This window comes from Gymnoscopelus microlampas (genome assembly GCF_963454915.1).
Source record: "Gymnoscopelus microlampas genome assembly, chromosome: 22".
Lineage (NCBI taxonomy): Eukaryota > Metazoa > Chordata > Actinopteri > Myctophiformes > Myctophidae > Gymnoscopelus > Gymnoscopelus microlampas.
The window spans coordinates 12,546,561-12,655,279 of record NC_139959.1 but is presented as its reverse complement, the minus strand read 5'-3'; the positions used below and the strand labels follow the sequence as shown (position 1 = coordinate 12,655,279).

Here is a 108,719-nt window from a genome sequence, read left to right as displayed (position 1 = left end):
AATCAATTAAAGTGCTAAAGTAACCACACTGAATTGCAACACAGGTTCGTGTTTGTAAAGGAAGGGAGCCGAGACGTGCTTCTTAAGATGACAAAAGTGCGGTCAATGCCTGAAGAAGGTCACACAACCGAAAGCTTGCAATCAAAATCAAATTTTGTAGATAGGGTCTACTTGAGATACTTGCACAGTATTAGTTAGTGAGCCCTCCAGACAGTTCTCCCCCACAGTGCGACCGCAGCCTCCTCCAACTCAATCTGGTTCACGCAAGAAATAACTAACAAGTGGCCATTGGGTTATCACAATTAAATAAAGTCCAATACAATGAACAAGGGTCTAAAAAGGGGGCAGAATAACATATTACCTTGACAGTCAAGGAACACTCTGGGCAAGACATGGCCCGATTGAGTGCCTAAACAGAAGTACCGGAATTTGGCTGAAGTACCGCCCAAGGTAATGACGTTGATGCTTTACAAATCTGTTAACATTCTCCGTGAATGAAACGAGTGTTGTGATGGGTCGAAAAAGATTGTTTCCGGGGGAAACAGGTACGACGGAAGTTCCGCCCCTATAGACACTCTCTGCTTTAGGTCGTGACTAGGCTATTCTCTTGGCAGATGAGAGTAAGGCTGGGAATGAGGCTAGTCAAGGAAGGTGTATGTGTATGGGAGGGCGGACACCTGATAAATTCCCCAGTGTCAGGAGTGTTGGAACCGCCACATGAAGGTACAGATTTACTAAGGCAACATTGCTGCACATACCTCAGGTTACTTACTGGTGAGGTTTGGCCCTAACATATGGTCTACAAACAGCCTCTTGGCATTTGATCCTCAACACTGATGCAGAGAGGAGGGTGCCTGATGTAGGACCATCTAAAATGAACACAATGGTCTAAACTCAAAGAGCTCTAAAGCAAAAACAATCTATTGCCTGCCTTGCACAAGCCAGTGCATACGGAGGAGGCCAAAGTAGGTGAATAAGCACCAGGTTTAATAGTGGAGGGGTAATCAGTGACTACTTACCCCCGAGTAATTGGGCGAGTGGACACACACAAAACCCTGAATGTCTCCCTGCTACATATATCTATATACCTGACGAAGCTCACGGCGAAACGCGTTGTGCTAATGAATCACTTAATGCAGTAGTAAGTTGTCCATCTCTGTTCTCTGGAGTGTGCAGTCCCTTCCTTTTTTTTGTTTACAGTTTATATGCCTGCTGCCTAGACTTGCACCTCCTATGTTTTTTGGGGGGGATGTGCAGGAGTCCTCAGGAGCCCTCTTTTGTTATATATATATATATATATATAATGCTGAATATGTTTACTAGCTTTGATCTTAGGTCCCCCGTTGTATCGATCAGGTCTATTGACAATTACCGCGTGTGCGTCTTGTCACATATCTCGCCTCTGTCTCTGCCCTTAATTGGTTTCCTGGCTCTCTCCTGTCTAGAATAAAGCAAAAAATGGCTTTAATTCACTTGCCCGTTCTCCTGTGTTTTGCTGTGTCCGAACAGGAAGTTCAAGTTTATTTCTGTCTTCCCAATCAAAGTTGGCACCCTGCAGAGGGATGTTCAGCCAGGAGGAAGGGCATGCCCACTCTCTCTCTCGCTTTGTCTTGGTTAACCAAGCAATTAGTGTAAAAGCTCCAGGGATCTTCTCTCCCTCACCTTAGTCTGTGACATTTAGAGCTGGCTATAATGGAGTTGAACAGCAGCCAATGGCTACTGAGTGGTGGTTTATGAGGGGGAAATTAGGCATATTATGTGATGTCACCTCAGCTATATCAGGGTCCTCCACAGGCTCCACTTGTACAACAGTCTATTAGTCAATATTGATCCAACAGCTTGAGAGAGAGTAATTAATGAGTGTCGAAGCAATCAGGATGGAGAAAGATATAATCAGCAAGGACCTCAAGTAGTTTTTCTTTTAAGATTATTGATACATTTATTTTGTATTTTTTCATTTCTATGCTGTCAGTGCAATAAAATTGCCTGTTCACCTGCATTTCATATGTCTTCTATATCAGCACAATCGGTGCATGTGACCTGAATACTATTGTCAGACTTGCCTCCTTATTATGTATCATCAACACTTCATGGACATTAGCAGGGTGTGTATGGCGCCACCATCGATGCGATGCGATGCGATGCGATGCGATGCGATGCGGGATGTGATGCGGGATGCGGGACTCCTGAATCGCTGCCCTCCACACTATCTATCATCAGAGTCTTGAGCTCTACCGTGTTGTTAGCTAAGATGTCCTGCCGCAGTGCATCTACGTAGGTGGTGCACTTCTTGCCTTTCCTGGCTTTGCCATTGTCCATTGCTATCTGGTGTACTGTTTGTTTGTTACCGGATGACCTCAGGAGCACATGGCCTTGTTGTTGTTGTTGTTTTTTTGGAGCTTCCAGATATATGTGCATATTGTTGAATGAGTCGCGTGGTGTCATGGCTGGTAGCTTGTGAAACAACAATATGGTTGCCACGTCTGCCCACCACGGCTGACCTCTGGTCTGATGAAACTTTCTCAACACATTATCCTTTTCTTAAGTAATTTGGCTCCGCCGAACTCTATTTTGGGTTTAACTCCAAATAATTGTAAGGCTATCAGTTATTCTGTTCAAGTTGTGACATCGTTGCTATTAAAAAGCGCTTCTGACAAAACCTCAAACTCCATTGGATTCTCAAACTGTCGTTCAAACCACCTAACTCCAACTTGAGTTTTTTTCCTGACTAACTTCATCGTAATCAATGATGGAAGGGGCTGCTCGATGACTCTATTTTTCCATTTACAATTATGTTTAGTCTGTATAATGAAAGGGGATGATATAGCAGCAAAACATTGGTTGAAAGGTGTCTTTAATTAGGTGCCAAGAAAGTGCAGTATACCAGTTGTCAGAGTACTTGGAGGCCAGTCTAGATAACTGGAAATGGAAATGACTGCATTCTCAAAACTAGAAAAAGTGCTCCTCGGAGCACAGGTCTCCGCCAGGTCAGGTACGTTATTGTGGCCTCCTGGTGGCGCTATAATAGGCCAATGTGAAAAGGGTGACATTTATTCTTAGGTCGTTCACGGCAACTGCATTCATGATTTGAGGCATTTTGTTCCAAAAATGTGTTTTGCTAAATTAGACCTGCTGGTGGCGCTATAACAGGGCAATGTGAAAAAGGGTGGCATTTCTTCCTCGGCCTAGTGGGAATGTGTGTGTGCAATTTTATGGAAATGGCAAGCTGCGTTCATGATTTGAGGCAGTTTGTTCAAAACGGACCAATCCTGCAAACTTTGGATGGCAACCTTAACCAATGAGGATGGAATATGGGAAATTGGACAGATCAGGGTTGATCACATGACTATAGAGATACTGTGTACCGATTTACATGAGGTTTGGTTAAAAACTGTAGGAGTAATGGGAAAAAATGGGTTTTGCACAAATCGGCCTCCTGGTGGCGCTATAACAGGCCCATGTGAAAAATTGGAGGCAGAGGTTCTGAATTGGCATCCAGGGAGTGTGTGTGCACAGTTTCGCAGCGACCGGGCCAACGGTGCCAGAGATTAGCTGGTAACACACGGACACACGGACACACGGACGGACACACGGACGGAGGGTAAAACATACTCTCTCGCCATGCCTTTCGGCCTGGCGGAGACAATAATGTATGAACAAGAAGGCTTGCATGTATCTATGTGAGGTGAAATATGGATGCGTATAGTATAAGTATACATGCATGTCTTTCTTGACATGTGTTATGTAATGGAAACTGAAGCAATAACAAATCTTAACTGACATACAGACATAGAGACTAGAGAGGATACAATTAGTGTATTGTCACAATGTAATCAATGTCAAACTTAACATGCTGGACTGCACATGCAACCGGCACGTCTCGATGGACATTATTGTTACACGCTGCAGGAGCAATGGACAGCAACAGACGTATACAGTAGGTGAACATCTACTTGTCTAACACATAATTGAAGTGGCAGGTAGTTCAAGCAAACTTTCAGCCCTCAGGTTAAGCTGTGTGTGTGTGTGTGTGTGTGTGTGTGTGTGTGTGTGTGTGTGTGTGTGTGTGTGTGTGTGTGTGTGTGTGTGTGTGTGTGTGTGTGTGTGTGTGTGTGTGTGTGTGTGTGCGTGCGTGTGTGCGTGTGTGCGTGTGTGCGCGAGTGCGCGTGAGTGCGTGAGTGAGTGAGCGAGTGAGCGAGTGTGCGTGCGTGCGTGAGTGAAAGAATGTGTGTGTGTGTGCGCTTGTGTGGGCTTGCGTGTGTGTGCGTATATGCCCCCGGAGGGATGGGAGGTGGGGTTCGTCACTCAGCACCTGCCCAAGCTTGGGATGGGGATGTGCATGTCGTTTCCCTTTTTTCCTCTCTTATTGGACAGAGAAGTTTGGGCAGAAGTGACAGTGCTTTTGAAGCTGTGCCGTATAGAGGCCCCTTAACATGCAATTCCAATTTGGGGACCCACACATTTTTGAAGCCAATTTCAGGCAAACAGTACGGAATATCAAAACCCGAATTGACGCTCATTGTCAAGTGATTCTCAAGACCATTTGTACCTAATTTAGCAAAAAACAATCATGATAAAAACATCTGAATGATAAATGTTCATCACATGACACATATCTCTGCTGTCCGGCAGAAACCAGCTAACTCCAAAATATTCATTTTTCAGGAAATGAAAAAAGTAGAGTTAGGAGGTTTTGTTCATCATTGATAAAAACAGCTGAATGGACCTCCAAGCTCACAATGAGGTTGGAGGTCACACACACACACACGGACATGGGCGAATACATAAATCTCCTCTTGTAGGCCTGGTGGACAGAAATTATTGTACTTCATGTTTTGAGACTTTTTTATATAAATGATTGAAGGCCTGTTGGTCTGAGCAGGAGAAGGTTAAACGATACACCGTTTCTCTCAGTTCTAAGAAGATACCTTGAACCATGAAAGAGCTCTTGTTCAAAAAGGATTATGACACAATTTTCTTTTCAAACTTTTTGATTAAATACATATCCTCTAAGTACCACATTCAAGGATGGGACCTCTACAAAAATGATTACACAATTTCTATCTGTATCTGCAACATCTGATTGAATACAATTTCTATCAGTAATTATACCACACACTTTTATAGCAATATAGCTACTTATTATTACTGTATAAGGTTTGTCACATGTTACAGTTCCTAAATTAGACATTGATTGTGGCCCGCCATCTTAATGGCTTACAAAATAATTGTCCCGAGGTAAAACTTACTTGCTGACCCCTGCTCTACGTACTCCGGTTGGGGGCTCCTCACTGGCAGGTGAGCCAGTAGGATACAACAGCAGTGACAACACACAGAAATGTGTGCGGGGAGGAATCAATTGGCACAATGACTAAGTTGGTGAGAAAAGGGGGTTAAAAACACACAAATATATATGAATGAATAAAATGGCAGGTTTTAATTTAAAACAAACAGTTTAAAACATCAACATTTGAGGCAGTACTTCTGTGTCCTACTGGCACTGTTCACAAGAATGTTGGTGCTGATTCGTGGTTGAGCAGTTTGTGAAGTTAACTCTGGACTAATCTCTCAAGAACAGATTCAGAGCTAAGTGAAAAACGCTGGGGATGCTGTTTTTCCTTTTTATTTGACGATGGGTTACCAGAATGACTCAGGACACACAGACAGACAGACAGACCATCCTATAGCCCACACCGTGAAAATGGTGATGAGTCCATAGAGTACAGTAAAAGCCTAATTATACTCAGAGTGTACAGATGGACCTGTACATTTGGTTCTATTTGTACACTCTTCTGAGTTAAATGAACACTGAGGATTTGACTGCAGAGTGCAGTTCAAGGACCTATAGATCCAAGACCCTGTCAACGTGAGAAGTGCAGTTTGACATTGCCATTATCCATCTGCATGAACAGGCAAGAGGTTAGGAAAAATATATATTTGTGCAAATTTATGATGCTGTGAAAGTGAATACACAAGGTACTGCATATCTTTGGCATAATGATGATGAATCGTTCAATCTACGGCATGTGGCGTGGGACATAATGCTACGTTGCATAGACGATGCTGCCTACATTATGCGCAGCTAAATTGCTTTTTACCTGCACCATGAGCTGTGTCTGAATATCAATTGAACAGCTAATTCAATAATAAGTACATGCACACCGTCCTGCTGCAAAAGTAATTTAAGGCATGTGGTTTGTTTTTTAAACATGAGAAGAGTTTTTCACCCAAGAGTCTAAAGAGAAAAGTTGTCAGTGAAAACAGAATATTCACAGAAGAATGGAAAGATAACTATATGTTCATCCTCCCTGCCCTGTATCATCAATGTAAAGCCGTCGCTGGTTAGTAAGATATGGAATATTGCCCGCCTCCGGGAATATTGCCCGTCTCCAGCCCTCTCTGACTTTCCCAGCTGCTGAAACACTCATTCACGCATTCCACTTCCAAAGTCCTCAAAAAACTCCAATTCGTTCAAAACTCAGCTTCCCGTCTGCTCACCTGTACCCGCTCCAGAGACCATACAAAATCTTGCTTACCACCTACAAGGCACTAAATAATCTGGCTCCCCCCCTACCTCACCGATCTTCTCGAACATTATGTCCCCTCCCGTTCCCTCAGGTCCAGTGAAGCCAACCTCCTGGAGGTCTCCAAGGCCAGGTACTGTACGGGTCACAGGGCTTTCTCTGTTACTGCCCCCTCCCTCTGGAATGCACTCCCCAACCACCTCAAAAATGCCCCCTCCCTCCTCCTCTCCTTCAAAACCTCATTCAAAACCCAGCTCTTCAAGATAGCTTTTCCCATCTCTAAGATGTCTCCCCAACACATGCTTAACCTTTTATCTTTTTAATCTAGCACTTATCTTTTATTGTTTTTTCTTCTTAATAAAGTTGGTTCCTCCCTTTTATTTATGTAAAGCAACTTTGGGTAATTAGAAAAGCGCTATATAAATCTGAGCTATTATTAGTACCTATGTGTAATTACAATAATTTACCGGATCAGACATTATCGCTGGCGGGCCAGTTCTGGCCTGTTGCCTACCACTAAAGTAGAGCGTTTGTCCTACTCCTCCCGCCCAACACTCCCCACTGACAGGTGCGCCCCAGCCCGTAGGAGAACGTGTAGTGACAAATATCATCCTCCCCGCTCGGCTTCCCTTCCCCGAACATTGGCCAATTGTGTTCGTAGAGACGCTCAACAAAGCTGGATGCACCGCGGTGGATTTTTGTACAACTTTTACATCCTTATAAATGGTTGTACAATGAGATCCCACTTACAAAAGGTACATTTATGCCCAGATGGAGGTGCAGTGTGTCCATTGTGTGCGGTCACAATAACCTTAGCTTTTTCTCTTTTAAAAAAAAAGCTCCAGCCATGTTGTTGCAGCTAGTTATTGACATAGGGATAGGGATGTGAACAAGTCAGTATTTTACAAGTCAGTGTGTTGAAGGCATTTATTAAAGTAAATGTTAATTTTAGCTTTGGCGACACTTTGGCGACGCCTTTGTCTATGGTCTGGTCGATTCCCAGAATTCAGTTTGAAATGAAATCACAGAAGTACCGCTACAAAACGAATGCAGGGTCCTAGCACTGAGGATATTTATCTCCCCAGGCTGAAGGGTTGGGAGGCAGAGAGTTTTCGCCCCGTCCTCCTGTGTATGTGGATGTGTGCACGGAATCTTGAAAACCGCTGGACCGATCAGGGTGAAACTTTGGCGCTATACAAAATCAACTCCCCATATGCCACGGCCATTTCTGCCTAAATAGATGTTCAGCCATTTCGCGTTGAATTTAATTTCTAATTTAAGTTAGTACAAGTTGTATTCAATACAAAATATAAAACAGTTAATTGAAAAACATACTTAGATAAAGTATTTAGTAAAGTATTTACTGCACGTGTCTGTGTGGCCACTGGTTTGAAAGGAAATGACAAGTGTTTGCTTCCTTAATTTATTTTACAGTAGGCTACAGATAGATTTGCTGCAATCACTACTCCAGATAACTTTCTCAAGTGAAAGCAGAGGTGAATACACATTGAGCAAGTTTCCCTACAACCATTTCATGTGTGTGTATGTCCAGAGTTGCTTTCATCGAATGGACTTTGATCCAAGAATGAAAATGAAACTTGATTTGTATAGCATATGGCTGCAAGAACGATATTAATATGAGCGGCAGAGAAACTGACCTTGAAAATTTAACAAACACCCAAAAAGCTGATTGCTTGATACATGGAGTGACTGCAGTAGCCACTGAAATGGAGCTTGCAGTTGAATTACCTGTCTATTTCATGCTTTTTATGTAAAACCCACACGCTTGATGTCCTCGCCTCAGATGTTCTGCTTTCTGACAAGAATACAGATTCTGATAAACACTTCTGAATTTCAATAACACTATACAACTTTACAGAGTGTGTTGGAAACTGAAAGCCCGTCTGGTGTGAAATCGAATTGCAGATGCCATACTTCTCAATAGAATTTTAAGCCAAGTAAAGTTCAAGTCAAGAGAAAGGTGTTTCAATGCATTGCCAATGGGAAAACACATCCAAATATCTGCTTGTACTCTTCCAATATGCTAACCATCCTTCATCCTCTGTGTCCATTCTTTCACACCATAACAAACCTTTTATTGCCAAATACAATAGGATTTGAGATCAGAGAGCCATACAAAAGGTTATCTCTGGCGATGGGGAGCAAGTTGCAGTTATCAATTACTAAACAATGTATTCATATAGGGACTGTAGGTGAGCACTGGTGGAGGTCAATACTCCATTGCCAGTGTGTAGCAGAGTAGTCCTGACTGAACCCCAGAAGGCTAAAATCTCCCTTATCCAGAGGGGATTCCCCTTTGGATGACGGGTATAGATGTTTGGTTTCGCGAGTGTACCGAAGTTTGAATCCACGTGGTTATATTGGTGCTGTGACCTGACCTGTGATCAAGTTGCAGTGTAGAAGAGTAACCAGAACAGTGGGCACCGGTATTTGTGGGCGCCATTTAAAAAAAAACATTTATTTTGTATTTTACATTTTTTGACTTTATATTTACATTTATTTAAAGTGGGGTGGCAAAATACATGTATTTTTATTACATTCAATTAAGGCCCAATACTTCTACTATTGCTACAAATTGCTGCAAAACCTGTGATATCCAGTCATTTCAGGGATAAACAAGAAATGTAAGGGTAAATTTAGGTCTGATAATGCTGTACCGTGCATCTTCAACTTCGGCAAGACTCATTTCACTTTCACCCACCGTCAGTGTTGGTGAGTCTTAGAACGTTTCTACAAGCGTCTTCTCTTGCTGTGAATTAATTGCATTTGCATGTTGAAAACCTGTGGAGTTATGCAGAGTGTCCCGGTCTCATATTAAATGATTTATTAACATTGATTTTCAGTCTTGGGGTTAGTAAGATGAGTCATAATGCCTATGGGTTATAGTGAGCCAATTACAGATGCTGCGTAATGGTCGAACCCAATTAATACAAGGTTCCTTGTTAATAACTCACTTTCTGTAGGCAGAATGCAGTCACAAGCCTTCAGAGACCGCACAGAAATTAATCTCCAGCTAAACGAAGTGGCTAACTTTGGTTAATCCTAATCAGCATTACCCTCTTATAGTCCTTTTCTAAAGTTTAGTGGCATCTCTCTTCTTCTAGATATTTAGCATTTAAGGAGAGTTATGAAATAATGTCTGAGGTGTTATTCCATAAGGATGGATAGAGGACCAGGGGCCTGTTCCTCAAAAGGGAACTAGAGTTTAAGCCTGGCTTTAACACCTATCCTGGCTTAATTTAGCCAGGATTAGGGCTGAATCGGTTCCTCAAAAGCTGAATTAGCTTGAAGATTAGTTTAGCCAGTTCACCCTGGCTAAGTTTAGCCATGACCCGATTCCTCAAAATAGAATTGAAGCAATCCTACCTTAGTTACCATGGCAATTTAGCTGTGAAGTTAGCCTGGTCAGGAGCAGGCTAACAGCCAAGCTTACTTAATCCAGTGCCTTGTTCTTCAAGTTTTTCCACACTTAATTCAACACATGTGTTTGAATATGGACTCATTTTAATGACCTTGCATTCAAATAAATTGAAATAAATACAATAAGATATAATCAAATTAATTATATTACTGAAATAGTGTGACCATGAATCATAATTGTTTCACAATGACTCGTGATATGTCATTGTCACTCTGTTAACACTATAGTTCATATTGTTGTTAGATGTTTGATAATATATTACAGATTTTTTTTTAATATTATAAAAAATGTCTATATATTTATATATATATATATATATATATATATATATATATATATATATATATATATATATATATATATAACGGGTTTAAAAGAGCCTCTTCACTGAATGTAAGTCAATGAGGAGCATATTTTAAATTATCAATTTCTAGTCAATGTAGAAATTATTTTTTATTTCTTGTCCACCTTTGGAGTTACATCATGAACTACACAACCCAAACCTCTACCAAAGTGGTCTTGCAAATGTGGGGTTATTGCGTGTCCCGCCCCCCCCCGTCCCCCCCGTACCCCCGTCCGGCCGCTCATCCCGTCGCGGCCCCCAGTCGCGGTACACCCCCCGTCCCGTCCCGTCCCGTGCGTCCCGTTGCCGTCCGTCCCGTTGCCGTCCCGTCCCGTCGCGCACACGCACGCACGCACACACACACACACACACACACACACACACACACACACACACACACACACACACACACACACACACACACACACACACACACACACACACACACACACACACACTCTCTGTGTGTGCTTGCAATACTTTGCCACGCTTTCTCCCTGGATCTATTTATTGCGGTCGCGTTTCCTTTCTCGCTTACATTTCACTTCCTTGTATGATTCCATGAGCTGCTGCAATGCTGCTGTTCAGCCACAGAGAGGAACGCTGCTCTGGTTTTGGACTCCATGATTGGTCAAGTTCAAGGATTCTGCTATCGACTTTCATGGTCTTTTATAGAAATACGTGAAGCTTGGCTTCATTATCCTGGCTCGACACAGCCTGGCTTGACAAGGCCTAGCTCGACAAAGTCGCTCCTTTTCAGCCTGGCTTTGCTTTGAGGAACGGAATAAACGAGGCTTATATGGACCCGACTTTGTCAAGTCTGGATTTGGCTTAAGTCCAGGCTTAGTTTATTCACCTTTTGAGGAACAGGTCTCAGATCTCCCAAAGCCAGTATGATAGTGGTACCTTGCACTGACCTTGCATTGAAAAAAGTTGCAATGAAAGATGAAAAGATAACTAGAAAAAGTGTTCCTCGGAGCACAGGTCTCCGCCAGGTCAGGTAGGTTACTGTAAGCCAGCAATGTTCGAAATTCGGCAATCAGGATGGAATATGAAAAATTCGACAGATGCGTTTGGTTTTATAACTATAGAGATACTGTCTACCGATTTGCGTGATGTTTGCACAAAATCTGTAGGAGTAATATAAATTTGGGGGCTGGGTGCTTAGGGCATGGGGCAGTGCACAAGGTTATTATCTGTATTTAGACTATTTTTCAGAAGAATTTGGGGCAGAAGTTCTGCTCTGGCATTCAGGGAGTGTGCCTGCACAGTTTTCTGGTGGAGACAATAAATAAATAGAATGCCACCGGTTACTTCAGTAAGTTTACAGACCTTTTTCACCTTACAGAAAAGCAGGAGTAAGTGCTCATGATATTGATAAGTTAAAGATACGGCATATACTGTACACATAGTTTTGTTTCAGGGAAAATATGACAGCTGACAGCTGATGTTTGAATGAGATGAGCTAAACACGTGCACGCGCAAAGTCCCACGCTTTGTGCCTGCATTTTTAGCACACATGCAGCTGCAGCAACCATGGATATGTGCTGTATTCAGACAAAATAAATTACCTCTGTATTGCATTTTAGAAAGGGTCCCCGCTACCCCTCCTAGCAGCCAACCAGAGAGCTCTACCTCCTCCACTATCCGACGCTCGAAAGCCTTTGACACCTCCATACAACTTTCGACCCGACGCGACAGTGTACCCACTGCCTATTCAACAGCAGATTTTCGGCAACAGACGCTTTCCAACACTTGCCGCCGCCAACATAGGTTTGGTGGAGAGCTCCCTTAACACCCAGAGCCCCATGATGTGTACTATAGTGCGTAGCAAAGAATCCTGAAGGGGGCGTTAACAAGTGTCACTTGGTAGCGGCGGACATCTTGGTGGGTCATAAACAGTTTGACTTAAAATTCACTCTTACCCCCCCGCCCCCCCAATATCTCTGCAGCTACTATACCACGCCCCCCGCCCCCTGTGGTGATGACACGTTGCCAAGCACTATACAGCATGACTGTGTGTGGCCAGAAACAGTTCTACGACGACACAGTGGTGGTGAGCCTGATCTCAAATGATATCGAGAGGGCCTACTTCAAGGAGGTGGCAGAACTGTTGCAGTGATGCCAGGATAACAGCTTCTTTTTGAAAGTCATAAAACCAAGGAGATGATTGTACATTTCTGCTTTAAACAGCAACAGTCTTATATTAATCTGTGAGCCAGGACCCCAGATTTGGGGTCATCGGTACCATCTGAGGGGAATAATTCTCATATTGATTTTTGGGAAGCTATACACCCCTAGAGCTAGGAAATATGTGATAGTCTTGCAGCGGTGGTAGCTTTCTGTGTGTTATCACACAGTAATTGATAAACCCATGCCAAAACACAGTTTTTGTAATTAAACATAGAACCGAATGAAACATACTACTTCAAACTGATGGTTCTCTCTTATTATTGACCCTCTCTCTTTGAAAAATGGTGGGGATAAAGCTCAGAGTATATATTTTTTCAGAAAGGTTGTTAAAATTAGCATCTCCAAAAATCTATTATAGCTAGTGACAACATAGTGACAATTACATGAGATATACTTCTGTTTTCATGAAAGATGTAACACAAAAGTTTCCTCTGTAAACAACCTAAAGATTTAAAACCACATTAGGATATAGATTCTAAGGAAATTTCTTATGGTTTATGTTTTATTCAATAAACTAAATATAGTGCAAGTGTATAAGTAATGCATAGGACAACTTTCTGTTTACCATTACATACATGAATAATTGAATATCACCTTTTAGTCCATTTCTATGTTTAGTTCAATACTAAACCTAGAAATGTAGTTTTCTATGAAGTTTGTGTTGTTGATTTGTATTCATTTGGGGATCTAGAACAAGCTTGGTTACCCAAACTCTGGTAATTTGCATAATCCAAAATGGCAATTGAACGCTATGGCGAAAATAAAACTTTTGAACCACTTGTCCTAAAATTATATGTACAGTAATACCTCTTTTTTTTTGCATTTTCATATGTGTAGAATCCATTCCTGATGCTATTCAGGTCAATCTCACATGTTAAAGGTCAGGTCAAGGTAATTTGACCTCTGGGAGAACAACAAATAGAAACAACATGATGAACGTTCACCTTTACCTCCCTCTCTCCCCCCACTTCACTTTATTCATGATTTATTTTGCATTAATATGTCACAAGAACTTGTATTCGTAATAACATGAGTATAACATTACATAAAAGATGATAATATGTATCTTTTGCAACTACATTAAATATCTGTATGCTCCAACTCATAATCGGGATCAGAAAGTCCACCCACCACTTCCTCCTGGCCCTCCCCCTCCTGATTAGCACACACAAACTTCTCTCACCCTGGTCTACCTCATCCTCAAAAGTATCCTCCATATCAACATCACTACTCATCTATAGCTAGAACATCTCATCAGCAAACCATCTTCACCAGAGTAGTTGCAGTATACCTCAGTGATGCACTTACTCTGTTCCCTAAATTGATACTGGACTCGATCGTCAGGTGGAGCTTGGTGGTCTGCCACTTTCCACAACATCACTTGTAAATGAGCCCGCAAATAAATCCTTTAAAATACATTGTGTTTATGAGTGCATGATTTCAAAAGTGGGTTCAGGTTCTATTAAACAAGGGAACCAGGAGATCTGGTACTGCCAGACCCCTAGTGGTTGATTGATTGATTGATTGATTGATTGATGTACTTTATTTAGTAAGACATGAGAACAGTACATGACAGTACATAACAGTACATGGAAGTACAAATCTGAAATCTGAATGGGCAGACTTCGCATGACGTGTGTGCAGAGGAAAAGAGGGACAGACCGACCGAACGACCGACCGACCGACCAACAAAGCCTCATGTAGGCCGACCCCCTGGGTCTGGCAATAAGTATTGGGGGTCCAATCTGAAGCTAGGGGGAGAGAAAACCCCCCCGGGATCTCTGCGCCTGCTTACAGTATGTTGCATATCATATGCGTGCATATGATAATTTGATCCCCTCTCACTGAATTAATAATAATAGCTTGAACTTATACAGAGCCTTTCATGAACCCAAGGATGCTTTACATCAAAACAATGTACAACCAACCAACAAACAAACAAACAAACAAACAAAACAACAAACAACTATTTGCCATAAGCCTGAGAGTAGGTGTCTTTTCAAGGCAGCCTTAAAAATGTCCAGTGTTGGAGCATGGTGAGTCACCATTGGGAGAGAGTTCCACAGGGTGGGGGCTGCCACACTGAAGGCTCTGTCCCCCAAGGTTTGCTTGCTTGTTTGGGGAATATAGAGGAGGATTAGCACTGACTTAGCAAGCCAACAACCTTGTATCACGTAACGTTCATAATTGTGCCTAAAATGTTTTATCCCATTCTTCACCCGCAGCCATCATTCTTTTCTACTTGAGACCAGAAACTCTAGGTCAATGTGGACTGAGCAGTCCTTGTGTAGGAGTTGTTTCAGGAGGCTATGTGTGATGTATGCCCATTGTGCGGTCTCTGGAGAGAGAGGGAAAGAGACAAAACAGATGACTTTAAGGCTTAGCTGTTCTGCATGTGTAATTCAAATGACATTGTGTCATTTGTAAGGGTTGCTATACATCCCCAAATTATGCCAATGTGCAACAGAGTTTGTTATGTTATGGATATGCATGATGCGGCGCACTGAAATTGTAGCCCTGATACATAGCTTGATCTAGATCTGCTATTTTCAAATAGCTGAAGTATAGGGCTGAAGTGATTCATGTATGTTTTGTATTCATAATCAAAATATACAGAGTAACTAGTAACTAAAGCTGTCAAATAATTGTAGTGGAGTTTGCTCTGAGATGTAGTGGAGTAGAAGTAAAAGTATTGAAAATTGTAAATACTCCAGTAAAGTAAAAATCCTCCCCATGCAACATAGATGAATTAAGGCCGATCTCATTAACAGCTCAACTCTCAAAAATATGTGAACATTTTGCTGGGAACTGGATTCTTGATGACATCACGCCAAACCTAGACCCCATGCAGTTTGGCAGCCGACAGAACCGTTCCACAACACACAATCTAGTCAGCTTAATGGACTTTGTGTATAGGACCAGTGATGTTTCAGGCTCAGTGTGCACAGTAATTACAACTGACTTTGCCAAGGCCTTTGATGCCGTAGACCACACAGTGGCAGTGCAGTGTCTCCTTGATCTAGGAGTGAGACCGGGTCTGATTCCATGGATTTGCAGCTTCATGACTGACCGGCAGCAAAAAGTGCACTACCAGGGACATCTGTCTGATTGGGAATATCCCACATGTGGAGTTGCACAGGGGACCGTATTAGGGCCTATAGTCTTCCTTGCACTGATTAACAGTGCCCTCCAGGATGGACCAAACCACTGGAAATATGTGGATGATATGACTATGGCCCAGTCGTGGAGGCCCAAGGTACCTTGCACCCTCCAACAGACCCTGAATGGTCTGGACATCTGGGTAAACGAGCACAAAATGAAACTCAATCCAAGAAAATGCAAAGTTGTACATGTCACTTTCATGAGACAAAAACCGGCCCTGCCAACCCTTTCCATTGACCAAAACATACTAGAAGTCTGTGACACAGTAAAGGTTCTGGGGGTCACCATTCAAGCTGATTTGAAATGGGACTGCCAGGTGGACTATATGTTGACCTCAGCCAATAGAAAGCTTTTCGTCCTATGTCGCCTGAAGAAATTTGGAGTCCAAGACCCTGAATTGGTTTCGATCTACACAGGCTATGTGCGCCCGGTGCTGGAGTATGCTGTCCCAGTCTGGCACAGTTCCTTGACTGTCGACCAGACGAAAAGACTGGAAAGAGTTCAGAAACGGGCTTGCAAAATCATACTTGGCTGGAGGTACTCGGGATACACAGAGGCTCTCCGCAGCCTCACATTGTGCACCCTAGCAGAGAGGCGCACTCAACTGTGTCTCGACTTTGCCAGGAAGCTGTTTAAGTCCAACTTCAGAAACTGGCTACCCCGCCTCAGGAAGGAGATCTCTGGTCGCCAAACAAGGAATGGAGACGACCTGGACACTCTACATTGCCGAACTGAGAGATACAAGAAATCACCAATCCCATATATGTGCAGACTTTTAAATGATAGTGGATTTTAGATTTGTGTTTTAGGGTACTATATTTTTAGATAGGCAATTGCTTTTTTTTTTAGATTTGTAAGTTTTGTATTGTAATCAGCAAAATAATTCAGTGTTTTTAATGGCACCTGTCTTTTTAAACATCTGTGATCATGCTGAAAGCTGAATAAACAATAAACACTAGAAAATGTGCTCCTCGGAGCACAGGTCTCCGCCAGTACTGTTCCTGATTAATCCTGTTTTAAGTGTTACTTGATTAATCCTGTCTTAAGTGTTACTCCGCCATTTCTCAGCCATTTCGTGATTATTCCTGTCTTACCTCACTTTCAAAGTGACACATCTATTTATAGGCCGCTATACGTCATGCGTCTCACTAGCCAATCAGAGCACACTCTTTCAACGTATTGTCACGTGTCACGTGAGGCTTGACCAATGTTAGCTTGGCCGAGGGGGGGGGACAGAAAGTGAAAACAGTCTCCTGGCGGAGACAATAAACAAGTAAAAAATCACACCCTGTGTGAAGGAAGCGGTGCCTTTGATGAGCCCCGTATTGATGCTGTCATCAATATTTGTTTATAGCCCAGCCAATAAGAATGTCCGGGTGTCCGGACACCCGGACAGACACACAGACACACGGACAAAGTCAGATATAGAGCGGTTGGCACCGCTAAAAAATACCTCAAAATTGTACTTGAGTACAGTACTTGAGTACATGTGCTTAGTTACTTTCCATCACTGGACATACTACCCGTCAAGGTTAATTTCAGAAGTGAGGGAGACAGATCATTCAGGACAGGTTTAAGATTTTTTTTGTGCCATGGCTCTAGGAGGCAAGCAATCTAGAAATTGATCTGTGAATATGTCTGTGCTAATCTTGCAACCTGCCGTTCCGATTAGCACCATATTTCTTGTGTACGCTGCCAGTAGGCAACAAAGATATGTAATATATCAACGAATCGATTGACCACTTAAGCCATACATGGGCAAATGGCGGCCCGGGGGCCACATGCGGCCCCCACCTTCACTTAATGCGGCCCGCAGGTTAATATTGGAGGCTAAGACTAAGATTGACTCCTTGGGTTATCCTAAAATGCAGTCGTTCTGCAAACTGTTGCCTCATTCACAAAAAATAATATACTCTCTCTGTTTTTGCTGATTGCAGGGGCTTATGACATACTGTACGACATACTGTAGATCCTGTAATTTCATAGATGACTGTTATATTGAAACTGTTATATTGATAATGTATGACATCATTGCAGCTTTGCCTGTGACTCTTTCCCACCCTGAGTGAAGGTGCCATAGATTCTCAACCCATAAAAGGACCAAATTAGAACAACAGAATCCAAAATGCATGGAGTTGTGTATCACAGTAACTGTTACCTGCAATAGATTCATAATTTATGACATAAGTGTAGTCATGAGGCATAGCTTGATGAACATTTGTGTAGCATTTAGAAGTGCACATTGTTTAAATCTTTACATGGGATCATGTTGCTGTCACACCTAATTGTGTTCTCTTTCCTGTTTATATGCAGTGTCTCTGAGCAGCTACTACTAGCCACTGCTTTTATGTTTTGCATGTGTTTTAACCCAACAGAAGATATTGTAATGGGTAAATACAGCTGATGGTAATGTTAGTTATGGCTATGTTTCATTTAGGTCTTTCTATTTGCAAACATGAAGTTAACTCTACTGGAGCAGTCCATGCTGGCACAGTAACACCTAAATTAAATACTGTACATTACTTACTGTTCCTTCAGCTGTGTGTATACTGCGGAGTGTCACTGTCTCTAAACGCCCAGGCGAGCGCTTCCACCAGGTTAGCCAGAGGTTTAGGGGAAGAGTTCAGCACCACGGCCAGCGCCGGACCCTTGGCCAGCTCATTGAGGGGAGGTATGTGCCAATGTCTGTTCTTAATCAGCTTGATGAATTGATGACAGCTGCACTTTGATTAACAGGCTGCAGACAGCTTGGTTCTGATCAAGTTTTTGCTGTAAGAAGTGCTCACTTTTCATCAGTTGTGGCTGGCTCTCCTTGGTGGAAGGACATCCGCTTGGGCGGTAAGCAACATACTCCACTTCTTCAAGACATTAATAACTGTATAGGCACTATGCAAAATTACCTGCCAAAAACAGAATTTCAAGACGGTCTCTCTATAGTACGCACATCAAGCTGCTCTTTATGTCCAAAACATATACAGTAATGTTAGCTAGTGCTAGCATGGCCTGCACTAACTTACCAACTAGAGAGAGAGAGACTTGACTTCACTTTCAAACAGAAAATGCACAGTGCTGCACACAAAAAGCAACATGAAAATACAGATATGGCACTCCAAGGGTTAAGCATTCCCTTTTGCGCAAGCACTGCAGGCTACTTTATCCAAACCAGTTTCTGGTTGATTGTGGACAGTATTGATAGCCTGGTAAACCCTCCCTCCGGAAAATCTCATTTCCATTTAAAATGAGATTTCCGGAGGGAGGGTTTACCAGGCTACAATATTGAACCTTTGGTGTGGAAATTGGACAAGAAAACCTGAATAAATATTTATTTTTTAACAAGGCCAATATCACAATGGGAAAGTGTGATACCACATATTTCAGCATTTTTCAATACTTTCCATCACTGGGACATATTTATTATGAGACAAACGGTTGCAAGAATGTCTGTTGCAATTTGTCCTGGTTTTCACCCCTTTTTACCCACAGACTGTTGTGTTTTCTCTCTGTTTTCTCTCGGTTTGCAGGCAGGCAACACTAGGGCCAATACTAATCTTGCTTTGAAAAGGGTCTATTATTATTATTGCCATAACTGAATATCACTTGATCTGAAGTACCATTTACAATTCATAATTTTCCTCCACTGACAAGGGGATTTTTGCCACAGTGAAAGAAGTAGTAGTAGTAGTCATTTTATTTTGGTCATAACCGGACAAATTCAAAATATTCATCTTATCATATCAAACCATATCATATCATATTCTTGGTGTTGTTGGTGTTGGTGTTCTTGGTGTTGAAGCAAAACTCCATGTGTACAAGTTCGCTCCAATTTACTTATATCTTCTGCCCAGGCTCAGGTGGATAACCTTGCACTTGCAATGTTTGAATCACATGGTGACAGTGGGAGAGCGTACTAAATGGAGAGTGTACTAAATATCCCACCTTCATTTGCATGCCAAGGTCAAGGTTTGAATTGGTTGCAGGGGAGAGATGGGGAGAATTCATGTGTGTGTGTGTTCAGTCAAATGCTATTCATCAAAGGATGACTGCAAAGGTGTGGGCTTAATGGTTTGGAATATAATGGTGAGCGTCATCCTGCAACCCTCTCACTATCAATTGTCCTGTGCTACTGTTTGGAATGTGCAAAAGAATTTAATGAAATGTCAACATGCTTGGTGTCATAAAACAGTAAGTCATTCAACGACATGACTGAGCTCCATTCTTCAAAAGTACATTTTCCACTCATTTGTCTATAGATGGCTTTCACAGAGTGTCTGGTTGGCATTGGTCCGGCAAGAGACACTGATTAAATTGCCAAGAGGAGGAGACTCTGATAAAATACTACCATCAACACTGTGTACACACTCTAGGCTCCTTATATCCTCTGGGTTGGAATGCTGATTATGAGTGTCACATGGTTTCTGTGAGACTTTTATCTGATAATTGAGGGCTGTTAGGAACTGCAATGTTTATGCAGTTTAAATTACTCCATGTACATGAGATGTACATTTATATATCCTAATTTCGTTACGCACTTTGACTGAGTGTTTACCTAACTAAATGTTTGCTGAACTAGATCTCCCATTTTGGCAAGAGCAATCTAGCACAGGTGTAATCCATGTTTGTTATTGCAGTGCTGACTGCAGAAGGAGCGAGTGCATGCAGTGTTTCCTCTGCAACTGCAGTTGCAATAGACCATATGCACACGGCGGCCATATTGGAATATAACATTGAAAGTGCCGCCACTTCATTGTGGCTACTTTCATTGACTTCATAGAAACATGGCCGCCGTGTGAATATGGTCTATGGAGCGGTAATAGGTAGCATAGATTTACTAAAGTTAGGTTTAGGCATAGTTTTACTGAGGTTAGGTTTAGGCACAGTTTTACTGAGGTTAGGGTTTGGGTTAGGCATTGTTTTACTGAGGTTAGGTTTAGGCATAGTTTTACTGAGGTTACGGTTTAGGCATAGTTTTACTGAGGTTACCGTTTAGGGTTAGGCATAGTTTTACTGAGGTTAGGGGTTAGGGTTAGGCATAGTTTTACTGAGGCTAGGGGTTAGGGTTAGGCATAGTTTTACTGAGGTTAGGGGTTAGGGTTAGGCATAGTTTTACTGAGGTTTGGGTTAGGCATAGTAAAACTATGCTGAGGTTAACCTGAGGTTAACCGGCACTGGCACCGGCAGCTGCCTATATACAGTAGTCTGGTGCCGGTCAACCTCAGTCAAACTATGCCTAAACCTCAGTAAAACTATGCTTAAAGGCCTGTACGTACTACACGATTTTAAGCCCTATTTTAGCCTCTTTTGATATGAATACTGTATTTCTGGAATACAGCTGGATGCAAAAATGCATGCTGCACACACCTTGAGTTATAACGCACAGGATCAGGGCTCATCAATTCATTCCAGTGAGGCGTTTATTAAAATGTTCTGTTCGGTTGGGGGTCGGAGATTCTATTTGTCTGTTGGATTACTGACTGGACCAGACTAGGCTGTAGGCTGTATTTGGATTCTTATTGAGCAGTTTTTAATATGTTTTCCATGTGGATCTCATTTGAATTGACTTCATTATTCCGAGACATCCAAGTGACTGACACACACGCACGCGCACACACACACACACACACACACACACACACACACACACACCAACACTCTGCGCTCTTCGGCGGCTGCTCTGAATAGCCCTGGGACGGTGGATAGATGTTCTTGTTAGGTCCAGGTTAGGTTGTTATTGCGACTGTGACCACAAATGAGAAACTCGAAGTGGGTAGAACGTTGAGGCACCACTGTTTACAATACTATGCATGCAATGCAATTACCAACTGGTGGAGTTATTACTGTGGATTCACCTGTGACCTGCCAAATGATGAAGTTGACCAGCCTGGCAGCCCCCAGTGTGTAGGCTACCATGCTGAAGTTTTGCCACATGAAAGCTCAACGCCAGTGAAAATGAAGAGGTATTTCCTCACCAAACATCCAAATGACACTGATAAACCAGTGGAGTTTTTAGAGGAGGAATGTGGAGCTGCAAGATAAGAGCTGCAGACATTTTCCTCTCGGACGCAGTGTAATATATTACTCCTCTGATCAAAACCCCTGTTTAATCGCATAGTCTGGTACATGGTACGTTGTGAACGACAATAAAACGTTGTGTTGTGTGTCTGGCCTTAACCATAGTTAAAAAATAATAGAGAGGGCACTGGAAATCCCTGCCCAACATTTTAGATATGTATTTGGTCGCGGACCCCCATCTCAAAATATTTTGCTCCAGGGCCCCCCCCAGAAGATTTCAGTTCCAAATGTTGCTTTAAAAAAGTATATGTATAAAGATTTGCAAAAAAAAATACACAGATTTGCACACAATTTTCAAGATTTTTCCACCTGATTCGGATGCTATCAATGCATTGAATGGGACATTATCACCTTTTATTAGACCATTGAATGGGCGAAGTAGGCGACCTACTTACCTACCCGCGATTTATCAGACCATTCATTGGGTGTTATCAAGACATACTGACCTACCAACGGAGATGACTTAAATAGTTCAGTTTTGGTTGTTTTGGTTTCGGACCATGACGGAGGCGCGCAGTCTCAGGCGAGCTGGAGCCCCGCGAAGGACCACCGAGGGAGCTAAAGCGACCGAGTTGCCGTCCTGAGCGGTGCGACGCTCGCCTGAGCCTACTCAGCGCCGTTGGAGTTATGTACCGATAGGCACAGAATCGTAAATATTGTTGTGGGGACTGCTCCGCCTCCAAAGTAGGTCAGTAGCTCCTGATTACGCCCAATGAATGGTCTGACAAATCGCGGGTAGGTCCGTGTATCGCCTACTCGTCACCTACTCGCCCATTCAATGGTCTGATAAAACGTGATAATCTCCCATTCAATGCATTGATAGTATTCGAAGCCGGTGGATTTTTCAATAAAAGCCGAAGAAATTTAAAATGACACAGATGCGTTCCCGAATTGAATTGGTTAACCTCAGTAAAACAATGCCTAAACCTAACCCCAACCTCAGTAAAACTATGCCTCACCCTAACTCTAACCCTAACCTCAGTAAACTATGCGTAAATAACCCTAACCTTTACCTCCGTCGGCTTAGGACGCAACTGCTGCGACAGAGGAAACACTGCCGGTAAATGCACTCGCACACCATGCTAGTATTCCAGTAAAAATAGACATTGACATGAAAGAGGCAGAGGGGGGAAAAAACTGAGAGGGCATGGTGGCTAGGCCTTCGTGGCTTCCATGAAATTCATACACTGTTTCCAAGTATTCATGAAAGAGTGGTTAGGCTGAAGGAGCTGTATTTCTATTGACTGGGCTGTCGATTTTGCAACAAAGGTACAAGCACCATTTATGATTGCACAAATCATTTCTACTTTCTCTCGCTCCCTCTTTCACTTCCCCACATTTCCTCTATGCCTCTCCCCCATCTCTCTGAACTAGAGAAATCATAGTTTAGTTCAGTTTTTCATAATCTGATACTGTATATTACCCCCTTCTGTGGCATCTCATCTGATTCAAATGCAACTACAGTATACTATAGTTGATCTAGTCACCTCTCTTGACACCAACGCACTTCTTTGACATCTCCCTGACAGGCTTGCATATGATTTTAAATTGGTTCGCCTTTTGTCAGTTTAGTTTACCATGCATAATCAAGAAGACAATCTCTCGATTCTTAGCTGCGTGACTATTAAGGGTCAAGGTACTTTGATCCATCTCTTTGCACAGAGTTATTTGATCATCATTCAAGCAAGGCCAGAGTTACGTGGGGCGCCTCTGAAATGGGAATCTCAGACGATAAGAAGAGCGATCCAGATCAAAACTGTAATGAGATTTGAATCCTGTCTCTCCCATGTTAAGGGGAAACACCATTGACTTTATGACTGTACTTTATAGTCTTGCGGCCTACGATTGTCCATTCAGTACTTATGAAGAATACAAGAACGCTGGCCTCAAAACACAAATCCGGCGACCTCGGAACGGTCCTAAACGTAACCTCAGTAAAACTATACCTAAACCTAACCTTATTTCTAAACGTAACCTCAGTAAAACTATGCCTGAACCTAACCTTATTCCTAAACGTAACCTCAGTAAAACTATGCTTAAACTTAACCTTATTCCTATTCTTAACTTCAATAAAACTGTGCCTAACCTTAAGCGTATTCCTAACCTTAACCTCAGTAAAACAAATACAAGAATACAAGAACTGCTAGGGGGCGAGTGTTTTGGGGTGAGGCTTCCGGTTACCTTTATGAACAAATAGCCTAAGAAACCAGAGGAATGATACAAATCCTTGCAATGTAGAAATACTCTGTTACAAGTAGAAGTACCGTATTCAAAATGTACTTGAGTATATATCCGCATTAAAATATACTTAAGCACTGAAAGTAAAAGTGCTAATTTTTATACAGTTTCCAAATGCTTCGAAAATAGCAGATCTAAAATGAGCTTGTAGATCGGCTATTTTTAAATAGTATACATAGGGCCTAACTTAGGCCCTATGTATAGCCTAAGTGGTTAATGTCTGTTTTGTAATGATAAACAATTAACAAAAGTTTTCATATAATTGCATAGTGGAGTTAAAATACAACATTTTCCTCTGAGATGTAGTGGGGTTGGGGTAGGCTACAAGTACATTTATTAAATTGTAAATAGGCCTACTGTAGTAAGTAAAAAATGCCTCAGTATTTGCAACTTGAGTAGGCTACATGTACTTAGTTACTTTCTACCACTGCCTTTGAGGCAGCCACGAACTGCTCATAAACTGTTGGGCTGTCTGTCTGCGCCTGCGGACCATCACGCTGTCTGCGCGTGCAGACCATCACTGTCTGCAGCCTGCGGAGTGCGGATCGCCCATCATCAAGCAACCAGACAAGCTCTCCGGAATGCGTAATGAGAGATTGGGCGGACACAATTCCAAAGCAGCGTTGCCAAGTCTGCTTATTATAAGCGACTTTTGGCTTGTTTTTTTGTAAAGTTGCTGTAAATATTGGTGGTTGCGGTTTTTGGACTTGTTTCTAAAGTGTAGTTGCTTACTTGGGCTTGTTTCCTAAATGTTGTTTGAACCAGTGGTTCTCAATCCTTTTCATGTCCAGGAACCCTCTCACTAATTAAAATGTAGGCTACTTATTGGCCACAGATCTAAAAATATTCAGATCTGTGTTTTTCTTTGAAAATAGCAGATCTACAAGTTCACAATGCGTCACATGACTCACATCACGCGTTATGAGCTTGTAGATCGTCTATCCACATGTTTCACACAGATTTATTTATTTAGCAAAATAGTTACTTTTAAATCATTGTATCGTATCGCCATTAATGAACCGACATCGTCCATGTATCGTATCGTCAACCATGTATTGTGATGTGTAATGTATCGTTACACCCCTAGTATATAGGTGCCAAGTGTTCATGTGTCCTTGTATAGTTGCTTCTTTTGGGCTTGTTTTCTTAGAGCTGGTTGCTTATTTCTCTCGCAAGATCTGGCAACACTGTTCCAAAAGACGCACAGAGATGCAAGGATGCAGCGAGTGTGGAGCGATGCACACATGTCTGCATAGAATCCATCCCTACAGTCCTGTGCTGTGATTGCGCACGCAATAAGTTTAGTGTCCAGAATTATTGTGTAAACGAGTTTGTCAAGAGCTGCAGCTTCCTGGAACCTGATCCTGCTGCAACTTCAATGATGGATGCTTCACCAATGTTTTCTCTGCTGGTATTTTACGCGTATCTGGTAAGTAGGCTATCCAATGTCATCCATCCATAACTGTTGCTTTCTGGTAAAAACTAATAACAAACGGTAGTCTACTGTGTTTTACAGCAATATTATAGGCGTAAGGCGTTACATGTGTTGATGTGTTGCTTGAACAAATAAGCATTAAATCATTTGGAACTGAAATTTAATTGAATTGATTTTTTTTTCCCGAAATGGTTTTGGTTTCTCAAGTTGTATATCAGTTAATGTGGCGACTGATTTAAAATAGTGGACATTTAATTAAACTCCTTTGAAAATGTCTTTGAAGAAACTACTCACTTTAAACCAAAGGAAAGCCACATTTATAGTTATTTGCAATCTGAAAGTGTGTGTAGCATAATCCAAGCGCTACAAACCATGATAAATTATGTTTGAGCGTGAACATAATTGTTGGGGCGTGGTAGATCAAAAACTCTTATAAACCACACATGTAAAACATGTCTAAATTGATTTCAATATATTTAATAAAAGTCAAGATATTCTGAATCAAAATTTCTTCTGTTCTGTTGGTCCGACCTACTGTGAGGTATGGGGAAACACTTAAAACCAGTGATGTAAAGTAAATAAGTACATTTACTCAATTGCTGTACTTAAGTACAATTTTGAAGGTATTTTTTTTTTACTTTACTCGAGTATTTACAATTTTAAGTACTTTTACTTCTACTCCACTACATCTCAAAGGCAAATAATGTACTTTTACTCCACTACAATTATTTGAAAACTTTAGTTACGATTGTATTTTTGGATTATTATTACAAAACATACATTAACCTCTTCAGCCCTTTACATTTCGGCCATTTGAAAATAGCAGATCTATTAATACATTTGAAAACTTGTGAAGCATAATATTTCTACTTTTGGTACTTTAAGTACATTTTGATACCAATACTTTTGTACTTTTACTCAAGTAAATTTTGAATTCTTGACTTTTACTTGTAACACTATTAAACAGTAGTAAAGAGCCATTTGTATAGAGCCATTGCAGTATTGATACTTTAACTTGAGTAAAGAATGTGAGTACTTTTTCCACCACTGCTTAAAACCAACCCAGATCTAGTTTTAATGCTACAGAAGGGAGCTATGGCTACCAGGAACCAATAAACATGGAAAATATGTGTTTTGATGTAGGTAATAGTTTATAGAGAAAAAAAAACTTTCTGCTTAGGTAGAGGTTGAAATAGAGATAGAGAGCTGGTATAAATTGGGGATTTCGTATGTTTAAAACATTTAGAGCTAGGACAAATATTTTCAAAATTGATATATCGGTCAAAGTGGTCAATTTGTGGAACAGCTGTGACACTGTATAAAATAAATATAATAAACTTTGAAAGTTTAAAAATAAGGTGGTAGACAAATTCAAATCTCAGGTAGCCTACATATAGGCCTACTCATGTATGGACTCTACTGTAAGTGTATTGTATTTGGAACTCTTGAAAATGTTTTCTATTTGTACTTATTTATTCTTTTTTTTGTGCGTATTCATTAATTAATTCCATTTTAGTACTAAAGGGTTAAGGTTTATTAAGAAGTGTAGGTCAAATAAGCGACATCTTCTTCTTATGCCTTTTCAGTCATTTTAATGTATATTTTTTAATTGATTCACCTATTATTTGTACAAAGGTCCTGTCCTATGCCAAATGGCCTCAACTAGTACAGTGGGCTAATCCTACCAGTCCTGATGGTGTTCCAGCAACGGTCTAAATTGTGAAACTTTGAAAAGTTTAATAACAAATCAATCAAACATGCTATCACTTTGCAGCTGTATAAACAACGTGTAGGCCCGAGTCAGCAGAAATGTTCAGGTGCATTTGAGCTGCCAGGAATTGGTCCACTCTAAAATTAATTAATCACGTCTCACGTGTATTACTCTTGAACCCACAGGGCTTCAAGATGTTTCACTGTAAACAGCTACAGCACATTCTCGCTAAATAATGAACCTGAAATGCAAGCCAGGCCTAATTGCCTAACATAGTGTCAGCCACAAAGACCATTAATGGGGTCAGACATTTAATGTTGGGAGATTAGGACTGGCTCACATTTGGCCTTCTAATTGATTCAAAATGTGTTTAGGGTTAATGGCTCTGTGCAGGCCAGTCAAGTTCTTCCTCATTCATCTCAACAGGGGGGAGCATGGGAGGCATGACTATTTGTCATTCAGAAACAGGAAAAAGCCATCCGCAAACTGTTGCCACAAAAATTGGAAGCACGCTAATTGCCCAGAATGTCATTGTAACTGTAGCATTAAGATTTCCATTCACTGCAACACAGGGCACTAATTAGAAAGGGCAGGGTATCCACTATCCTCTGACTTTTGGTCATATAGTCTGTCTGATGTCTGTCTGTCTGTCTATCTGTAAATCCATCCCTCTAACTCAGTGGTTCCCAAACGTTTTAGCTCGATACCTAAAAGAGACATTTGTTGTCTCCCTGGGACCCTAAATTGTGAAAATAGCAGATCTAGAAGCTCACAACGCGTTGTGAGCTTCTAGATCTGCTATTTTCACTACTTCTTAAAAGTTTTATTTTTTCTCGCTAATTTCTGGAATTTCTTTGATTTTTTTTTATTTATCTTTGAAATTCTTTTGAAAAATGTTTAAAACGTTTTTACTTTATGAAACCTTTTGATTGGGGTGAGGGGATTTAAAAAAAACTTTTTTGAAGATATTTACTCGCGACCCATAAAAATGGATCTGCGACCCACTAGTGGGTGCCGACCCAGTGTTTGGGAACCACTGATCTAATTATCCCGCCATCTATACAATGTTTTAAAAGCACTTTTTTAAAAGTACTTGGGAGATTGACTTTTGTCTCTGAGTCTGGGCAATCTGGGAACTCATCGTGAAATAAAAAGGAAGAACAGTGTCTGAATCTGTTCTTGAGAGATTAAAGTCTGGGAAACAGACAGTTTCGCAGGTGAGACAGTGATGAGTGATGACCTCCTTCATTCCCAGGCTCCTGACCAAGACAAAGTGCTAACAGGAGAGCTGCTCTTTGGTCAACAGTAGAAGATTGCGTAATTGTATGACTGTGAAGCAGAGAGTGGTGGCGAGTAGCAGTCGTGCTCATGAAAACGCAGTCCTTTAAATAAATGGATGGATTGGTCCTGTGAGGGAAATCCAGTTGTCATTGCAGCATCTCAATAGGAAACACAAGACATACTGTAGATACAGATAGCAGTGGAGAGAGTCACTTTCTAAAGTAAAAGAACATAAATCTTAGACTGCAATCCAAGGTGTGTGTGTGTGTGTGTGTGTGTGTGTGTGTGTGTGTGTGTGTGTGTGTGTGTGTGTGTGTGTGTGTGTGTGTGTGTGTGTGTGTGTGCGTGTGCGTGCGTGCACTTTTATTTTTATGAAGGGATGTGCATAACTGACCAAAAATCATTTTCATTATGAAGAACAATTTATCGACCACAGCCCCATTATTTATTTAAAAATAAATTATATTGTGGTCATTACAGTCAAAGGGTATTGTTTCAGTAGTTCTCAAACTTTTTAGTGCCAAGGACCGCAGCGCAGACCCCCCCCATCTGAACTGGTCTGTGCTGTTGCCAGACCAGTCTAGATCGAAGGCCACATGAGCAGTACCAATTATGCTATATCTATATACCTATATGCATTGGAAATGTGAAAATCTTGAAAAGAAATTAAACATTTTGAATAGTTTTTGAAACATTTTAGCAACACAAAACTGGTATGGGGGGCCCTGGCACAAAATATTTGAAAAATCTATTTAAACCACTGGTTTAAACAACATTAGGAAGCAAGCCCAAATAAGCAACTACTTTAGAAACAAGCCCAAAAAAAAAACGCAACCCGCAACTACCAATATTTCAACCCGATCGCCAGAGGAAACGTTCTCATTGAACGTTTTTCAACGTTTCTCAAAATCCGTGCATAGACTACTGGAAAACCACAAATTCCGTGCATAGCCGCCTCGCATCTCCCCCATTGTGACTAAACCATTTCGGAGGCGCGCAGTCTCAAGGGAATTGTCGCCGTGTGAAGGACCACCGAGCGAGCTAAAGCGAGCGAGTTGCCGTCCTGAACATTGCGACATTCCCTTGAGCCTACTCAGCGCCGTTTGAGTTACGTACCGATAGGCACAGAATCGTAAATTTTGTTGTGGGGACTGCTCTACTTCCTGGTTTTTCCGGGTTGCGACTGGTTACGCCCACCGCGGGACTCCCCGTACATATGCACGGAATTTGGGGGTTTCTAGGCGACTATGCACGGAATGACATGCACAAATCCGTGCAATGTATACTAATTCTCTGGCGATCAGGCTGAATATTTACAAGCAACTTTACAGAAAAACAAGCCCAAAGTCGCTTATAATAAGCAGACATGGAAACACTGGACAAAACGGCATGTCCAGCGTTGCTAAGGTTATTGCCCTGACAATGCATATCAATGCCCATATCGCTCAAGAGTCACTTGTGTGCTTTATTTAAAATATCACAACTAAAACCCAATTTTTTTCAGACACACATTGTGATGCTACTCGGCAGTCATCAGAGGGTTGTTTCCTGTTCCATTCATGTAGAACTAATGTAATACAAATAACAGTTCAGAACAATGGTGACATGGGATTCATTACCAAGTTTTGGAAAGTTACAATAGGTTTTTTAGGAAAAAGTTAAAAGTTGTTTTAATGTTTTTCTCTCTCTAGAAGATGTGATGTGAATATACATTAGAGCCATTTCTCTATTCTGTGCGTGCGCGCGTGTGTGCGTGCGACCCAGTGGGACAGCGGCTAATTATGTCATTTTCTCTATACATTTGAGCTCAATGGAGCTGTACATTCTTGTGACAGATATTTAGTGTAGGCTTTTATGAGGACTAACAACTTCCCAGAGTAGGAGACAGTATAGTTAACTCTATATTCACCAATAATGACATAAGAAACACACAGAATACTGAAACCTGCTGGTATTTATGTTAACGTTGCTTACTTTATACTTACTGTCCTTTATGCCTAATTGCATTGCATGTATAGCAGCAAAGAACGTGCCCTTCTTTGTCCTTTGTTCATAGTTGACTGCAGGTGCAGTGGTCTCAAAAACATAGGAAAACTGGCAGAAAAGCACTAACGAAGGTCCCAGGACCAAGACGTTTGCTTTTTTCAATTCACCCCTCACTATGAGCACTTTATGAGCAATTAAAAATAAAGAAATTCTATTTTCTTAAGTCTCTGTCTAAGGAGTTTTCCTTAACATTTATGCAGTGAGCGAGTCTTTTTCTGCTAGTTTTCCTATGTATAGCAGCAACCAAGGATCTCCACTCCTATCTGTTTTGGGTGAGCTTTTCAATGGTATTTCTTTGGGTCTTCCTCGCTTTTGTTTTCCTTCCGGTGTCCAGTGAAGGGGCGATGGTGTCATCTTGTTTTCTCCACTTGATGTGTCCAATCCATTTCCACTGTCCTTCTCACGGAGATGGTGTCTTATGTTCTCTTGATGGCACGTAGCCAGCAGTTGCTGGTTTGAAATGGTGATCGGCCATAAGATGAGGCTCTAAGGGTGGAATGCTGAATAGATGAGGCTCCAAGTGTGGAATGATGACAGTTTGGAGAACTTGCTTCCTGTCATCCAGCTGTCTGAGTCATACAGTATACTGTAGAACATTGGTTCTCAAAGTGGGGTCCGGGGAACCCCAGGGGTCCTTGTAAATTTGTTAATATAGCGTCACATTCAGTTTAACCACTTTAACCATATTTTATACTTTGGCTATTCAAAAATAGCAGATCTACCAGCTCACAGTGCGTCACTTCGTGCCGGGCTATGAACTTGTAGATCTGCTATTTTTGAAAAACCCTGGCACAAAATATTTTTTAGATGGGGGGGGGGGTCCGCAGCCAGATGCATATCATTTGGGGGGTCCTTGGCATGAAAAGGTTTGAGAACCACTGCTGTTGAACACGTCTCTGGTACAGTTTTATCTTTGTACTGGAATGACTTCCAAACATCATTTGCTGACTGTACGCCAGTCCCCTGTTTATAGTAAGTGATAGGCTATTGTGAATGACTGTCATGTAGTCTGTGAAGTAAGTAGGCACATTCTTACGGCGTGGCCCTAGCCTCGCGTGGCCAGACAATATCACACGACACACTGCGTGGATATTAGTCTGGTCCCTATCAATGATAGATTTTTTTCCAAGGGGCGGTTACAAAAAGATCCCAATAAGGTGATAAGCCCGCCCACATTTGGATACTGGGCCCTGATTGGTCCCTCACGACTTCGGAGGGAGAGAAATGAAATCTCTATTGAGGGGGGCCAGACCTAATCTGCCGAGGGCTAAAGTGCGATGCAATTTTGCAAAGGCAGATTCGTCTGGAACCAGGCTAGCGTGGCCCTGCTGCAGTCTCGCTGTCTAGAAGAGGGTCTGTGTGTCTGTCTGCATGTGTGTCTGGGTATCCGGAGCTAATCTCGCGAACCACTGGACCGATCAGCCATATTTCTTTCTGGCATGCTGCCAGTAGACCATTTATTTTAGTATGTATGTTTTATTCTTGTATAAGTCTATGGGGCTCTGATCAGGCTAAAAGCTTGACCAAATTTGGAGTCATACTGTACGTCATTGATACAGTATGTCATAGACCAGTGTTTCCCAAACACTAAGTCGGGACTCATGTTTTTTTATTCCAATTTTTATGGGTCAAGAGCAGTGGTTATACTGTGGATTTTTTAAACTACTGGAGCTCTACGTCACACGCATGTGAACACATGCACACGCAAGCGATCGCCGATTGAAATAATCTTTAATATGTATGCCTATTTATTAACCCATGATATATATTGCATTTTATGCTATTTTCTTGCATAATGGGGACACTTTAGTGTTGTCGTATGCATTTACCTCGCAGACTCCTGTAATTTAGTTCATGGATCCCTCAGTTACTGTATGCCTACAGCTACAGTACTTAGCCAGTCACACAATGGACCATTCATATGCATCCAGCCAGGGTCATTCCTATGTTAATTCACACTGTTGACACACTCGGCAGCTTTTGTAGGCTTTTGTAAGAGGTGTGAATGGTTGTTTTTCTCTCACAGGTAAGCACACATGCATGCATGTGGGCTTTCAAGCTGAGTCCCGACAAAGATCTCTAAAACGCTATGTCCCGGTTTTCAACATTCACTATGAAATTGTCCCGGTTTTCGCCAGAATTAAAATAATAATAGTTGTTTTCAATGGTTGCATAGTCGTTTATCATGTTCTTTTCATGTAAACATGCTCACCTAACCAATCAGAAAACATGCATGACAAACGTGTACTTTGACTTAAGGGTCCCAGTTTGAGGGGCTGAATATTTGGTCACCCTAGTCATAGATGATTGACATCACAGGCTGGCTACATGAAGTAAGAGATCCACTTTGGAGCCACACCGTTCGCATGTGGATCCCAAGACCGACATGATTTATTTCTTTTTCAAGTTCTCTTTTGCCCTCAAACAGACCATACGCTCATCCTCTTAATACCTTCCTCCACTTTTTAATATTCAGTTATTTGCCACAAGCTCTTTATTGTAAAAGTTCAGGTTATTGTTGTCTCGGACCCTCGCACAGGAGCGTGGCGAGACTAACTGACAGTACTAGTCATCTGTGGGCAGGTTAAGGTTTTTTAACCAATCACGTCGCTTAAACAAGATCATCTGAGGGGGTTGGCCTTAGCTTACAAAGTTGCCGTGTTACGCAGTGTTGCGCTTCGCCCAAATTATGTGGCTACGTTACAGTCACGTTGACTGTGTTGAGATCAAAGAAACGTTAAAAGGATCACTGGCTAATAAGACAAATATGCCTTAATACATTATAATTGTCCTCTTTAACTAAAATGTAAAATATATATATATATATATATATATATTTTATAAATATGTAATCTTTCACTCAATAGGGGCAATGCCCGTCAGAAGTTGATGACGTCATTTGTCCATGTGTGGTCTAGCCCTATGTCTAGAAGAGGGTCTGTGTGGTCTGTCTGCATGTGTGTCTGGGTATCCGGAGCTAATCTCGCAAACTGCTGGACCGATCAGCCATATTTTGTTCTGCCATGCTGCCAGTAGACCAGAGAAGTACCTACACTATTTATTTATTTATTTATTTATTTTAGTATATATGTTTTATTCTTTTATAAGTCTATGGGGCTCTGATCAGGCCTGCTGACTACAGTCAGTAGTCAGCAGGGTTACATGTCACGATTTGCTATTGCCTCAGCCAGTTTAGCCTCACATGGAACTTCAAGGTACCTCCAAGTACCTAAGGTGGAGTGGTTTGGGTGCCGAGCAAGGATTATGTAATGGAATGTCATACTGTCCACTTCCGGGCCTGTCTGACTCTCGGAGATAACAAAATTCTAGATGCACAAAAGTGATTACTGTATGAATTATTCATACTAGACCATGCCCGTGGGGGATATGCGCACATGATTTGGCAACCCGGGAGCCAGCGAACACAAAAACAGCTAATAAACAGCTGACATTTGGGGAAAGCGAAAAACAGGCTTTGCTGTTCCATGCACATGGTAATGGTGAATGGCTGTGTGCAAATTCAGATCAATTGCTCCAGCCACTGAGGTTAACCGCGCAGAAGAGATTTTGGAGGATAGGAGGATTATAGAGCCTTTTCAGCTTTTTGTGTGATTTGAATGGGAGCCGACGTTAATGCTTATACTGGCACACAGTTTTGATTGGTGTAATCTTTTGTTCTTGTGAATTGTGGAAAACGAGGATCCTTTTCACACCTACAGAACCTGTTTTCACTCACTGGAACTCTGTCTTATTAGGTAGAGAACAGCCATGGTCTATTTCATCACTTGCTGCTGAAATGCTTTTAGCAATACTCGTCCATCATTTTAGTTTATAAATCAAAACATCAAAGTGGATGCAATACTTTGAGTCATAATAACTTTCCTGTGCTCCCATGCACACTGTGTTAAGATAATAGTCATTTGCCCTCTGTTACAACAGTCAATGAACAGCTTCTGTCATTTACCTTCCCATAAAGTACACAGGAAATGGCAATTAAGCATATGGGATGAAAAACCCAACAAGATATTATTCATAAGGATCTGCTTACATTGTTGGCAGATTCTACTACATACATTATTTTATAACAGACCATGGAGACAAGATCATTAATATTACAATAATTACATCAGTGTTACTTGGCAGAAATATCTCAGAGTTTGGCACGTTTCCAGTTAAAAACAAATCTATCCAATCTTAATTTATAGAGCACATTTATAACAAGAGCCTTGAACCCATGTGCTGTACACAGCCACACAGCCATTAACTATTACCATCTGAACGGAACTGCGAAGCCCGTTTTTCTATTTCACCAAATCTCAGCTGTTTATTAGCGTTTTAGTGTAAAAAATGTTGCCATGGTTACGGCTACCCAGCAGTGGGATGGCCCCGCGAGCGATGGGATCCATAGACCCACTGTCTGCCACAAGCACACACTGTGTGTGTGTGTGTGTGTGTGTGTGTGTGTGTGTGTGTGTGTGTGTGTGTGTGTGTGTGTGTGTGTGTGTGTGTGTGTGTGTGTGTGTGTGTGTGTGTGTGTGTGTGTGTGTGTGTGTGTGTGTGTGTGTGTGTGTGTGTGTGTGTGTGTGTGTGTGTGTGTGTGTGTGCACGACGGGACCCGAGGGGTCCGCGACGGGACACACGCGGGGGGGGGGGGGGGGGGACATAAATACTTTTAGTATGTTGTAAAACTGAATGTCATGAAACCTTTAATTAATGATTCTCAATTGTACATCCCTCTCAAACCTGGCAGCGCAGACAATATATCCCAGATTCTCACCTGTCTCTCGGACATCAAGTCTTGTCAAACAATGTTAAGAGTGTAGCTCGTAACGTAATCTAGGCGTGCTGTTCGACTCCAACCAATCCTTTAATCAGCAAGTGACCAAGTAGTACAATCATGTTTCATCAGCTAGATTATTGACCAACTCTAGGAGGCGTGACCACATCACACCTGTCCTGCCTGCCTTTGAGTTTCAGAATTGTTTTAAGATTTAACTTTTAAAGCCTTGCATGCATGGCCAGGCCCCCAGCTACATTTCAGATATGCTGGAGCTGTATAAGCCAGCGCACAGCCATAGATCCTCGGGCAAGGCTCTCCTGGATGTTCCCACTACTCGTGTTGTCACCATGGGTGTCCGGGCTTTCTCTGCCCGGAAACCTAGGCTCTGGAAGGCCCTGCCCGAGGCTCCAAGACTAGCTAGCTCAGTGTATTCTTTTAAATCACAGCTGGAAACTCATCTTTACACCAAGGCATTCCCTTAGAGTCCAATTGGGGAACCGCCTATTGGGGAACCATGGTCTAAGGCATAGACCATGGTTGGGGGTAGCGAGCATTGGGGGTAGCATTAGGAGGGAGGGGAGGAATTGGAGTGGAGGGTGGCCTCGGCGGGTGATTATCCCACAGCGGCAATGCGGCATGATTTATTATTTTGTCCATCTTATAAAAAAGGCAGTGTCTGTAGAAAATGAAAGTGGGATGGGTGTGTTTTGCCAAACTGGGGTAGGCTTTACACTTCATCTCCTAGTGAGCCTGTGATCTTAGCTTAGTCCTGAAAAATAATATCCAATGGAAGTGATATGTTTTTCAATTCTTCGCAAATTCTACTATAGTAACCCGTAGTGATGCGCGGGTTGACCCGTAACCCGCGGGTCGAGTCAGAATGGCAATTATGCAATTATGCGGGCTGCGGGTGAGCGGGTCAGCCGCTCTCACACTCAAAAAATAAATGAAAAATCACTTGCTCTTGTTTTGTCTTTATTCCTAATAAGGATAAGAATAATAACAATAAAACAGTTTGAATACACTTGGGGATTATTTTCTAACCATGATTTTACAGAATAAAAAAAAAATCGCGCGTCGCGGGGCGGGTTGAGCCACAGATTTATATATGGGTTCGCGGGGCGGGTTGAGGCGGGTTGGGTTCCGTGGCGGGGCGGGGCGGGTCATGAAAAAACCCGACCCGCGCATCACTGGTAACCCGACACCGGCACTGCACGTGATGCAGCCAAATATATACTTCGTCGTACGACGTTGTCGTGCACCGAAAATACAGTAGCTAATCTACAAGCTCACAACGCAACGCATTGTGTGAGCTTGTACATGTAGATCTGCTATTTTTGAGACGCGACCCGCTGTACGTATACATTTAGTATACATCGAGCTTGTATGTAGCCTACAACTGGCTGCATGCAGTCATAAATCTGCATTACAACAGACTGTAACATCCAAATCTTTGAAGTAAATCGTTGGTTCTTGAATTATTTTCCCCAGTATGTACCACACTGGCTGCTGTTATACAGATTATCAAGCAGACTGTAACAACCAAATGTTTAAGTAAATGGTTGGTTCTCAACTTATTTTGTTTCAACTTTCAAGAGTGCATTATTTTCCCTTGTGTGACCCTCAACACAGGATTTAAGAATCCCAGGCCTAAATTATTAGTAACACAACCAATAATAATTATAATGTTGGTGGTAAGAGCAGCAACAATACTTGTATCTGCACTGTCACTGGAGTTGCGGGAACGCTGCCCCCAAGCCCCAAACTGTTCGCAGGTTGTGCAATGTTGTGGCCCTCGGCTTGGTAGCCTACCCTAGACATAATTTGGCCCTTGGGGAAAACTAATTGGGGAACCCTGTCTTAGACTCTTGGATTCATTTATGTATCATTTTTTACTTGTTTACCTTTTATTTGTATTAACTGTTGTTGGTGTTTTACCTTGTTGCACTGTATTTTATTCTGTCATTGGAAAGCACTTTGTATTTTGAAAAGTGCTTTATTGTTGCCAGACCCAAGGGGTCGGGCTTACATGAGGCTTTGTATCTGTTTTCTCCATACATGGGCATGGTCACTTTGTCCCCCGGCCCCAGCCAAAAAAGTCTGTCCCCCTTTCGTCATAGAAGGGACATAGAAGGGACACACGTCATGCGAAGCCCGGCCATTCAGATTTCAACCACTAGGGGTCTGGCAGTACCAGGGGTCTATTTCACGAAAGCGGAATTAAATTATCCTGGTTTAAAAGGCAAATCCAGGTTTGACAAGCCTGCACTGTTCAGCCTGGTTTATTAAGTTCCACGAACGCCAAGCCTGGCTGAGAAGGAGCGACTTTGTAAAGCCAGGATCGTTAAACCAGGCTGAATGTGAGTTCACCTATTCCTATAAAAGACCATGAAAGTCGCAGAATCCTTGAACTTGACCAATCATGGAGCCCAAAACCAGAGTGGCCTTCTTCTCTGTGGCTGAACAGCAGCACTGCAGCAGCTCATGGAATCATACAAGGAAGTAAAATGTATCATAAGCAAGAAAGGAAACACGGCCGCAATAAATAAAGATCCAGGGAGAAAGCGAATCAGCAAATTAAATGCAAAAGTTATGCAACTAATTTATATACAAGTCCATAAATATATAATTCAGTTAGGATTAAACATTAGGAGTTTATGTGAATATTGGAATTATAATTACTAGACCATACCCGGTCGACGCATCCGTGGGGGGATATAGACGGATTTCCGCGCGACGTCATCACAGAGCAGAATGCGCAATCTGCGCATGCTCGGGGGAAACGAATTGTTGCGCCGTTCACTCTGTTGTTATGTTCGGGAGTTAGATAGCCATAATTCTGCTATTATAGGCATAATAGGCATAATGCTGCTATTATATACAAACAGATCCAACTTCCGACAAATCATTTTTATTGAGTAAACAAGGTATTACAAACTGCATAATTTAATCTACTTTCATTAAACCCGGTGAAGATCATGTCTTTTATGAATGGACATTTGACCAGAGCTGCTGCGGGTAATGGCGCCCTCTATAGGCTCCCCCCGGCTCTGCGCGGTCATATCCTCTCATGTTTACTAACAGGAAACCTGTCTATGCGCACATGATCTGGCAACCCGGGAGGCAGTTCGTCCCATAGCTGGGCAGCCCCGTAACCATGGCGACAGTGTTTGAAACAAAAACGCTAATAAGAAGCTGAGATTTGATGAAATTGAAAAACGGGCTTCACAGTTAAGTTCAGATGGTAATGGTCAATGGCTGTGTGCAAAATCAGAGCAATTGGTCCAGCCACTGAGGAGAACCGGGTAGCTTCACCTACTCACTCACTCACCACTACAGACGGACAGAGGTTACTAGAATTATAGTAGGATAAACACTTAGAATAATTTTCTAATTTCTAAAATCGAAGATCTACAAGTGAAAAGCTTCCCTTTTGGCGGCCGGGGGTCCCCGGTCCACGGGGGTCAACGGGGGTCCAGGGTACACGGGGGCCGGGGGTCAACGGGGGTTCGGGAGTACCCGGCCCCCCGTGTACTCCCGGACCCCCGTTGACCCGCGACAGGGGGCCGGGGGTCCACGGGGGTCCGGGGGTACACGGGGGGCCAGGGTTCAACGGGGGTCCATGGGGGGCCGGGGGTCTGGGGGACCACGGGGGGCGGGGGTCCACGGGGGACCCCCGGCCGCCATAAGACAATTTTTTTCCGAGCTTGTAGATCTTCGATTTTCGCATAAGAATTGAATAAGTGTGGAAAAACGCATTGGTTTACGATTGGAGTCATTGGACTAACAGCTCACAAAAACCTGAAGAACAAGGCACTGGATTAATAAAGCTTGGCTGTTAGCCTGGTCCGGACCAGGCTAACTGCACAGCTAAATTGCCATGGTAACTAAGGCAGGATTGCTTCAATTTTCTTTCGTGAAACTGGATCATGGATAAACATATCCAGGTTTACTGGCTAAATTAATCTGCCGAGCTAACTCAGCTTTCATGAAACCGATTCCTGGATAATTTAAGCCAGGATGGCTTAAATCCAGGTTTCGTGAAATAGACCCCTGGTCTCCTGGTTCCCTTGTTATTATTATGTTATGCTAATTCCTGGTTCCCTGTGTATTGTAGTCCTTCGTCATTGCTAACTCCTAACGTTGGTTCTACGAAGAGTACAAACATCCACGTGGCTTCTTTTCACCTGACAGAGGAGTTTCTCCTTGCACCACCCAAGCACCTACAGTACATCATTCACAAGTTGATGTTGATTTGGCTCCATACTCTCTGTGTCTTGGCAAGAGTGCTTCTGATATATGTCTGTCAAAGTCAGATTCTTACGTGTGTGTGGCACACAATCTGGAGTCCCTTAACTAAAAATACATTTTAGCTTTTGCGATGATTTGTAGAATAGGGGATCAGGGCCGGCTTAAGCCTTCGTCGTGCCCGGTGCTTGGACCCGGTTTCGTGCCCCCCGGGACCGCTTTGTCAGCGCACGGGGGGGGCAATGACGCTTCCCCTGGCGCGTTTCAATGTTGTAGCACTCCTTTAGCAGCCGCTGCTTCTAAATTTCTAGTTCTGTCTTCTTTCACTTTCTCCATGCCGTTTGGTGCCCCCCCAAGGTTGGTCCCTTGTGCTTCAGCACCCCTACAGGCCTGGATAAGCCAGGCCTGTAGGGGATAGCCGTGGCGGGCATTTTGTGGTTCCACAGGTAGAATTTTTTTCCCATAGAAATTTCCAAACATTTTTATATAAATTATTTTAAGCCTGGAACCAAGCCATCCAGGCTCCTGGTGAATCATGACCATAAAACATTTGATTCTGTGTCAAAAAATATTTGAATAATTATATCTTTTACTATATTTAATAAATATCCTTTTTCGCGGTTTTCAATAATAAAAAAAAAAGGATTGATTATTGCATGCGATCATATAATTTAGTATCACTGAAAAGTAACTAGAGAGCGTCCAAGTGGTGCAGGAGTACAGTTCCTGCCCACCACTCTGGAGGGCTGTGGTTTGATTCCATGTTTGCAAGGGAATCTGTGTCGCTGCACTAGCATCTCCTATAGCAGGGGTTCTCAAACTTTTTTGTGTCAGGGACCCCCAATTGGCTGCGGACCCCCATCTCAAAATTATTTTGTGCCCGGGAACCTACAGAAACTGTTCGATTTAAAAATATTTGCCTCTTTCTTATATTATTTGACAATTCGGCCAGTTTTTATACGGTAGTATAGTTTGTTGATTCATTTTGATGCAGTTATGGTCCTTTTTCTTTACCCCCCCCCCCCCCTTATTTTAGGTATTATTAAAAAGGTCTTAAAAGTCCTTAAATTGTCACTTCACTGTCATCTGGGGACCCCCCCAAAGATCATCCTATAGGTCGGGGTGCCTGTTCAGCAAGGAGCAGAACTTGGAGGGATAATGTGTTTCTGCCTGCCTGTGTTTCTCCCTATGTGACAGTGTGATGATTATATATATATATATATATATATTTCTTTTCTTTCTCTTACCCTCTATCAGATGCTAGACTATCATGTTCCGCACAGCAGAACTGTAGCAATCTAGGGCATCTTTTGTTGACATATTTTCTGTGTTTGTTGTAGGCGTTGGTGTGGAAAATATTTAAATGTTCTCAATACATCTGTGTCTGCTCCACAGTCGGCTGCCAGCTGCCCTTACAATAGCACAGCTTGACATGCTTTATCAGTGTGTCTGTTTAGGCTTTTTAGTGTCATGTAGTGTGCAGAAAATCCCCCCAAAAATTTGACCACCATGCTGCATGTCTGTAAGTCAGTTATTTGTTAACACAATGCAGACAGGAGATATATGAATAGGACCAAGGATCGGTGATAATAATGAGTCCAGAAACTGCCTCAAACCATTAACAAAATATTTGGTGGATCTTGTTGAGAGATGCTTAAGATGCATCTTTTTTTTTTTACGAGCCAGACACTTTTACCTGTATTTGCCTGGGATATGGAAGAAAGTGTACTATATTAAATCTCGCCACGACAAAGGTGTTAAGCTGCAAATCGACCGCGGTAAAGACTGAGCATGATTTACAGCTACAGTCGCTCTCCAGTGAAGTGTGGGAGAGAGATAAACACATTGCGTTCCACAGCCACACTCGCGTCCTCCTTTCTTTCCATTATCCCTCCTCAGATTTCCCTGCGCTTGATTAGTAGGCTATGGTGTACATGCACAGGTCTCGAGGAGCAGCTGTTGTCAAATGTCAAACAGTCGTTAAACACTAGGCAGGCAGCAACCAGCCAGGCAACTGTCATGATGAGATCTGTGCTAACAAACCATCAAAGCTGGCAGGTATCCATGTATTGTTTAAACCCACTGTGGAGTGTGCGTTCGTGCATGTGCACGTCCCTCCCTATGGCCTGGAGAGTGTGTACATTGTCTTATGTGCATTGTCATGCTGATACTCTGCTGTCTTCCTGGCAGGGGTGGAAAACGTACTCAAATTAAGTAAAAGTATCAATACTGCAATGTAGAAACAGTTGAGTAAAAGTACAAAAGTATTGGCATAAAAAATGTACTTAAAGTACCAAAAGTAAATGTACTCATTATGCATCTTTTGAAATGAGCAGATCTACAAGCTCACAATGCGTCGCATCACAACACATTGTGAGCTTGTAGATCGGCTATTTTCAAATGGTCAAAATATATATAGGGCTGAAGTGGTTGGTGTATGTTTTGTAATAATAATCAAAATCTAGTAACTTAAGTTTTCAAATAATTGTAGTGGAGTTAAAGTGCAATATTTGCCTCTGAGATGTAGTGGAGTTGAAGTAAAAGTACTGAAAATGGGAAATACTCCAATAAAGTAATATGATACTTGAATAAATGTACTTAGTTACTTTACAGCACTGCTTCCTGGTGGGGTTGAGTTGTGTCCATGATGTGTTAGATGACATGTCAGTCAAGACACCCTTGTGTAGATGAAAAAAACAACAACGTTGCCTCGTATTTGGCGGTGTGCTCTGCTCCCATGATGATCCTGGAACAAAATCTTTGCAAGCATGACAGAGACTTGACTCTGAGCTCACAAACCCCCTTGAAGCAGAAGATACAGTTATTACATACACATATATTGGACATAATAATAGATATACAGTATGAACCCCTCATATGGCAGAAACAAAATATACAGTTATTACATGGACAGGATAATATATATCGTATATGAACCCCTCATAAGGGACAATGCAAAGATACACAGATATTAAAGAACATGATTTATTACATGTTGATAAGTGAAGACGCTACAAAAAAAGCTAGGAGGCTGAGGAGGTGGAGGGAGTTTATTCACTGATAAGCTGTCATTTGTGGTCTGAGCATGTAACAGTAAGCATCAGTCTGCTTAAATAGGCCATGTATTTGAACCATTACGTTTGCAGGCATACTGTATGAGATTGGAGGGTGTATGAGCGTGGGACTGGCCCAATTCCATGCCTGCAGTGGGCCCAAACATTTTGAAGCCTTTCTTTTCTTATTTTGTAATTGGCACTGCTTTACTAATAAAGTATTGCATGTGATGAACATTTACGCTTATAGTCACCTACCCACACGAAAGGGCCTACTCTGTGTGGAGTTTGCATGTTCTCCCCGTGTCTCCTAGGGAGTTAATACCCTCACAAAAACATGTAGTAATCCTGGTCACTATACTGCCTCCCCCTGGTCAGCCGGGGCGCCTGATGGAGGGGAAGGGAACTGGTTGGAATAACGTGTTGCTTCCACGCGCTACGTCCAACCAGGGAAACTCCTCCCTGTCAGGTGACAAGAAGGTCAGTTGGCTCTCATGCATTGAAGGAGGCATGAGCTCGGCCCTGGGCTCCCTAGGCTGGTGGGGGGAGTGTAGTGCCCAGGATCACTTAGAAAATTGGCACCGGGTGAAAAAAAAGGGGTTACAAAATCGAGGGATAAAAAATATTTGTAGTCACCTACCCACACACACTGCACCTCCCGACACAATTGATTTCTATGGACAATCATGATTTCTACTTCTACTGTCCTTTAACGATCAGTTCTTTGACGGCTGAAGAGTCCAATCCTGGAACCACAAGTTTGATTACAGGTGATGACATCCATGGACGTGCTGTCTCCTGGCTGTCCTCTCTCTGTGTGTGTGTGTGTGTGTGTGTGTGTGTGTGTGTGTGTGTGTGTGTGTGTGTGTGTGTGTGTGTGTGTGTGTGTGTGTGTGTGTGTGTGTGTGTGTGTGTGTGTGTGTGTGTGTGTGTGTGTGTGTGTGTGTGTGTGTGTGTGTGTGTGCGCGCACATATTTATTTTTGGTATGTCCCTCGATTAATCTGGGTCGGTGCGATGCGCTTCAAATTGTTTCCACATATGGAAACATGCAACTTTTCTCACCACTGCTTATCAGATGCGCTTCCATCCTCATACTCTGAACTATCACGGTTGTTTTGTTGTAACTGGGCTTTTCCTGTGTATTCTGGCTGCAATCACAATGCACAGCATGATCTAACAGAAGAACTATCATCCCCCCATGTAATGAAGAGTGCTGAGCTCTCAGCCTACTGTCTGATGAGGAAATCCATGTATTTATTTGTAGAATTAATGCGGTATTTGGAGACTTCAGTTCTCTTGCCAATGGTTTGCTTTTCTCCAAAGAGATAAGGCATGCCATCAGCAACGTTCAGGAGGTTCTGTCACTTTTTTTTTGTTTCTGTTCTGATGTGAATTTGATCAAATTTCAGTCACTGTTTATGGTTCAAGTTCAACCATAAAGTTCCACATTGTTTTGTGTATTTTAAGTCAGCAGTAGAATATCATATTTGTGTCAACAACATTTGGCACCATACTCTTAGGCTGTTGTTAATTTTTGCTTTAGAGTTCGTAAATGTTTTTTGTCGCTCATGTAGTCAAACAGATAAAGTAATTGGCACAGGCAACTGACTGGCTTAAGGCACATGACATGCTGTTTGGAACACATTTCGCTCCCTCACCACCCTAGTTTCTGCACTGTAAATCCTCTACTAAGGGCTCATCTTTATTTTGCTCAAAGGATACTTAGCTCATTAAAAATAAGGTTACCAAAGGGTCTGACCACCACGAGTTCCCAATCTGTCAGTCTTCCTCTGAACAGATACCGTAATGCTACCAGATGAGCCTCTTGCCTCCCAGCCAGTGGCTTACTATTACTTCAGGCTATGGGGGGATTTTCTGCAATAACAGCATGCAGATGGTAGCTCGCATCATGATGGAGAGCACACCGGTGGCTCGTGGGAGTGCCCAGATACGAGGCAGAAGCATGATGTGCAGGTCAACACAGGTCCATCACATGGCGCTCTGGGTGGTACTTTGCACACCGTAGTCGACGCGTTGTATGGCAAGTTGGGTATAATTGTATTTTCGTGTCACACTTACAGTACCATTAACATTGTTTACCTTTTTAAAGTGCCTTTAATGTCACGTGATGCACATCATTGCCGTTCATGTGGTGTTTTACTATGAACCCAAGGTACAAATATGGTCATTTCCTCAGCCGTGAATCACTCTCTCTACACTCTGCACCACAGCTTTACTGGCTGTTGTGTACTGCAGAATAACCTCTTTGAACCTCTTAGTCAAGGTGAAGCCTGAGGCCGATTTAAAAAAAATGCAAAAAATGAGTTTTCTGAAAAGAGGCTGAGAAATTAATAAATATATACAGCAACATCTAAAATGACAATGTACGGTTTACAGCAGGTCTAAATGGGTTAAGATACTGTCTAAATGGCGCCGTTTTAAAATGTCCATCCATCCAAATGGCATTTGTTAGTGGGAGGTTGTGCATAGTTCTCTTTCATTTGCTTTAAGACAATTCACCAAAAATCATGTGGGGTTTTATCATAATACAGTATGTTATTGTGTTTTTCATTCTATTTCGTTTTTTTCTTCCCTGCCCTGGTTTTATCATGGCAATGTTGGAACCTTATTTGCCCTGATGATGACGAAAGTCGAATAGTTGCCAGTAGCAAAAACATTTTGCACTGAGGCCATTGAGGCTGGGGTGTGCGACCGACTGTTATATTTTTCCTTTAGTTCATGGTCATGGCCAGCAGCACCTCACAATTTGTGCATTGTACCCATTTTGTCCCTTTTGTGTTGTTGTGATGTTAGAAACAGCCACCTGAAAGACAGTGATGTAATGCAAGGGCATGTAGAGGAATCCCATTATCTTCTGCTCTGTTTATGATAAGTTTTGTCATGACTCATGATCCACTTCATCATCTTTCTGTCATCTCTACATTTCCTGACGCCTTCGGACAGATGTTCAGAGAGCCCCGGAGAGGGCAACTTAATACAGGATTAAAGCGGCTCAGAATGTTGTTGTTCCATCTCACTACAATACATAACAATAATGCATACATACAATTTATACAGCGCTTTTCTTAAGTTCTCAAAGTCGCTACATCTTATTATTTGACGTGAGCAACGGGCTCAAGAAAAGTATTGCCGTGAACGACACAGATCAATATGACCCGACCCTGGACGAGAGCAAACCATCTCTGCATGCATATGATGTTTGAAATTAAAACGAATGAAAGAGCAGTGCTGGGTGGGTAGTCCATATCTGCAGAACGTGCGTTGTGCTCTTTTCAGTATGTGATTCTATGCGTACTCCTCCTGCCATGCCCTTTGCTTGTGTCTTATATCACTGTGGCCTCCCTGAGCCCTCAACCTCCATGGGAGGCCATCAATATTTTCTGCTGCTGCATGCAGACCACGTGGGCCTTTTTTGACCATATCTCTCACTCTCTGATGTATCTATTTATGACATTTTCCCCTGCCTTTTTCCTCTCTCTGTCTGTCTGTCTGTCCGTCTGTCTCTCTCTTTTTCTTTCTCTCTGTCTTTCTCTCTCTCTCCTGCTCTCCCTCCTTGACAGTTTTATCTCCATTGACCTTTTCAAGCTGCTCCCTGGTCTTACACTTCTTCATTGACCCGCAGGCTCTCTGCCAGCGACTGTCAGCTTGAGTTTGTCAGCGTGTGTTGACACAGATAGACAGTCACTGCAGCAGATTAGTCATTGGTCCACTCTGCACTTCAAAACCATTTGCATGATACCGTCTATATGTAGGGAGTGGAGATAGGGGCTCTTGGGGTTTTTCTTTGGTTATTTATATGTATTTCTATTTTGCATTTTTGTCCTGTCTACAGTTTAAGTTTGTTCATTATTGAGAAATCAATACAAATATTTGAAACATAGACCTACAGTGCAGAGTATTTCATATGGATTTAGTCGTGTTTTTTATTTATTTTTATTTCATTGCATTAGAACACATGACATTAACAGCATTAAGGATAGCCTATCTTTGTTCTATGTTTGTATATGTGTACTGTGTCCAGTCTGTTCACTTGTAAGAAGGGAAATCCTAGTACAGTACATGAGTGTACAACATCTGTTTTACATAAATGTATCAAAGAAGAATGCCAAACATTTGCAATGAAGCATTCATTTGGAACATAACTCACCTCACATAAATTAATTGTTTGTCATATTGTACTCTGCCTTTCCTGCAGGTGCTGTCAGTGCAGATGTGTGTGATGAACGAGATTGAGCTGGAGAAAGAGCGCTGTGGGAACAGTACCTCTGGGAACGTCACTTCAGGTCACTTTTCTACTCTCCTATTCTCACACTGTTAAGTATTTAGAAAGTTATATGGAAAAAATGAGGAAGCAGTGAAGCTTGATTTGTATTATTATTCATTTTCCCCACAGTGAATTAGCTTGTTGTTCCCAAGAAAGCTAATATAGGCGTACTGGAGCAAAACTGAAGTCTGGGAAGTGTGCACTAATTCATTTAACTTTTGTCCAGATTTAATTAAACTTTTTGTGTCCGCCAAGTTGGAGAATACAGTATGGTTCCAGTCCGTCCGTCCGTCCGTCCGCCCGCCCGTCTCTCCATGTGTCTGTGAACAGCTAATCTCCGGTACCGTTGGATTTATAGGTCGCCATACAATTAAATAAAAGACGTTCCCCTGAATTCCTTGGATCATGACACACCTCGCCACACAGTACAATATCAACAACTTCAGTACAGTAACAACACTGTTCAGTGTCAGTGAGTAAAAGGAAACACTGATAACTATGGTCTACTATGACTATGTTTGTTTACAGTAAGGCAGATAGTACAGTCATAAAGTAGACTATGTCTACTATGACTGTGTTTGTTTACAGTATGTTCTGCTAAAAGATAAAAAGCCCCAGGGGGCTTGCTTCCATTCTGGTTCATTGTACTCAATTCATCAACCCAGATTTGGCTCTAACAAGAGGTTAAATACATTTTCCTGCTATGCCACAAAAATGTGGAACGCCCTACCAACAGTCGTAAAGGAGTGTAAATCCCTATTCTCCTTCAAAACCACTCTAAAAGAGCACATACTGGTGGCTGCAAGATACTGGCCCCTGTAAAAGTCAAAGCCTAGTCATCCCCCCTTTTTGTTTTTGTTTTCAAACTGTTTATATGATGTTTTGCATATAGTGTGTATCGATGAATTGAGTACAAAGGACCGCAAGCCTTTGGCTTTCTTTCTCTTAGCAGACCTTGTATTGAACTGTACTTTACTGTGCTTTTCTTGCTAATAAAGTATTCAATCAATTTAACAAGACATATAACATAGTATATATATATATATATATATATATATATATATATATATATATATATATATATATATATATACATTATTACATTATTGTATTGATCTCAGAATGGACGTTACCCCCAAGTTATTAGTCTGCAGTGGACCGAGTGGTGCGACAGTGGGCTATCCTGGCTAATTAGCCAGGATAGCCTCCAGCTCCCTCCCAGTTCTCACCCACGCCACTCCTTTCACGCCGTCCAGTTTAGCACTGACGACGGAGCTGGAGTTCCCCCCCGCTAGGGGATTGCAAAGAAGAGGTTTAATTAACACTCAGAAATGTACAACGGGGTATGCGGTCTGGCACAGGGAGGAGGACGCCCCTGCCATGCAGAGTCTCGGGCACTCGAGGATGATAGCATCCCGTCCTGTGTTTCTTAAAATAGAAGCAGAACTAGTGAGATTTGGATTTCTTTGACAAACTTGGTACGTGGTCAATCTCTTTCAAGGCTGCTATAAGGGTGTCAACAGTGGTTTTGGCATGTGAGCGGCGTTCTCGCGAAGGCTGCATGCTAGGATATACAACCTGTCAGGAGGTATTCCTCATTTTTATGGCCGTTCCGTTTGTTTCTAGGAAGTCACAGAACACCGGGACACCATACTGTATGTATGACGCACAGCTACAAGCTTTGAATATAAGTATAGTGTTCTCACGAACCCACACACACATACATTAGACAACAGCTGTTAATCCATTTATTAGGGATGTGACCTTTGCAAGTGGCCTACAGTACCTTAGTTCCTGTCGCGGAAGCAGATAGGGAAGTGGAGAAATGATTGAGGGTTGTTGAACAGATAAGGATCAAAGCAGTGCCCACACGGACGGACATTTTGTCATTTTGTATGGTCACAATCATTATGTATAACAAATACAATGAGGGTGTGTACTTTTCTTTTTCTTTTTAAAGATATTTTTTGGGGCTTTTTCTGCCTTTATTGATAGGTGTGTGTGTGTGTGTGTGTGTGTGTGTGTGTGTGTGTGTGTGTGTGTGTGTGTGTGTGTGTGTGTGTGTGTGTGTGTGTGTGTGTGTGTGTGTGTGTGTGTGTGTGTGTGTGTGTGTGTGTGTGTGTGTGTGTGTGTGTGTGTGTGTGTGTGTGTGTGTGTGTGCCAGGTGCGCTTCATCAAAATGGTTGGGAAACACTGCTCTAGTCTGTCTAGCATAATGAATCATAGCCCCGTGTGGAAGATTGATTGACAAGTGCATGATATTATTGGTTCAAATTGGTTGGCGTCTGCTGATGTAATCACGCATGACATGGTTGTTTGCCAGGAAGTAGTACAGTAAATAAGATTTGACTTTTGATCTTTGAAAATATTTTCTTTTGGCATACATTGTCTATGTCTGCATTACCTGCTCTTAGGAAGTCTATTCAGCTCGTCTTTAAGAAGTGAAACTGCGCGGTCCTTAAGTTAACCGCTTAAACCTATAAACATTGCCAACAACAAACCAACAACAATCTGCTGGCAAGTGGCAACGTCCCACAGACAGTTTTTTAAATTCTTTTTTTGCAGATCTTCATTCACAGTTCAGGGTCTCACAATCAATCTCCATTATTCATTCCATTCATACATGTCCATTGTTGTTAGTGGTGTCGTCTTGTTGGGTTGTATATTCAGTCGATTTCTCCCATTTTTCAGTCTCTTGCGCCATAGACAGTTTTGAATAAAGGTTGGCTGAGGAGGTCAGTTTCATGTAAACAAACATCAGAGGTGACCAGCCTAGGCAGTGAGTGCTGATGTGCATGGCCGTATACATTACAGAGTCACAGCGCTATTTATGTCCAACCTGCCATTGTTTAGCTTGCTCATTTGAGAACAGCAAGATCGGTCACAGTGCAAAGCTCCACCCAATGGAGCAGACAAAGCCCATGGATGTTTACACCACAAGCCCACAACAGACACACACACACACACACACACACACACACACACACACACACACACACACACACACACACACACACACACACACACACACACACACACACACACACACACACACACACACACACACACACACACACACCACTGGATGAGCCTATGATGTTGATATTTGCAGAGGAGAAAATGAAAGGAGATCAGTCATACCGTATTTCATTTCTCCGTTCAATCGCTATGCTACCCCTGACAGAATATCCATATGTCAGCTCCACAGTGCATACTGTGTGTATGATATTACTTATGTATGTTTGATGTTGGGTCATCAAAACAAATATGTTATTTTCAGTGAGCATAAATGTCAAACCATGTGATTAACAGACACCTTATCTACAAAACGTATGCGACCTGTGATACAAGAGAGAATAATGGAATTGCTGTAGGCAAATGAGGTGAACAGATCACAAATATAATTCTGGCTGTGAGTATAAAGCTGTAAGTAGATAGGAGTTTACTGCTCAGAGCAAGTCTATAGCAGCTGGAAATTAACCACTATAGACGCACGTCAAGTTGAGTGCTTCGGTTTCTCATATAAAAATACAATATAAACTTCCTGCGCAACAATGAAACAAGACACACTTAACTGAATAGAAATATAGGATACAGTTAAGACCTCACCTTTTAAGGCGATGAAGACTCGTCATGCTCACTTCTGAAATGTAAGCTTTGAGGGCTCTCTAGTTAAGTTGCTGAACCTGCTGATAGCCCAATGTGTGCACATTTTGTGTGTTTTACTCAAATTATTACGCACTACGGCTGCAGTTGTTTCCTTTGATGTGTGTGTTTTATGAGAAAGTGGGGGTGCTCCTTCCATTCCGACATCTCGCCACTCCGACTAGTGGCTTCCGCGTGCGGTTAGGGTTAGGGTTAGGTATAGGGTTCGTTAACGTCGGAAAGGCAACATGTCGGAAAGGCGAAATGCACCCGTGAAAGTGGCATGTATGAGAGATTGAATTGGTATTATTTCATTTGAGGAGCTGAAATTGTATTAGGCTATTTGGAAAATAGCTGTGCCTCAGTCATGACTGTTGTAAACAACTTTGAACCAGGGAGTCGTTATGCATATTCTAACTGTTTGGTAGGCTACCTTTATAGCCTATATGAGCCTCTCAAAATACCCACATATTAGGCCTATGTCTTTCATACTTTAATGTTGTTTACACTTCGCACACACTAGCGTTGACTGGAATTTTTGAGACTGTGGCATATTGGTCACTGTTATTCTTCATTTCAATTATGTCAAATTATTAATATGAAATGTTGAAAAGACAGAAGCCAAATAAAATGAAGACATGGGAGTTGTGACGCTCTGAGAAGACGTGTTAGAGCTCATTATAATGGTTTATGTTTAAAGGGATATTTCACTTTCAAAAAAACTTTGGGTAATTTTATCGTCTACTCAGGCTTTTGTGAGCCCCCAGAACGTTTTTAAGTTGCTTGATTTAGTATTTAGATATTTGATAATCATTTTAACAGACACGCCCCCTTCTTATACAAACGCATTATAACTTCAAACTCCATTTTTAGCCTGTTAGATTCATCAAAAACACCCGTCCTTGGTTCTGCTGACTCACCCTGCCCTCCTAATACGTGAGGGGGCCGTGTTTTTCGATTACTTTTTTCATTTATTTTATTCTATTTTTTTATTGTATTTATTTTTTTTCATTTTCCCAAAAAAATATTAAAAATAAATGAAAAAAGTTATCGAAAAAACACGCCCCCCTCGCGTATTAGGAGGGCAGGGTTAGTCACCAGAGTTTGAAGTTATAATGGGTTTGTATAGGAAGGGGGCGTGTCTGATAAAATGAATATCAAATATCTAAATACTGAATAAAGCAACTTAAAAACTGACTAGGGGGTTCACAAAAGCCTGAGTAGACGATAAAATGACCAAAAGTTTTTTTGAAAGTGAAATATCCCTTTAAGTTGTAAAACGCCGTGTATTTAACTTTAACAGCAAATACTGTAACGGGGCTAGGTGTATGTAGCCAGCATCATTGGTTATTGGGGGAGGGGGGCCCAATTTAGAAAGGTTACCCCCACACCCATACTGTAATTCCTGTCTGCCAGTGTATCAGACTACATGAGGATACCATTTTCGCCACCAAAGATTTTCCAGTATTATGTCCTGGATAAATTACAGCCTTGTTGAACAGGAAGAAATGGGCTTTCATGGCACATGATACCGAGGGGGGCAAGGCTATCCGGATGGACATAAAAGAAGGCTCTGGTGGTGCATGGCCAAGGAGTGTTAATACCAAGACGGATTGGTCCAACTCCAGAGAGGTGTAGTTGGGGTTTAAGAGGATAACTTGTTACAAATAGTCCTGGTACAACACAAAGCAATTTGGACAGTCCTTTGTGCCAGTATCAAGGTCCACAACTAAACCCCCTTACATTCTGTTCTTGGATTAATGACTGCTGGACTCTCTGGCACATTTGTATAAGCACACTGGAATGTACACTACAGAACCATAACAGATGCCTGTTAAGGATAACTGCTGTAAACGTTTCATCGTTGATTGATTGTATTTACTCACTACAAGACTGGCGCCCGAAGGGGCCATGCATGTCATGAACGACGCAAGTCAGGAATATATGGTCATCATACATGTTGTGATGACCTCCCTGTCCTCCTTCCCATACTGTACTTTCTGTTGTCACCCACTTTTATTTGAATTTGGTAAAGATGCCTTCCGTCTCCTCCTCCATCATACTGTAAGTGCCATTCTGTTATCACATTCTTCCATATTATGGCTTTTGCCCACTTTCTGTGTGTCACTTATATTGGCTATGCGGCAAAAAAAACTTCCGCGGAGCTCTGCCATTCAGTTCAGCCGACGAGTCGGGTTGGCCAATCGGGCACTTACTGACTAAGCGGCACAAACGTGACATGACGTGACCAGATATTTGGTGAATTAATTGAAGGATATTCACTATTTATAGACCGTACATGAATAAAATTATCCATATAATATTTTTGTAGGTTGTAGGCTGGCTGACACTGTGTTTCAACTCATATCCTCTGTCAATTGTTTGTACATACGGTAGATAGATGTACGGTGTATGTTCATATTTACTGATGAAAGATTGTACATTATACTTCTGCTTTATTGATACATTGTTAACCCAGTGACTAATTGATCACATTGAAAAATATGGGTTGAATTATCCTTTTAAATGTTTGTTAACAATATTCAGGGGGTTTCCATAATTGAGACAGTTGCTACGTGATTGCTACACATTCAACAATCTGAGTGTCACCGCTTCCTGTATCCATCATTTCAAATGAAAAATCTCTCCAGCACACCAACACATAACCCCACTGGCATATCCAGTGGAGCTTAGGCTTACCTTGTGTTGTTTTATATTCAATACCTTTTTCCTTTCCAGACAAAACACATTAGCATTTTAATTGACCTTGTATATTATATGAATATTCATACCAGCAGGTGAACTATCCAATTGGATTTTTCTATGGGACACTGTTGATGCGGACAGCATATTCATTTTGGAACCTCTCATTAGAAAATGTGATATACTCGCTAAATGGAAATGGAAAGATTCATACAAATAAAAATCAATCTAATCAAATTCATAAAAAGTTAAAATTCTTCCTTGAGGAGGTGGTTTTTGCCTTTTTCAAAAAAGTGTTGTGCGCTACAGTATATGGGAGATGGAGACACCTTTGCCGAATACATTCTGACATATTTAGGAACATTTAACTCGCATGACTAGTACTATTGATTTTGTACTAAGAATAGGAACATTTTAAGTAAAAGCTCAGTGTAAGATGCCTTCTCCTCACATTTTAATCATATCAAAAAACAAAAAATGAAGGTGGTAGAACTGGTACAGTACCAATTCAAGTCGAAATTCAAGCACTATCTGTAACAAGTCGTTAATGAATAGTTTAGACATTTTGAAAAAACAACAAATTCAAAGTAACAATAAATAAAGTTTTCAAATTATTGTAGTGGAGAACAATACTTGAGTAATGTACTTAAGACTCCAAAACTCCATTATGCCTGTTCCCTATATTCATTGCTACAATATAGTGTTTGTTCAGTAACAGGGGTCTCCCTATCTCTCCAACCCGTTAGTAAACAGAAAATACAGAGAGAGAACTCATACAGGATACAGGATAAACAAGTGACATTGGAAGTGTTGACAAAAATAAATAATTAAAACTGATAAATGGGTACTCTATCCTGATTGGCTGAAATGGGCAACCTTTTGATAACCTTTTTTGCAACCTTTTTGTTCATTAAAGAGTGACAGGGAGACCCCTGTTATTGAACAAATGCTATAAAGTATTGATTACTATCTGAATATAGAGCTTTTAACCTTTTCACAAACCTTTTTCTTTTAATCAAGAAATATCACCACCATCATATATTGTAAAACAATATGGACGAAGGGAACAGTGACGTCACTTGATGGGTCTGATTTTGTACAATTTTCTTATGGATTTAAAGTGTACCATTTTCCATTTGTATGTGTTAATATGGTTAAAAGTGTCTCACGCCTCACGAGCGGCCTGCAACATTGTTTTGGTCTGATGGGCTCCTTCTGGTATGTCAACAATATTAGATAGCAGGTTAACCTCGATACCCCAACCTTGGTTGCCCAGGAAACTGAGCCATTCAAGCCATAACTTACGGCTGACGTGATGACGAAAGGCGTAACCCCACGCTATGTGTATAATTACTCTGTACTGTATCTCTGTTTGAACGTCGGAAGAATATATCTGGAACTATGCATGTCCAACGCTTATAAGATTTCTTCTCTGGAATAAACCCAAATACTGTTTTAACACGTTTCCTTCCTCCGTTTATTGATGTAATTAATTCTTATCTGACCGATAGATATGGACCAGTATTTACTAGGAAAAATAAAGCTATCATCACTACAGACCTGTTTGAAGCCACGTTTTCAGCAAATTCAAATCCACCATCTTGGAACTTCTGGTCCCGAAAAGCAACCGGAAATGAATGCTATTGGCTGGAAGGGCAGCAAGGGCGGGTCCTCACTCAGTAGAACCAGTAGAAGCCCTGGAAGCACACCCAGGCTATCATCATAGTAACTGAAAGAAGACTTTAAACTAGTGACTGAATGTGTAAAGTATTTATGACAATGATTACTAAGGTTATAAAATGTCAAAAGTGTCAAGTCCGGTCAAATCCCCATTGTAACAATGGCATGGTAATGGAGAGGGGGGGGGGGGGGTTAGCGACACCTGCTAGGCCATTAATGAGAACTGCAGGGAATTCGGCACTTCCTTACTGGCTTCATTTAAAAAAACTGGGATGCCGCCTGAATAATATGTCTCACCTGGGCGCCCGCTGGGCACGTACCACATTTAGGCTCTAATGCGTGTCGCTGGTTCGAATCCCGACCTTTGCTGCGTGTCACTCCCAGTCTCTTTCTCCCTGTTTTCATTTTTTTTTAAATATATATATATTTTATATACTACAGCATATATGGCTCATCTGACTGAAGAATTAATGCCACCTACTTCTTATCTCCAAGAACCAACACCAAATATTCACATAACAGACAGTAGTGAATAGAAACGTGACTGATTAGCATTCTTTTTTTTCTTTTTCTTTGGCGACATTTCAAAAGTTTACATAATGACATTTTATGGAAACACGCGCACGCAAACACACACGTACGCCACATCACTAATCATGTAGCACTAATGTTGCAATAATATGTTAACCATATTATTTACGATCGTTCTTCAGCACCATAACTCACACTCTGTGTGTGTGTGTGTGTGTGTGTGTGTGTGTGTGTGTGTGTGTGTGTGTGTGTGTGTGTGTGTGTGTGAAGTAGGCCTTTATGTCTGTCCTTGTGAATCAGTGAGTAATACTATGCTAATGGTAATGTTCTTTCCTGGCAGGTTGCCAAGGCATGTGGGATATCATTGCCTGTTGGCCATCTGCCAAGGTTGGTGAAGTGGTTACCATAACGTGCCCCAATTACTTCAGCTATTTCAGTGACAACCACAAAGGTAAACCGTTTTTGTTGTTGTTCTCAGTTCTCAGTTAAAAGAAAAGCTGGTTTGATTCACCTTTCTTTCACTTTAAAGTGAGATCCCATGTTCAGTGTCTTCTTTCCACTACATTGTGGTTGGAAACAAAAAGTAATAAAAAATAAAACCATTCATAATTACGATCATAATGACATGCATTTCTATTCAACCAGAAATGCGCAGCTTTTGTGGCTGCGCAATGAGCTATTCAAATGGTAACAATTGAGCAGTATTTTGGAATATTCGTAAAAACCTTAGTAGTAGTTTGTATAAAAAGATGCAGGCAATTGAGAGAACCAAGGGGAAATGCATTGGTTGGGCTCAACAAGATATTTAGGTTAATAAATCTGCCCTTTCCTAAGCCAAGAGAACACAATTGGTAAACATGTTGTAAAACCAACTGTCACAGACTCTCAGATTGTGTCCGATTGTTATGACTAAATATGGCCCTTTTGCTCTTACTTCATACTTGGGGTGTAAGAGCAAAAATGGCAGCTGTGTGAATATGGTCAATTACAATGAGACATCCTCTTTGCTGTGTGCTTGCGGGGTACGTGCCCTCACAATCACTCTCTGTAGCTTTGTGAATGTGAAAGAGAAGATTATACTGTAGAGTACATTGTGTATTGATCTAGATGTAGACTAATTAAATGCTCGTTAGGCAGGAGTAGATGTGCGTTTACAGGTTAGAAAGTCCTTTCCTGAATCGACCCTCTCTACTTCCATGTCTCCCATTTTCCCTGGTCTGTCAACTCAGTGACATCTTCAAATTCTTGCCTTTTCTGTATAGGGTCACTGATATCAATCTATAGGGTCACTGATTTCTAAAGGATAAATCATTTTTGCTCTTACAGTGTGTAAACACTCTCTACATTGTGTAAACATGCTATGATAAGGAATGGAACCCCTCTGATCATATTAGATAAAAGTCCTGGCACTGATCGGTCGAGTGGTTTGTGAAGCTCCAGAAAACGGAAACGACACACACAGACCCTCTCATAAACGGAGCGTAAGGACTCTCATAAGGACTTGCTATGAACGCCGTAAAAGGTCTAGCTTTGAATGATGATCTATGAATAGTGTGTGAATTACTGTATATAAATGCCAACACATCAGTTGTTAGTTTAAATGTCTTGTGAATTCCATTAACATTATAACGTGACATGAACATATTCTGTTATTTCTGCCCAAAATGTTGCTTCGGGTATCCTTGTTATAGTCTTGAATGTGATTATGTTGCTTGCTTAGTGTTGCTGTTCAATTGATGCATCTCAGTTTTGCCAATTTGACTTTCATTTGGAGGAACAGTAGTTGCCAGTCTGGTATTTTAGCATAATCAGCTTGTGAGTTTTAACAATAAAACAAATTGTGCTGGTGCTTACCATTACGGTGTCTGGATGACTGGGCTTTATGTAATTAATTTGTTTTCCATTTTCACTTTCTAGGGACAGTGAATTTGTATTCATAGTCCTGTGAGATCTTTATTTACCTAGAATGAGATATTGCAAATGTGGAAACTACTGAGTGAAAAATTGCATCTACCTTGTGCATCATTGATAAAGAAGTTTGGTTACTTTGTGATTTATGGATATTGAAAAATCCTGCACGTAGATGCTTATTTTGTGTTCAATGTCCTCAGTCACTTCGTCCTGAAGATTATTTGTTGATTTGATGAGAGGTTTGGGGTTTGGCTGAAACTGAATCGGTTCCTGGCTAAGACAAAGATGCATGACCCATAAAGACGGGGTTTTTGCATAACAATGAATGGCTGTCTTAGTATTCATTATATATGTTCTCGAGATGTGATTTAGTTCACAATCCAATACAAAAAATACAAAAAAGAAACAGGTGAAATTACAGGGCTAGCAACATTATGTTGTTAGCCCTGTAATTTAACCTGTTTCTTTTTGAATTTCAGTTCTGGTATTTTTTTCTCCCTATATGTCGTTATCATCTTCACAATCAACTCCACCAATCGCTAGACTAATTTGCCCTTTTTGATTTCTGTCAGGTTGGGTTCCCACATTATTGTTGACTGACACGGATCTCTCAAGTGAATTGAATGAATGACAACCGGAAGTGATGCCCATAATTTGCGCACTCTCGTTTCCACATTAAGTTCCCTAGGAAACTCGTGGATAATAATAATAATAACTTTATTTATGTAGAACTTTTCAAAACTTACAAAGTGCTGCTGAACAGCAGTTGGAGCATAAAATATATAAGTAAGGTAAAATAAAACATACACGTTAAAGAAAAAAAGCATAATGGAATAACATGGTTAACAAGTAAGTTCATTCTGACAAGCAATAAAGAAAACACATTTAAGCAAACTAAAAGGAGACCAAAAGAACTTTGGTCTCGTTGCCCACATCAACAAACAGATACAGACATACGCAACACAATTGTGGCAAATGAGGTGATCTTGGCCGGGAAGGCCTTCCTGAACAGATGTGGGTAGGGCGTTCCATAGCCTAGGTGCTTGTACGGCAAAAACCCTTTGTGACTAGGCATGTCTTGGGGACCTGTAGGAGGGCCTCCTCTAAGGATCTCAGACTGGATCATAGGGAGGCAGCAGGTCCGTAAATGTACTGGGGGCAAGACCATTTTGGGCTTAAAAGTATCTTAAAATCTCAATTCTCAATAGTTCACTGCTGATCCCTACTGGGGATCAGCAGTGAACCTGTCAGCCTACTTTCCATTCAATAAAGGCAGAAAAAGCCCCAATAAAATATCTAAAAAATAAATTAAAAAAAGGACAAAAGGCATCACCTTAAGTTGACTGTAAATTCAAGAGGATGCATTTATTGCCATTTCAGTGGCAGCGTGGACCCCGGCCAACGTTACTTAAAGGAATTTCATCACATGCATACTGTATGATTTCACACCCATTCAAGATGCCGTCTTCTCAGGAAAACTACCATGCAATAACAATGAACACCCATCCATCTCCTGTCTTTTTCACACTTATTTTCACAGTGTTAAGGCAGTGGCCCATAACCGCTCAGGAGACTGCTTCCTATCCTTGGGGATTAGGTCTGGGATGCCGCCTGACTGAACTTCTCCTGCCTGCCACACTATCATGGCACACTTGGTGGCTCACTTAGCCAACCATCCACACATAAACTGCTGTCTGTCAACATTTTCAGGCCCACATTGCGCGCACACACACACACACACACACACACACACACACACACACACACACACACACACACACACACACACACACACACACACACACACACACACACACACACACACACACACACACACACACACACACACACACACACACACACACACACACACCTCACAGAAACAATGCTGAGCCATTGAGCCTGAACTGCACAAACAACTCTCTGACTTGGAGCTCTTTCTGGCGTAATAGTTATTCTGACACAGAAAACACACGGCCAGACTGGTGTACTGCTGCTTGGAGAAGTGTTCTGGGTACAGATAGTGTTGGAGTGACAGATGGTGCTGGAGTGACCAATGCTGTCACACTCTGACAGCCCCTGTACCGAGTCAGCCTCTAGTCTGGATGGCCCACCAGGTGCATGGGGCTGCAGGTGGCAGTAGCCACGTTCAGTGGTGTAACTTAACTAAGTACATTTACTGAACTGCACTTAATTGCACATTTTGAGTTTACTGGAGTATTTCCAATGTTCTGTTCTTTTACTTCTACTCCACTACATCTCAGAGGCAAATATTATACTTTTACTCCGCTACAATTATTTGAAAACTTTTTGATACCAATACTTTTGTGCTTGTACTCAAGTTAATTTTTAATTCCTAACTTTCATTTGTAACAGAGTATTTCTACATGGCAGTATTGACACTTTTACTTAAGTAAAGAATGTGAGTACCTTTTCCACCACTGTCGCATGGCTTTTAGATTTTAGGGCCCTATTTTGGGCGAAGTTGCTATACCCAGCACTATTTGGGGATTTAGCATGGCGCAAGGGGGGCGTTCCCGTGCAAAAGTTGCTATCTTCCGACACCAGCCTTAGCCCTAAAACGCCTGCGCTAACTGTTACATTATGCATAGGTGTGGTTTTGGAGTTACATTAATAAAACACTGTGCCAGATGCCATTGCCTTTTAGAGAAGGCATGCGCAAGCTGTTATGCCCAGTGGAATCTTACGCTCTCTCGCTCTTTGCCCATGGTCATGGAAGAGCGAAATTGCCACGGAATAAAATTATGTTTGATACACAGAATTATCATTCACACATTGCTGGTTATAGAGAACTGGTCCTGCAGATTCCTCCTCTACAACATCAGGAGGATTCGCCCCTTCCTCACGGAGAAAACAGCCCAGGTGCTCATCCAGGCTCTTGTCATCTCCCGCCTGGACTACTGCAACTCCCTCCTTGCTGGTGCTCCGGCATCAGCCATCAGACCTCTGGAGCTTGTTCAGAAAGCTGCGGCTCGTCTGGTGTTCAACCGCCCCAAGTTCTCCCACACAACTATCCTTCTCCGTTCTCTGCACTGGCTCCCCGTAGCAGCTCGCATTCAGTTTAAAACCCTGGTGCTAGCCTATAGAGCAGTGAAAGGAACAGCTCCTTCTTACCTCCGGGTTTTGGTCAATGCCCACACCCCTGCCCGACCACTCCGGTCTGCCACCTCGGGGCGACTGACTCCCTCGCCACTCAACGGTCCTTCTGGTCGATCGACACGGTCACAACTTTTTTCTGTTCTGGCCCCACAGTGGTGGAATGAACTTCCCACTGATGTCAGGACAGCAGAGTCACTGCCCATCTTTCGCCGCAGGCTGAAAACCCACCTCTTCAGGAAACACTATCCTTCCTCTTTGCCTGGCCTACTTGTTGTTAACTAGTTGTACGAACTCTTGTTTTATTTTTGTATTGTTTTATTGGATCTTGTTTAGTCGATACACTTATTTGTTTTAGCTCGTGCTCATTTGATTTTGCCATTTTTGTCTCATCTGTTTAAGAAAGTAGGTAGCTGATATATTGCACTTTTACCTTAGCGCTAGGTATACTCTTGGTTGCTTGTTTTTGCAGGAAATGTACTTAAAACTTCTGGTGATTAGTAGTTTTCGTTCCCTACCTATGTTGAATACACTTATTGTAAGTCGCTTTGGATAAAAGCGTCTGCTAAATGACTGTAATGTAATGTAATGTAATGTAAATTACAGCAATCCCTTGTGTTCTGGATTAATTAAACAAAATGGTCTGGTGTGGTTATAGCAAACGGAGATCAAACAACATTTTATTTGTCTTTGAAAAGCTTAATTGGCAACTGCTGATAAAAACACAATCCATTCTTTATTTCCTGCGCAATAGATTAAAAGTGAAGTGTGTAATTTGGAGCAAATGGCATTGCGCAGAACAAATTCTCTTCTTTGAATAGACATCATCTTATATAAACACAATTGACACAAGGAATTGACACTCACTTCTGCTGATTATAGGAAAATGTGTGTGTTTTCACACACCCAGCACCTACGTTGGATAATTGTCTCTCACCCCTGTCTGTCTGTGTGACAGTGTATGTGTGTTTGTGTGTCTGTCCGTCTGTGAGCTGATAATCTCCGGCACCATGGGACCGATCGGCATGAACCTGTGCACGCACACTCCTTGGAGGCCAAGGAAAAAACGTCTGCCCCAAATTTCTCACATCGGCCTGTTATAGCGCCACCAGGAGACATATTTTAACTTTACTCCAACAGATTTTGTCCAAACATTTAGCAAATCAGTAGGCTACACATGATCTCTGTAGGCCTAGTCATGTGATCAAGACGGATCTGTCCGATTTTTCATATTCCATCCTGATTGGCTAAGATTGGCTTCCAAAGTTTGCAGGAGTGTCCCGTGTTGAACAAAATGTCTCAAATCATGAACGCAGCATTTGATTGCCATGAAACTAGGCCAAGGAAGAAATGCTATTGTACATTTTTTAAATCTGCCTCATGGTGGCACTCTAACGGCCAGATTCACATTATGGCCTATAATTTATAATATAGTCGTAGGTCACACAAAAACGCAACTCCCCAAATAAGCCACGCCCATTTCCACCTGTCGAGTGTTCCGCTATGTTGTGTTTTTTTTGGTCGCAAAACGTTTTTGCTACAACCCCCAACGTTTTGGTCCAAACCTCACTCAAATTGGTACACCGTATCCCTGTTGTCATGTGATCAAGATGCATCTGTCGTATGTCTCGGGATTCCATTCCGATTGACTTCGATTGGCTTTCAAAGTTGGCAGGAGGGGCTCATTTTGCACGAAATGCCACAAGCATCTGATCGGTGAGAAACTTTGAACGCACACTCCCAGTAGGCCAAGGAAGAACCTCCACCCCAAATATTTCAAATCATCCTGTTACAGCATCACTAGGAGGCCGATTTTTGCAAAACACGGATTCCAAACATTGCTGGCCCACAATAACTTATCTGGCCTGGCTGAGACCTGTGCTCCAAGGAACACATTTGTCTAGTTACCAAATGTACCTGTCATAGACTCATCTGTGTGCCTGTTGGTCTCAAAATGAGGTATGCTCTGGTGCATTATTGGCGCATTACTATCTTACGTACAGCGAGACATTTCAAAATGCTATTGCACCTTCATCTGTGTGCCTGTTGGTCTTAAATGAGGTGTGCTGTGCTCTGGCACATTATTGGCGCATTACTGTCTGAAGTGCAGCGAGAAATTTCAAGATGCTATTGCACTGTATTATAATAATAATAATAATACCTCAAATTTTTATATAGCTTTTCTGAGTACCCAAAGACGCTTTACATGGGGGGCATGAGAAAACAACAAATAAGAAAATAAAAAACTTTATCAGGGGGAGAAAAAACACTAAGGCTAAGGAATAAAATGGGGAGGGGACTTGACGTTTGAGGAGATCGAAGCGGTAGGGGGGAGACAGATTTTCCCAAAATTTTAATCACACATTCAGGCGCCTCTAAACAACGCAGAGCCAACAGTGATTTCACTTCCACCCATATGGGGAAACACGGATGCTACAAATGCCACTGTTTGTTGCAGAAACATGATTTCCCCAAACCATATTAGCCACAAATTGTTTTGTGAGTCATGTGACAAGGACCGTCAAACAGGCTTTTGATACATAGCCTATACTGTTTGCCTGAAATTCCACTCACAAAATTGTGGGTGGGGGCTATTTCTTACAAAAATGGCATATCATGAACACAATATCCAATCATACCCAAATTTGAATCGCATATTGAGGGTCTTCTATACCAGTGGTTCTCAACCTGTGGGTCGGGGTCACCAACCAACCAAGCCACCCGCGGTTCTCAAATATGTTTGACACCGAATCAAACGTTTTATGGTCATGATTCATCAGGAGGAGCCTGGATGGCTTGGTTCCAGGCTTAAAGTAATTAATATCAATATTTTCGGAAATCTCTATGGGCTGAATGAATTGACTTTCTATCTGTGGAACCAGAGCTGGTAAACAAAACTGCTATGCTCTGTTGTGTGATGAAATAGCAGGCCCTATTTATTCATCATGATATGCCTTGTCGAGAATTTAAAGTATGCCTCTTTTCCCTCAATATCACATCATTCCACCCCATCATTCTCCACACAAGTTGAACAATCATTACCTCCTCTAATCCCATACGTGGCTGGGTTATTTCGGCATAAACTCTGTCTGCTGCCAGGTGCTCCCTACTTCATCATATATATATAAGCTTGCATAATCCTTCTACCTCTGTGGCCTGCATAACTTCATCCTAATTTAAATAAATATGAGGATTCAAACAGTAGTGATTTGGTTGATGGAACCACCAGTGAGCGAGGACTCGTCCTCTGAGATTTTAAAGCGGCATTGGCCTCCTGATGATGAAAAAAGCATGTACCTGATTATAGTTTTGCTTATTAATTTGCATTTATCGATAGGAAAGTTAGAGGAAGAAAGCACACTGATACCTTTTATCTAACAGCACTTGATTATTTATTGAGCCTTTGGTTCATGGTTCTGTGCTTACAAATACGAGGGATTTATTCATATTGGGCCTCATTCAGCAATAAATTCGTAAGTTGTCTTCTTAAATTTCTTCCTAAGTGAATTCCTAAGAGAAGTCGAGTCAGATTCATGAAACGTTCTTAAAAGGCAGAATTGCTCGTAACTATGTTCTTGATGATGATGAATCACAATCCTCGTAACTTGAAAGTGTGTGCCAGTTAATCCTAATTACAATAGGGAGCCTCCCCACCAATCCCCATATAAGGCATGACTGCATGGCTCTGCCTGCAGTCACACCTGTGTGTGATTGCTGCACACAGAAATCACAGGAAATCACACAGAGAAATAAAGTTGAGAGAATGAAGTAAAGAATACCTAAACTAAAGATGGTGGAACACCAGACTCCAAACATAAAAATAAATAAATATTTCTGTGGAGGTACTTCTGAAGTGAACAGCAAATTATTGTATTTAATTAATGAATGTATTTTATTATTTCTCTCACATTAATCAACCATATCACCACTCGACATCAATGTAAATTTGCTGAAATTAGCTGTAAATGTTATCCATATTTCATGTTCAGGAGTAGCGTTAGTAGTCGATATAAAACATTTTAGTACTGAAAGCTGGTGGGTGGATATAGAGGGTCTTTAAGGTAGCAGCTGCTTGGTATGTAATGGGGTGGAAATAGGGGTGTGGTGGGTGATATGGTGGTGCAAGGAGGGGTGTAGGGGGCTGTGTGGGGTATGGGGATGGGTGTGACGGGTGGGTATAGGGGGGCTTTCAGGTAGGAAGGGGACTTGAAAATGGGGGTGTGGCGAATGTCGGGATATGGGGGTGGGAGTATTGGGGGGCGATGAGGGTGGGTTGGGTGGGGGGTTATGGGGTGGGTATGGGGCTTGGGCTTCAACTCAACCGGGTCTGTTTGGGTTAGATGCATTTGGCTGCAGACCCCCACCTGAAAATATTTTCTGCAAGGGAAATGTTTTCAAGATTTATCAAAATGTTTCGAAAATAGTCGATCTACAAGTTCAAAATTGCCAGTAATGGGACGCGTTGTGAGCTTGTAGATCAGCTATTTTCAAACAAAGTATAAAATAGGGTTAAAGTGATTAAACTGGTTCCTCGTTTGCTGTGGACCCCCTGGAACAGCTTCAAGGACCCCTGGGGGTCCCCAGACCACACCTTTGAGAACCTTTTTTGCTCTAAAGATATGATAAAAATATTATTGTAATTTAAATCCTATATTATACAACTGTAGAATTGAAGAAACTTCGAGAATTAATTATTTTTGCACAAACATATCACACTTAAGAACTCAAAGGCCACCCTAAGAGTGCTCTCTAGTATGCGACTATGCGTAGATTTCTTCTTAACTTAAGAACAAATCACAGCTAAGAAAACATTTGTGAATGCCAAAATCTCTTTAAAAACTTCTTAAGTGGGTCTAAGAACAAATTTGTTCGTAAGTACGGTTCATGAATCGGGCCCAATGTTACTGCAATTGTCTACTACTGTTACTGTTATTGTCGTGTTGCCTTCCAGGAGAGCAATCTCCATTCCGACAACAAGGATAGCTTTGAAAGATTTGCAAATGCACAAGTCAAGATTCGTATAATTGTGGTCAGGGTCTGGTCCTGTTCTGCTGTGGCATTATGCTCTGTTGCCAAATCGCCTTGTGTAACAGTGAAAAGAGTTAGGCTATAAGTAGTGGGGGCTAGATGAATCACAGGAGCAGATATGAGAGATTGTGTGATGGCTTCTGTATTTGCTTTGTCCTCCAACTTACTGTCAAACTCTGAAGCCAATTCAATGATGAATCATCTGCCGAGGTTAAGAAATTCTAATATTGAGGTTCAAGGTTTGTATGACAAAAAAAGCAAAATGTCTGCAATTCTGGCATGCTGTGTGAATATGGTTGTTGACACCTCTGAGGTCAATGTTCTCCTTTCGTTTCAGGCTTGAGAATGAAAATTTGATAATGGGCATTCCTTGGTGGCAACAACTAAAGCCAGTCTGACCAAGCCAGAAGCTATATCTCTTTACTCTCTCTCAGAGGACTGAATCTTCTATTATGGAAAATATTAATATCCACTCAGGGTGAAGTGTAGACATTTTATTGAGGAAGCTTCAATCATAAAAACATCATTACAGCATACTGTAGCCCCAGGCCAGGAGGCCTGGACTCCACACCCCTCTAGCCCCCAGCAGGGCAAAAGCACACAACCAAGTACCAATGCCTAACCCTTCTTATACACAGAGATGTTATCCTAAATGGTCATTGCTATACTAAGTGGTAGTACAATAACGCTGACTGGTTACGTTAAGAGCGTCCATGGTATATATACTAGGATGTACAGGCTTTTTACACTTATGGACACCATCGATGGTATTGCTCGATCAAAAGACCCCTGCTCGAAAAGACCCCTGCTGTGAAGTTAAACCTCTATGCTTCACATACAATTAGATAGAACAGAAATGATTTTGAACAGATAGGCATTCTAAAAAATGTATTATACTTCACAATTGCAGGCTCTGCACTACCCTTGTGCCTGTATACACATTACACAGTCGAATCCCCAGTGTTAATTTAACTCTTGGATGTAAAAGGTGACCCAAATGGATCCTTATTGTTCTCCTCCACAATGTATCCAGCATGTCTGTTGCTGTATTCTTCATGATAACTTTCTTGCTTAAACTTTAGGGTCATATGAATCTCTTCAAGTTTAAAGTATACCATCAGAAACCATATAGGCATCTATAGAAAGTAATCACATTTCTGTTGAAGAGCAATCTGAGCAGTCCCATTTTCCTGTCTTCAAAAAGCCACTTTGAAGGGCAATCATGCGCTGGACATGTGATTTACCTGTGGTTCAGTTCAGTCCCTGTTTAACATTTAAATTGAAGGTTTGTTTTCCAAATGGATTCTTATCAGCCAATTTAAATTTAAAATAATGGGCCCTGAAGGAGTCCAAAAATGAACATAATCAGTCACTGATTGACACTAACAGAAGCCCAAATGTATGAAAATAAACAGTCACAAAGTCACTGACAATGACAAAGGCACAAACACATGGATGTAAAAGCCAGAGTGTGGTCTTGCGTGTGGCTCTGACTCTAGACCCAGCCTCACTGCAACTGAGAGCACAACATTCTTCATGTTTTGGGTCATTTTATCTTTTATCTTTATCTCAGGCTTTTGTGAGCACCCTAGACAGTTTTTAAGTTGCTTGATTCAGTATTTGGATATTTGATATTCATTTTATCAGACAACAAGCCCCCTTCCTATACAAACCCATTGTAACTTCAAACTCCATTTTAATCAATCATGATAGATTCATTGAAAACACCGTCCTTGGTTCTGGTGACTTATACTGCTCTCCTAATAAATGAGGGGCCATGTTTTTTCAATCACTTTTTTCATACTTTCTTTCTATATTTTTGGGGGGAAAAATTAGAAACAAAAATAAAGTGGGGGTGCTCACAAAAGCCAGAGTAGACGTTAAAATGACCCCAAACAAGTTTGAAAGTGAAATATCCTTATAACTAGTTTCCCACTGTGCTGCAGGTGCGCCTGTGAGTTGACAGAGCCTGTCACCCTCACCCACAGACGGCACTTAGATCACGCCCCGCTGCCACACATGTCAACTACATCTAACATCGTTTAACACACAGCATATCATTCACACATTAAGGTAGGTAGTCATGGATGAACTGAGACAGCATTTAGATAATGAACTGAACTGACTGAGGTTGTTTGTTCAAAAAGTACTTGAGGGGACAAATTATCTCTGAGCCTGAGTTCGTAACCTCGGTCGGTACATTACTGTATGCTGCTGTTCTGGTATAAGGTGATATTGATTGTGTCGTTGGGAAAATGTAAAAAAAATACTACTTTGAAGTTGTTTGAACTAATATATTATAATAATAATATTATTATATATATCGGTAGGCCGAAAATATCAGGTAATAAGAATGCACAGTTTTGCAAGTCTGCGTTTGTATTCAGAATCAGTTACTGTATAACAGATGTAAGGTAAACAATTCTGAAACTTGTATTGTAATATCGGTATAGGTATCGGTTGATTTGATCGGAATCGGACAACATTTCAATATCCTGTATTGGTAATAGCTTTCCCCTTTTAAAGTACCCTGGTCTTCTACCCTTACATCATACAGTCAAGTTGTATCCCAGCTATGTTGCTGGAAACTTTATGGAGTTTGTTTTATTACTCACCGTTTTCTTAGCTTTTTTTGTCTCCCCAATTTAGTTTTTTTTTTGCTCCGCACACATTTCTGTGTGGTGTCACTGCTGTTGTATCCTACTGGCTCACCTGCCCCATACCCAGAAGGACACTACCAACACTACCTGCTGACAGGTGCCACCCCAGCCCGTAGGAGTACGTGTAGTGACTAATATTACCCTCCCCGCCCGGCTTCCCTCACCCGACGGGCCAATTGTAATTGTGTAGACGTTCGACAAAGTCGGATACACCGTGGTGGATTCTAACCCCCGGACTCCGCGAGGGTGGGCAGCTACTTTACCACTGCGCCACCAAGCACCCTTTATTACTCACAGTTAATGAACCATATCAGGCAACAAAACAAAAAGTCAATGCACTGCACTCTCTACAAAGAATCGGTAGAAAATGCCCTGAGAGAGGTGACTACATATATGTTGCCCCAATGCAATGTTCCCACTGAATTAGAGCTGACAGATTATGCTATTAGCAGCAGTAATAAGCTGCTGTGTGGGCGATTACTGAGGTTTACTGCTTCTCTGGTTCTTGACAACCAGTGTGGACCAGACAAATGGTGTTGTTGACCCCATATGTTGTGTGGCTTTCTGCTTATGAAGAAGGATTTGGAAAAGGGGGCTATGTCAATATTATCGGCCAAAATACTAAGCAGCCTCTATTAGTGGGAAAGAATTGAAGTGGTTGAGGGAATTACTTCTAGTAAGGAGTCAATTTATTCTGATTTAAGAAGGTAGAGTACTTTGTTTTTCCAACATTGTTTTTCTCTCTAGCATGAGTCTAAAGGAGACGCATTGTAATTGATGTGTGCTTAGGGGTGCTGCAACATACTAGCATACTTTTACATTAAGCTGCCTCACACTACAGAAACAGGAGATGGACTCATAGACTTGCGTATGGGCCACATGGCTCGGGAACCGTTGGTACCCAAGGCTACTTACTAGGGCATTCACGAATAGTGATTTTTAGTATTCGAATTATTCGACCTATAAGTATTCGAATATTCGATTAATCGATTTGATTATAAAAAATAAAATAATAAAAAAATAAAAAATACAAAAAATAAAAAGTTTTTTTTTTTTTTTTTTTTTTTCAATGACATTGATGACTGGACTCAAGGAATGCGAGTTGACGTCACACCAGAGCTTACAGCTGCGTGTCTGCTGCAGAAAAGCCACTAAAAATATAAATAATAATCGAATAGTGGTTTGATAGTCGAATAGTCGGTTTGATAGTCGAATATTCGAATATTCGATTATTCTGTTAATGCCCTACTACTTACTGGGTGTTGTTAGGATCTTGAGACATTGGGGGCTTAGCCCAATGTCTAGAATGCCATTGTAACTGTAGCATTATGATTTCCATCCACTGGGACAAAGGGTGAAAATTGGAAACACTAAATAGAATTGCTGTCCACTGACTTTCGGTCATACTGGCCCTCATCAATCTAATGTAGGAACCAGCGCAGATCCGACCACAGAAATCATTTCACGGCAGGGTTCACGTATGATTAATGAAACGCTCGTGTCTCGCCAGTCACAGTGTAAGAATGGTGTTGTGTTGATAAATGTGGCAGCTGAAAGTCATTTAAATATCACACCTTTCCGAGGCCCCCGCCCTACCGTTTATCACATGCAGAATACAGCCAAGAAGAGAAACTCGTGGAGATATACATTTTAACATCGCAAGTCAGTCGAGCCAACTAAAAAGTGGCATCAAAGGAAGTCAGAAGACTATCTGGGTCTGGAAGAAAAATCTAAATGAAACAGTACTAAATTACTTACTTCTAGCCATCAAGGACACTTATCCACTTAAACCCTATATGCTTAGTTGACCGGAGTCCCCCTGGGCACTATTCTAGGTCCACTAGTATTTCCCGCTACACCAAATGTCTTTGCTGAAAATAGCTGACCTGCAAACTCACAACGCATCTCAACGCGATGCATTATGAGCTTGTAGATCTGCTATTGTCACTGAATGTTTCCCCCAGAATAGGGATGCTATACACACTATTGGCGCCATTGCCCCCTCTTCAGTGTGCAACGTGGCCGTCACTGTCGGTATGAAGAAGTCCGAGCAGAAATGCTTTACGGCAGTCATGCGAGCAGTGCTGTCAGTGACTCGACGATATGCAACGCTACTGCTAGCTTCGATATTTATATATACTGTCTACACCAGTTAATAGTATTTATGCCATAGAAAGAAACCCCTTAACATGTCCTTAACTGTGATCGAGATATGAGCGAACTCCCCAGAGAGAAGAGAAGTTACAGACAGTTATCGCTCCAAAATAAGACACCAGAGCGGAAGTAGGGGGCGTGGCCAGGAATTCCGTATACAGGTTTCCTGTGGTTAAAAGAGATGAACAAAAACCTGAAATATGCATCATAAATGAAAAATATTTGACTAAATTGACATTGTGCAGAGTCGTGTTTAAAAATTTGAGTTGTACTCTCAACCTTCTGGAGATGTGGAAAGTCTAAGAAATGGATACATACAGCCCTCTTTGAAGCCTGGAGGCATCAGCCAGGATTTCATGGTCTTTGCAGCGAGATCCTGTGGTGTTTAAACTGATTCAGTACTTTCACAGAATAGCTGGGTTCTGGTCAAGGGAGGATAGGGACAGAGCAAAACAAGTCTTACAAAGCTCCACCACCCACGTCCACTCCAGGCTATCACACAAGACAAATCATGTCCAATATTATTTGTCTTGCAAAAGCAATAAAAAGGATTTTTGGCAGACTGTCACAGAACTGATTTAATTCAGTTTCAAACTGGTCTCCCTATTTTGAGTATGTCATGAACACATGTCAAAAACACTTTGTTGTACAAAAAGTACTGCATATAGGGCTTAAGTGGTTAACGTCTGAAAAACACACCCAACACACCATAGACAGATGCTGTAATGACAGTGAAGCTATATCAGAGATGTCGCTATAAAGACTACTAAAATGAACGTTGTACAAAATATACAGTACGACTTCAACCTTCCTGTATGGTAGAGTATTTTTTAACACATTACAACTCCAGTAGTACATCTGCAGTGGTTGGGGGCTAGGACACTGACAGGTTGATGTCAATAAAGTTATTTGAAGCAGACGACGCATTGGATTGGACTATTGTAGATGCGCCGCCATCTTTATTGTAGTTTCAATTCACCCCTCTCTGTCGGGAGAGAGACAATTATAGACAGTTATAGGACAACAGATAGTGGAGTCTGCTGACATTGGTGAGATTCCTGTGCATGCATGTCAGTGTATTTGTGCATGCGATTTACTTCTAGATGCCAAGACATCAGATAAAGTATTTGATTGGTGGAAAATAGATTTAGAACCGATGCATTCCTTGCATTCAGGAAGTTTTAACTCTTAACTGCATTTCTGCTTGTAGATAAAGGCATTAGATTAGATCGATGGAGGTGATCTTCAGACGCATCTCAGATGGGTTTCAAACCACAGTAGCCTCCAAGCAGAATTTTAACCAACTTGCAGAGGGAAATCTCAGGGAATTATTTATACTGATTGAATGGCCATGACTTATTGATTGTATTTTTCCTCACTAGGTAACCTTTCCAAAACATGCACAGCAGATGGCTGGACAGAGATGCACCCCATTGACATCGCAGTGAACTGTGGATACAATCTCAACAGCACTGGCGATGATGTGAGTGAGACCAAAGTGACACTAATACAGTTATGCAAAGGGCACACTGTGAATGAACCCCGCAACACAGCAGGGGGGCCATCTTGAAAGTCGGTGAGTAGAAAGGCCAGAGTGAGGATATTTATTTAGTTTTCTCTGTGGGCGGGCGGGTGTTAAAAGATGCCAACGTTGATGGTTGGTGTGACGACTCCAGTGTTTTCCTTTTATCTGTGCTTCCATTAAGATTTGATCCATGTTGATCATTTCTGATCTGTTCATATTTACTGTCTTGGACTTACATACTTGGCATACTCACAGACAACACTGCTGAATGTATCAACCTTGCAAAAATAATTGCGTTTATCTCAAATAATTGCGATCAGGTGAATATGTAATAATTGTGACATGCCTAGTAAATGCCAAAATTGTTAGTCTTGATTTCAGTGGCACATGAACCAATGCATCAACATCCAACTTTGTTTGGTGTGTGTTGTGTTGGAGCACAGAACACATTGGGTACTCACTGACTTATTGGTCATATCTATCTCCAGTGTCATTATTTACAGGCATTAAATTAATATAAGGTCTCCCTGTCTTCATGGCTGAGATACGAGTAAAGATATCAAAGGTTTTATAATTTTTTCTCATTGATGTGTTAGCTGTGATGGGGTGTTTTGGTGGTTTTTAGAGTGAGTGATAAACTAATCCAATGTTGGCAGGGTTGATGTTGACTTAATGTCCACTACACAGCAGGGGTTCCCAAACATTCTCAGTGCCAGAACCAAAGGAGGAATTTGGCACCCAACCTTGAATTAACACATTAATCTATGTTGTGAGCTTTTAGATCTACTATTTTCCTTTCCTTATTCTGAAACATATTTGTATTTTTGAACATTAAAAAATATATACAGGATATATGTGTTTAACAAAACAATAAAAAATACAAAAATATAAAGGTAGAGAAAAAAATAAAAAACGGGATATGTACTCACGTGACCCATGAAAATGGGTCGTGACCCTACACAGTATGTTTGGGAAACAGTGCTCTGCAGGGTGGTAAAAGCTTTCTCAGTGGGAGCCAGTCAGTGGTGCAGTCTGCTACGCACCGCTAAGAAGTATGACCACCTTTTGTGACCAACACGCACGCCCGCAGATACACTGCCGTGCACGTGTGTGCACGTGCTACATCGAATCAAGCGGTGCGGCTGTGAATGCCTGCGCGATTTGCATAGGCTGTAGAAGCCTATAGCATGCAGCTTTGTTGTTGGTACTTAAATTAACAATAGACAGCACCCCGTCTCTTCAAAGACAGTGACAATGTTGGTCCCAGGCAGCAAGAGTAATGTGAGTTCATGTCTCCTCTTTGCTGTCTGTGACTGTGTGTGTCTTCATGGAATATAGGCTACAGCAACTGAAAATGGACTGAGTTTTTGCGTGAAAGGTCAAACGCGCTTCAGAAGCCATAATCAGTGTTGCACGCACGCACGCACGCACGCACGCACGCACGCACGCACGCACGCACGCACGCACGCACGCACGCACGCACGCACGCACGCACGCACGCACGCACGCACGCACGCACGCACGCACGCACGCACACACACACACACACACACACACACACACACACACACACACACACACACACACACACACACACACACACACACACACACACACACACACACACACACACACACACACACACACACACACACACACACACACACACACACACACACACACACACACACACACACACACACACACACACACACACACACACACACACACACACACACACACACACAGGTCAGGTATAGGATAGGATAGGATAGGATACTTTATTGTCAGTTTAAAAAAATCACAACAACGTTCATTAGGAAAACACCAATGTGGACTATACACAAAAAAGCTGTAGCTTGTTTCCATTGTGGTTCACCTTGAGACATATAAAAACATGCAAACGTACTGCACAAATAGCACATAGAATTTGTCCTTATATATAAAGCAATACATAGGACCAGAGGTACCCTGAGAGAACAATCCAAAGCAGAGGGGGCTATCCGGGGGTAGTGATCTAACTAAGACCAGTTCGTGTTAAGATAGAGCCATGATTTGAGGTCATTCTTAAATCTTGCAAGAGAATTTAGGGCTTTTAGGGCTGGAGGGAGGGCATTCCACAGAGTAGTGGCTGCGTGATCAAGCGCATTTCTATCCTTAAGCGTCCCGAAACTGGGGGGAACCAGATCATATAAACTTCCCCAGGTTGAGTACCTGTGAGCGTCCCTCACTCTGGGCAGGTAATCAAGCAAGTCGCTGTAGAAGGTATGAGGGGTATTAAGGGCATTGAGGGCATTGCCCCTTTGACTATCTTAAAAACCAATCCCAGTTTTAATTGCTTAACCCTATCTTCTACCCTGAGCCATCCCAGACTAGCAAACTTTTAAAAGAAATCTAATCACACAAACTTAAAATGGCCTGGTCAGAGCGATTTGTGATTGTGCGCGCGTGTGCATGTATTTGTGCACGTGACGTCATTGAATAGCATATGACCAGCTATCAAATCAGCGTTACAACACTGGTGCCAGTGGTGAACAGCAACTAAGTACATACTACTTAGGTAAAAAAATTAAAAATGGTATTAGGTATTTATGACTTTCACTCCACTACATTTCAAAGACAATTGTTCCCTTTTTGACTCCACTATATTTCCTGGAAGGGAAAAAGTACAGTACTTTATGAATTGACCACAAGCCCTATTTCTAATAGTGAAAATAACACAAATCTTCTCTTCTGGGGGTCCCTGGCACAAACTATTTTTAGATGGGGGTCCATGGCTATCTATATATAAATGTGGGGGTCGTCTGCACGAAAAGGTTTGAGAACCACTGAGAACCACTACTACTTCAGTAAACTTTGACTTAAGTACTGGGGTTGAGCTCTTTGTCCATCACTGGTGGGTGCTGTCATCAACCAATGCACAGGAGCTTCCTCATTACAATGTCACTTAACCAATTAAGTCCTGAGGCCGATTCTACAAATGCCTTCTAAATCAGCAGTTCTCACACTTAATTTTTTTCTTCAAGACTGTTTGAAAATAGCAGATGTACAAGCTCGCAGTGCGGCACCTAGTGACACGCTGTGAGCTTGTATATCTGCTATTTTTGAATAGCCAACGCTAAAATTGAAAATGACACAGATGCATTCCTGGTTTTAATGGGATAATATAATAATAATAGTAATGAACTTTGTTTGTACATACTTTTCAAAAACAAGTTTACAGAGTGCTTCACAGACATAAAAAACACAGACAAGCAAAGTGTGGGGGAAAAAAACAGGAAAATATAGGTGGTTCAAACAAACAAAAAATAAAACGAGAGGGCAACACAATCTAATAATGAACACAGAATCTAGTTGTCCATTCCTCTAATTAAATGCTAATTCTAATGAAAATTAGTCTTTAAAAGAGTTTTAAAAGTGGCCACTGAGGCAGCCTGCCTAACTTCCAATGGGACTTATTTTCATTTAAATACAGCAATGCATTTTTAGAAGAAGGCCGATGCACACCTCAAAGGTTGGTGGCAGGTGCGTAGGACAAAAAGTGCATATGTTCAGAAGGGGATCTCTGATAATGACATCAAAGAAAAACCCGCACACAGTCTGGAACTTTCAAAAGAATTTACTCTTTATTCAACGTTTTGGTTGTTAGACCTTCATCAGGACTGGCTATCTCAGGGGTGTCGAACTCATTTTGGGGTCCGAGCCACATTGGTCAAATGGTGACTTGATGAGGGCCGAAACCAGTTGCGGACGCACATGCGTGCTCACGCATTCAGTTCAGTTATACAGCATCTGTTGTCTCAGACACTGCCACTACTACGTATATCACTTCTTTTTTTTTATGTATTAAGAAGAATAGCTACTTTAATTGTTGACATTAAATTAATATAGGTGGTTCAAACAAACAAAAAATAAAACGAAAGGGCAACACAATCTAATAATGAACTCAGAATCTAGTTGTCCATTCCTCTAATTAAATGCTAATTCTAATGAAAATGAGTCTTTAAAAGAGTTTTAAAAGTGGCCACTGAGGCAGCCTGCCTAACTTCCAATGGGACTTTTGTCCACAAATGTGGAGCCCTTGCAGCAAATGCTCTATTGCCTTGTGACATGGGAAACTCACGAGGGACAAGGCTTGTGAAGGACTCTAAAAGAAATGTGATGTCCACATTTCTGCTGCATGCATGGTACTTCTACTGCAGGAGTGCTCTACTGCAGGGCCCCTGGGGGTCCGGGGACCCCCAGACGCCTTAAAGGGGTTCCAGGGGGTCCCCAGCTAAATTAGTCAATATAACATCAAAATCTCTTTGACCACATTAACATCAGCAATAAAAATACAATAAAATCATGTCATATCCAAGTAGGGCTGGGCAGTCAACCGAAAATTAAATTGAAACCTATACTTAACCATAGAACCAATAAGCGACTTAACCTTGCTCTTGTAGATTAATCAAATAATCGAGAAGCAGTTTTTTTAATATATCAACAAATTGACACAAAAGAATTTGAATACATTTGTTATAATCCATTAAATCGATTAGTCTGATGAACCACTTAACCCTGTATTATACATAGTTGTACAATGATGGCGCACAAAAATAGTTAAAATAGCCGATCTACAAGCTCACAGCGTGTCAAATCGCAACGTGAGTTTGTAGATAGCCTATTTTCACTCCTATATCCTACACGAGGAAGCTGTGTAAAATACATGCATTTTCATCAGACAATGCTGCCTGCAACCTTAGAGAAGACTGATGATTGCTCCATGTGGACAATGTGTTCCTGTCTGGCCTATGATAAAGGCACATCATTATTGTTCAGCAACTCTATTCTCAAAGGTCAACGTATCACGTTGATACTTTCGGTATGCTGTGAATTACAGGGGAAAAAAACTATTCTGCCTCGAAATGCGTCACCCTGATACAGAATGCTTCAGTCGTACAAACTATTATCTCTCCCAAAGGTTCCTCCTGTTCCGCTCCATAAGACCTGAGGCCGATTCTGCAAATTCCTTCTAAATCAGTTCAGTCAGATAACTCACGAAGAGATTGAGACCAATAATAGCTTGAGAACATTTTATTTATAAAATGTAAATACAAGTGTGAATATTTGATCTTGGCGTTCAGGCCCTGCTTATCACTCCCTGCTCAGCACATTAGCAGACAACCATTTGAGAGCAGGGAGATATACATCTACTGTATATCAAACCCCCCGCAGGGGAAACAGAACCCTTAGGGAAAGCAGAGCCTACTAGTGGTGCTGGGGTAGTGGTGGGAGCAAACAAAGCGCATACAACATCAGTGGCAACACTGGCAATTACAACAGGAGGAAGTACAATGAATCAGGTGAGCTTAAAGGTGAATTTCGCCCAACGTTTTTCTTACCTTTTTTATGATGTTATGATATCCTAGGACGAGTGGTACATTAGAGAAAACTCCATCCCGGGTCTGCCGCAGTTAAAAACCCACACCTATGGGACTTGCTCTAAATCGCCTATTTTAATTGTTTTTTTTCTCTGAGATCTGATGTTCATAGTGTTAGAACACTATGCAACGTGTTTGTCTTGAATGTCCCTCACCGTAAGTGTCGCTTTTGTGCCCAACCGGAAGTGATTGGGCAGATCGCAGCTAAAAAAAAGAAGGAAAAAAGGTATTAAAATATGAGTAATATAAGTCCCATAGGCGCGGGTTTTTAACTGTGGCGGACCCGGGATGGAGTTATGACATTTTTCTACTGCACCACTCGTCCGAGGATATCATAACATCCTAAGAAAGGTAAGAAAAACGTTGGGCGAAATTCTCCTTTAAGTAGACCGTCAATTGATCAGCTGCTTGACACGTCACATACTGTACATCTCCCAGCCCACACAGAGCTGCGCATGCGTGTTAACCTCTCGAGTGCATACTGCCTGAACTGACTTGCAGGCGATGTATCATTAGTTCTCACACTTTAAAGAGTTTCTTTTAAAGTTCAGAAATAGCAGATGTATAAGCTTGCATGGCGGAGTCACGAAGTGATGCGCTGTGAGCTTGTATGTCTGCTATTTTTGAATAGCCTACAAGGAAATCTAGAACGACAAAGATGCTTTCCCGGTTTTATTGGGTTAAGAAATAACTATAGCAATGTCACAAATGTGGATAATGGACAAATACTGTAAATAATTCAATTCAATTCAAACTTTATTCCAGACACACAGGGGTACATACAAATATCACACAACAAATACATAAGACATAAAAAAAAACATAAAATCATACATAAAGGCTGACTCTCCAGTGTTTACGCAGCCTGAACGAGTACCGGAGACAGCTCTTCCCAGAATTTACTATATCCTCAATAATACTCTTCCGGGACTCATCCAGGCGAGACATGAATCCATACATAGAGTGTCTTAAGAGAGCCTCACATGTTACAAACAAGTGACTGGCACTATGCCATCTAGGAACCTTAAGTAGTATCCTCAGGGCATCATTGTTGGCCACTTTAAGCCTCCGCATGCTACCTTTCTTGTATGTGCACCACAAGAAAGCTGTATACATGGGAGTGCAGAATGCTTTAAAAAGTGCACACTTGACAGGATCTGAACACATACTGAACCTGCGAAGCAGCATATTGGCCTGGGCATAAAGTATGTGGCACTGCCTAGAGATATCTCTATCATCATGGAGATTGTCAGTAAAAATGTGGCCAAGGTACTTGATTTCCTGGCACACAGATAGACGACTGTCACGTAAGTGAAAGGCTGGGAAGGCCAATTTCTTGTCCTCATGGCTTCTCAGTATCATGACACTACTCTTTTTTTGCATTATAAATTATGTCATGATCATTGCCATAATTTGAGCATACTTTCAATAGCTGCTGTAACCCTCCACTGTATGGACTTAGAACGACCAGGTCATCAGCGTACATAAGGTGATTGATGATAGAGTTACCTTATAAGACAGCCCGTATTGCACTTATTTAATTCAATAGATAGATCATTCATGTAAACGTTGAATAAAACGGGAGACAAAATCCCCCCTTGACGAACACCATATATACCCAAACTCATGTCCATAACCCTTCACCCATAAACTCTGAATATCTTCTACTCACAATAAAATGTTTTGATTTTGCCTGAAGTACTTGTCAAAATGATTTAATGTTTTTGTTTTAAGTTTAATTGCGTTGTCATGTCATTTAGAAATCATTTAATTTGAAGACACAACTTGACTTTTTGATGTTTTGTTGTCTGCAGGGGAAGTTCTTTTGGCAAGTGAAGATTGGCTACACCATTGGACACAGTGTCTCCCTCATGTCCCTCATCACGGCCATCATCATCATCAGCATCTTCAGGTAGCTACAAGCTTCAGGCACCCACAGTCAGTGATGTACAGTAACTAAGTGCATTTACTTGAGTATTTTGGGAGGGTTTTTTTTTTGGCTTTCACTCCGGTAGATTTCAAGTAGAAATATTGTACTTTAGACTACATTTCTAGGAAGGGACAAAAAATATTATTGATTAAAATAGACGATCTACAATCTAGCTGAAAATGTCACATTTTTTCATTTAAATACAGCAATGCATTTTTAGAAGAAGGCCGATGCACACCTCAAAGGTTGGTGGCAGGTGCGTAGGACAAAAAGTGCATATGTTCAGAAGGGGATCTCTGATAATGACATCAAAGAAAAACCTGCACACAGTCTGGAACTTTCAAAAGAATTTACTCTTTATTCAACGTTTCGGTTGTTAGACCTTCATCAGGACTGGCTATCTCAGGGGTGTCGAACTCATTTTGGGGTCCGGGCCACATTGGTCAAATGGTGACTTGATGAGGGCCGAAACCAGTTGCGGACGCACATGCGTGCTCACGCATTCAGTTCAGTTATACAGCATCTGTTGTCTCAGACACTGCCACTACTACGTATATCACTTCTTTTTTTTATGTATTAAGAAGAATAGCTACTTTAATTGTTGACATTAAAAACAAATAATGCAATTTGTAAGGAGCCCCAATAAACCATTTTAAGTAGAATAATTCAATTTGAAGTTAAAGGGTCTACACCATGAATTTTAACTTTTTCTTCATTTTTGTGTGTTTTTGGTCTCCCCCACCTCTCTTATGTTCCAAAAAATACCCGACTTCGAGCATGCAGGCTTTCATAGGCTATCTGTGGTTTTTATGTAAATTGGTCTGAAAACAGTCCGTCAGATTTGTTCCCCCTGCCTACGTCACGTCAGGGAACAATTCCTCACGTTTTTCAGTTCCAACCCCCCCAAAAAAAAAAAAAAAAAAAAAACAAAACGTTGAAAAAAAAAAAAAATTCTTTTCTTTTTTTTTTTTTTTTTTTTTTTACTTTTTCCACACAGAACCAGGAGATAACATGCATACAAACTGTCTCAATAGCGCCCCGTGCGAAAACAGGACAATGTGGTATTGCAGGTGAAAGTGCTTTATAAGCCAGAGAGAAGTTAGTTGGAATGAGTATATCTGAGGCTTGATTTAGGCTCAAACCTTTTAAAAACGTTTGAGGGACATAAACAATATGATATTAAATATTATTATTGTTATTTAAATTCATGGTGTAGACCCTTTAAACAATACCTGGTTGTGTGGGTGGTTAGGTAACGATTACCATGTTTTAAGCCACGTTTTCACTACAGTGCCAGAATTTTTCCAGCAAAATAATTAGATTTATAGAACAACAGTGGTGTAAAGTAACTGATTACATTTACTCAAGTACTATACTTAAGTAAAGATTTGAGGTATTTTTTACTTTACTAGAGTATTTCCAATTTCCAGTACTTTTACTTCTCTCCACTACATCTCAGTCACTGCTATAACTACAGTATATCAAATTCTTGGCCAAAACCGAACACCGAATATAGGAACAGGGAACACACGCTGTGTTTTCATCAATAGATAGACTCTATCTATTTCATCAATAGATAGACTCTATCTATTGATGAAAACACAGCGTGTGTTCCCTGTGCAAACTGCAGCTAGTGCAGCTAAGTGTTATGACATCATGGGATATCCATATTTTCTTGCCAAAATATGAATTTGGGGGTTGGATCTGAGATGATAAAATCATTGCCTCACTGCCCTGACTACCAGTGGCGTTCAGAATTGATTTCCCCCCGTAATCTTAGATCAGCAGACAAACCTTTTTCCCCCCGTAATCTTAGATCAGCAGACAAACCTTTACTTGACCCCCCAAGGACAAAGCTTGTAATGAAAGGCGATAGGGCATTCGCTTAGGGCTCCATTTTTGTAGAATAAACTTCCACTGGAAATTAGACAGGCCACTTCAGTGTCCACTTTTAAAAGTCTTTTAAAAACTCATTATTATACAATGGCTTCTAGCTAGATGTAATTGACAGCTAGTTTTTGCTTTCACTCTAAATTAATGTTTTTGTATTGTTCCTTTGTTTTTAATTCAGTCATTGAATTGCCTCTATACTGTATGTCATTCTTGTTTTAAAAACAAGTCTCCAGACATAAATAAACTGGTCAGGCTACTGCTTAGCCTTACAACTCATTTAACCTCTGCTCACTTTGCTAGTGTGGGATGGCTCAGGGTAGAGGACAGAGTACAGCTACTTGCAATGGGACCACAAAGACACCCATGTACCTGTCAAACTACTTCAATAACGTCAATGACGTCCACAATCACAACACCAGAGGGAGCTCCACAAATCACATTCAAGCCAGATTTGGGTTTAAGAGATTACATTAATTCTACTGCTATGCCACAAGAATGTGGAATTGTCTGTCATTAAATGTTTCGATGAAATGAGTACAAAGGACCCCAATGGAAACAAGCCATAGTGCTTTCTTGTGTTTAAAATCCTCTTAACAGACTTTGTATTGAACTGTACTTCCCTGTGCTTGTCTTTGCAAACTGTTAATAGAGTAATCAATCAATGAATCAATCAATTAATTAATCAATCAATCATGTAGGCCTACGTATGTGAAGCACTTTGTAAACCTGTTTTTGAAAGTGCTATATAAATAAATATAATATATACATTATTATATTATTATTATTGATGGATTTGAAAAGTATTTGGGCCGGGATTGAGTTCTGTCTGCTGGCAGCACACACTAGGGTCCCGCATCTTGCCCGTCCCTCATCTTTTCCCCCCGCATACGGATGCTGGGATTTAAGTGGTTAATGTTCCTTTAATTACCCCATACCTCTTCAAAAGAGAACATCTGTGTTGTTATACAAAATCAGGGAATTTAGTGTATTTGCATTGTCCCGCAACAGGGGTTCTGCTGTCCTGCAAAAATACTATTTGGAGGTGGTCACCCTGCTAGCGATAGCATTGTCAGAAATGTAAACAGCACGTGATACAGAAGGCTAAAAGGATGACACAAAAAAGTCCTGGGGACTTGGTTCCATTGTGGTCACACAAAAGCATCAAAAGTAGCAGATATACAAGCTTGAAACTTGTGGATGTGCTACTTTCAGGGGTCATCAGCATGCCGGGTTGTAAAGGACATTTTCGTCAAACTTTATTTTTGCCACGGACATGAGCAAGATGAGCTGCCAATGATACTACCAGAAATAGGCCTACCCCTAAATACCCCTAAATGTATACTCCTGGACTCCTAATGATAGTATTTCTCAGTGGTATATAAAGTACTTGAAAGCCATACTTGAGTAAAAGTAACGATATGTTTTTCGAAAGTCACGCCAGTCAAAGTTATATGATTTTAAGAAAATCACTTGAGTCAAAGTGTTAAAGTAGTCAAAAGTAAAAGTACAAGTATCAAAAGTTATAAAAGTACAAAGAGCTTTTTACAGTACAAAGAAACAAATCAACCTGAAAAGCACAGTGGCACATCAACATAAAAGCACAAAAGGATGAATTTTGAGTGCACATCAAAGGGAGAATTCTTCATCTCCATCCAGCTATGTTTGAGTTTTGAGTGGATTTTGTCCATCATACCAAAGAAAGAATTCTCCATTTCCAAACACTAGTTGTTTGAAGTTCCATGGTCATATCTTTTAGTTTTTAGTGGACTTTGTCCATCACACCAAAGAAAGATTCTCCATATCCAACCAATCATAGCTTTAACACAGTTGTTTGTTTTAGTTCTAAGTGGATTCTGTCCATCACACCAAAGAATTCTCCATCCACATCCACTTGTAGGTTTTACCTATTATGTTTCATTCAGTAAATCCATAGTGTCCCGGGCTGACTGAACTACTTCTCAACTAATGATTCATGAAAAAAACAACCTTATCAGCCAGGTACTCAAACATAAACAACAAACAAAACCCTTTCATTCATACGAACATGGAAATACTTTCAACAGGCTAGCTTGTGTCCACTACTTTTCTTACAAAGACACTTCTGTGGTCCCCATGCACATATCACACTGGAATATCTACTTCTTATGTTCTCAATGTCAAAATCAAAGCCTGTGCGAGATCATTTATTCTATCAAACACCAAAATGTGTAAATGCAGTATATGAAACAGGCACTGATAAGTCCTGGATAATTCAATATCATGATGATGAGAGACTAGCTATTATATTCAGATTTTATTTGAGTAACAAGGTTTCCAATGATAATGTTGTGGAGCAGCGCCCGCGGCCCGCATCTTGGCGGCCCCTGCATGTCAAACCAAAAAAAAAAAAAAAAAATGTTTTTTAAGCACAGGATAAAAAATATACATTTCCGTTCAAATATATGGGTTGCTAATTTTTTTTTCAAAAACAAACATCAATTGTTACAGGTATAATGCATAGTTTTCTATGCATTTCGGGTTTTTGGGGGGGTTTGACCCCCATTTTTTTTCGGCCGCGCGGCTTTGCCGCGCGCCCAGGATAGGTGTCCCTTATTTCAATCTCTGGGAGTTGGCAACCCTAACCTTGCCATACCTTGGCTTTTGCTGAACTGATGCCACTGGACATACACACAAAATAAACAGGTCCAGTGAAAAGAATATGATGTCAAAATGTACATTTTCTTATAACAATAACAATGTGTAGTGTGTGTTCCAAAATCGAAAAATCCAAAATAGGACCGTCATTTTTAGCTTGCGGCCCCTTGGACTTTTGGTATTTTGCTGAGTGGCCCCTGAGCCATCTTAAGTTGAGTAGCCCTGAGTATCCTCCTATAATTCCACAAACCTCTGTCACCGAAATCTGTGTTCTGCCCGGTTCTCCTCAGTGGTTGGAGCAATTGATATGGACAAATCGATGACCCCTGGCTACTTTTGCAGTTTATTTTAGTTTAATCCTGACAAGTAACAGTTTTGGACATCCACCCGACAGAGCTGATCTACTGTAATAGCGATCTGAGTGATGAGGAGAACATCAGAGGTGAAATACATTTCCACTAGTGTTATTTAATCAGCTTGGTCTCATGCAACTTGACATGGACAGAAAGAGAGCACCCTCTGAACCACTTTTAACCTGGCGTCCCTGTTTTGAGCATGTCATTATAGAGGCTAAATGAAAACAACAACACAAACAACACAACAACAACAAAACAAAACATTTTAAAACATTGCAAAATAATGCTCACAATGCGAAGCGATGTGAGCTTGTAGATCTGGTATTTTTGCTGCGGGACAGGAGCGAAAGGGAACAAAAGGGAACAAACAAACACTGGTGGCAGTTGTTGCTCAAAACGTTAGCACTTGACATTCATCCTCGGTATCTCTTATCAGTTCCTTGTCATTTTGGTGACACACTCTGTGGCTTATGCCGTTGAAGCATTAGGGGATTAAACTTCCAGCGATATCTCTGCTGCCTCTTGACAACTCGGTGATTAATTGTTGGCATCTCAAATAGGATTACTAGGCCAATATCAAGGACGAGTGAGATCGCGGGCTTCAATTGACAGAGTTCTCCCATACAAATCAAGTTCCAGGTTCAAATAAGCCCTTTCCAAGAAGGCAGTGAATGCAGATTAGGGTGGGCATTCACTGAATGCCCACCCTAATCTGCTTCAGTTTCATGCAGTATGTCCTTGTGTTTGAAATGTAAATATTTCACTTAAGGCGTAGTATGCATCTTTGCCCTGTATACATAACAAAACAAAAAACTATATATATATATATATATATATATACAAATTAAAATTATAAAAGCCCAATGGTGTACAAATTTTGTATTTTCTGCCATGTCAGCGGACACAGAAACAGTTTATTTAAAGCCTTGTGCACTCCACCCAGAAGGGAAAACTTTAAACTTATTCTGAAGGGGCCTGTGATGAAATTCCTTTAAGTAACGTTGGCCGGTGTCCACGCTGCCACTAAAAGGGCAATAAATGTATCCTCTAGAATTTACAGCCAGCTTAAGGTGATGTGTTTTGTCCTTTCAGGTCAGACAAAATTGTTTTACTAGTGTCTCACACTGCTTTCTACACGGGTGTGTGCATGTGCATGTGCGTGCGCGTGTGCATGTGTGTGTGCGTGTGTGTGTGTGCGTGTGTGTGTGTGTGTGTGTGTGTGTCTTGTGAGGGCCAAAAGATCTACCGGCTTTGTTTGTTGTTGTTTCTCATTATGTATGTTTTATATGTTGTTATCAGGGCGTCCTTGAAAAAGAGATCTTGCTCTCAATGGGTTTCCCTGAATAAATAAAGGAAAAGAAAGAAATGTCCCCACACGTATAGTAGAATTTAAGAAACATTTGTGAGGAATTCATACAGTAGAAATGGTTGTTTTATGGTGATTTCATTTGGGCAGATAGGCTTACAAATTAGGAAAAGATTCAGGTTGGGGTTAGGATTAGACATTAGGTTTAGGGTTAGAGTTATGTCCCGATTCATACTTAGTTGTACTGTAGGCCGGTGTCGGGCACCGAAAATAGCCGATCTACAAGGCACAACGTGTCACAGCGCAGCGCGTTGTGAGCTTTTAGATCTGCTATTTTCGGCTTCATAGGGTTAAGAATGCCATTCGTAAAACCTAAAATGTTTATGTGAGCGTGTGCGTGCGTGCATTAGTGTGTGTGATTGCACCGGGGCTGGCGCCGCAGCGACACAACCTTTTAATTTGTGTTTAGACTACGCAGGCCCTTATGTGAAGCGATCCCTTGACATGTATTAACATATCATCTCTGTCTGGTGGAAATCTCATACGTCCAAAACTGTTGCTTTTCAGGATTCAAATGAAAAAACAGCAAAAGTAGCAGATCTACAAGCTCAAAACGAGTCGCTTCGTACCACGTTTCGAGCCACGTTTCGAGCTTGCAGATCTGCTACTTTTGATGCCTGTAGGGCATTAAAATATGGAGATAAGAGGTGTCCGCCCGACAGCAACGATATTCAACAGCAATGATATTATGACACCTTTAATTGACCTGCTGTAGATCTACCATCTATCGACTTAAATGTTGTTAAATGAAGAAGTCTAAACCATAGTTCGGGTTCTATCCTTAAACCAGTGGTTCTCAAACTTTCAGGGTCAAGGACCCCCAAATTGATTACGTATTTGGTCGCGGACCCCCATCTGAAAAGGTTTTGTGCCAGGGACTGCCAGAAGAGGAGATTTATGTTTTCCAAACATTTTAGATATTTTTCAAAACTTAAAGAAATAGCAGATGTACAAGCTCCTTCTAATGCAGTGGTTCTCAAACTTTTTCACAACTGCAACATTGCCCTGAGGCGCCCTGCTCTCCTGCCGGTTTTGGGCATCAATTACAGCAAAAGAGAAATTAGATGTTTGCCCGGGATCCAAACTAGTGAAAATAGCAGATCTATCTTTTTAAATTTTTGTATTTAAGTACATGTACTCGAGTACTGTACTTAAGTAAAATTTTGAGGTAGGCTACTTTTAAGTTTCTGGAGTATTTCCATTTCTATATACTTTTACATCTACTCCACTACATCTCAGAGGCAAATATTGTACTTTTACCGCACTGTAATTATTTGAAAACTTTATTTAGTTACTCTGTAGATTTGAATTATTATTACAAAACATACATTAACCACTTCAGCCCTATTTAAACTTTGGATTTGAAAATAGCAGATCTACAAGCTCACAATGCGCCGCGATGCGACGCGTTGTGAGCTAGTAGATCTGCTATTTACTATTTGTATTTCTACATGGTGGTATTGATACTTTTACTTAAGTAAAACATGTGAATACTTCCTCCAGTATACGTTGTACCAGAGGACATATAATGAACTGGGTCGTTGTAGTCTTCATTCATGTGATGAAAACAAAAGGATTCAAGGATATTTCAAAAGGATTTGGTTCAGCCTTTTGAAAAAGTCCTTCACTGCGCTTATTATTGAAGGGTGTGGAAAGCCACTCACTATGTATTCATACCACTCTAAATGGCTACACTCACACAGTAAAGGACCTGTAGAACTTAATTAAGAGATAATTCACTGTGAATTACTGCCCATTGTACTCATTAACGTCAAGGACTCTGGATAATTAGTATGGAGACCCCTATTCGCCTGAATATGCGTGCGTGTGCGTGTGCGTGCGTGTGTGTGTGTGTGTGTGTTTGTGTGTGTGTGTGTGTGTGTGTGTGTGTGTGTGTGTGCGTGTGCGTGTGCGCGTGTGTGTGTGTGGTATCTGTATATAGCTGTGGTTCTCAAAGGTCTGGGGACCCCCAGGGGTCCTTTGGGGGGGGGGGTCAAGGGGGTCCCCAGCAAAAGTAGTTAATACAGCATCACAATCATTTTAACCACTTTATCCATTTATATGCTGCAGACGTACAAGCTCACAGTGTGTCGCTTTGTGCCGTGCTGCGAGCGTGTACATCTGCTATTTAGATAATAATTTAGACTTTTTTCTTTTACATACATTTTTATCTTCTTGCGGTCCCTGGCTGGCACAAAACCTTTTCCGATGGGGGTCCGCGCAGCCAAACACATATCAATGTGGGGGTCCTTGACATGAAAAAGTTTGAGAACCCACTGGTCTATAGGCAATTGTTTCTCAAAGTAGGGTCCGGGGACCCCCAGGGGTCCTTGGGGGGGTACCAAGGGGTCCCCAGCAAAATTAGTAAAGCGTCACAATCATTTCAACCCCTTTATCCATATTTTATACTTTGGCTATTCAAAAATAGCAGATATACAAGCTCATAGCGTGGCACTGATAGCAGATCTTAGATCTGCTATTTTTTTATCGTGTAAATGTGTGCAAATCTTTGAATATCTTTAAATCTTTGAATCTTTAAAGTGAACATTTGTAACTAAAATCTTTGCTTCTGGGGGTCCCTGGAACAAAATATTTGAGATGGGGGTCCGCGGCCAAATACATATCATTTTGGGGGTCCTTGGCGTGAAAAAGTTTGAGAACCCACTGGTCTATAGGCGACTGTAGGTGTCAACCTGTCTTCTCTCTCTGTGCCGTAGGAAGCTCCACTGCACCAGGAACTTCATCCACATGCATCTCTTTGTGTCGTTCATCCTGAAGGCCGTCGCCGTGTTCCTAAAGGACTTTGTTCTCTACGAGCAGGGAGAGGTGGACAACTGCTACCCAGGGACCTCCGTAAGTAATGTCAAATTAGAACCTGTGGGGTGGGCCGTGAGGGTATTGCAAGTGGGCCCCCAAATAATTAGCAAAACACTTATTCTATTGATGAATATAACATTCATTTAAAAAAAGAAATGTAAGTTAAAAATGTTTTATTAGTAGTAAAGTATTTTTTTCTTTAGACCCTTGAAAAATGAGTTTTCATTGTGGTAAATGGGTATATCAATCCAAGCCGGAACACGGTCGATTGATTGATCATTAAAACTAGAAAATGTGCTCCTTGGAGCACAGGTCTCCGCCAGCGGACCTGTGCTATTTTAACCAAAGGAGGATAACTGGATAACTGCCGAGTGGGACAGTCACTTTGAAAAACAGAATGAGCGCAACTGCTAGTTGTGAAAAGGTAGAATTGTTCTTCATGAATAGCCAAGACAATAATATTTAATGAGGAGAAAAAGGCTGCTGCTGCTGTTCATAAAAATGTCGGGCTTCTGGCTGGGTTGGAACCAATTTGTCAATTATGTAACAGGCTTTGAGTCGGGCTCGGGCTGATGTTCTGTCGGGTTGGGCCGGGCTAAAATATTTAGGCCCGATAAAAGCTCTAGTATAGGGGTATTACCGTATTAGAGGGATGGGGCAGAGGGTCTCACAAGTGCTGGGGTTTCAGAGACTGGGAGTTTTATGAAAGTGATGATTTCACGCTATATGGGACATAAAAGTGGGACAGCTATACTTTGTAATAATGATATCCTGCAAAATCAGTGAATATCCTAATCAGAATTGAACATACAGAAACTATATCAACAGAGGCAACATGGTCATAACAATAAACCGGACATAAATCTATTCATGTGAGACCTTTTTTTGTTTAGATTTTTCGAACAGAATTTGAGTCCTCTGTTAAAAACCCATCAGTCTCTAGTTTGGTGGGCAAAGAGTTCCAGAGTTTTGCTCCCTTTACTGAAAAGACATACTGAATGAGGTATTGTACACTGGAACAAAACAGCCACTAATACCACAGAGAGATGGATAGACTTTTTTTCCATTTCACTGAGCCCTTTCTAATGAATGAAGGTATATCTCTCAAGCGAACAAGATGGATAAATAAGTAGATTTCACTTTTCACTGAGCCCATCTTACAATCTTCTTACAATAAATGTGGTACCCAACGGGCACCGGTAGTTCCAGTGAATTAAGGTATATCTCTCAAAGGAAAAAGATGGATAGATGAATAGCTTTATAACCAAGAACACTTACTGTATAGTGTTTGCATACAGTCCCGTCTGAATATTTGCTATGGCAACGTTATATTGTTATATATATATATATTGTTTATTTTGTATTTGTTTTGTAAATCGACTTTGGGTACTATACTATTATTATTATATTATATTATATGCCGGGGCGGCAGTGGCTCAGGGGTAGAGTGGCCGGGTAGAGTGAACTGGAAAACCGCAAGGTTCCCAGTTCGATCCCGGGCTGGGGCGCTCCCCTAGAGTTAGTGTCGAAGTGTCCTTGAGCAAGACGCTGAACCCCTAATTGCTCCCGATGAGCAGGTTGGTGCCTTGCATGGTTTCCTCCGCCATCGGTGTATGAATGTGTGTGTGAATGGGTTAATGGCACAATCAATGTAAAGCGCTTCGGATAGAAGCGCTATATAAATGCACCATTTACCATTTACCATATTACAAAAAGTGCTTCCTGAGAACTGACTTGTGAACCTACTGGTGTAAAGTCAAGTTATTTATGATTTGCCGTCACTTCATTTCAATATAGCATTTGACGTTTTGGTCATGTTAACTGACTGCATAATGTTTGCATGCAAACTCTGCATGGACAGGGTGTCGAGGGTCTGCCAGAATGGCCTTTGCTACCCGAGTGGCTCTAACTTGGTAAACATGGCTTGGCACCTGACATGGCAATCAGTGTTCGTGTCATGCTATTGGCTAATAATCGCTTAAAGGAGTAGTTCACCCAAAACATTACACACCCCATGAAGCATTTTTTGTCGCATTCCGAAGCCAATAATTTGATGACCGGCGGGATTTGCAGAGTCTCCTACTGAGTCAATGACGGAGTGCCTTGGAATTCTGCAGTCCACACCATTTGGGAGTTAAGCAGTACTTCTTTGAAAACCCTTTTTGTTCCTGCTGATGTATATTTTACTGATACTTGTTCATGGTGGAAAGCAGATTACCACATTTTACCGATTTGTTGATTTGCTTTCATATGGGGACCTAGAATGATTTTAGATTGGTTTCCCAAACGGCAACTTTGGGCAACTCCTGTAATTTGCATAATCAAACATGGACATGGACGCCATTGTCAAAACTGTTGCTTTTGACCCGCTTGTCCTAGAATGATGTGTAATGTCTTTTATGGGAGTTTCATGTGTGTAGAATTGCAGGTCAAACTCATGTGCTAAAGGTTATTAGGTCAAGGTTAAATGGTTATATTCTTTTCAACTGCAGGTCAATCTCACGTGTTAAAGGTCAGGTCAAGGTCTATCTCACGCTTTCTCATCCAAGCCGACAGCAGATATGGTCACTCGTCACTAAACTATTGTGAACGTGCAGAGACGGCATCCCACTTGTCCTTTAAGTCCGACTCATGCTAATGTATGCTAATGCCTTGCTCAAAATAAATCTCTTTTTTTTCTCATCAATGACGGAGTGCCTTGGAATTCTGCAGTCCACACCATTTCGGAGTTAAGCAGTACTTCTTTGAAAACACTTTATTGTTCCTGCTAATGTATATTTTACTGATACTTGTTCATGGTGGAAAGCAGATTACCACATTGTACCGATTAATAAATGGTGCAGTACTACTGAAACCAGAATAAAATTGTGTTTTAATCCTGAATGAAAGAGCTGGAGGCAGATTCTATGAACTCAATGTTTTTAGTGGCCTTGCCAGGTTATTGTCTCCGCCAGGCCGAAAGGCATGGCGAGAGAGTATGTTTTCCACCCCGTCCGTCCGTCCGTGTGTCCGTGTGTGTGTGTGTGTGTGTCCGTCCGTCTGTGACCAGCTAATCTCAGGCACCGTTGTCTTGATCGCAGCGAAACTGTGCACACACACTCCCTGGATGCCAATTCAGAACCTTTGACCCATTTTTTTCTCATGGGCCTTTTATAGCGCCACCAGGAGGCCGATTTGTGCAAAACATATTTTTTGACAGTACTCCTACAGATTTTGTCCAAAAATCACGCAAATCGGTACACAGTATCTCTATAGTCATTAAACGAAACTGGTCTTTCAGATTTCTCATATTCCATCCTGATTGGCTAAAAATGTCTTCCAAAGTTTGCAGGAGTGCTCCGTTTTGAACAAAATGCCTCAAATCATGAACACAGCATGCAATATCCGTGAAATTTTGCACGCTCATTCCCATTAGGCCGAGGAAGAACTACCATTTGAAAATGTTCAAATCAGCCTCATGGTGGCGCTATAACAGGCCGATTTGTGTTTTTACCTATAATTGCACCGATCTGTGTAAAACTTTGTATGCACACTCCCTAGAGGTCAAGGAAATACCTTTGCCCTGCATTTTTCACATCTGCCTTTTATAGCGCCACCAGGAGGCAGACTTATGTAAAACACATTTTTTTATACTACTCCTTCCAATTTTATCCAAATTTCACGCAAATCAGTACACATGATCTCTATAGTCATGTGATCACAACGGATGTGTTTGATTTTTCATATTCCATACTGATTGGTAAAGATTGACATCTAAAGTTTGCATTATTGGCTTGTTTTGAACAAAATTCTGCAAATCATGAACGCACCGTCCAATTGTGCTCAAACTTTGCACGCACATTCACACTATGTTGAGGAACAAATGCCACCCTTTTAACGTTGGCCTGTTATAGCGCCACCAGCAGGTCTAATTTAGCAAAACAAATGTTTTTAACAAAATGCCTCAAATCATGAATGCAGTGAGGGTCCAATTGTCGTGCAAGGCCTAAGAAGAAATGGCACCCTTTTCACATTGGCTTATTATAGCGCCACCAAGAGGCCACAATAGCCTACCTGACCTGGCGGAGACCTGTGCTCCGAGGAGCACTTTTTCTAGTTGTAATAGTTTTTTCTTTTTTCTGCTTTGTTCGATCTAATTTAGTTTTGCTGTGTTTTTTGCTGTGTTGCTTCTTTCTCGTGTGCTTTGAATTGCACTGCTGCCTGTTGTGTTCCAGGAGGAGGTCAGAGAGCTAGGGGGGGAGGCCAGGTTGTGGTGAGCAGTAGTTTAAAGTGGATTCTTTGTTTGACAGGCAGCCAGTGGAGGTTTGTTATACCAGTGGCATTTCAATTCAAATCGCTCACTGCGAGCTTGTAATGTACATCTAGTCCATTTGACGCTCCCATGTGTTCAATACTAAACCTAAATAGTTGTTTCCTATGAAGTATTTTTGTTGATTTTTATTCATATGGTGTCCTAGAACAATTTTGACTTGGTTGGCTAAAGTTGCCATTTTGGCAATTTGCATAATCCAAGATGGCCACTGAAAATGTTACTCTTGGTGGACCACTTGTCCTATAATTATGTGTAATATATATATTTTTTTTTTGTTGCAGTTTTATATGTATACATTCCATTTCTGATGTTGTATTTTAAATTGCAGGTCAATCTCACCTCTCAACCTCATCTGACAAGCAGGTGAATTAGTCCATCTGTTCAATACTAACCGTAGAAAGTATTTTTTTGAATGAATTTGCTTTCATATGGGGACCTAGAATGATTTTAGCTTGGTTCCCCAAACAGCAACTTTGGGCAACTCTTGTAATTTGCATAATCAGACATGGACATGGACGCCATTGTCAAAACTGTTGCTTTTGACCCGCTTGTCCTGAATGATGTGTAATATGTCTTTTATGTGTGTAGAATTGCAGGTCAAACTCATGTGCTAAAGGTTAGGTCAAGGTTAAATGGTTATATTTTTTTCAACTGCAGGTCAATCTCACGTGTTAAAGGTCAGGTCAAGGTCTATCTCACACTTTCTCATCCAAGCAGACAGCAGATATGGTCACTCGTCACTAAACCATTGTGAACGTGCAGAGACAGAATCCCTCATAGTGGCCATTTTCTGCATTAAATATTTGTATCTCTCGCTTCATCTGTTGTCAAAAACCCCATCACATCACATCACATCACACAACTGAGACAGATAGAAACCAGGAGGCCTCTGCCTGGGGCCACAGTTTATGTTTTACACGATGGGGTCACACACATACACACACACACACGCACACAGGCACGCACACACACATACCATACAAGAAGCCTCAGAGGTTTTAGGTTTAGCTATTTAATGGTACACTCTCTGACTGGCTCCAGAGTGTTAATGGAACTTGTGGGATGAGACACAGCTGCTATTACACTCTGCTGCAGAAGATAAGATGACCCCTGTGTGTGTGTGTGTGTGTGTGTGTGTGTGTGTGTGTGTGTGTGTGTGTGTGTGTGTGTGTGTGTGTGTGTGTGTGTGTGTGTGTGTGTGTGTGTGTGTGTGTGTGTGTGTGTGTGTGTGTGTGTGTGTGTGTGTGTGTGTGTGTGTGTGTGTGTGTGTGTGTGCATATCTCACTCACTTACTTCTCAAAAATACAATGTCCTTAAAAAGATCCTTAACCCATTTCATGCATCTATGAGTGAGGGAGATAAAAGTGCACTAGCCACAATTGGAAGAGAGGACACACTGCACTTCAAGTGAGTCCTGAACTATATTCAAAGTGAGATGCCTACGATGGGGTTATTTGTGAGGCACTGTTTACTGGGTGGTAATAGATCACATATTAAAGAGGGTAAGGACATGGTGGGGGACTGGGGGAAATGTTGTTCCATTTTGGACCACACCATTCCACCCCATTCACAGGACGCAAAGACACATTATTTCAGTTTATGAATTGTAATATTGTAGAAAATGTGGCAATGCTAAGCCTCCTCTTTCTTTCCCTCCATAATGTGCTTGTTCTTACCCCCGGGATACACTTATCTACCTCCTTATTTTAATCACATGAGCCCTAGCATCCTTATTCTGGGCATGTTATACAGTAATAGGCGAACACTCAGGACAATAGACGTTTTACATTCTCACAACACGTCTGTTTTGGTGTAGAGGTGGAAAGGGAGGGGACCTAGTATAGGTCATAGAAGTATGGTTTAAGAGTGGTTAAAAAGGACTTAATTAATTAACTAAGTCATCCAGTGCCAGCGTTTTTGACATTTTTACTAACCTTTCAAGAGCCACAGAATATTCCATTCCAGGACGATCGACACACCAAGTGTCGCAAAAGACGGAGTAGTAACTCTGCTTCCATCGGGGACAAAGAGCGTGTCACCTCCGTTCTTTAGATATTGGCTGTTGAATATAGCTTGTTCTCGCCAAAAACGCAGGAAAAAACAAGAAAGCAGAGAACTTTTATTTTTCTAAATCCTTTAACATTAGATCGGATGGGGCTGGATTTGTTGTGATCACATTATTTCCAGATCTACTCTTCTCCAGAAGTCATAGGATCACTCATAGGTTGGCAAACAGTGCCATCTAGCGTAAACACTGAACGGTTTTGGCGTGTTACACGTCATTGGCACTCTGGGCCTTGGTGTCATTGGCACTGAATTAGTTAAATGAAACGCGTGACACTATCTATTTAGATAGTGACACAGTGAGTAACTCACCTGGGACATACACACCGACGAGTGGTGAAGAAGAACACCGCCACCTTCTCTGGCAACTGAAGAAGTTTGGAATGGGCCCCCATGCTGGCCTTCTACATGCAGACTGTATCACTCACTGCCTGGTATTGAAACTGTACTGGCCTCAACCGCAAAGGAATGCAGACAGTCGTGCGGACAACCTAGTGTGAGCTTGTAGATCGGCTATTTTCACTACCCCTTAAACATTAGTTTTTCATATTTATGGAATTTCTTTGATCTTTTCTTCATTTATACTTTTGAAAAATCAGTCAAGCTCTCACCGCTATCTCAACTTGTTTTGTGTAGCCTACTACAATAGACAGTAGTTAACCACCCACTGTGCATAAAAGACCACTAGGGTCTCAATTACATTGTCAGACACAGTTTTAACACACAGTACTCAGGTAAAGGAGGTGACTCTCCACCAAACAGACTAGTTCAGACTACTTCAGACTACTTCAGACTGCAACAGACTGGTATTCGGTTGGCAAAAGTTGGCATTTAGTCTGTCAGCCAACATGCCCATTGATGTGCTAATGCATTATAACTTTCAGCCCAATCTGGGAACCCATCGCCCAGTCGGCCAAAGAACTGAACATGTTCGGTCGGCTCTTGGTCGGCCGAAAAGGTCCCGACGGACCACCCGAGGGGCCTCTAACCGACGGGCCGACGATATCGAACGCTTCATGGCGCGAAGTCGGGCCAAAATCGGTGCGGTGGAGAGTCACTTTATGTAACACCCGTAGCAAAGCTGAGAATATCCTATTTGCCGCTGTGGTTCAAAATGCCGTCCAATTAAACACACTGTGACGTTGAAGGACAGACATTCACAGATAATTGGAAAGATTGTTTTTTCTTCTGTGAGGTCAATGGCAAACCTGTGTGTCTGATGTGCTCGCAACAGGTGGCTGTGGCAAAAGAGTACAGTATCAAAAGGCACTATGAGAACAGAGACTACACAGAGAACAATACGTCAAGTATACAGAATGAGAAAACAGCAATCTGTGTTTATCAAAAGTTGAGAGACCCATGATGGAGCGGTCACGATCTGCTATATTATTGCCAAAAAAATAGCTGCTGAGTTGAAGCCATACTCCAAGGAGGAGTTCATCAAAGCATAATAATAAAATCAGGGACCTTACAAGAGATTTGAACAGTCAACTAAAAGACGAAGTGACATCAATTGTGCCTTCAGCCTTCCCTATTGCAAATGATGAGAACACAGACATACTCTTATCAATTCATGAAGTGAAACACTATGTAGTCATCATAGCAGCGACTTCTACATTGTGTCTGCTAATGTTTGATTTCAAATGGTTTATTAATGGAAATGGTGAGGGACCATATATTTGTACATATCTGTCAAAAGGAGGTATGATGACAGATACTCTCAGCCCACCTTTAATGGCACTGCTGTGACTGCATCTGCAAGTTCTACACTTGGAATTTATAATTAGTGAAAAGTCCATTTCACTCAAGAAAGTGTCTTGTGCACTTAGTGTAGCTTAAGTGCACAAGACACAATCAGTCGATACTTCTCTCTACTGTGTGAGTTACCGAAAGTCTTCCTCTCTTATTGCTCTGGCCTTCAATTCAATTACAGATTGAATTTCAACAATCTCCATGTCAGCAACACCTGTTGTTAATATACATGTAATTGTAAACACCTCCTGCATTTTAACTGACAGCTGTTCTATGTCAATACTGAGGAAAGGGTTTGATAAAAAAACAACTACTCATGTCTTTTTTTTTTTTACTTTCCTTTTAATTATTTTCCAGGTAGAAAACAGGTTCAACAAACAAAAGAACAAACACAAGAAAGACACATACACAGAAAGGAAAAAGAAAAAGTAAAGTAAAGTACAAACAAAAATAACATAAAAATTGTGTTGAGGTGGGCGTTAAAAGGAATAACATATTACTGAATTTTCTTTTCTTTTTCCAAACATTCAAGCAGTTTCCCAATGTACAGTATGACATTTCTTCCAGTTCACATATTGTTCCGCTCTCAGCATAAGAGAGAAGGTCAGTTTCTCCATAGAGTCTATCTCTATCACACTTCTTTGGTGGGTGGTGTGGCCTGTAGCCACTTCCGGGTGATGACTTTCTTATTACTTGACTCATGTCTCGTAGCCTACCTCCACAAATCTACGGTCAAATTCTAATGTCAGTTTATTCAGTTGGGCATAGAATTGTTCAGGATGAAATGCAGTTTTGTCTATGAGCTTTTGTGACACCTTTGTAAGATTTGGGATGTCAAAAAGAAATTTGCGACCGCGAGTTCACAATGTGTACTACTTTAAATAAAGCTTAATAATGCCTCTGTCTTAGATTATTTTTATCAGATGTCCGATAAATTTGAATCATTCCGGACATTGGGACCGGCAGATTTGAATCCTAGCGCGAACTCTGACAGTATCGGATCTGTCCGATTTTTCATATTTCATCCTGATTGGCATCTAAAGTTTGCAGCAGTATTTTGAACAAAATGCCTCAAATCATGAACGCAGTGTGGGATTGCCATGAAACCTTTCACACACATTCCCACTAGGTTGAGGAAGAAATGTCACCCTTGTCACATTGGCCTACTACTAGCAGGCCAATTATTTTAAGACACCATTTCTTTATATTGCTCCTACAGATTTTGTCCAAACATCACACAAATCGGTACACATTATCTCTATGGTCATGTGATCAAGACGGATCTGTCCGATTTTTTCATATTCCATCCTGATTGGCTAAGATATGCATCGGTTTCAGGAGTGGTTTGCTTTGAACAAAATGCCTCAAATCATGAACTTCATCAACATTAACCCCTCAACATCTACACATTCCACTCAGCTCTATAATGACTGAATTCCGAACATTGCTGGCCCACAATAATCTGCCTGACCTGGCGGAGACCTGTGCTCTAAGGAGCACTTTTTCTAATTTAGAAGTCATTTGCCCAGCTTTGAATTGCCTCCTTCTCCTGATAATGGTGATATCTGATGACAAAGGCTCTCGGTGGATCAATGTCACCTGGCCTCTTGGTGTATGGTGTGCTGTGTCAAGTAAAGGAGCTTATGGGCAATAACTGCTACCGAAATTGTCTAAGCGGAAGTGCAGGAATTAACGCGGAAGGAAGTTACAGTACGTTGATGCTGTGCAGATCTGTTTACATTCTCCGGGCATGAAAACAGTGTTGTGATGGATCGAGAAAGACATCTTCCGGGGGAGGTACATACAACGGAAGTCCCACTTTCTGCCATAGTAGTCTACTTTGGCTTTTCTCCTCGTGAGATGAGAAAAGCTTGGCGGCAAAGGTTAAAAATAGCTTATCAAAGCCAAGCATCTCCTTCAGGCACTGATATACAAAGTCAGTCATGTCTTTCCTGCCTCCCGCCTCTCCTTTATCTCGGTAATGTGTATCTTTTAACGGTGCAACCGTGCCTCTAGGTCCTTGTTTCGTGCCTTAGGAGCGGCAATCAAATCTGAGCTGGTGTCAGCTGAAGACTCGAGGGCGACCACCTGTTTATCCAGAGCCTAGTTCAGACCTCAGTTCTATTATCGCTTGAAGGACAGCATCCTGCTCGGATCTCGGGTGCAGCATTAGCCTTGGAGCTACAGAGTGTGTGTGTGTGTGTGTGTGTGTGTGTGTGTGTGTGTGTGTGTGTGTGTGTGTGTGTGTGTGTGTGTGTGTGTGTGTGTGTGTGTGTGTGTGTGTGTGTGTGTGTGTGTGTGTGTGTGTGTGTGTGTGTGTGTGTGTGTGTGTGTGTGTGAATACGTGTTGTAGTTACAGAACAGATTTTGAAGTAAACCCAATATGACCATTAAGCAACAGATTGTAAGCCACCCTGTCTGAATCTGAATTAGGGGTAATAGATGAAAGAAAATCCATAATTCATCACTCGGTTACTTCTATTGCCACTGTAGCGGAGCGTGTGTGTGCATGTGTGTACGTCAAAGCGTACAGTACATGCATACGTGTGTGTGTGTGTGTGTGTGTGTGTGTGTGTGTGTGTGTGTGTGTGTGTGTGTGTGTGTGTGTGTGTGTGTGTGTGTGTGTGTGTGTGTGTGTGTGTGTGTGTGTGTGTGTGTGTGTGTGTGTGTGTGTGTGTGTGTGTCCAGTCATACTATATGGACTAATAACATTTAAACCTTCATCCAAACTGGTGAGGGTTTTCTTTTTTTAATTTGAGTTCCAGGGAGCAATTTCTTTGCACATTAGAACTATCACAAAAGAAATCATCCAGCCCTCCAAGGCCCATTTTTCTCCTCCCAGCACAAAGACTACAAACCAATCTTTTCACCAAATCAGATTCACCTGCATGGCAGAAGCATGGTTACAGGAGTTGTCCTCCCACTTACCATTCCAGCCAACACAAAACAAAACTAGATACATGTATTGCATTCATTCCTTGTGTAACATTCTTTGTACTGTTCATTCAATTCTTAATTGGTTTATTTATCTGAATAACTACAAATAGATGTGTAGTTTATCTGTGCATAAAAGCCTTGATTTAGGAAACCACAGAGCAGGATTGATGGAGCTCATGGCTATAGACTACATGTGACCTATAGTATAGTAACAGGATGGGATTAAGTGATAATATCATGGCTACATATTTTATTGGTGGTTTCATGTTCTGGCAAGCAACTATTATTTATGGCCAGGAGTAAGTTTATAGTGTAAAATGGATCATGGTAACATAAAGCCAAAGCCTGTACATATGTGATAATCAGACTGGTGGAGTTCAGGATACCTTGAAAAGAAAGAATGTTCAGAGATAACCATCAGGTCTGGACTGGATAAATGATGTCCCTCGTCTTCAGACTCTGAGGCTGTACAAATCAATCAATCGATCAATCAATCATGTTATGACACAATGTTTATGATGCTATCTTTGACTTCAATCTAGGGTACTTTTTTTTTTTTGAAGCTGTCTTCTTCTTCTTCTCTAATAATCTTTGGCTTGAAGCAGTGTCTCTAGAAAAGTAAAATATCTCCCTGCTGTCATCTCTTCTCTGCTCCATTCCTTTGTCCTCCCCATCCATCAGGTCTGTTCACTCTGTTCGCATCATCTCTGCTTTCATCTACCCCATTGCATTGTTCCTCTGTCCACAATGTGCCTGTTTTCCATTGTAGCCTTTCATCTTAATGCCAATTCATCCCATCCCTGTCATCTGTCACTGCACATCCAACCTGAGTGCTGTGCCCCAAGGTTGTTTGGTAGAATAGACACAGTGGATTGGACTTATTTAGCTGCCAATGGGCTCACATGGCAGCTCATCTCCAAAAAGCCTGTAACTCTGGGAAATGCGTAGACGTCTCTGATCTTCAGTGTGATTGTGCATTTCAGTGAATTGAATATTGTTGGGAAAGTGCTGCATGCATCAGCCCAGAGCATCCACACACCATTTGGAAAATTATGCTTTTATACTGCTGCATGTAGAAAGGCCAATAATAACCTCCCTGTGCAGCTCTCAACAGGAAACAGGGTTTTGAATGCGTGAATTTAACCTTGGAAGTACTGGGGTGTTGTGAATGACAGCCAAAATGGGGCTGACAGTCAGCCCCATTTTGGCTGTCATTTACAACACCCCAAATAGCAGTCAGCCACTGACAAGCGAACTGTACCGTACAGTGGTTCCAGAAATGTTTTGCTCGAGAAAATAGCTGATCTGCAAGCTCACAACACGTTGCGATGTGAGCTTATAGATCTGCCATTTTAATTGCTTCTTAAAAGTTGTTTTTACATTTATGGAATTTCTTTGATTCTGTTGTATACATTTTGAAAGATGTTTGCATTTGTATTTCATTTGTGAAATTTTTAAAGGGGGGGTAGGAAGTTGGGGGTTGTTGAAAATCTTTTGAAATAATAACAATTAAAAACGAAATGTTGGCCTGGGACGTAGCGTGGCGGTCCAGGCACCCTAGGCTGCAATGCCAGCCTGACAGCGTGTCGCGGGTTCGACACCTGTTCCCGACGACCTTTGCTGCGTGTCACTCCCCCATCTCTCTCCCCATTTCCTGTCAGCCTACTTTCCCTATGCCTCTCTAAATAAAGGCATGAAAAAATAAAAAAAATAAAATACATTTTGGAAACGGAAAAAAATTGATCATATTTACTCGCGACCCATAAAGATGGCAACCCAAAAATGTGTCCTGACCCACTGGTTGGGAAACATTGGCAGTACCCGTGCTGCTGCCAGGGTACCATGCTAGCTGAACAGGGAGCTGTGTTACCAGCTGCTGCAAACCACTGATTAGTCAATCACACTGTCACTGGCAAAGTTTAGAGCCAACCTCCCTTGTTAAAGTAGAACATTACTGTATATACTGTAGCTTCAGTCATTTAGTCATAGCCTGTTATTGTCTGTGGCTGAGGTAGGAATTAAGCTTCCCTCATGCCAAGGACAATTGACAGGGAAAAATAAATTGTCCAGAAAATTTGCTGTTTTAATTTGATAGCAGTTTTTGCTTACCGTGTGTATATGTGGTGGGGAGGCGCATGTGTGTGACTTTCTTTTTCCATTTCCAAGTGATTTGTACCATACAGCAACTCCTGCCATCTTACTGTGTGATGAAGAGAAATGCAAATTGTTGGCATTGTGGTTCCCACATTGTTATAGCTTTGTGGACCCCACACTGTTGGCTTTCTTTGTGCTTGTATGGCACGTGCCTTGTTCACTGTGTGCCTCAGAAGAGCATTCTAACAATGTGCTTTGTGTCCCGTGTGTGCATTCAGGTTGGCTGCAAGGCAGTGATGGTCTTATTTCAGTACTGTATAATGGCCAGCTTTTTCTGGCTCCTGGTGGAGGGCCTCTACCTCCATGCGCTCTTGGCTGTCTCTTTCTTTTCGGAGAGGAAATACTTCTGGGCTTACATCCTGATTGGCTGGGGTGAGTATATGGATTCTTTTCTGTAGTATGTTGGGGTGGGGGTGCATGGCGGGGTGTCTGTTGTTGGCTGTAACTGTTGTCATGATTTGTCCACAGGGGGACCAACAATTTTCATCACAGCTTGGAGCGTTGCTAAAGCTTACTATAATGATGTGGGGTAAGCAGAGCACACAACTGTTAACATAAAGGACTGTGTTGATGCATAGCATACTTCTGTAACTCCGTATTGTGTTTCCAGGTGCTGGGATATAATTGAAAGCACCGATGTACTGTGGTGGATCATTAAAACTCCGATACTGGCATCGATTCTGGTAAGTTCCCACTTTCTATGTCAGAGTAACTATTGTGTCAGAAAGACCTCCAAGTCCGATTATGAAAGAGTTGTTTGTGTAGATAAATGGTTATGGGTACAGGAATTGTACTCTTAACAATCTCTGCTGCAGCACTGGCATCAAACAGGCAGTTGTTCGAGAAATACTAGTACACTGTACATTATTGAAGTCTGGAAAGAAAAGTCTTGTATATTCAGACCGCATTCTTTAGCTCTTGGTAAGCTCCATCTTGGCAGCAGTGATTGTCAATTGTTCAGCAGCAGTCGTTCCGCCTCGGTCAGGATCACTGTGACATGTCGGCTAAGACATCCAAACCGTTTAGGTATTGTCTCTGTCGGGTGGAAACCATTACTTTTCCGGAAGTGGGGAAAAAGAACCAGTGTTCCAATGGATCCGAGGTAGTTATTATTTAGTCGCAAGCTTTTGTTAAGCTCTCAAGCTTTTTGGTGTTTTATCCTTCTGACAGATATGCGCAATTATATTGTTGCTGTCGGGTGGAATCCTTGTATGTCCAATAACTGTAGCAGATCCACAAGCTTGTGTGAGCTTAGATCTGCTATTTTCACAACTTTTGCAAAACACTCTTGTATGATGAGACACTCTTGTATGAGGAATTCGGGCATAATTTACCAAAAATATGCACTTAAATGCATGTTTTGGCAATAAAAACTCCAATCAATAAATGCATTTCATTTGTCAAGTATTTATAAAACCCACAGACAGACTTTCACTTTCAAATGTATCAAAAGCGAAAAAATAGCAGATCTGAGCTTATAGGCTATTTTCGCCGCTTTTTCCCGAACACTCTTGTACAACGAAGTAGGGCATTAATGAGAATAAAGATATGGAGATACGAGAGTCTGTCGGGTGGAAACCTCATATGTCCAAAACTGTTACTTTTCAGTATTCAAATAGAAAAATAGCAAAAATAGCAGATCGACAAGCTCAATATCAAATTGAGCAGATCTACACGCTCGAAAGAAATTGCCCGTAGATCTGCAATTTTTGATACTTTTGTGTGACGCTGTAGTATGATCAAGTAGGCCGTTAATTTACTGGAAGTTGAAATTTAAAGATAAGAGGTTTGTGCCCGACGGCGACGATATGCTGAGTCACTCACCTGCTGGGAAGCATACCAATTGTTGAGATTAACTTGGTTTGAATTCTTGTCATAATTCTATCACAACCTAGAAGGGTCAATGCAATCACATTTGGAATTGATCAAACTATCTATCAAAATTGCAGATGATTGAGTGAAAACCTTTAGTATAATACTGCTGCATAACGTTGCTGTCGGGCAGAAACGTCTTATCATTCTAACTTTTTGTGTCTTTTCGTAAATGAATGCACAATACCATACTATATTCTGATTCTGATTCTGATACTACAATGTCACACAAAAGCACCAAAAGTAGCAGATCTGCGAAACGGGTCGTTTTGAGCTTGCAGATCTGCTACTTTTGATATTTTTTATTTGAATCCTGAAAAGTAACAGTCTTGGACATATGAGGTTTCCACTCGACAGAGACGATAAGTACGATTTTAATCAATATTACAGGACAGTGAATTTCTACACAAAGTGTATACAATTGCTAATCTTCAACTAGTGCCCTTTTGCAGTCTCCACTAATGCTCCTGCTTATGTTCTAATTTTTCTTTAATTCCGCCCACAGTTGAATGGCATCCTTTTCACGTGCATTATGAGAATACTTCGTCAGAAGATCAACTGCCCAGACATAGGGAGGAACGAATCCAACCAGTATTTGTGAGTATCGTGATTGCTGTACTGTTTACACCCACATCACCCGGTTGGGGCGCGGCTTGTGATTGGCTGAGACGGTGGGAGGAGGGGAGCGCTCATTTCTCCTCACGTGATACCTGATAAACCAATGATTCTTCAACCTGTGGGCCGCGAGTGTATTGCAAGTGGGCTCCCAAATGATTGGCAAACACTTCTTAAAACGTTTAGTGATAATATGCTTAACTATTATTTAAAAAAAATATAATTATGACACTGTATTTTTTTCCTTTAAAACCTTGAAAATTATGTTTTCATTGCGATACCAATAAATAGCAACTTAAATGTATGTATTGATCCAAGCCGGAACACAATCGATCGAGTTATTATTCAAATAAACAGGCTACCCACCCATCTGACCACTTAACACTTGTCTGGGTGGGCCGCGGACACTTTTAAGATTTTCAAGTGGACCCTGATCCAGATGAGGCTGAGAACCAATTCCGTCTAAAACGGAAGGAGGAAGCATCTGCCTGGGTCAGTCACAGAGGCTTTCTCAAACAGGTGCTCTTCAGTGACACAGGTATATATGTACAGTAGGTAGGTAAACAGACAAACCCCAAAGTTCTGCTTGTGGAGATGCAGACTGTATATGGAGAAAAATACTGAGGCGCTCCGTCTTCAGACGATTCCGTCTACCACGGCTTGCCAACTCGGAGGGTGCTCTCACTTAAGCGTTGGGTCCCCTAGTGGCTCGCTTGGGGGTGAATCGCCAGCCTCATGCCCACATTGTCTGTATGTATAGTTCCGCATGCAGATTTGCGGCCCTAAAACTATTGTTAAAAATATGTTTGCAAATAGTAGGAGATTATTTTTTTTTACACTACTCATTTAATTCAGTTTGTGAACCCCCCAGTGTTTCAGTTTGTGAACTCCCCCGGTGTTTCAGTCTGTGAACTCCCCCTGTGTTTCAGTCTGTCTTATGACAAGAGAGAATTTTGCTGCTGTTCCTCTATCTATGCAGAGATAGTTTTGTTTTTGATGGTTGTTTACATCATTGGAAAGCCTTTTCATGGCCATGTTGAGATCATATAAACTGCTCAAAAAAAGTTCGGAAACTTAACTTCGGTTAATTATATCTCCCCTTTAATAATACCAATTGGTATTGTGTTTTATATCATTTTTATCGTTGATTAGTCACCTTTACGACAGGGTACAACAAAGGATCGGGCATTCGTGGAATGAGCAACACAGCTAATCGTGTGGGTAGCGCCTCCAAAATCACCCACTATGCTTCTTAATCGCTCTTGTTTTGAGAAACCTGCCAGCACACACCTGCTGAGAGGTGTGTGCCAGTAGTCACAGGTGTGTGACTGCCTCACAGGTGAGTGACTGGCACCCGAACATGGGTTCTGCAACTTTGTTGAGTTTGTGTATGCTCCAAACTGCCCCCATGGAAAGATGCCATGTTTGTCCCTTCAGGACAAGGCCCGTGCAATAGGGCAAGTGAAGCTGGTGTTTTGTTATGCAGAGTGACAGCATTATTTGGTGTCACACCATGATGGGACACGTGGACAGGAACTTTAACTGAGGGAGGGCATCTCATAACTGTCTCACACACCGTCTTAATACTTTAGTGTGAGTGAGTATCTTTTCCCACTCAGACTGTCACGTCCTGGGTTTGTCCCCAGCCCCTCCCCTCTCCTTTTTGGTCTCTGATTGCCTAGAGTGGACTTAGCCGGGCCTAGTTGGCTAACGAGCCACAGAGACTATATAACACTGTCTGTGACTTTTCTCTGTGCTGGATCATGGTAGTGTCTTGGGGCTTGTTTCTGGGTTCCTGTGTTTTCCCTGTTCTAATGTAATTTACCCTGTGAGGTGTACCTATGTTTGTTTGCATTATGATTTAAGTAAAGATGTCGTTAAACTGTCCTCGTTGGTCTGCTGTGCTTACTTTGATGTTGAGTTCCTGCATTTGGGTCCTAATACATCCGGGTCCATGACACAGACTTTTCCCCCCACACCATCTCTCGCATTCTGAACTCATTTGTAAAATACAGCCATCGAAGGGGTATATTGTATTGGTGTATGGAGAGTGCGACTAAATATTGGTTTCAGAGGTTATTGGGTAATAACACATGGGTGAAGTTTGTTTTCAGTGAACTACTTTTGTGAACTCGCTGTATATTATGCTTTGTCATTGCAGGAGATTGGCAAAATCGACGCTGCTTTTGATACCTCTGTTTGGAATCAATTTCCTCGTCTTTGCGTTCATTCCGGAACAAGTGAAGACGGAGCTGAGGCTGGTCTTTGACTTGATTCTGGGCTCGTTTCAGGTACTACAGATATAGTCAATCATTGATAACATATACTTTACAACAAAAACAATAACGATTTTTCAGCAACAGTTTATTTTAACTAGACACACTCTATGATATGTTTAGTTTTTTTATCCACTCAAATCTGTCTGATTCGTTCTTACAACAGGGTTCAATTACGGTCCAAAACAATAATTTAGCTGTTTGTCAGATCCAAAATTGGGAGTGTTTCCATTTATAAAAGAAAACTGGCTTGTCTCCAAGCACTTTTGGAAATAACACCACTTGTGTTATTTCCATATTTCTATCACATAATGAGAAAAGAGCTGAAAGAAGTCAGACAGCACGGCTGTATCTGAGACACCTCATCAGATATGAACTTTTCCAGCACTATATTTATATCTCTGAATGCTGTAATCATCCACGTCTCTGTGATGAGTCAGTCATCATACATCATTCATAGATTTGCTTTCTACACAGCAGCAAAATCCTTAAAGTTAATTTAACTCTGAAGCATGTTCAAATTGGACCAAATTGGTTCAGTTTTTGCACTCTTTGGAGTTAGGTTATCTCTGAAGATTTTACTGTGAAATAATGTCTTAATCGATGAATAACATCTCAATCGAAGGCATACACTTCACACATTTGGTCGTGGTTTTGCATAGACCTAATCAGACAGACACGTAACAGTGACACACAGTCACAGTCTTATCGCTATGTTGTTGTTTTTCTTCCCAGGGCTTTGTCGTGGCAGTCCTGTACTGTTTCCTCAATGGAGAGGTAGGTATCGCACCCCACAGCGATGTAAACACTGCTATGTAAACGCACAGCCAGACCCAGTTGTGCAAAAAGTACTCAAATGTTTTACTTAAGTAAAAGTATCAATACTGCAATGTAGAAATACTCTTACAAGTAAACGTCCGGAATTCTAAATTTACTTGAGTAAAAGTACAAAAGTATTGGCATCAAAATATACTAAGTAAATAGAAGTACCAAAAGTAAAAGTACTCATTATGCGGAAGGTTTTGAAAATAGCAGATCTTCAAGTAGATTCTGCTATTTTCAAATTGTCAAAGGCAATTTTAAAATAGCAGAAATAGCCTATATATCTTATATATAGGTCTGAAGTGGTTTTGTAATAATAATCAACATCTACAAAGTAACTAGTAACTATAAAGTTTTCAAATAATCATAGTGGAGTAAAAGTACAATATTTGTCTTTGAAATGTAATTGAGTAGAAGTAAGATTATTGTTTGGAAGTATATTTGTACAGTACTTGAGTAAATGCACTTAGTTACTTTCCATCATTGAGAAGCGGAGCAGTGCACTGGTAATTCTCAGAGAATGGAGTTTGCCGGTCAGTTTTTATTGGCTCCTCCAGTGACTCACCCTGCCTATTAGGAGGGCAGGGTGAGTCACCAGAACCAAGGACGGGTGTTTTTGATGAATCTAACATGTTAAAAATGGAGTTTGAAGTTCTAATGGGTTTGTATAGGAAGGGGGCGTGTCTGATATCCCTTTAATATGCAGACACACACACACACACACACACACACACACACACACACACACACACACACACACACACACACACACACACACACACACACACACACAGACACACACACGATAAGGGTGGAATGAGAGGTGTGAGCATGAGTCACCGCTGCTGGCCGTGACCATCATTGCTGTCTCCTCCCGTGGACTTCAGTTGTAACATAGTTTGGTCTCTCATCCCGCGGGTTGGGAGGGCTGTAAAGAAAAAAGCTCAGTCTTCCCCGGGAGCTGTGCACCCAGCCAGCCGCCTGCTGTGGCACACAGTCGGAACATTTATTTATGTTCCCAGCGGTGGGCCTGATTATACTGTGGCCTGCTGCGCGGCGTGGTTATGCTGCACGTGAGCAGAATTTGGAATGAGTTGCGTGGGACCTAGAAGGACGTGCGTGCCCACAAAAGGACAAATTGTATCCCTGGTTTTCTCACAATACCCTCAATATACAGTGCAGTGCTAAAACACAGATATCATTCAAAGCAAAGCCTGTTAATACATGATTGCGCTGAGGAATATGCACCGCAGTGACTAATCCTCTGCGAGGAAAATCAACCACAGTGACAAGTCGCCATACATAATTCATCTCTGTATTGCGTTGTCGTGCCAGGTCCAGGGCGAGATAAAGAGGAAGTGGAGGAGGTGGCATCTTCAGCGGTACATGCACTCCGACACCAAGTACCAGCACCCGTCCAGCTGCAACGGCAACAACTTCAGCACCCAGATCTCCATGCTGACCCGCTGCAGCCCCAAGACGCAGCGAGCCTCGTCCTCATGCCAGGAGGAGCTGACCTAACAACCGCCTGACATGCAACATACTGTACAGTACAGCACACAGACACGCACCCTCACATGCGCAAAGAGCCATAACGCAAATATCATACCAAATACAGGCTCATGTGCAAACAAAATCAATCATGAAAATACACAGTAGACACTGTAAAATCTCGACGGGTCCATTTTTTACATAGTTAACATAGCTAACACTCGGGATTCTACAGTGTGT

General features: G+C 41.5%; 1 protein-coding gene across 1 annotated transcript; it reads left to right on the top strand.

The window, feature by feature from the left end:
* Positions 1 to 46,757: 46,757 nt before the first annotated feature.
* On the top strand, positions 46,758 to 108,509 carry vipr1b (vasoactive intestinal peptide receptor 1b; the record flags this gene model as incomplete). The annotated part of the gene is made up of 12 exons (XM_084048763.1): positions 46,758 to 46,830; positions 55,711 to 55,821; positions 71,623 to 71,723; positions 79,003 to 79,100; positions 88,085 to 88,220; positions 101,622 to 101,775; positions 101,872 to 101,932; positions 102,014 to 102,086; positions 103,781 to 103,872; positions 106,052 to 106,181; positions 106,902 to 106,943; positions 108,324 to 108,509. 12 exons carry the CDS (start codon positions 46,758 to 46,760, stop codon positions 108,507 to 108,509), a joined length of 1,257 nt encoding a protein of 418 aa, XP_083904889.1.
* Between the last annotated feature and the right edge of the window lie 210 nt (positions 108,510 to 108,719).